Genomic DNA, 141,361 nt, shown 5'->3' on the forward strand with positions numbered 1-141,361 from the left:
TAGCTTGCAATTTCAAAATTGATCTATTTTTAAGGACAAGGTCAATATCAATATTCCCTCTTTTGCTTAATTTATTCTCAAACTTTATATGCTTTATTGTTACTTTGCTTTTCAATTTATTACTAGTTTAATAAATTATTTTAAAAACCAATTTTTAAGATAGCAATTGACGACTATATTTAAATACTTATTTATAGTACTTCCTTAGTTTGTTATTACAAGTTCGATTTACCATTTTAGTCTATTTGCAATTAAAAGTCTCAATTTATTTTTACTATGAAAGGTAGGTATACTACCCTTTCGGTAAACCATTCCTATTATATACGAGTCTCATATTTCACTATATTTTTTCTACACACCTTCGTTTATATTTCTTCAAACTCGGGCCGACTCAAACGAGACTCCTAATTTCAGACGGGGGGAGTATCAGAATAACATGTGTACTTGCATATTACCTTGTTCATTGACTATTAGGAGTCTCATTTCTTTTAGACAAAAGTTTAAAGAAATGTTAATAAAATTAGGTAGAAAAGGTTAGTGGAACAAGGATCTCACTTGTATATATATAAGTTTTAAATGAAATGTGATTAAAATGAATTAGTGTAAGGTCACACCTATTATTAATTATAGTAAAAATGAACCGAAACTCTATTAAGAGATGGACCGAAATGGAAAACAAAACTCCTAGTCACGGACAAATGGAACAGTAGGGTCTAGTGATAACTTAAAGTGAAATTGAGCTTTTCCTTGCATGCATTGACGGAGAAACTATGGCTATATTTTGTGGTATTTGCACTTCTTGTCCTTGATCTCCTTAATTAGTGTAAAAGCCAAAATTGGTCCTGAACATATGGTCATTTTATGTTTTTGGTCCTAAATATTATTTTTTGGATTTTTTGATCCTGAACATATGGAAATTTGATCATTTTGGTCCTCCGTCAACATTTCCGTTAAAAACTAACGGTCAACGGGTTTAATCCCGATTTTGACCAAATTAGACTTTTAGTTCTAATTTTCTCTAATTATTTTAGTAATTATTTATTTAAAATCAGATTTAAATAATATAAAAAATAAAATGAAAAATTGTAATTCCACTAACGGTCAAGAGGAATTACAAGTTTTCATTTTATTTTTCATATTATTTAAATCTGATTTTAAATAAATAATTACTAAAATTAGGGAGTAAAAAGTTAGAATTAAAAGTCTAATTTGGTCAAAATCCTTGACCGTTAGTTTTTAACGGAAATATTGACGGAGGACCAAAATGATCAAATTTTTATATGTTCAGGACCAAAAAATCCAAAAAATAATGTTTAGGACCAAAAACATAAAATGACCATATGTTCAGGACCAAATTTGACCTTTGCTCCCTTAATTATACATTACATTCATGACTTCGGAATCATGTACTCTCTGTCCCCATATCCACAAAATATTACATCAACTGATCAACATATTAGAAGGACCAATAAAATCAGAGTCCTAAATAAAAGAGAGGATTTTTAGATATGTACATCACAAGAATAGAAGTACAAATGAAGTGGTGTGGCATGGCCTACTTAAACTTTCCTTTTCTCTAATTACCTTGGACCAGAAAGTTCAATGCAGTTGGCATCACAATCATCATCTATGCTCTTCTCCATCCCAAACATGCTCAACTCATCACAATCATTCAGCTTGCTCTTTGAAGTGGTGCTGCTGTCAATGTAGCTATGTGATGCCGCCCATTTTTCAGCAAGGCCGTCGCCTTCGAGCATCCTCACAACGTCGGCCATTTTAGGACGGTGCGCGGGCAGGTACTGAGTGCAGAGCAGAGCCACTTGCAGCATCTCCCCCACCTCAATCCTGTCATACTTCATCCCAAGCTCTTTGTCCACCAATAACTCAATTTTCTTCTCTTGCTGGACCTTCTTAACCTAAAATGTCACAAATCTTGTATTAGTTCAAGTCCAATTAGTGATCAAAGAAACACACATTACCCATTCTAGCATGGCTCCTTTCTGGCTCACGGTTTTCCCAAACTCGAGAGCTCGCATTCCTGTAATCAGCTCCAGCAGGAGGATCCCGAATCCAAACACATCAGTCTTGTCTGATGACTGGCCGGTGGAGAGGTACTCTGGCGCGATGTGGCCTACAGTGCCACGGACAGCTGTGGTCACATGAGATTCACCGTGATCGAGCAACTTTGCAAGCCCAAAGTCTCCCACAACCGCCTCACAGTAGTCGTCCAGCAAGATATTGGCAGCCTTGACATCTCGGTGGATTATCTTTGGATCACATTGCTCGTGCAGATACAGTAAACCCCTTGAAGCCCCGATTGCAATTCTCTTCCTCGTGTTCCAGTCAAGCCCCAGTTTCCCTTGTAACAACAAAAAATGGCACACATGTTTTATCACCTAATAATTTAAACAGACTACTAAAACATTATGCATTTGATTCAAGCTGTTTTATTGCAAGTCTTAACCTTTCTGTGATCTCAAATTTCATGATTAGATATGTGCAACTGTTTTTCTTCTATGAAAATGTTTCAAACAAGAATGCTAGAAAATTAGCAGTCTCCAAAAAAGAGGAACTGAAGCTACCTCTAAGCCTTGACGCGACGCTGCCATTAGACATGTAAGGGTACACAAGAAGCCTCTCATTTTGGGTGGCACAGTATCCAAATATACGAAGCAAGTTCCTGTGAACCGCCAGGCTGATCATCTCAAGCTCCGTTCTAAACTGTGATATCCCGGTAGTTCCTGTCAGATCCTTTAGTCGCTTCACTGCAACCAGCGTTCCATCTTCCAATTTCCCGCGGTAAACATTGCCAAATCCCCCAGCACCAAGTATGTTTTTGGAGCTGAAGTTATTCGTGGCACGTCGTATCTCTGAAATGGAGAAGCTCTTGAGGTTCCCTAGTCTTATAAGGTCCTCTTCTTGAACATCTACAATATTAAAACAACAATATACAGTTAGGAAAACTAGAAAACGAGGAACATGTTATTAGCAAAGTTATCGCATACCTGTAATGTTTAGAACAGACCGCTTCCTCTTCACGGTTCGTTTGTGGAGTAGAAAGCCTAATACTAAGACTAAAATGGAGACAAATATAATGCTCACTCCAAGTGCAATTGCTATTTTCTTGGTCTTGGACTTTCCTGATTTATCACCACAAAATGAGCAAATTGATCCGAGTTTAAACGACATCGAACAGAGAACAAGAGAGCATCATCAAGTCTACCGGAAGAGGGGTTGATGGCAAATGAAAGAGGGCTAGCCAGGAGGGATTCAGAGCATTTTTCACTGGAGTGGCTTCCACAAATCAGAGGATTTCCAAGAATACTGCAACAAAACATTTGATGAATTGAGACAAATGAATATAAAAAAAAATAGTAGCAAAACAAAGGAAGCCCACACACAAAACAAGGCACAGAGAGTGGCAGAGTAACATTTGTCTTACACAATTGTAGCATTCAATACAGCTGATATGAATGTCATAATATGTGAATGTGATTAATCAGTAGTGAGAAATCTTACTTAAATGTTTTGGTTGGAAAAGTAGGAATAGGTCCACTGAGATTATTGAAGGACAAATCCCTGAAATATTCAAGAAAAGGACAGAACATCCCATGATTCACATGTGGAAAAACAAATCCCACAGCACTAAGATAAGCATTACAGAACAAAAATGAGGAAAACTCAGAGAATATGGCAAGATTGATACTCACAAGAAAGTAAGACGAGGGAGATTGGCCAAAGGCAGAGGAACAGGCCCACTCAAGCTATTGTTGTTCAACCTTCTATATTCATTACAAGACAAACCACATCAAACAGACAGTAGTACAATGAAAGTCAAACAGAGGGATAGTATTTTGCCAAGAAAAGAAGTAAATTCAAAAAAAAAAAAAACTCACATATACTGTAGGTGGTTCAAGAGGCCTAAAGACTCAGGAATATGGCCATGTAAATTGTTGTTTGAGAGATCCAGTGCCTGAAGATTTGGGAGATAGCCTATTTCCTTTGGAATATGGCCAGAAATATTGTTGTTCTGCAACATTCTGCATTGCAAAATTCAACATGAATGGTCCCTTCAAAATTCAAACTTTAGTTTGTGTGGGTTTGAAATTTGCTTACATTTGCTTGAGGTTTGTAAGGTTGGCAATCATCCAAGACAAAGACCCTGATAAGCCCTGACTTGGAGCTCCACTGCCCAGAACATAAACCACCAAGATTAGCAGTAAAAATGCAATCTTTAACAGCAATAAAAATTCAATCTTTAACAGCAATAAAATACTAAAAATACAATCTTTAATAGCAATAAAACAAAATCAAGGAGAAGGAAGAAGACCAACAAGGCAGTAACAAGATCATTAGAATTGCAAGTAATCATAGACCAGCTGCAAGGGTCCACAGAGTTCTCATCCCAATTGCTGAGAGCTCCATGAGGATCAGAGAGGCCTTCCCTCACAGCAGTCAGAGCTTCAACTACACACCACAAACAAACAACAATACATTATGATTAAGAAGAAATGGAGCTTTTGTAATCTGTTGAGAGTTACCTTCTGGATTGCGGGGCTCAAAAGAGACAGAGAGAGTAAAGAAAAATGGAAGGGAGAAGAGAAGGAGGCAGTGGCTTGGAAGGAGAGACATTGTTATGATCACTGGCAAAACATGGGAACAAGAAACAAAACCACTACTACTACATTTGATTCACAAACATTGTTTTTGAGCACCTTTCTTTTCTCTCTCTCCCGCTTTCTGAAAAGCATTTTTTACAAAGACACCTCTTTTACTATGTACCTCCTCTTTTTAGACCACTTTATCTTTTTATTGCTCCAGTTGCTTGCCTTTTGAATGTGTGCAAAAGGAGATTTACGGTAACAAGGAGATAAAAAAAAGAGTCTGTACAATTGCCTACACCACACCTACTGCAAAAAAAAAAATAGTGCCTGCAGCAGGTTTGCAGTTCTGTTTTACTGACCTTCTTCTTTCTCTCAAATAATCAACTATTTTTTGACATGAAATTTTAGAAAATACAATTAATATTTAATGAAGTACTATAAAATAAAAAAATTATAAGAGAAAATGAGTAAAAATGTTATTTTTTATTAAAAATTGAGCAATGAGTAATTGCTTAATTACCTCTACAAATGTCTACTGGAGTCAATCATGCAGGGACCAAGCAATATTAAAGCGCGGAGCATGTCTATTGTATATTTGAAAAATTTTAGGCATTTGGAAATTTATTTCGAATTATAATGAAAATAAGTAGTAGTACTACCTTTTTTGCAAATGCATAAATTATTCAAATTCTACTCCTATTATTATGGAATTTGGCCTAATCCAACGTAGGCAAACAAATCGGATCTTTGGAGTCTGATATAAAATTCCAAGGTCAAGTTAAAAAAATTTAGATGAATATTGGTTTGATATTTGTTATCTAGAAACTCAATTTTTAACTTTATTGTCGGAATATAAACTTTTACGTACCATATGCTATTTAGAATGGCACGCTGAGAGTTTTTAATACTCCATCTGTCTTACTTTAGAAATCACCGTTTAACATTTTAGTTCGTCCCATATTAAGAGTTTCAGTTAGAAATTCTATAAATTATACTAGTATTATTATTAGCTAGACTCTACGTTTTATTAACCTCTTTCCACTCACATTTATAAACATAGGACGTACATTTTCACCAACTTTTCATTATATTTTTTAAATTCCATGTTGAACTCAAATGAGACTCCTATAAGAGAAAGTCGGAAGAAAAAACTATTAAATGTAGCTTAAATCCGACTGTATGTGTATAACTCCGTCACAGAATCATACAAGTCAACAAGATTTGTTTCAAAAAATAGTAGTAATTTTAGCAATTTATTTTATGCTCCTTGTTATCCCTTTGTGAATCGATATTGGGCATTTGTGCCCCAAGGACATGAACATCGGGAATGCGATGTAGTTATGTATTTCCTTCGTTATATTCAAGATGTTCATCTTTCTTTTTAAGTTTGTTCCATTCAAGATGTCTATTTTCTATATTTAGAAATAAATTCCTCCCTCATCTCTTCTCATTACAATATACAATTACATTTTTATACCTTATTTACTTCATTTAACAACTCCTCTTAAAATTATATGTCACTCAAAAATATTGATAGAATAGGATGGAGGGAGTTGGTAAAGAGAGGGTTGACTGACGTCATGCCCCCATTTATAGGGGGGAGTTTTTAAATTCAACATTAGATTGAAAATCTGAACTAGCACTCACAATTTTGTGTTTTTAACACTTCCTAAAAGGTGAGTACTAATTAATAAAATTTGGATAACACTCTTGTATTTCTTACAATTCTATCTTTGATGTGCAATGATTAGCACACCAACAACTTGAATATATTCGAATACTAGTATTTTAGTTAAAAATGACAAAAACATTACATTCATTCTACTATATTACTGGGTCTCGTAAATTTGTTTATGTATGTGAGAAAGTGTGAAAAATTGAAAATAGATGTACTACGTTGGAGTAGCTATCCATTCTCCAGAGTTGGCCCCCATCACTAATTATGTACATTATGAACAATTATTAGTTAGTAGTTATCATTAATCAACCATTAAGGAAGAACATATAATTAATAATTCATAGGAGCGTACTTAATTATCATCTCCGAATATATCATTAAACTATCTGAATAATAACAATGTCCTCTCTGCAATATCAAGGATGCACATATATACACATAAACTTTTATTTCGTGAACTGAAAGTCTTTTTGCAGATACAATAATACTACTATATAATATTAATATATTAAAAAATGATAATCCTATTATATAATCATATTGAACAAGCTTATGAGAATAAATAAATTAAAGAAATCTTCGTTGGATTGCGTTTGTTCTTCCATGCGCTTCCAATGATACTTCCACAAGGTATGTTTGCTGCTTTTCAGCTGCTAGCCTGCTACACATATAATTATATTATTAATTGAAATTAGCAACCCTTTTAAATCGGTTGAATGTACTACATACCAATGTGAGCTTAGAGCACTCCCAATGGCGACGGCGAAAATCCGGCGATTTTTCGCCGGATATCGCCGACTTATCGCCGGCCATTGGGAGGAGTTCGGCGATTTTTCGGCGAAATTCCTACCGATTTTACGCCAAGCGGCGTTTTAACGCCGGGCTATCGCCGGATCATCGCCGGCCACTGTGGGGAGCTGTTCGGCGATTTTTCGGCGATGATCAATTTTTTTTTTTTTTTTTTTCCTCAACGGTCATATTCTAATTTCCACCCCTATAAATATTTCATCCTCTTCCTCCATTCATCACCCACAAACTTCATTCACACAAATTTTCAATCTTTTTTCTCTCCATCTTTATTAAATGAGTTCTGATTCATCGTCTCGTGCTCAGTCCGACGAGGAAATATCACATTCTTCTTCCGAAGAAGAGGTACCTCCCGCTCCCACCGGATGGGATGTAGCGGGTTTCGCCAACAACCCAATCAACAACTATATCTCCCGCTACATACAAAGCGAGAATATTGCCGATATCATGTATGCGTGCATCATCATGCATAACATGATCATCGATGATGAACACGAAGGCGTCCTCGACGTCACCAACGACCCAAGTGTTGCATCATCGAGTCACGGTGTCTCAACCGAGTCCGCCCGCCAGGGTGTACCGCACAACGAACATGAACGGTTCCAGGCGTTCATGCATACACCAGAAGGAGGCCCATCAAGCACTACAACACGATATCATCGAAGAATTGTGGGCAAATAGAAACCGCGCCCACCGCCCTTGAATTTTTTTTTCTTTGAATTTTTTTTTTGATTTTTTTTTTCCATTCGTGTACTTTTTTTTTTTTCGTTGTAATGTGTACCCGTGTTTAATACAACGAACTTTATTACTATTATTTGTTTTATCTTATAAATTAAATAAGCTAGCTTTATTATATATAAAAATAAAACAATTAAATTAGTGATGATGTAAAAATGAAATGTTGAGTTAGGGAGAAATAAGGGAGAAATCAGAAAGCAGAGGTTGGCTAAAAGTTGGCTAAAAACTGGGGATAAATTTTGATGCTGATATGGCGCTGATGTGGCAGGAGTTAGGGAGAAATAAGGGAGTTTATCCCCAAACCATTGGAAGTGCTCTTATAACATTAGTCAAAAAGTGCTAAAAATATATATGAATAATATACGTGAAGTTTGATAGTTTTGTGCATATAGTACATAATATTTTACTATGAGGAATAAGTTTATTGAAAAGCATAAAATTTTTCCAATAGTCGAATTCACCAACGTTACAAAAACCCAACATTAAACAACTGTAAATGTATCGCAAGTTATTGCAATTATAGCAAGTTGTACAGAGAAACAATACTCCTTCCTTCCCTCGGCAATTTTTCTATTTTTGTTTATCCGCTAGTAAGAGATGGTAAATACAGGCTTTGATTTTATTATTTCATTCCACTCAGTCACTCACATTATTAAAAATTAATATACTACTGTATAAAATATGATCTAGATTCATATTTCAGATTTTTTTTCAATTCACTTTACTTTGTATTTTTGAAAACATTGTCAATATTATCAAAAACTCATAATTTAGAACAGAGTATCAAATATCCAAAAGTTACTGTTGTCATCAATGCCAATAATTTAGTAGTTTGATTTTTCGTGTGATAGTAATAAATTTAATTTGATGATTTGACCATTTTATCATTTAGTTAATTATAAGTTTTATTAATTGGAGTATATACTAGTCAATGTTACTACTCCTATTTAACACAAAATGCAGTTGCATTGGGGGACTCAACAAATATACAGCTAATCCATTTCGAATCACTGTTAGTAAACATAATATAAGGATGGTTAATAATGATTGCTAAATTGGCATATTTCAAAACTTTTAGAGACACAAGTCGTATGGTCGTGGGTGAATAATAGTGATTAATGGATGGTAATTATGTTAGGCATAGTTATATTTATCTATTTGAGTCAAACTTCACTAGATTTATCCCTTCTATATGTAATCATATCTAAAAGTGGTATCAATCTTTAAATGATTCCTTGATTACAACTGAATTAATGATACGATATGGGCATCAATAACTACACGTACAAAATAAACTATTCATAGCCCTCACATTTCCTTTCTATAAATTATAACTACAACTCAAAGCAATCAAAATAAAATTTAAGTACTTCTCATCTCATTTATATATACTGAGCTTGACTTTGATTAGAAAGACCAAAGACTGGGAAGAGAAATGGATTACTGTTCAGTTTTGGAGGAGAAGAAGTTGCGGCTTAGGCCGCGCCTGAGGACGCCTGAGAGTCCCGGGGCCGCCCGGCCTAGGGTTATGGGGTGTTCGGACCGGACCAGAACCCCCTATTCTTTTTCTATTTTTAAATTTTTTTTTGAAATTTTTGTCTATTTATATTCCATTTGTTCAACATTCTTCCACCAATTTCTCACTTTATTACCTCTCTATTTATTTCTATATTTATTCCTCTTTTTTTCTAGATTTGTAATTTTTATTTTCTAGGATTTGTAATTTTTATTTCCTAGGATTGTAATTTTTATTTTCTAGGATTTGGTGTAATTTTTATTAGGATTTGTATTTGAATTTTTTTAATTTTCGACTAAACAATGAATTTTTTGTGCTTTAATTGTTTAACATTTTTTTTTTACAATTAAAATAATTTGTAGTGGTGAATATTGCAATTTAATGATTGGGGTCTGGATGGGCCTGCAAGGTTATGGAAGTTGTGATCTGGCCCTAAAAATTAGGAGAATGATGATGTGGAGGGGACTTGAGGTCTGAATCCGAACCAGAATTAATAATGCTATGAAGGATGAAAGGATATTTTGGTCACAAAATTAAGTCATAAAGTACAAAATCACTCAAATGACACAGTACTACTAATTTACCATCTCATGGTAAAAGGATCGCACATCAGCATAAGCTAGTTTAATAGATTTGAGAATTATGCAAAATTGAAGCCCTAAACACTATTTTAGACTTTTGAGTACAATTGTATACCAATTTCCATTAAATTTATAAGTGAGAAGCTATACTAAACCAAATTGTGAAATGTGCCCATTTTTGTCATTTCGATATGATCATGAATATTGTCCACTTTATTTATTGTTGTTTTTTTTTTTTTTCCTATTTTTAGTGAATGAATCTCCCTTTCAACTAGCTCATTACACTCACATTTTATTATGAATTACTCATAATATATAGATATAGAACCTATATTCTACTAAATTTTCTAAATCACCTTTTTTTCACCTTCCTTAAAACTCATGCCAAGTTAAACGGACCATATTTTGTACTCCCTCCGTCCCAGAGAAGTTAGCACACTTTCCTTTTTAGTTTATCCCACAAAAGATGTCACATTTCCCTTTTTGGAAAAAGTTCTCTCTCACATGAATATAAAAATTATATTTTATCTCTCCATTTAACACACAAAACTCCTAAAATTCCGTGTCATTTTCAAAGTATGCCAACTTCTCTGGGACGGAGGGAGTACTTGTCAATTGCCATTGATATTGTGAAATATAAGTGGCCCAATCATTTATTAATCCCGGCCCAATCACTTGTAAAGCCTGAGGAGCCCATCCTAGGTCAATGTGTAGGTTTCAAGTTAAATTGACCATCCTAGCTACTTGTGGCGTGTTGTTTCGGTGACACGACATGGGTTACCCAAGATGTAATGTCATGCTACAGAATCTGATCTGTCCGTTTCAGCATTGGAGACATAACCAATTAAAAATATAAATTCGATTAAATTTGAATTAATCACACTGGGCAAGTAGTACTATTTTGAAATTAGGTGCTTACTCGGCCGGTTCCGGTTAGAACTGGCCGGTTGACCGATTACAAAATTTTCTAAATTCAAGAACTGGAATCGGAATCGACCGGTTCCGGCTTGGAACTGAAGAACAGGTTTGTTGTCTAATTTTAATTCAAATTTTTACTCAAATAAAAATTTAAATAATTCTATACCCAAAAAAATTAATAATTCAACATCTAAAAATATAAAAATTCATGAACTTAATCTAAAAGTATGAATAAACATAATTCAAATTGTAAAAACTAACAAAGCAACAATATTCATCTTCCAATAACTAAAAAATTAAACAATTAAATACCTAAATAAGTCCAACACTTAAAAATATTCGATAAGTCAATACCTAAATTATAAAATAGGGTTAAGAAACTTGAATAATAATAATGGTAAGTTATATTAATATGAAATTGAAATTAAATTAAAAATTCGATTTCCGGTTAGGAACCTATTGGTATCGGTTAGAACCAGAATCGGTTTTATCAAAAAATTAGGAATCGGTACCGGAACCGGAACGGAATATTCCGGTTCCGGTTCCTCAATTAACCAGTTGGTCCCGTTTAACCGGAGAACTGAGAACCGGTTAAGCACTCCTATTTGAAATGCACGAAAATGGGAATTACTCCCAATTTACTTTATTTGTTTAAAAGAAAATGACAATGAATCTCCAATAATTTCCATGGTCATGGTGCCTCAAATTTTAAATCTATTAATTAAAGAAAAACTAATTAATGTATCAATTAAATTGCATTTTATTCAGTTTTGTGAGTACATAAATAATGCTGGAAAAATTAAACATTCATGAAACAATACCACAAAGCTGAAGAGGTTAGCATGGATATATTATCCAATTAGATAAAACCGAAGAAACCAAAATAAAAATAATAAAAAAAAAGGAAGAGATTGAGCCGTGCCGCCAATATCACGAGGATGAGAAGCTAATGTAGGAGAAGAGAGGCAAGGTAGAAAAAAGGAAAGATTTTGGAAGAAATGCAGTTGAAAACATCAGCCATTTGCTTCACCTGCAGCGGCCGCCATCGTTTCCGGAACATCGGCCGCAACCCTTGTGTCATGTTTTCGTTGAAATATTTAGCGCAGTTGATTCCGAATGGGCAGAGTTGCAAGGATATTTAGCTGCGAGTAGATTTGAATGGTGAGTATTTTGAAAGAAAAGTGAGTAGAGATTTTATTAGTAAAATGATGGACAACACTCTTAATTAATTTAGTGTCTAATCACAGGTGGGTCTGATTGTAAGTCTCAACTTAGCCATTCCAAAATTAGCCCCTATGTTAAGAATTGTCTAATTTGAAGGACAGGCTTGTAGGGCCCGTTTGATTAGTGAAGTTTCATAAATGTGTGGATTGTATTTTGAAATGTAGGGAAGGAAAGGATCATGGACCAGACCAAACAGGACACCGTTGCTTTGGTGTGTGTGAGTGTTTGTTTTCGAGAGTGCCAATCTCTAAACCCAAGACAAATACCTCTTTTACTCATTAATTAATTATACTAGGCTGCAATTTCAAATTTTCATATTTTAGTTTTTCATACTACTACTACAAGTCAATATGAGATACAGAGAGACGATATTAATTACCTGTGAAACAAAGAGTAGCAGATCAGCTAGTCCAAGGCAACACCAGACCCATACAAACCCATATATCTGAATCATCTTTAATAAATTAAAACAAATTAGAACAGATGCTACAAAATGAATCCACAACTCACAAAATTTAAGCACAATGTAATCTTGGCTATAATCATAGTATAAATATTACAAATGCCATAAAATAAATTCAGAAACGGAAAACAGAACAAAATGTGTAGAGAAATCTGAATTTGAAGATTGAACAAAAAAAAAAAGGGTTAGGAGTTAGGACATCAATCGTTTTCAGTAGAGATCTTCAAAAGATGAATTTTTTTGCTTTTTTCAGATTTGCGTCATCATTACAGAAAAATAAAATCCATTTCCGATTTCATTCTTGGATGCAACAATTAAAATTCAACACCAAAACAAAAAGAAAAAGAAAAAAATGTTGCTTAAACTAATTAAACACATGAAAATGTAAAGAGTGGTGGAACCAAAAACACATCAGTGAAAGTGAATGGTGAACTTACATAGCAAGAATTTTGTGCATGAACACTATTGACCTTCATGCATGATCATGATTCATCAATGGAAGTTATGAAGAAACAGTGTGTGTGTGTGTGTGTGTGTGTAAGAGAGAGAGAGGGAAGGGTGGGTGAGTTGGTGAGGTTTGAATATATTTAAGAGGTCTTCTTCTCTCTTCTCCACACACAGATATGTCAGTGGGCAGCTTCTTCGATAGCATAGCTTTTGAAAAAGCTAAAGTGTTGTAAATATCTTTACTCTTTACACTTTTGTGGCACCAGTCACTATTTTCTTTTTCCTTTTTTCTCTAAATTCTTTACTCTAGACTCAAGATATCCTGCAAACTTTTCAATACAAAACCTTGAAACTTTGCCTTATTTCCACATTTAATTCTTTATGTTAATACTGTACGAAATACAACACTCACATACTACTAATGAATCTATACATTTAATTTAATAGCTAGTTTATTTTGTAAAAATCATATGTATTTTATTAATATGGTGCATCTGGCCTTGTTTAAATCAGAGTGAAATATTCGTCCTATTTAATTATTTTAGCACTGATCATAGAAGATAATAACAAATGTGAATGATATGATATGCATCATACTCAAACGATTGAAGAGGAAAGCTAAAGACATGGTTGAAAACGATAGAATGATAGTATGGGATGAAAATAGTTGTTTTTGGACCACCAACCAACCTACATCAAATAGTCAAATTGTGATAAAGCAAGCTCATATCCTCTCTATCTATGGCTATTGGCAGTAAACGAGCCGAGTTGAAGTCTGACCGACTCGTTTAAATATTCAGATGTTCGATATGCAATATAATTACCGGTTCGAACTCGGTCAATAAACTCATATTCGAGCTATAACTCGTTAAAATCTTATGAACTTGTCGTAAAAAGGTTTGAGATCTTGATCAACCTATTTCTCATGCTCAATTTATAAAGGTTCATGAACATGCTTGAGCTCGGCTCGTCTAATGTTGAATCAAGCTCCAAATGCTATTTTTTCGACTCAAGTCTCGGATAGCACTCGTGAGATATTACGTGACTTAGTTTGTTGTATCACAACAAAGACAATTAATTAATGAATAAATAATGTACTATTTTTTATTGTACAAAAATTTCTGTATATTATAGTAGCAAAATTATTATCATAGTGTGAATTTTTAGCAATTTTGAAAGTATATACCGTCGAGTTTTAGTTTGAAAGCATCGACAAGATTGGCGATGGCCCGGATGTCTATGTGATCTCAAGGTCCATCTGGTGGCTCAGAAATAAAGTCATTTACAAAAGGATAGAACCTAGATGGAATGTGGAGAAGGCGCTAATTCTATGGAGATTCATGGACTAAAGGGTGGTGCCCAGAATTTCCTTATTTACCGGGGCAAAAGGGTTAGAATTTGGCTGACGTGAGAAGATGATCGAGAGGGACTCGCAAAACGAAGCATAGAGCTGAAGACCATTGATGAGGTTTTGTTGATCCTGTCTCTTCTTCCTGCTACTTCTTTGGGTTCTTAATTGTCTGCGTTGTTGGAGGTCTGATAGGGTCTTCGATCTAGCAAATCTCGCCAAAGATCATCCTCAATATTCCTTTCTTGATTTTATTTGATTTAGCATATCTCTTCTTTTAGTTAGTTATTTTTAGTTATTTTTCATATCTTTTGTAATTTTAACTTCGACTGAGGGTGCATGTATCACAGTGTTAGCCTTGGGAGGAGATGTTTCCTCCACTGGCTCTTCCTCTTCTTCCACTACATCTTCTACAACTACCTCTTCTTGTGAGATCTTCTCCTTCTCTGCAGGCATGGTTGGACCTTCATAGCTTTTGCCATTCCTCAGATTGATGGCTTTGCAATCCTTGCAGTCCTTGGGATTGACAATGGTATGTGAGGGAAATTTGGCCCGGCTGATGTTGAATACCCATAACCTGTGAAATCTGGCTCATCTGAGTATCAATGCTCTTCATGTGAATGCCCAGGCTCTGCACATCTATCTCTACTTGCTTCAGTTTCTTATCAGAATTGGCCATAATTTCCCCTGTCTGCTTCATAAATGTCATCAAGACATCTCCAAGCTCATTCTTCTTCGGCTCAATGACTTGTCCATTCGACACTTGAAACCCCGGAGATGGCTGCAGGGCATTGTGAGGATTCCCATAAGATAAGTTCGGATGTGCCTTATTCCCAAAGTTGTTGAAGTTACCACCCCCTTAATTGTGGCGGTAGTTGTTGTTGAAATTCCGATTGTTGCCACCTTGGTGCACGTAATTCACCTCTTCACTTTCGAGCCCGGTTGGCTCTGTATTCATACAGCCGAACTTACTAGTCAAGAAATCCAGTTGCTTGGACATCATGTCCATCTTGTCAATATCTGATGCGGACGCCACCCTGTAGGTTTTGCTTCTCTCATTCTTCCACCCATCATCGTTGGAGGCCACCTTCTCAATCACCTCTAATGCATCGTTTTCTCCCAACTTAAGGAGTGACCCCCCTGCGCTCATATTCAACTCGCGTATTGCCTCCGGAGTGGCTCCCCTATGGAAAGTTACGATCTGTTGCCCCGGGCTAAACCCGTGGTTGGGGCATCTCTTCATCAGGTGTTTGAATCTCTTCCATGCCTCGTGAATATTCTCTTGAGGATGCATTGCATAAGAGATGACTTCAGCTTGGCGCTTTAGTGTCTCGCTCGGTGGGTAGTATTTATCCAAGAAGAGCTCAACCATTGCATCCCAAGTCTCGACCGAGTTGGGATCCATGCTATCGTACCAATCCCTAGCATCATCCTTCAAAGAAAAAGGGAACAATCTGAGGCGAATCTGATCATCGGAGACCCCATTAGCCTTCACCGTGTTGCTGATTTGTATGAACTTGGTCAAGTGCTTGTTGGCATCTTCCGAACCTGTTCCACCAAATGCATGTGCTTCTGCCCTGTTTATCAATCCCGGCTTTAACTCAAAGCTGTTGGCCGCAATCCCGGCATTATTGATTGGTGGATTAGCAACTCGTCTATATGCATACAGATTTTGCACGGGCTGAACTGGTGGTCTCGCGTTCTGCTCATCCAACTGCCTCTGCATGTTGGCCATCGGTTCACGAAGTTGACGAATAACGGGATCTTCATTGTTGTTATTCTCCTCGTTGTCTTCAAAATTGTTGTTCTCCTCGTCCACCATTAGGATTGGAGACCGCGGCTCGTACTGTATGGGTGACGGAAGTGGAGATGGACTAGGTACTGGAGTTCTCTGAACTGGGGAGGGTGGACGCCTATGACCCGGTGAAGATACGCGGATCCTCTGGTTCAACCTCCTCTGGGTGTTCCTCCTCCTGTTGGATGCTTCGATCTCGGGATCGATGGGTTCTAAAGGTAGACCTTTAGAACGAGTGCTCATACAACCTGAACAAAGAAACACCAAGATTAGAGAACTCAAAAATAAAAATAAAAATAAAGCAGATAAAATCTAGACTAGTAATCTCAACTATTATCACGATATTAAGCTCTAACGATACAAAATTGTCCCCGGCAACGGCGCCAAAAACTTGACTCGACTTATTTTAACACAAGTAGTACCCGCAAGTGTACGGGGACAATGTAGCAATTAGCAAGCAAGAGTATCGTATCCCACAGAGACATATTTGTATCAACTTAACTACCACGAACAAATGTTGACTACTATCTAGAGAATCAGGAAAAGTTTGGTTTTTTTCTAACTCTAATAAAAGCATATAGTAAGCAAATAAACAAGTAAAAGCAAATAAACACAGAATGAAAAGATAATATGGAGAAAAATGTAGAACTCAAGGATCCGATGCATAATTCCAAGCTCTTATCCAATCAAATTGTCTTACCTTTTGGGGTCTCTAGAATTACTAAGTCGACCAAAAATATAGATTAAACCCTTCCCGAGGTGAGAAACCTGTAGATTAGGTGCTAGGATTGAAGTCCCTTCTAATCCTAAAACCCCTAACTCCCAAAAGATCGATTAGGTCAAAGACCTCACTCAAAACCTCAACTCTCCCTAGTTTTATTGTATTAAGGTGTGAATTATTCTTATTTCCAGATTAATTATTTCATCTCCCGATTAATCTAATTAATCCTACACGATCAAGTGGTGATCAAGCAATTGAAATGAATAAACCCAAGAATAATCAAATAACTACAAGAGCAAGGTAAGAACAAAATTAATTGGATAAAAACTATGGAATCAATGCATCATCACCAAGAATTCTACAAGAAATGTTTAGCAATTCATGTTCTTCACAAAAACCATGTTTAAAACAAAGAATTCAATGAAAGACATAAGAGATGGATACTAAGAACTCTTGTGGAATGAATCTAAGAATGAAGTCTTCAATCTTCCGATCTAGAGTCTTCAATCTTCAATTCTCTCTCTCAAAGTGTTCTTGGGTGTGTGTGTGAGTGATGGAGGCGGTAGGTCTAGAATGAATCTAAGAATGAAGTCTTCAATCTTCCGATCTAGAGTCTTCAATCTTCAATTCTCTCTCTCAAAGTGTTCTTGGGTATGTGTGTGAGTGATGGAGGCGGTAGGTCTAGAATGAATCTCACCGAATGCAACCCTAACCTTTTTCTCCTGATTTTTCCGTCAAAAATCGCGTTTTCAGAAGTCAAACCCGTCAAACGGACATACCCGGCCGGGTAGGATTTTTGTGTTAGAAATTCTACCCGGCCGGGTGTCGTTTTTCGACCCTTTTCTGACCTTCATATGCTGATTCCATCCTACCCGGCCGAGTGGAATTTATCAGTGTGAACTTCACCCGGCCGTGTGAAGCCCTTGAAGGCTCTGCTGCCTCCTTTGCACAATCAGCCAGATTTTTGCCTCTTTTTCATCTATTTATCCTAGAACACTCAACAAACACATGAAACTCCAAAAGATAGGATAATTGGCTGGAAATAGACAATTCAAGCACCAAAACTCAACATTAAGCACCTCAATAGACCAATTAAGCCGACTAAAATATGAGTTTATCAAAAAGGTTGTTTACTATAAATCACACACCAAATAAGACTATTAAAAAGAAACAAAACTCATTTGGTAGCAAAAGGAAATCCTCAAACATATGAAGTCGATTACTCAAATACATTCTCACTAGAAAACGCAAATGAATATTGTTGTCTATTGCAATAAATAAAGAGTGACCCCTTCGTCGGTTTTATTAGACCATTGCATTTTGCATGGCGAATTGAATGAAGAAGTCTACATGGAAATTCATCCCGGTTTTGATGATTTTGAAGATGAAGAAGTTTATCTGCTAAAGAAAACCATTTACAGGCTGAAGCAATTTTTGAGAGCCTAGTTTGGTAGATTCGTCAATGCAATGAAAAAATATGGTTGTCAACAAAGTAATTTGATCACACACTTTTCTTGAAAGAGAAATTGGATAAGATTACTTGCTTGATAATCTATGTTGAGATGAAGGACTTGTGAGCTCTTAAGTATTTTCTTAGTGTTTGTAAGATCAAGAAGAGGATTGCATGAACCAAAAGAAATATACTTTTGATATTTTGGCCTAAATCGAGATGATGGATTGCAAGCCTACATAAAGTTCGACTACCTAAGGATAGTAGATGGATCTCAATTAACGGTTTTGGAGAGATATCAACATTTGGTAGGGAAATTAATATATCTATCCCACACTACAACAAACATGGTGGCAATCGAGGTAGTAAATTAGTTTATGCACTTACCACAAGTTGATCATTTGAAGCAACTTTTAAATTTGTGAGATATTTGTAGAGAATCTTTAATCATGAGATATTGTTCAGGAAACATGACCATTTGAAAATTCATAGGTACATAAATACAGATTGGGATGAAATCCTATAGACATAGAGGTTTACTTCAAGATATTGCACTTTGATGTGAGAAATTTAGTCACCTGGAAAATAAAAAGCTAATGTTAGTGACACTAACCTGCCATTCTTATGTGACGAAAAAGCTGCAATAAGTATATCTGAAAATATGGTTCAACATGAAAGAACCAAACATGTCAAAGTGGAAAGACATTTCATCAAAGATAAAATTGAAGCTGGAATCGTGGATTCTCTTTGTACGTTTTGAATATCAACTTGATGATATTTTAGCCAAACGTGTGGACTCAATAAATTTTACTGAAGTTCTTGATAAGTTAAGTATTTGATAATCATGTTATTTAACTTGAGAGATAGTGTTAGCAATATCAAGCGAATAAATCAAGAGAATTTAAAAGCAATACACAAGGCAACAATTAAAGATCTCTTTCCATGTTCGAGTCAATGTATTTCTATTCTTACCATTTGCATACATAAGTCATTCCATATGAATTGGAATGATTATCAATGTAATAACAAAAAATTGAAAAAATGGAATGACTTCACTACTAAGGAACATATTAAAATAATAAAATGACTCTATTAATATGGAACGTATCTAAAATAATAAAATAACTCTACAACTATGAAATAATGGGAATACTATAGTGGAAAGAATAGAAAATAGAATAATTTTTATGATAGAAAATAAATTTAGTAGTAGTACTTGTAAATTTGGATTTGTTGTGCATCCGAAAATGTTTCCCGCCAAAGAGAAGCATCACCCGCCTTGTCTCTCAAATGAATCTTCATCTTCCCCCAAATTCACAAATACGATTCCTACGCTCTATACTCTCAACAAAAAATGCCATGTCTTAGCAATCTCATCAATTCACCGCCTTCTGCTTTACCAGACCTCAAGCCCGTTCTCTATGACTACCACACCAGCTTCCAAGACCCCCAATCCGACCAGTCCAACGATAAAGGAGAATTGAAACAAGGAGCTATTGCCAAGGGGCTCAATCCCGAATTCCACAATCCTGCTTCCTTTGATGAAGATGGAGGAGGGGACATCCACACCAAAATTCCCAACTTCCAGTGGCTCTTCCTCGTCGGTGCTCCCAAATTGGTAATTATCATTGCTATTGTTTCCTTGTTTATTCAGTCCTGATGGAATCGAATTCTGTGCTCTTTGCAATTCATTTCTTTATTTAAACATCCCGTGTTGTAGTAGTAACATTAGTTATTCAGTGGATTGTTGGTGTAGCATCATTAGTTCTTAGGGTTCTCTTGTTTGATGCTTTCTAAATTACTACTTATACTGCCTCAACTTCTTCCATCCAAGCTGTATTTTGTTAAGTTATATTTTCAAATTAATAGGACTAGTTCCAAGATCTTTTATTGTGTTATGATGGTCACAACAATTATAGTATTTTAATTTTAATTTTTGTTTTCAGCTGTGTTTCTTAATGACTTGTTTTGGTTCCATAGAGCTAATATTGTTAGAAATCTCGATAGCATTAATGATTAGTTCATTACAAGATAACCTTCCAGGTGACTCTTTTGTTATCATATGATAGATAATAAGAAATTCTTCGAATTTCGTAATAACGTACTGTACATCTCTAGTGTTTGTGTGTTCATATCACTGAAGCTGGAAATCCAGTACAACTTCACAATTCTGAATAGGCTAGTACTTAGAAATACTCTCACTAACATATCTAGAAAAAGAAGAAAAAGAAGAAAGCTCTCTGCAATGTAAAATGACTATCATGGTTTCAGATTCAGTGTGGTGTTTGCCGAAGTGGAGTCTACCCTGAGGAGAAGATATTGTGCTCTGTTCGTGGTTGCAAGGGTGTTTTTCACCTAATATGTGCTAAAGAGAGTCTAGGTTTCTCATCCTCAAAGGAAAATCAGTTTAAGTGCCCTCAACATGTAAGTTCTATTTCCATCACTACTTAGTCTTTGTGCTTTCAAAGATTGAAAATCTTCATAATATTTATGTTGGCAACGTTCTCATCATCATTTCACACCATGATTGCGGGTGTCCTAGCATTTTAATCGCTTCAATGACATGAGAAAAGAAATTAACTGTAGGTGTAGAAAATTGATTTTTTGTATGGATTTATTTTGTGCTCATTTTTAGTAACTGGTAAATGGACCTATTGCATATATTCTCATTAAGACAAATTTCTAAATTCTACTAGTTGCTAATTCATTCTTTTGAGTAGTTGTTTGCTGTGCAGTCTGTTAATGAGGACTTACATTGCTTCCATCTCGTATATGATCAGGCTTGTTTTCTTTGTAAGCAAAAAAATCATTTGTTGCGATGCATAAGATGCCCGATAGCATGTCATGATAAATGTGCTGCGTTTCCCGAGCATGTGGTCCGCATTCCTAACCAGCCAGGTGAAGTTATATGTTGGAAGCATCCTACTGATTGGCGTCTAGAGAAGGTCCATCTCTTCCTTTGCTCGCCAACGTTTTCCCTAATTTGTTGTTCTGCATAGGTATAGGATTTTCATTGGTTATACCAACATTTTGAGTAATTCCCATTATTCTCAATATCTAGTATGTACCTTTTTATGTCATACTCATACTTCAGTTGATTGACGTACATCTTTTTTTATATGCAGCACGAGATTCCTGCAAATATCACGAAGGTCAGATTTTTATTATTTATGTATTTTCCTAGTAGATCTACGTAAAAAAAAAGTCTTCGGAGTGACAAGTTTGAAGAAATCTTTGTAATGAATCTACTCAGGATCACATAAGGATTTAGCTTGGAAAAATGAAATGACTTTTAGCCCTCCTTTTTTACACTAGTGCTTATAGTAAGTATTTCTTTTGTAACTTTTCAGGATATATTTTCTCTATTGCCTCTTCCATATACTGAGCAGGAGTTCAAAATTGACATAAATTGGAAAGATCAGGCTGAAACTAAGTTGGAGCCACGTTCATATGTTCATATCAAACGAAGTATCCTTTGCACATAGTGTCTTTTTAAGCATCAAGGGGAATACTTTCAACTTCATTTAATGTGTTGATTTTCGGAATCTTCTGTCTTCAATTATATATTACTACTCCACTTATAACTCTGGATGAAAACTGCCTACTAACAGTTTGGCTGATTTAGTATATAGAAACTTTTCAGTTATGTTTGCAGACAAATTACTTTTGGTGTCTTTAACTATATTTAGATATATACCTTGTAAAGAGAAAACGCAATGGTATTGATACTGATATTGGATGCACAAACTGCAAGCAATGCTCTGATGGTTGTGTATGCAGGTACTAGTTCTCCATTGGAAACAATTTTCCTTACTACACAGCTACTTGTGTTCTGCACTAAGACTATATTGTATTATTCAGCTAAGATTATTTTATAAAAATGGTGGAACAGGGTTCAGTGCATCAGCTGCTCAAAAGCTTGTCGTTGCTCTAGAAACTGTACAAACCGGCCCTTTCAGAAAGGAAAGAAAATCCAGATTGTGAAGGTAAATTTTGGATTTTATTTTGGACTTAGTACTTTATTTATCTCATGGATTATTTATGGTGCCTATCAGACGGAGCTCTGTGGTTGGGGTGTAGTGGCTGCTGAATCAATCAGTAAAGGAGATTTCATAGTAGAATATGTTGGAGAAGGTAAATTCATGGACAATCGAAATATTAACGCTCTAAATGCTCTTTTTCTTGTATAATCATTTTCCTTACATATTGATCTTCGTGCCTATTCCAGCCATCTGCATAAAAGGTTCATACATTTGTGTCAACTGGAGTTCTGCATTCTTGCCTAGTTGCATAAATCTTACTGTAAAAAAAAAAAAATTCTAGACAGCAGCTGGTATATAGAAGCATTTTTCCTGGGAAAGGCAAAATATCTGCTAATAAATAAGTTATTCCTGAGCTTCAGCCTCATAATGCGGTATTACTTCAGTTTTGTTTTCCCTAGTAAATGGAGCAGTCCCATTATGGTAATTGGTGGAGTCTGTTTCATATATACCCTGTGCCCATTGTCATCCAACCTAAATAATAAGATATCCGACAGCTAATCTGCAGAGATGATCCCTATCAAACTCATTACTTTTATCTTCGATGTGTATAAAGGTTTTATTAGTTACTGATATGGGACTTTACTCATGATATGTTTTCATTTGCAGTAATTAATGATGCCTCGTGTGAAAAAAGGCTGTGGGACATGAAAGACCAGGATGCTAAGAACTTCTATATGTGTGAAATCAATAAGGACTTTGTGATTGATGCGACATTCAAGGGAAATGAATCTCGGTTTCTAAATCACAGTTGTGCCCCTAACTGTAAACTGGAGAAATGGTGAGTATATTTTATGATTTCTCATCATAGTTATTCATGCTTTGTCAAATTGTTTTTAGGCAAAGCTAAACGGATTTTCCTAAACAAATAAATTCTGATAGTCTATAGAGATAACCTGAGCCCAATATAAGTCTTTTAGCAATTGGATAGTAGTACTACCTACTTGTAGCAGTCAGGCAGCAGCAATTTTCTTTTCATATATTACAAATTCTTACTCTGGTGACATATTCTGGATATCACATTTCACACTTAGCGAACTTACAGCGATGCTGGACAAGCTCATTTATTTTTTTCCCTAGTGACTGTTTTAGTAATAATGCTCTCTGATTAAATCATTTATAGACTGCTCTGTTTTACCTAATAAATAGGCAGGTTGAAGGGGAGACACGCGTTGGTATTTTTGCTTCCAGATTAATTGAAGTTGGAGAACCACTGACCTACGACTACCGGTATTCAGCATCACCCTTCCCTTTTATCTTCATAATTTAATACATAATGCCGAATTAATGGTGGAGTTTCAGTATTATTGTGAGAAGCTTTCAGAGAGTCATGACTTGTATCTGGACTTCATGTCTCTATTTTCTTCATTTCAAACATAAACAGTAAGAAGCTTTACTTGATCACTCAGTAATGGCAAGGCTGGAGTTTGTCACTCCATGGTCACCACTGGTAACTGTGTAACGGCTACTTACATTAATGGCTATCACACTATCCTGTTTTGACTGCTATCGTCATGTAGTAATACCAAAGCCATCTACTACATGTGTTAGCAGTCAAAACAGGATAGTGTGATAGCCATTAATGTAAGCAGCCGTTACATGGTTAGCAGTGGTGGACATGGAGTGACAAACTCCAGCCTTGCCATTACTGAGCAGAAAGGACCCCAAATGAACTAATGAAGATAATAGGGATAAACATTCAATGTAACTAATTCAGTTTCATAGTCAAGTATTTAAGATTTTGTTAATAGAAGCAATTATATTGAAACACCCTGAAATGGTAGCCGCTTGGTTATAGTGCTTAAGCTGCTTTGTGTTGAGCCTCGTCTAGAAAAATGTGCGATTTTGGTTTATAGTGACTGCTATCAGCGGCTCCACAAGTTCGTCGAGTCTTACAAAAATTTCTTGCCTTGATCAGTATGATTGTCAATTAGATATCACTTTTTCCCACGAACTCGATTTGATTTGGTGTCTTTGCCATCTTTCTCATCTAACAAGTACTACTATTGCTTTCCAAAAAAGATTATGCATTGATAAACAATAGCTAAAGAGGCTAAGAACTATTTCTTCTTCTTGTGCAGATTTGTACAATTTGGGCCTGAGGTTGAGTGTCATTGCGGAGCTCCAAACTGCGGTGGCTACCTCGGAACCAAAAGGAAAATCGTGTTTTCCCAAGCTACAAAAACCAAGCTGGAATTGCATGTATCGTGGGGTCCTAAAAGACAAAGGTCATCTAAGAAGATAGTGGTAGTTACAAATTGAGTTCAAACCAATTTTTGGTGGAGCATGTATGCTATGGTGTGTGTATATTGCTTTGATCGAGCACATCATCTCCATTTTTACCACTAGTTAGATCTTGTCTCTGCAAATTGTTAAGGTATCCTCATTTTTCTCTAGCAACCAAAGAACTGCAAATTCTGTTGTGGTTGACGTTGACAGAATTGTGTTTCTAGATTCATGTGTACATTTTTACCGAACAAAACTAAGGAAATTTAAGATAGCTCAAGATATATAGTATGAAACGAACTGCGTTAGTAATAAATAGTTTAAAATTACAAAAAATTACTTGTCCTTGTCTAGCCAATTTCTCAGATTTATTACAATAGTATGTACAAAAAAATGATGATTCAAAGAATTATATATTAGCTTTGAGCATATCTATTAGAATCTGTCACTCTTGACTCTGAGAAACCTGAGACTATTTGAAATGAAATGAAAAGAATATGAATTTATAACACCAAATCTTCAGCATTAAGCACTGAATCAAACTGCACCATAGGCTGCATGAAGAGCTCCCCAAATATATCATCTCCTTGCCCGTTATAGTCGCTAAATTCGCTCGATTCAAAATACGTTTTTATGTCGTCAGGAATGGTGCATTGTGGTGGATCAGGATCACTGTGTGTAGGAGTGGAAGGGTACTCTGCAGCCAGTGTCATTTCCATCATCTCCTTGAATTTGGAAGATTGAAGCAGGAGACCGAGGGCTGAGGTGGCGGTGGTGGGAGGACGTGGCTGGGATGAGGTGGCGTCTGAGGCCGGTTGGAGGAGGTGAGGGGAGGTTGTAAGGGATCCTCCTGAGTACTCAAGGTTTAAGCTTTGGTCCGAGCTTGTGTCGTTGCTATTGTTGTTAGGTCTTAGCCATTTTATGTAACGGCTAAGATCAAAATTTGTGACAGCGTTGAGGCCGCGGTATTCGATGGCTGCCATGTCGTATGCGATGGCAGCCTCTTCTTGTGTAGCTGCATCATTTGATTTGATTTGATTTGATTTGGTTAGAATGATCAAAGATTGGAAAAAATGGGTGATGCAATTTTTGGTGTGGGAAGGTTTAGGTTGGTGAGCTTCACCAACTAATTTGAGTGTAATGTCAAATAGTGTTTGGGGGTGAGTTTACCAAATGAAGGTTGCGATGTACAATATTGAAATTGGTATATGTGACGTGCATTGTAAACTATATTGAAATTGTCTCACTTAAATTGAAATTATTAGGATTTGAATGTTTACCATATGTTCCAAGATAAAGGTATTTGTTCCCAAAAACCCTCCCAATTCGAGCTTCCCATCTTCCATTGTGATGATGTCTACAACAAATTTGAGATATATAGAATCAAAATCCAAATCCAAATATATATTATGCTTTCCAAGAGGTAAACATATGATAACTAGCTGAATTTGATAACTAATCAACTTGGTATACTAATCCAAGTATATCAACACAATTTCAATTGGCATTATAAATATATACTTATCAGCTTCAAATTTATTTAAAAGTCAATACAAAAACGTATGCCAATCTTATTTGTGTTGACCTACTAATATTATTGTGGTGACATTTTTAATATACCGAGTTGAATAAGTTATCAAAACTATTAATTATATTAGTTTGCATATCAAAACATATCGCTTCTCTTTTAACAACAATTTTATTGTATATTTACACTAACAAAAACCTATAGTTTACAATACAAATTCTAAAAATTTGCATCTCAAAATATGTCAGTTCTCTTTAATATTAATATCAGTTTATATATTTCAAATTATATTTTTGTCACAACTGATATCCATAAATCAACGAACTAATATTGAAGTGAGAACATCCATTTTATGATCTAATGAACCAGAATGGTTATTAATTCTCATATAGATGGTGGTTTAAAAGGATTAGGAACCCTATATATGTATATCATCTATCTAACCTTGCCACGCCTCTATATTTGGATACTCCCCTCGAAAATCCACTGCTTTTTCTGCAACCACCAATAAGAATAGTAGTTTTAAGCATTGAAGAAAACACAGCAATTACTCTAAAACATCACTTAAATTAAAGTTAAACCCCAATTTACTTACCTTCTCAATGATCCAATATATTCTTCTCTAGACTGCCCATCCATGCCCAAAATCTCTTTCTGATAAGTAGACAACTATATATATGTATAGTGAAAGAAAAATCAGCATCTCATTTTAGCAAACCATCCATAAAACTACTTCGTTTTACTTACCGGAAAATTGAGGATAGTGTCTTGACCCCAATACTTGAGAGCAGCCAAGTCATAGGCATGTGCAGCTGCTTCTTCATCATCATAAGCACCTAAACATCACAAAATCTTGATCATGGATTATAAATTCCTAAATAATTTTTTTATTAAAAGAAATATTAGTACGATTATTTACTTACCAAGATACACTGCATTTCCCATCAAGAATCCATCATCCCACCAAGAAAAGTAGAAAATAATTAAAATGACAAGTAAAATAGCAAAAAAAAAAATATATTGATGGATAAAATGGTAGCACTAGCTGGCTAACCTTGTCTGCCTTTCTTGTTCTGTGCCTCATTCCAGCAGTTCTTGTCCCACAAATGTGCTTCGAATCGACCAGTCCATCGGTGCCTAAACCAATCACATAGTAATATACTTGGCCGTTTAGTAGGGAAGACAGATAAGACAAAACATGATTTATAACAACACGCAATTTAGAATATGAACAAACCTTGTAACGCCACGATAAACCGAGCTGCGCTTGGGTGGGGAGTCTCGAGGGATGGTTTTCCTAGTGCGTTTTACCTTAGTCCCGGGATTGTTCACGGGAATTGAGGCGTTACCCGGTTTCTGCTGACCCAACTTCACCATGATATGATATGTACTAGTATTAACCAAGAAATGGCACTACCAAATCTTGGATTTAGACTAATATTGATCTAAGTTTTTTGAGAATAATTAAACATGACTAAGTCTACAAGCAAAGGTGTTTATAAAGGAAATGGTGGGAGGGTTGGCAAATGGCAGCCGGCTGATTGATTTTGGCCGAATTAACCGGCTTTCCACAGTCTCTCTCTTGTCTCATCTTGGTTTTGTGTTATTCATTAACACTTTGTAGGTGAAAAATATTGACATTTTATTATTTTCTTGATTGATTAGTTTATCAACAACCAACCATATCTGCCCCAACTTCCTCAACTAACTTTTGAAATTTATTTCTTTTAATTATAAAACAGTGCAATTCTTTTTTTTACTACATTAACGGTGGCATAGATATATTTCAATGAATTTGGTAATGAGATATTGCAGATAGTTTTTAATTCTTTACGTCATGAACTAGAAGACAAATTACCTGGGGTGATCTAATGTATCCAAATGGTGTTGGGACGATCGACAATCCTACCACTATTAGAAAAAGCCTAAATATTTGTAAATTGAAAATTAGACCAATACAAAATACTACTCCTTCAGTCCCCAAGAATACACACTCTTTCCTTTTTACATAAAAATACGCACTTTCTAATTTTGGTAACTCTTTTCTCACTAATGAGGTGAAACTCATTCTCCACTAACAATACTTTAATTACTATTTCTCTATACCTTTTTTTCTTACTTTACAAATTTTACATTAAAACTCGTGCCGAACCCAAAGTGCATATTCTTTGAGGACAGAGGGAGTACTATATATTGCATACGTCTCATTTTATCATTTTGGTCTATCGACCAAAATTAGTCCATATCTAAGTTTGGATTTTTTTTATCACACGTTACCATACTAATTATGTGAGTCCACAATCAATTAATACTATCTTCAACTAATTTGACATTAAAACTCATGTATATTTCCCAAATATCTTAGGATACCAGTATCTTTTTAAAATAAATTAAATTGATATCGATATAGTTGATGAAAACAGTTTAAAGTTGAGTGTCGTTGATTAGCCTGCAGAAAATAGAGAATATTTTAACATTGGTTTTATTAGCTGCATTTTCATTTATATCTTAATTATTTAGAAAATAATTTGAGACATGATATAGTTCATGGAGGCTTCGTACATGATACTATCATTAATCAAGATTACTTATACTATCTATCGCATTGTTTAGCTTTCTAGAAAAATAAAAATAAAACTATGCATAATCATCAAAATCATGCAGTGATTCTTCTACGTTTCCCAGTTTCAAACCATACAATACTTAAAACATTAGTTAATGCTGAAATTTTCTAACTTATATGTTCTGCACAGCTCCAGAGACAGAGGAGAGACATCATGATTTAAGATTAGAAAGTGTGTTTCACATCTTAGATGAAAGCAGAAAATTATAAAATACTACTACCAATGATGAAATAAAGAAACATATTCTGATATCCACAGAGGGCTGTGATATACACACAGACACAATGGAGATTATTGAAGCATGTAAAGAAATGGTGAGCATCACAGCATTCATATATATGCTGCACTCCCAAAATTTTAGCCTCAAACCGGTAGGTGGATCTGATAATGGATGCAATAAAGCGACGAATATGTAATATTCCGGGCAGTTGGAAAGAGGCAAAGTATTGTTAGATGGTGTAGGTTTGATGATACAAGAAGATAAGAAGGAATCATCAATGTCATGTGAACAAAGACACAGAATAGAACAAACCTATAAATTTACTGTTTGGTAAAGGTAAAATAAGCCAGCAAATCCTATAGGAAATGAAGATAGACACAGATAATAATGAGTTAATAATAATATGTTGTATAGAAACATATGACAAAGCTGGAATTGAAGCTCAACATCAGTGCACAGATGCCAACTAATACTAAGAAACAATGTTGCAACCAATAAGAAAAGACAAACATGAGGTGTCTGTACACTGCCAATTCATAACACAGCCAACACACTCTCCTCACTATAATCACGGCCAACAAACCATCAAACCCGACTGCTTCCACATACCGAAATTAACTGCCTTTTTGCATAATCAACTAACTTCCGTACGTTTCATTCACAAGAATGGTCGTGAAGTACTCGTATCCATCATAGTGTCAATGTTAAATGAAGGATTTTTAAAACTAGCAAATTAAACCATAACTTTTGTACCTTTTGATGATTAAATTTTCGATAAAATTAACTTGAGATTGTTCTACATTATGATGGTCGATTTCCTAGATGATATTATGTAAATGATGAAAATATAATTACAAAGGTACAAAAGTTATTACTCCCTCCGTCCCACAAGAATATGCACTCTTTTCGTTTTAGTCCGTCCTACAAAAATATGCATTTTCTAAATTTGGAAACTCTTTTCTCTCTAATGAGCATTAGATGGGACGCATTCCCCACTAACAATACTTTAATTACTTTTTCTTTCTACTTATCTCTTCCTCTACCAATTGTACATTAAAATCCGTGCCCAACCAAAAGTGCATATTCTTGTGGGACGGAGGGAATATAATTTTATTTGTATGAGAATATATGATTTAAATGAAATTTTTCCTAATTAATCTTGTAACTGTTCCTTCATTTTAAAAAATTAACATTGTTGGCCGAAAACTGTGCATTAGTATTTTTTCGGATGATAAATTAGAGAAAATGTTCCAAGCATTTAGTTAGTTGAATTGTACTTACAATTTTCTGGCGTTTTCCACTGCTTCTGGGCCCTCCCTCATGATAGTTTGCAGACCAACCCTACTGGCGCTGCGCTTCTTCTACCGGCGTTGCTCACTGCACCGCCAGCCTTATTCATGATCATGGACTCCCGCTGCAGCTTGCTGGCCTGAGATTTTGCCCGTAAATTTCTTTAAAACCATGTAGAGAGATTCTAGAGGCTAACTCAAACTCCTGTTGTTTGTTTTCTCTTTTAAGTTTTCCTACTTGTAGGGAAGCTGAAAATGAGCAGTTTCATGCAAAAGCAGCATTGGAATCTATGTCTAGTTATTACAAGAGGAGTTGGTGTCTCTTCAAAACTTTAATATTACAAAACTTGAAGCAAGGCGCGGAAAAGTGTTTGAGCTGTCGGCAGATTGTTGCATCACTTCTTCAAAATCAAAACTCTCTGTTGAATGCCTGACTTGATGATGTTTCAACAAATGAGCTAGAACGATATCAAACTGCATCTCCTGGATTCATACAGAACTTTCACCAAGAGGGAAGAAACGTTCTCTGATTAAGAGGGGACTTGTCTAACTAAATATATACAGCCTTCTAATTTGCTGCCTCAGCAACATCTGCTTCTCCATCACTGTAATCACCCCAACGTTTGATTGTCTTTCCTTCTACAGCCACCGTGTCCGTACTCCTAAAATCTGGAGATTCTGCATCTGCGTTGGTACACTCTCCTGCAGGTTGACAATCATTATTCTCTACTGTCTGTTCAGAATGAGTTTCTTCATTAACATTTTCCTGTACTTTTGTTGTTTCTGAATGGATGGTTGTTGAGTAGATTGATGATTTCTGTCCATTCCCCTCTGACACGGCACAATGGCTGACTTCTTCATCAGCTTCAGTATTCTCTTCTGCAGGAGAATCTGTTGGATCTACTGAAGATACTGGGAGGCCATCTTGAGTTTCGGGTGTACCATTTGGTAACGGTGGGAGGCCATCTTGAGTTTTGGGTGTACCATTTGGTAACAGTGGGAAGCCATCATGTGCTATTGCTACCCCATTTGGTGACAGAGAGGTAAAAGGAACACAGTTTTGTGTAGCAATATAACCATTTGAGGAAACTGAATAGCCATTTGTAACCCATAATTGACCAGGTACAAACTCATTTGCATGTGGGTTCATTATTCTTGGAGGGTTGAAGTGATTTGGGTCCCCATTGTTTTCAGCATTGTAGAAAGCAGGCCTATTCCGTGGGACACGGCTACCAGATCTGTTAAAGCCACCTGATAGGCGAGGACCATATGGAACTCTAGCAGTAGCAGATTGATGTGGTGATCTACGGGCAGGGTTAACTGTAAGCACAGGTGCTATATTTACTGGAGGTGGCAATATTCCACCGTGCTCTGTATATCCAGGTAGGGTTATAGAGCCAAAAACTGGAACTGTTGACGGAGTATATGGAGGAGCTGCAGCAGATAATTTCTTGGATGTTTCCTTATAAATCTCTGTATCAACTTGCTTTTCAGCTTCAGTGGGCGACGGAGCAACACTTCCATTAACTTGGTTCGCTTCCTCATCTGTCAGCAAACCTACACTTTCATTTCCGTTACATGAATCAGCCTTCTTCTCTTCCTCCTCCACCTTTTCTTTCAAACCAGAGGCATTATGAACCTCCAACTGAGTGCCAGTACCCCTAGAGTCTGATGGAGATTCAAGTTCGGTCATCACTTGCGTTTCAGGTCCTGAGCTTGATTCGTGCCCATTGTCAGCTTCCACTGTTTGAACTGACATTTCTAGTTCACTATCAGTTACAGCATCATTGGAATTTTCAAAAGCACCTTTAGTCGCACGTTGATCTTCCTCCTTTCTATTTCTATTCATCTCACTTACCTCAACCACAAGTTTTTGAGTTTGATCTGCCTCCACTTTCTTTGATATTGATACTGTTGGATCGGGCCTACTCGTCTCCTTGATCACCTGCAGATTTTCTTCTGCAGAGCTCTCCCCATAATTTTGCTCCGCAACAGCCTTAACAATGGTACCTGGTGGAGCTAAAGCTACCTCTTTGTATGAGAAAAGCTTTCCAGCAGCATGGACGCTTACTGAACTAGCAATAGAAGCTTTAGCAACTTCACCACAAGCTGGGCTTGGAGTATTAGGAGCCGATTTTGCATTGGCCGATTTTGCTTTGGCACTACTAGCTGGTGTAGAAGGATTGTTCTGCTTCAGCTTTAAGCTAGCACTCTTGACAAACTTTTTAGGACCCTGTGGAGCTGGGCCAGATGAAGCTACATTTTCATTTGGACTTGTTTTAGGAGAGCTGAAACTACTTGGTTTACCTCTGGACTTAGACGGATGAGAAGCAACCAGAGAGTTAGTGTTCAATTTTGCAAGGCTCGGCCTCTTGGAAGCAGAGGGCCTGCGGCCTATAAGAGAGCGCCCCTTAGCCTCTTGCCATCCTTCTTCAGAGATATCCTCCTTCCCAATGCTATCATTTTGGTCCAACAATGTTTTATCTTCTAGAAATGAATCAGTTTTCTTAATCGTGTCCACAAATTGTGCCTCAAATTTGTTTTCCAATCCAGATCTATTTTCTTTATCACTGGAGTTCTCTGCAACAGGTTCACTTTCCAATGTGAGCTCACCATTTTGATATTCATCCACTGTTTCTGAGTTTGGACTAACTTTTCCCTTAAGCTGTACAATAAAGATGATACCTTGGTCACGGAATGCCACAAAAGACAAAAATAACAAAATATATTAGAAACATGATTTTAACCTTGGCACGAGCTTGCTTCTTTTGGGCTTCTCTTGCTTTCATCTCTGCATCAGGGGTTATGTAGTCCAAAAGGTCCGAAACACTAATTTCAGAGAAGAACGACAAAAGTTTTGCAAATCAGCTTTTCGAATCAATGTTGACTACTGAATCCATTAAACAAAATAACAATGTCTTTTCTGCATAATTTTATGACATTTTCATTCATCTGTAGTGAGAGACGGAACAACCATTAACTACTGAACTCATTAAACAAAATAACAATGTCTTTTCTGCATAATTTTAAGACATTTTCATTCATCTGTAGTGTGAGATGGAAAGACCATTAACTATTTCTGTCGTGCAAAGTGACAAAGAAGCATATGTATTTAAATTTAGAAAATAAGTAGAATGGAATTTCAACCTCAAATGGCCTTTGCTAGAAATAGAGGCATCTGGTTTTGGAGTTCCATTGCGTGAAGCTTCTTGCTGCTCCAGCGCCTTGGACTCAAAGTATTCTAGCCATGCAGCTGCATCCTGTAGAGATTTCGGACAAGGTAAAGAAAAGGGTCACCACCAAAAGTCATTCTTTAATGATCAGACATAAGCATTACCTGTGTACGTAGATCTTCTGATCCTAGTTTAGCCTGTAGTATCTGAAGTGTGGTCTGTTCGTGTTGAACACTTAGGGAATATGCTTCCATCAACGAGAGAGCGATTGCAATAGCATGATAGCTAGCCGCTGTCTGGAAAAAAAAGTAATGAAAGGGCAGAGATTCAGTATATAAAAAAACTTATGCCTTCTAGGCGTCGCCATTAGGCAATAGTTTCCCTCATCCTCCTATTGGAAGGCCTCTATTACGAAGGTTTATCATTTTACAATGCAAAAGGTCCATGTAAGTAGTAAATCGGACCTATGAAACAACACATGAATACATAACCACCATTCACACACAAAAACACTAAAAAAAGATTACTTGTATATGATCAGCTCCCAGAAGTCTTTGGTTACACTTGAGAGCCTCATGGAGATATCTAAGAGCAACATGGACATTCCCCAGACCTTCTTCCATCATAGCTACGTTGATATAGGTGGCAGCAGTATTTGGGTGAGAAGGGCCGCAAGTTAGATGCAGTAGATACAATGCACGGTTGACATATCTGAAAAAAAATTAGTTCTCCAGTTAAAATATAATTAAGGATATCCAGAAACTCTATGTTTTAGCCATCTGATACTTTCATGTTCCCTTGTTTCCATATATGGTGATATTATATGCGTACATGTAGAAGGGCCATAATGCAAAGATACAGAGAATATCTTTACTTACTTCAGTGCCAGCTCAGTGTGTTGGAGTCTATAGTAGAAGACAGCTAAATCTCCATAGCTTTTCATTGTGTCTGGATGATCCAGACCAAGCTCTCTCTCATTGATATCTAAAGCTTTTTGCTGGTAAATGGTGGCCTGTTCATACGATAAAACAATTAGATCAGAAGTTTATTAACAAAACTAGTTTAAAGTTAAAAGACTTTTGGCATGCTCAGCGCTGTCCAAATTAAAGTGCACGAACCATAGTTCAGCAAAAGAATGGGTGTTTCTTTGAGCTACAGATGTAACAGAGAAGAGTGTGAAGCTTGCCCTTTTCTGTGACATTACATGCTTGGCTAAACATTTTGCATATACTGTCACTAGGGGGTGTGATCAATAGCTAATTTTCTTAAGTTGCTAACTTGCTAACTCATCAACACAGTGTATTAAAAATGTCAACATGATGACATTAAAATGTCAACACATAATTTTGTTGAACTTCAATATAATGGGTTGATATTATGTGTTGACATTTTAATATCACTGTGTTGACATATTTAATACACTACATCGATGAGTTAGCAAGTTAGCAACTTAAATAGTTAGCAATATAACGCACCCCCTGTTACTAGAGTATTAATATTATTATGTTATCAGCTAATCAGGGACTCTTCATTGTTATGGATTGAATCCTCATACCTGATTAAAATCCCCTGTGTGGTAGAGCACCACAGCCAACAGACTATATGCCCCTGCTGTCATTCGATGATAAGGGCCACAGACAGAAGCCAGTTTCGAGAGTGCCTACAAAAGAGAAAATAATTAATTATTATAGTCGTTATCTCACTCCTGAGCATAATTTGATCATTATCTAAAGCCTCTCAAGGACAGGGGTATGAACTTACCTTTGTTCCATAATTAACCGCATCCTCCAGTTTTCCCTTGTCCAAGGAAGTCTTCGATGATTCCAGAAGTGTGCGTCCGTCAGCAGATGAGCAAGCGACGTGCTGTTGGAAAACAAGTTCTATGAGAACTACTTGAAACATCCTCTGAAGAAATATTTTGAATTTTTTCAAATGAATACTAACAGCTTACTTTATAAACAGGCACCATGCTGATTATATCTGATTTTTTGAATGGGAAGGGAGAGTCCATATCATAGTCTCTTGGAACAAGTTCAAGCCCAGTCTGAAAATAAATAAATTAGTAGCTACCTTCTTAGCTAAGCAATCTAAATTAGCTTACCTTGTGGCAGAGTCCTCGAAGAATAGCAAACTTTCTTAAATCACTGCGTGCCTCATCCTTCCATTGCCAGCCAAACCTCTTGAAAAGGAATGTCTCGACCCACTTCCACTTCAATTCATCATCATTATTTACATCTGCATCGCCGCTTTTTGCAGCAGGTGTCCCCAGCAACAAATTCAAACAAGAAGCAATAGCTGAAGCCATATTAGCAATATCATCAACTGCAGCTAAAACAGCCTGAAGGATATGCTTATATGCTCGAACAACCATCTCGTGAACACAAAGGGACTGAACATGAGGGAGCTTGTCTGCTAGTTCAACCTGATAAGGATGATTCAAAAGGAAATAGGTTGGGAAAAAACTACGAGAGTTAACAACAGCACATAATGTCAGACTGGCAAAAGGCAAACAGTGGAGGAAAAAGTCATTATAGGCCTAAACATAACATTTGAGAAGTTTAGAGGAACAATATTAGCAATTCATGACATACATCAAAAATTGAAGCACAAAACTCCTGAGCCTGGCAAATCTTGCTTTTTCCCCAAAACTTATGGTATGCTTCTATAAGTGGCAAATATCCAGGTTATAGATGCATGTGACATTTAAACCAACTAATATGTACAGTGGGTCGACATTTTAGATGGATAAGGAGTATGCAGTGGAAAGCAATCAGGACATCAACTATAGATAAACAACAAAACCAAATGAAATTACCACACGGCCCAAGGAGCACATCTGCAAACCCCTGGTATGCATGAAATCTGTCAGCGTCCGACCATCAACCGGTGAAAGTTCGAGTGACCCGAAATCAGCAACCTGTCAGAAGAAAATAATAAATATCAGTTCCGAGATTCAACTTCAGGTTAAAGATATGTTCTGAATAAAAGATACCAATTTTGGAAGGGCCGTTTCAGCATAATATTTGTGTGCCATTTCAATCAACTCTTCAGGTGACTGCAACCACCAATTTCCGGATAGATTAGGTGTTAAATTTGCCACTATTTATAAATCAAAAGGTTTTATTTCAACTTGTTACAATTCCAAAAGAACCTATCTAGATTATGAACTTCCCAAATGACCTCTTGAGAGATGTAAACCTGATTAAGAATAACTAAACAGAAAATATACGTTATGACAAAGCAGAAAGGCGACCTTAAGGTGAAGACCAGTTTCTGATTCTTTAAGGCGCAAATATGATGATTCGGGAAGCAAATTTCTCCATATAATCTCCTTGTCATCCTTTTCAATGTCCTTGTTTGAATCAGAATTGCAATTAGCAGAAATTTCCTTGTTGGGGTCAGATATATTTATTTGATCGCCTGACTTCTTTTTTATATCCTTCAGCAGTCCACCGTTCTTTCCAAGACCCTTGACAGCTGGCTCAACTTTGACGTCTTCATTCTTTTTAGCCTCATCTTTACCCGAAGCCTGATTTTGCAAGTGTTGCACCCAACATGCGCCAAGCTCCCATCTAATGGATTTTTTAAGTGTCGAATCATCACCCTGAAGTGTCTTTAGACTCTCGGTTAGCACCTGCCTTACCAAAGGCCAACTGGAGCGTAATTCTTTCAGATCAGCATTCGGAACTCTTTGAACTGTGTTGGGTGATTGGGGTGTGGCTTTGTGCAACTGCATTCTCAAGCTGGAAACATAAGTAAAAAACAGAGTGATTCATTAGTCCAGGATCACATAACTCTGTCACAGTATGTTTGTAGTTAAAGTAACTCAGTTTTTATGAATGTGGAATTTGAACAGCATGAATGGTCTTTCCAAAGTAAGAAGAATCTGAAAAATATACAAATATCAAGTAGAGCTATCTCTACTAACCTATTGATATTTAAAGCATTGGCTCCTCCTTCAGGATGGTCTTCAATGTCAATATCCTGAGGAATGGCTTCGCCATTCCAATTTACCACAGCTGCAACTTTAACAATGGCTGTGTGTCCACAATGTCTAACAATGACAACACCTAAAGTAGAAGTATCCTGTATGGACCAATGATCTCACAGTAAGAATTATAACTTCACACATTGCAGGGAAATAGAAGAGAAAAATTAATAGTTACTGAGACGAACATGTACGGTTGCATTTTCATCAGCAGTTATGCCTTTTAGCAAGTTTCTTTGAGTTACTTCTTCATGTGTAATTCCAAGAACCTTGCTCCCATCATTTTTGCTATCCAACTTGGTGCTTCCATCTGGGGGATCTTTTGCTACGCTAATGAGTAGATCTCCAATTCTTTCCTCATGTAATATTGATGAACCAGGATAACTCGCAGACTGCTGATTGTTTTCTATTAGATGGTTTATTGCAGCAACAGCTTTGAAAACCGAAACATCAACAAGTAAACTGTGAAGGAGAAAGGCTTTCCTATCTCTTAGCTGACGCTCCTCAGATGTTTTACATGGCATTGCTGCCAAGATAGCGAGCTCCTTTGCCCATGGCCTGTAGTCGTGCTTCCCGTCTCTTCCTTGTCCGCCTCCACTTCCTCCCCAACTCTCATCTTCAATAGGAAGGGGAGGGAATATAGAGGGATTCTCAGAAACAACAGAGGGTACTAACCAAGTGTTTGCTCGAAAACCATACGGAAGATTACCGAACTGAGAGATCACAGGTAGTGTTATTCATGTGTCCAAAAAATCATTTTCAGGTTTTTAAGTTGTAAATCACTCACTTTGTTGTGCTCGGTGAAAGCTTTCATCAGAGCCTTAAATGCCTGAGCCAAATAGATATAAACAGAAGTAGATGAACTTCAGAGAATAGGCATATGCAAACAGAATGGAATTGCAGAATTTCGAGAATAGGAGAAGCTTAACAGGATCAAGTATTGTCTTCACTTACAGAATAAAAAGTTCTGCTTATCTGCTTCAAAAGACCAGCTAATGAGTGGCTTACAAGATTACGCTTTCCGGCTGGATAAAAACCTTTTCGAGAGGCAACTATTGTTGTTGGCTTCCCGGTGCAAATACGCACCTGCATTCCAAAATTGATGCCAAAAAACACCCCATCTCAGACAATCTGCCCCGTGCAGCAAGAGAAAAATAGCAGAAATTCATATGAAAAACATATTGTGAGCAAGTAGTTCCAGATGCTAACGTCAATTTGAAACAGATCCTCATCTGTTTTCTCCTCAAGGAACGGTCGACTTGATCTCCTAATATCTGCAACATTGAGGATTAATTGGTTAGCAAATGGATGCTATACAAATAGAAGTAGAACATATACACAATATACGCATGCAAATGCAATAGCTTGTTCGTTAATCCAGAATTACAAATTTTAAAAAATAGTACATCAAACTCGAGCCACCAAATCATAGCAGAGTTCAAAATACAAGGCGCTGATGAAATCAGATGCATAATGAAATAGAAAGCAAAATGTGGAACACAAAGAGCTCACATTGAATAGGTGGGGTGAGGTGAGAGAACGAGAAGAAGTCGTAGAACTTCCGTAGCCTTGGCGGAGGGTACAACACCGACGCCGCATCTGGTCCGGTTGCGACGGCCGAAACCTCCGGCTTCCCGGGCGAAACGGTGAATTTGGGATTCGGAGAGAAATCATGTGAACCGGAATTCGATTCAGGTGAACCGGATTCTTTAGTACCGGTTTTTGATCCGGTTCGGAGTGAATCCCCAAAGTAGGTAGTGCAGGCGACAATATCCAAAAGCCGTCTAATATGATCCACAGCTTGCCGTTCCGTGTACGCCTCTGCATGGAATCATACACTTAATTTTTTCAAATTCAACCCCTTTTTATTTGACAAATAGTACTACTAGCAAATAGAATTACTACTCCCTCTGGGACACTTTGATCCGGCACGAATTTTAAGAAATCTAATGGAAAGTGAGTTGAAAAAGTTGGTGGGATGTGGGTCATATTTTTAAAGTATTAGTTTTATAATAGAGTAAGGGCCAAAATTGGTCATGTACATATGGTCATTTTATGTTTTTGGTCATAAACATTATCTTTTGGATTTTTTGGTCCCGCACATATGGAAATTTGATCATTTTTATCCTCCGCCAACATTTCCGCTAGAAACTAACGGTCAACGAGTTTAATCCCGATTTTGACCAAAATTAACATTTTAATTCTAATTTTTTACTCCTTAATTAATTCACTAACTATTATTATAAATATTCTTTTAAAATTAGAAAATTAGAATTTAAAATATTTTTTACTCCGCCACCGCGAAGATATGTTCCGCCGCCGCCGCCGGCTGCTGATCGAGGCTAGGGTTTGTGATTGGATTCACGTTGGAGAAGCTCACGTCGGCGAAATTGTAAATCACGGCGGAATCCGGCGTGGTGTGGATCGGTTCCGCGGCGGAGGATGTAGGAGGAGCGGTTGCGGTTGCGACTGCGGCGGCGGAGGTGGTGAGGCTGGAGCTCTGCGCGGTGGATTTTTCCTCTGCGTCTTCGTCGGCGGCGGCATTGGTTTTAGGCTTGGAGCGCTTGGTTTTGTGGGAGCCGCCGCCGACGGGGACATTGCGGAGGACGCCGCCTTTGGTCCAGTAGCGGCGGCAGCTCTTGCAGAAGTGGCGCGGCTGCGAGAAGTTGTAGTTGTTGTAGTAGCAGAATTTGGTGTTGAGCGAGTCGCAGCGAGGGCACTTGACGACCTGGTGATTGTGCGGCCGCATCCGCCTATCTCCGACGCCGATAAACCTCCCTCCGCCGCCGATTTCTTCTCCGATGCGAGCTTCTCCAACGTGAATCCAATAATAGGATTTTCCATTCCCAGATTTTCTTTTTTACTTTTCGAATACCCACTTAAAAATCCTATCTTTAGTTTTTTTTTACAATTCTTGATACTATCGAGATTCTCTGCTCACAATTTAACAGTGCTTGCGAGTAAATAATCTCAAGAATAATTATTTGTTTATTGGGTTTGGATGTGCCATTACAGTTCCCAGGCTTGAATTTGATTTCTTTCTTTCTCGATCTTTCCCTAGCATGCACGAATTTTGGATTTTGTTTCTTGAAGCTTGATGATGAAGATATTTCATAATTTATATATCTATTTCACTGCCGAGTTGGTTGATCAGCAGCCGCCGCCACCAACGGCGGCGGAACAGATTTGCGCGGCGGAGTAAAAAATACTATTTTAAATTCTAATTTTCTAATTTTAAAATATTTATAATAATAGTTAGCGAATTAATTAAGGAGTAAAAAATCAGAATTAAAATGTTAATTTTGGTCAAAATCAGGATTAAACCCGTTGACCGTTAGTTTCTTACGGAAATATTGACGGAGGACCAAAATGATCAAATTTCTATATGTGCAGGACCAAAAAATCCAAAAGATAATGTTTAGGACCAAAAACGTAAAATGACCATATGTTCAGGACCAATTTTGGCCTTTACTCTTTATAATAAAATGTGAGTATGAATGAGTTAGTGTGGAATATGAGGCCCACTACCAAAAATGGTAAAAGTGAAGTGGGACAAATTATGTGGGACGGTCCGAAATGGAATACTGGGACGAATTCTCTGGGACGGAGGGAGTACTTACTCCCTCCTTCCCACTTTAGGTGTCCCGGTTGAGTTTGACACGGATTTTAAGAAATATAAAGGAAAGTTGGTGAAAAAAGATAATGGAATGTGGGTCCTACTTTTATATATTAGTTTTATAATAAAATGTGAGTGGAAAAAGGTGAGTGGAATGTGGGGCTTATTACCAATTATGGAATATTTCAACCGAGACTCTTAAAGTGAGACACCCAAAAGTAGTAAACTGTGACTCCTAAAGTGGGACGGATGGAGTATATAATTACCATTAATTGATAGAAACAATATTACTACGAAATATCCATGAAACACTTAGGCCATGTTTGGTTGTTAGGATTCTGTCTGGGAAAGTAATCTGATTCCTTAAATTTTAAATTTCTGTGTTTGTTTCGGTTTTTTAATCAAAATGGATAAGTAATCAGAATCCGAGAACAAGGAAAGTTAGTACAACTTTCCAGGATTCTGAATCCTAACTTTTATTTGGTATTCTTTTTCCCAGTTCTAGGATTCTTACATATTTAAGCAATATAATATAGTTTTTATTATTATTATTATTATTATTATTAATTACAATATTTTTAAAATAATTTAAAATTATAAATCATACTTAATTTCACTATAATAAATAACTATAATTAAAATTATCATAATTATAACTATATTTTATAATAATTCATAATAGTAATTAATAATTTATTAAATAATTAAAATATAATGATATAATATAAATTTTATAATAAATACTACTAATTATTATATTTATAAATTAATAATTAATCAATAAATTCATAGTGCAATTTTAATTTATAAAATTTATTCAATTATAACTATAATATAATAATTATTATATTTATCATTATAATAAATGAGTATAATACTTCATGTAACTATAATTATAATTATATTATTATATATTAAGACAGATGATCCATGTTTAAACTATTCATAGTAATAATAAATACTATAATAATATAATTATTATTATTTATAATTAATAGTTTATTAAAAATTTATAATATTATTTTTTTAAATAAAAATAATAATAAGTATATTTTTAGTTTGGTGTTTAAATTAAATATAAATTTAAAATCTTGATATTTTTCAAACACAGAAAAGTAAAGTTACTAGGAATCATATTCCCGGGATTCATTTTCCTAGGAATCATTTTTCTTGCCAACTTACTTTCCCGCAAACCAAACATGGCCTTATAGTTAAATAAATTGGAATTTAAAGATTGTGTAACAATGGACTCAAACGCAAACTGCATTTTATGCGTTTATAACATACCTTCAACAATGGTAAGCTGAGTTGGTTTGAGAGTCGCAACCTCCACTGAATCATTTAAGCTTGCACCGCGGACCTGGCTCCAACAATTAATCGAAACTTAGTTATAGGTAGATAAGAACTATCAGCATTTTGTTAATATTTTGTTAATTATGTAGTGTATATCCTATTCCTTGGAAACGTACAAATTTATTGTCTGTGGTGTATTTTTCTAATTTTAATTATGATATTTTGATGAAACTATTTTCCTAACATTTGATATGATCACGAGGATTTTGTATAGTCACATGTTGATCATCTGATAGTCCATCCTTTAAAAATAGAAAAATTAGGAATAACATAGAATTAATGCAAAATTGAAGAATATAAGAGATATAGAAATAAAAAATAATTGGAATTTGTTAGTCAAAAATGTATCTAAATCTCAATAAAATTACAAACTTCTTAAAAATAAAAGTAGACTAATTTTGATGGGTGAGCCAAAATTACAAAAGTATATTATATTTGGGTGGTAGGAGTATATATGTTTGCTTGTTGGAGGCTTGCATCATAAACCAAAACTAACACGATATCTTATTCTTATAGGAGTTTTAAAGTAGAGTATTTGATTTCAATAGATTTATTTATTCGTTGCGGGAATACGTAATACTAAAAATAGTAGGGTAAATAGTAAAAAAACATTCTACCAATTTTTAGTTTTTATCACGAACTTTAAATGTGGTGAAAAAATATGCTCCTAACTTTTGACTAATTCATGTTTTTAGCATGATTAAATTTTCTGATGAAATTGATTCTATGTGGTGACCGGGATGTCTACCTCATCTTACCGTCGGTTCCACATAGTTTATAGAAGAACTTTAATGTTGTAAAAATACACAAACTTTGAATGTGGTAAAAAAAAATTACATTAATTTTTTATAATTTTATTTATAGCACATTAATAATGTACTTTTACTTTTGATTGTCAAATTTTAAGTTTTTTCATGGGATGTAATATACAAAAACTGATTGATTGTAATTGTCATAATGACTCAATTTTATTAGACGTTGCTTTGAATTTGTATCTTATTTCCCATTTTTCCAATTTATAATCTAAACATCAGTAACTATGAATATGAAATTATATCAAACTTTAGCAATGAATTTTAGTATTATTAATTTGCCGTGAAAATGTGAGAATGGTAGAGACTGTAGATATAAAAAAAAGGAATTTTTGAATCATTAGTATTTTTAAGATGCTATCATCTAAAACTTAGTGTATTTTATTAACACTTTTCTTGTTCGTGTAATTATTTTTACCACGTTCAAACATTGTGTAGTTTTAAAGGTGCTACAAACAAAATGATCTAAAAATTAGTGTAGTTTTTTACTACATTCAAAGTTCGTTTATTTCTTTATAACATAATAATTTTGCCGAAAATTTTAATCATACTAAAAATCTGAATTGAGCAAAAATAGATAATCCCTTTGTCTCATCACAAGTGATTAACTTTCCATTTTTGTTATACCACTATAAGTGTTTAATTTCCTTTTTTAGATAAAAACAACATATTTATCTCTCTTATTTTATTTTTTATATTAATTTATCATTTTTTTCTTATTTTATTATCTTTTTTATCTTTTCCACTTTTTCCTCTTTTATATTTTATTCACTCCACTTAATTCAATAAATATTATTTTCTTAAATTTTCACTTATCGCGGAACCAAGAGCGTAATACTAATTTTTGGCTATTTACGCACAGCAATAATATATGTGTAGTACGAATTCCCAATATAATTTGGCCTGAGTAATAAAACCACAAATATACCTCGTGGGTCAGAGAATAATTGGTCAAGTAACACGTGTCAACATTGACAGCCAATAGCTTTCTGACATCTAGGATTTTATCTGTTGATATTCCCTGCAATTCAATGAATGAATTTGCTGTTAAAATAATGCATTATTTGTCCTCTAAATAATCTTAAAAACAAATTTTAATAATAAATTTGTTAGAATTAAAAAAAATGATTAAAATATTTTAGTAGAAAATAGGCTCAACTTATAAAAGAAAAAATTGCCTAATCTTATTAGATAAATATAAATAGAAAAGCAATATTATTTATAAATTTAAGTCAACATGCCTAATAAACCCATTCCATTTAGATATCAAATTCATATAAACTGAGACGAAATTTAAAGTTGTTTTTTAGACTTACACGTAGTAAGATTAAGTACTCCCTCCGTCCTCTACTAGGAGTCACACTTTGATCGGACACGAGTTTTAAGAAATGTAAAGAAAAGATGGTTGAAAAAGTTAGTGAAATGTGAGACCTATTTTTTTATATTGGTTTTGTAATAAAATGTGAGTGAATTGAGTTAGTGGAATGTGGGACCTACTTACTATTTATGGTAAAAAATGAAGTATGACTCTTAATTGTGGACATACTGAAATGAAAAAGTGTGACTCTTAATCGGGGACGGAAGAGTATTAAATAAGGTATGGAATTACCAATTATGTACACTATGTTACTGCATCTACATGACTCATGAGGAGCAACTTAAATACTTAAGTTATTCTTAATTTATGAAATAGATGCACACAGTACATACATGCAGAGAGAAATACATCATCAATTAGCATTGAAACGGTGGCGTTTGATGCACATTACCATACACATTTGAGTTAAACACACACACAATAAAAGGATCACTGGACGTTTACGCTTATACAGTAATTTACTAGTAAGTCTTCTTCTCGTGAAAACATATTTGCTTTTGAAAAAATAATGAAAACATGTGATGTTATGCGTAGATAATTTTTTCTTCAAAATACTAACATAAATACTCTCTCCGTCCACGAGAAATAGGACACATTGTGAATGACACGAGTTTTAATATAGAATTGGTAAAGTAAGAGAGAAGGAAAAAAAAGTACTAAGAGAAAAGTAGTGTTAGTAGAATGTGGGGTTCATATTATTAGTAAGAGAGAAGAGAAAAAAATAAAGAAGTGAAAAAAGTAAGAGAGAAGTAATGTTAGTTGAATGTAAGGTCCATATTATTAGTAATGGAAAACAATAAGAGTGAAGTTGTTGAAAACATTCCTTGTTTAAATGCGCTCTATTTTTCGTGGACAAAAAAATGACAAATGTGCTCTATTTTTCGTAGACGGGGGAGTAATAAATTGCTACACAGCAGATAATTCATTGTATTTTACATTGGTATTTTCAAAGAAAGTATAAGCCTATTAATCGAGGAAACAAAATCACAAAGAGCTAAACTGGAGTACATAAATATTTGATCTTCTATAAAAAAGAAAAAGAAAAAAAAAAAAGGAAAGCTTCACTGGAGTATAAAATATTGTACGAGGGGTTAAATAACACAATTGTTAAGCGTAGGATTATCGACAAAAAAAATCGATGACTTCATTTCCTAAAAGTGAGAATTATTCAATTTACGAGAGGTAGAAACGTGAATACTCAATACTTATTTGCGCATTTTTATATTATCCACAACTCTTAAACACTATGAATCAGTTCGTTTACACTTACAAATATCAGTGCTATATCACCATGAATTCGGTGATATAACTCGTCCAACTACATATCGAGCCACTGAATCTTAAATATGACAACGATTGTGTATTGGTTCCAGTAATTTTGTCCTAAGTTAGGTCAAGAAATTTCACATGACACAAATCGAATAATTAAAATAAGAAATAAAATGAAAGTATATTAGACGAAAGACTCTCTTGTACGTGGCCTGTGGGTGACAATTACCTACTGATGATAATTAAATTATAGTTAATGTTCAATTACATTCATTAACGTAATGAATATCACATCTACATATTTGAGCACTAAAAAACAATTATCTTATTCTTAATATAAATAATATCACCTAACACAATTGTAGATTGGTCAATAGTAAATTAATGAATAATGTGAAAACATATAGTAGCATGGTGAAATGCATTAATATCTTAAAAAGAAATTGCGGTGGCCGTAATTAAATTAATGAACACGTCATGTCACACCAACGTAGGCGTTGGACTGTATTAATACACTGAAAAAAAAAGAGTGTGCAGCAATTTAGAGATTCAAATACTATAAAAATATAATCAATTTAATTAGTAAAGTCTAATAAGCAGAATAATGAGAATTTTCTAAACCAGTGAGTGATGTACTTATTTCTTTACTTGGCACGTTCATGCATTTGGACGACTAGTTGGAGATGAATTAAATATTTCCGAGAAATTTAGTATTTCAAAATCCAAGTATAACATCATAAATTCATATAAAACACATTGTAGTGGGGAATTGAATGAAACATAGTAATACATACCTTTAATGTCACCTGTGAATCCTCAAGTGTCTCTACACTTATTTCTATCACAGTTGGTAAAACTGCAAAAACAAAATTTAAGAATAATTTGAGTGAATGATTATTTTATGATTTTGCCACCTTATTGATTATAAAATTTCAAGAAAATGTATTAAAAAAAAAAGAAGATATGAAACCAACCTTTCTCTTCTTTCTTCTTCTTGTCTCCTTTGGCTTTGTGAGGTTTAGTCTTTCCCGCTTTAGGAGCCATTAATCGTATGCTTGCTTATGTATACGTGTATATGTATATATATAATGTGAATCTCAAAAACAAATTTGTAAGAAACACTGAGCAAGAAGTAGCCGTTAAACTCGATGAAAAAATGAATGAAGGGAAGATGAAATTAAGAGATGAAATAATTACATCGTTGAGGAGTAGAGAGATATTGGAAAAGATAGGAGGATAAGGTAACATGTTACCCCCAATCCTATTTTTCTTATATACATAACCCAATAAGAATGAAAGGCTGCAATTTCAGCGCACCAGAGATGGTGCGGGCCCCACCTTTTAAAATAAATTTGATTTCTTAAAAATTCATCTAGTAAATCTAAATCATGAATTTTAATTGAAACTACAAATTTATTATAACATATTATCAAAATATAACTAAAATAAATTCATACTAATTAAAAGCTACTCCTATTAAACTAATTATTTCTGTTGAATTTTGCAAGGAAAATTATGTTTAAAATAAGTTTTGAGCTTATGCCGAAATATTTTGTTTTGTTACATAGATACACAGAATTTTGTCTCATGCACATTACTTCATATGCGCAATTGGAAATCTAACGAGTGGATCAAATCAAAATAAGTGGACTCCATTCTTCTTATCATACCATTGGAAGGATATAAAATCAGATCAAATACTGGTGATGTCTTCCCAATCTAGTGATGTCTTTCCAGTCCAAGTTCATTACACAAATGCATGCCTAGTTAATATGCAGGGGGGGTACTAGGTCAAGTTAATGTACACCACTACAAAAAATTTTGGGTATTTGGTCAATTCCAAGCACCTTTTCAAAAACTTTTCGAGCACAGGTCAGAATGTTTGAAAAATGTTAAATTTAGCGAGTACTTTCCGAGCATAAGCAACATGCTCGGAAAGACTTTTGGCGGTAAAAGTTCCCACATATAGTTGTGAGTCATTTCCAAGCAAATACGTGCTCACTAAAAATGTGTCATATGGTTGAATTCAATATTGAACAAAGATTTCGCATTACTAAGACATACTTAGATAATCTGCATCAGTTACGAAAATGGATGATAGACTAGTTTTCGTCACTTGAATTTGAATTAGTTTAATATTTGTATGAGAAGATGCTATTTTGGCAGGGAATTGAGCTTATGGTTCCGAGGCATTGCAGAAAGGCATGAAGAATGAAGATCCGTAGCGAGATCAAATACAACTTTTGGAATGATCCATACCTTTGGCGAGTGAGAGTCGATTAAGTAATTCGATGGTGTATTCTCGAGCCCAATCAAGAAGACATCCTAATGTATTGTCATTCATTAGCATGCGGGGGACACTTTGGACCAAAGAGAATAGCAAGGAAGGAGTTGGATAGTGGATTCTTTAGCCGTTATGGGGCACTAAAGGCCATCATAAGTATCAAGGTACAAATTTTTGCAATCGCACAATTAATGCTTTGATGAAGAAATATGGTGTGCATCACCGTTTATCCACCCCGTATCATCCACAATCCAACGGCCAAGTCGACATCTCTGATCGGGAGATCAAGCATGTGTTAGAGAGGACGGTGAATCCGTCAAGGAAGGATTGAGTGCGAGACTGAGTGATGCACTGTGGGTTTACCACACGGCATACAAGATGCCAATTGGGATGTCGCCGTATTGCCTCATTTTTGGCAAAATGTGCCACCTTCCCGTTGAGATTGAGCATCGCGCTTATTGGGACATTCAAAAGATGAGTATGGAACCGAGCAAGTGTGATGAGGAGAGAGAGCTCCAACTCCAAGAGCTTGATGAATTTCGCCTAGACGCATATGTTGCCACGATGAGGTACAAAGAAAAGACCAAGTTATGGCCAGACAAAAATTTGAGGAGGAAGTCGTTTGAAGTCCAAGTGGACTGGTCCTTGCATCTTTCGAGCAATCAACCTAATGGAACCATCGAAATTCAGGGAGTTGATTCTTCTTGTTCTCTACCCTTTGTTGTGAATGGTCATAAGTTGAAAATCTATTTGGAACCTTTTGGAAGCATATACCGTGAAAGAAATTTCGTTGTACATGCCTCGGGATTTCGAATTAGGGTGATAAAATCTTTTCATGTAAATATTTGTTTTTGTTTTTGTTATTTTTTTGATATTCCAAAAAAAATTAAATATGAAAAAAAAAGAGAAAATTATCATATGTGTTGACATAGATTCATTGGGGAGTCTAAGTTCTGTTTGGGTATCGTTTTTTTACAAAGTGAGTTTTTTTGTATTCAATTTTAATGAAGGGATGTGCTCTAGCTTAAAATTGGAAGGAATGGGCTAATCTTATTTAAATGGGCATGGGATGGGCCCATTTTGAATCAAAGAGGAAGAGAATGATTGGCCCATTTCCTACACTTGAGCAAAATTTGGAATGAGACTGAGAAATCAACGTGTACTTCACTAGAGAAATTATGGGAATATATATTTAATAGTTGTATTTGACTTATCTTTTCACTTTCATAAAAATTTCTCTAAGCCCTAATTTCACTTTGACTTTTCACTGCACATTGCATCCTCTTTTCTCATCGGTAATTTCTCCTCATTTTCAAAAATTACAGGGTGACTCCTCAAATTCCCGCCAACAAATCCGGTAGTATGGTACATTTCGACACCCATGATGAATTATAAGCGCATGATGAATTTCTTGGATATATGGAAATGAGAGGAATTACTTGGTTACTGTTTTTAGAGTCACATGATCTCCCATAGGCATTGGTCCATGAATTCTACATCACATTTTGTTTTGAGACAACCACTGATTTATATATACCCAACGTGTATTTAGGCTCTATACTATAAGCGACGAACATTTACGGTTTCTATATTTGTAAAATATCATTTGCGGTCCCCATACTATACCAATTGCTCGTTTCATTTGATTTTTCACTTTTTGACCAAATTTTTGGACAAAAACACCCCCAAAAGTCTAAATGGCATTTGTGTACACTCACTCTCCAAAAGTAGGTACTTATTTGATATTTACATTCATTTTAGTACTTTAACTGTGATTTATATTTTATTCGAATAAATTTTGTTTGGATTGGTTATAGTATAAAAAATTTGCATAGTTTTAATTTTGGATTTTAACTTAATAAAAATCGATTTACTATAAAACACATATTTTATTTCCTCAAATTGAGATGAATCAATTAAAATGATGATTTATAAAAAAAAGGGGTTCACATCTAAATGTCCTTAGAAATATTTTAAATATCGTGGCTTTTAAGCACAAATAATTTAATATTTTAGTATGTCAAAAGTATAAAGTGATAGCAATTAACTATTATTTCACTTTTATTGCCTACTAGGCTCCTTCTTCCTGAAGTTGTCGAAAATCATTTTTAATCTTTGTAAGTTTATATTCTCACCGATTCAAGCCTTCTTATGCATTCAACAATGACCATTTATTCTTCTACAGCAAAATTTCTATAAGGGCTAAACATAATTTGTAAAAATTTAGAAAATTTTTGAAGAAGAAAAACTGGAAAAAAAAATTTGGGATGGGCGATGAGGCTTAAGCCACACCCTTCTTTTTACTAGTTCTGCCCCTGTGCACACACTATAACCAATCCAAACAAAAATTATTCGAATAAAACACAAATCATAGTTAAAGTACCTAAATTAATATAAATATCAAAATAATTACCTACTTTTGGAGAGAGAGTGTACAAAAATGCCCTTTAGACCTTTGGAGGCGTTTTTGTCCGAGAATGTGGTCAAAAAGTGAAAAAGCACCTGAAACGAGCAAGTGGTATAGCGTAGGGACCACAAATGATATTTTGCAAGTATAGAGACCACAAATGTTCGTCTCAGAAAGCATAGAGCCTAAAAATATAATTCACTCAAATAATTGATTATTACTTTATCGGGTTCCTTAATGGGTTAACCCGATAAAAATACGAGCCTAATAAAACTTTACTAAAAAGAATTAATTTCATTTATATTCATGTATTTCGTATGATATAAAAAGTTGCTAGCCCTAATAAATTTCACTGGAAAGTTTTGGGACAAAAATGTCGACAGCCCTTTTTGTAGAAGGCCCAATTGGTCAGTTAACGGCCGAATTGAATCCATAGAAAAGTAGAGTACTACTGTATTAATATAAATAATAAATATTGGAGTGACTATTTTCCAACTTTCATGTTGAATAATCCACTCTTCAATGTAATTCTCTCAAAATTCATCTATTTTGGATTGTTTTCACGGCCGACGTGACGAATCTATAAAAAAATACTGTATCCGTCTCAAAGATTATTTTCCTATTTGAATATCCTATTTAAAGTAATTAATATTTTCTCTTTTAGATGTTTCTTAAAATAAAAATAACACTATCTTACTTTATAAAAGGAAATAATCCGTATCTACTTTATGTAAATTTTTATCCTCTCAAAATTCATCTTTCCGGCTTGTTTATATAAATAAATCCTGGAGTGAATTCAATTTGCCAACTTTCTGAGTTGAATCATTCCGCCTTCTCTCTTCACATTAACCAAAGTCAATTTTTGATTCCTCTCAAAATCCATCTATTTGGCTCGTTTGCAATTGCAAGGGAGAATCCATCCAGATTTCAATTGAGACTTGGGGTTTCAGGAAGGGTTTTTGATGGTTCAGCTGATGGGATCGCTGCATTCAGAGAATTTCCAAGATTCCGCCGAAGAAGAGTATGGCTCTCTCCCAAAGCGCGCTCGTCTGGCCTCCGCCACTCCTTCTAATCAGGTCTTCATTTACAAGATTCGACCTTTTTTGATGGGTGTATATTGTTTCTTTATGTCGTGAAGCTGGACTTTTTAGTTGATTAGAGCTGTCGTTGTTATTCCCTTTTATGGGCTGATAGAAGAGATCATTGCTTCCATTTAGAAATTGATGATTTTGGGGGAAAAAGTCGACTTAACCACTTTTAATTCTCATAAACAGAATCATGATTCCACATGCATTTGTAAACAATTTGCGATTTCTCCTCAACTTTTCCTTATATATTGGAATCGTTTCCTTAAAAATCGTTTCTTGAATTCTCTTTCAGCAGTTGAGCGCTGTGTCGAATGTGCCTCCTTCACAGTACAATCCACTTGATGAGCCGAGTCCTTTGGGTTTGCGCCTAAGAAAAAGTCCGTCATTGCTGGATTTAATCCAGATGACGCTCTCCAAAAGAAGCAGCAGCTCTATCTTGGAGAATACTACTGAGATGACTGACCATGGAAGCAAGAAAGATACGAAGGCGAGTGCTGCACCAAATGCTAGTGACAAGATGAAGGCTTCCAATTTTCCAGCCATGTTATTGAGAATTGGCAGCTGGGAGGTAGAGCTTCTGAATTTCTGCCTCACTGTTCTGGTCAAGTCAGCCTGCATTTTTAAGATGCAGGCATTTAACTAAAGGTTTATGGAGTTGAGTAACGAAGTGTGTAAGTTATTATGAAATAAAGATGTAAATAAATTATTATTAACTTGAAGTGAACTGATCTTCGAAAGAATGCTACTTAATGAAGTGTTTGGATAGAAATGGGGAAACTTTGTCCTACTTTGAGATATTACATATACGTCTTAATGTGTTAATATTCATGCCAATTGCTTATGTTGGATTTTTTGGCAGTATGTTTCAAAATATGAAGGAGATCTGGTGGCAAAGTGTTATTTTGCAAAGCATAAGCTTGTGTGGGAAGTTCTTGATGGAGGTCTCAAGAGTAAAATTGAGATTCAGTGGTCTGAAATAACTGCTCTGAAGGCTGAATTTCCTGATGATGGTCCTGGAACTTTAACCATTGTGGTAATGATTTTTCTTTATATGTGTGATAATAATCTTCACCTGTAAAGTAGGTGATTCAATAATCTGCCGTCCTTATTATCTTTTTTTAGCAGCTAGCTCGGCCACCTGCTTTTTTTCGTGAAACCAATCCACAACCCAGAAAACATACTCTATGGCAGGCAACCACTGACTTCACTGACGGGCAGGCTAGCAAAAACAAGTAAGTCCCTGTAGATTTCATGTTTTACCTCTCGTTTACACTATCATAGTCAAGCTTGTGCATGAAATTCACTCCTTTCTTCACATTTAAGGAGCTTTACTTCTCTTAGGTATAAACTAGTGAGACACGATTCAACATCTTTAACATTTCATGTGACTGAATTGTATCTCTATGAGCAAATGAATCGCGTCTTCCTTGTCATGCATGCTTGATTATCCCTTTTCTCCTGTACTTTTGACTGGTGAACAAACACTTATTCTCCGTCTATTAACTTTCGCAAATCTAAGACTTGCACTCTTTCTCTGCATAAGAAAAGATACTCTAAAACTTACTGAGCGTTGTGCTTGCTCGGGAGCTTAAGATGACTGTTTAATTTTATCTCAAAGTTCTTGTGTTGCACATAGATTCTTCAGGTAAATGCAAATTTAATAATTCTACTGCTGTTCTATTAAATTTCACAATCTTGCTGGATGTAGCCTCATGGATGAGTAATTGCTGCTCTTTTGTAGGAAGCATTTTTTACAATGTCCTCCTGGCATGTTAGATAAGCACTATGAAAAGCTCATTCAGTGTGACACACGTCTTGGTGTCTTGAGCCAACAACCTGAAATAATTCTGGACGACCCTTACTTTAAGTCACAAGCTTCTGTACATGAAAATTCAGAAGAATCTTTGGGGGATGGGGGAAGTCAGCAGCAGCCACATGCTGCCAAGGGATCACCCATCTCTACTTTCCAGGAAGTGGCTTCCTCGGCTGGTCCACAGTTACGGGCTCCCGAATTCGGAAAGAATCCCCTGACAGTGCAACATGTGGCTAAAGAAGCAGCATCACCAAGCTCAGGTATAGAAAAGTTTTTACCCTGTTTGATATTTGCTCTTATGGATCTGTAACTTGGTTCCTATCATAAAAAATCTTGTCATTGAGGTGTCAATTAGATAACCATGTCGAGCATCAACTGCTTAAGTCAATTATTAACTCTTGAAAGCTAAATCTTGCTAGCAAGCTCAATAAATTTTCAGGTTCTGCTAAATGTTCATACTCACATAATTTTCCCCTTTTGATTTTACTAGTGATTAATACACAAGCAATTGAAGGGAGTGGGAAGAGTATTGAGCATGATTCTGGAGGATCAAAAAGCTGGGAATCGTTGAAGGTAGCAGGGCTGCGCCCCTCCATGTCAGTGACCGATCTTGTGAACCACATTGGAAACTGTATTTCGGAGCAAGTGACTTCTGGAAGCTTACCCTCAGCCAAGGCATCTGAATGCCATGAAATGCTCGAGAACATCTCCCAACTTTTGCTCAGTGATAGTAATCACTGTCTGGCGGGGTTGGACGAGAGATCTCTAATGAAGAAGGTAGATTCTCTGTGCAGCCTGCTGCAGGAACCTGCCATAACTTCCAGTGCTCTTGTTGATGGCGAAAACCGTAACCAAGTTGCTGATCCTGCAAAAAATGTCTACTTCGACCTCACAAATGATGCTGTTCATTCTACACATGAGAAGACCGAGCAAGCCATGGAAGTAGATTCTGCAGACAGACCTTGGCCTGGGCCTGGTCTACCTAGAAAAGACTCGCTTAGCGACTTGCTTCTTCAGCTTCCGCGTATTGCTTCTCTTCCAAGGTTCTCTAACTTGTTATATGGAATTGAAGAAGGTGAAGAATATCAATCTCCGTGATGATTCTTCACTTATTTTGTTTTCGTAATGGGAAATCTTGGTTAAGGTTTATTGCAAGGATTCTGAAATCAAGGTTCGTGAAGAATCCCCTACATATTAGCTCAAGAATAGGTCCTTTTTTCTATTATTTTGATTACGCACTTTCTTAGTTATGTAAATGGATGATAATTGACACAATTTATCGCTTCTTGCTCAAATCTTCACTATGTTGAGAAAAATTTATTAAAGAAGTGTGATGATTTACTATATTTATTAATTCAGTTGCATATCTACTCAGAAATCATTTGGTAAATGAAAATTTTATTGATATTGCTTGTTATCAATTTATAAATTTACCATTTTCTCAATGATTCTTTAATCGATATTGCAAATAAATAAAAGAAAAAAATAAAATTAATAAATTTAATCAACATAAAAAAAATAATTAAATTGTGCAGTCCTTCAAATAAATATTTAACCAAAAAAACCTCGTAAATAAAAATACAATAGTTTATGAATCTAATGAACAAAAATTATAAAACAACCCAATGAAACAAAATATATTAATAAAAGGATTGAATGAAATAAAAAAATTATAAAAAAAAAAAAAATTGTATTAGTATAAAATCTTAGATGTGTTTTGCTATTAAATATGTTTATGATCTGGCAACTGAGATAAAATTATTGTTGATAAATGATACTCTCCTCGTATCCTAAAAGTTGAAAATTTTCCTTTTTGTCCGTTTTCAAAAAATAAAAACCTCCGCTTCAAGAAATAGACCATACAATTAACACTAATTTCACTATTTTAAACTACTTTTCTCTCTCTCACTTTACTAATTTTGCATTAAAATTTGTGTCGTAATAAAATTCCTATTTTTAGAAAATGGAGGGAATATGAACGCCTAAGAATCCAAAGTCGCCATAATTGCCATTATATTAATTGGAAGGTAAAAGATGTTATTCCCTCCATCCCCCATTAATTGTTCACTTTGGTACCGGTACACATTTTAAGAAATGTAATGGAAAGTAGGTTAGAAAAAATTATTGGAATATAAATCCCATGTGAGTGGAATGAGTATGAGACCTACTTATCATTTATGTTAAAAAGTGAAAACGGATAATTAATATGGGGATGAACAAAAATGACAAAAGTGAACAATTAATGAAGGACGGAAAGAGTAAAATAAACAGAGTTGAAAAGAGATGCCACGAAACCATTATGTACAAAGAGATGGATTGAATCAAATTGTAACTATACAAGAGAAGATGAAAGTAAAATGAAACAGAGTTCATCTTCGGCAGCAAATCATAAAATATATTTACACTTGGTATCTTCCTTCCATCATGTCCATCTGCCAATTTGCAACAAGATCAGGAAGTAGGTGAATGAATTGTGGTATCAGGTAACATGGCTATGGTCACTATGAAGTATTCACACCCAACAGGGAGACCATAAGGGTTTGATGCAGATGCTGAACTCAACCCCAACCGCCGGCTGCCAATCTCCGGCATCAGCACATCCACCCGGTCTCTACCATGCTCGCTTTGTTGTGATGCCGGGGCTGGTGACTTTGCTATTCTTCTTTCAATGTGCACGACCTGCCCTACAATATAGCTTGGACGGCTCGGGAGGTGATCAGTGAACAAGGCTACCGACTCAGAAGATAGATAGTAGTAAGGGCAGTTGCGGTTGATGGCCTCGTAGTAACCAGAAGATTTTAGGACGAATGCAGCTATCTCGTGCACTTCTAACCGCCCGAAGGATATCTTCTCTTTGTTCGCCTGCAATTAAATCGTTTTCCATCATATGTCCTATTTCTGGATGTATATTTTGTTGACATATATAGATATGAGACCGAGACACCAAAGAAAGCATATGTTACCTGCTTTTCGAGTTGATGCTTCATGTAAAGAGTATTCACCAACTCTTTCTTCTCTTCTAGTTCCTTAGTAAGTTTCTCACTTACAGCTTCAATTTTGGAGTGTCTGTCGAGCAATTCAGCACGTTGTCTCGACAAAGCACTGACTTTATCTGCTAGCACCCTTATGCAGTCACGGAACTCAACAGTACCGTCATCATCAGTTTCACTGGCAACACTGTAAATTTAAAGCCATTTGAGCACACATAATCATACCAATGTTAGGAGTGAGCAGAAGTGCTTACCTGTTTAAAGACTGAGCTAAACTACGCAAAGCATCAGCGAAAGTTGCCACCCCAGATGTCAAAACACAGTTTTTCATTCTTTCAAAAAGACCGCGTGTTTTGATGGCAGAGATACGTAATGCACTATACTCTGAAGCCCTACGATCAGCAGCACAAAGATGGGTTTGAGCCTCCTCTCTCGCCTCATGCAGACAGTTCTCTAAATGAGCACAATTCATCTGCAACACAATAGGATAGAGAGTGGTCCTAAGATATGTAGAACTTTAATAACAGAGACATATACTGAGATCAATAGAGAAATACTAGTCACAATCAGACAACACCCTCATATCTTCAATAAAAGAGTAAATGGAACACCGGCACCCTTCCCCAATGGAATTGAAATATTAAATATTTTAATATTTTAAGTTCTCACACTGTTTCTCCTATTCAAAAGATGGATGTATTGCAAAACAACATTTTTACTTGAGAAAGAACTCATGCTGGCCACAAACTAAAATCTTCGTCTCCGTCTTCAATCAGCAAAATCAAGAGAAAATTAAAAATCAAGAAAGGCAGTGGTTTCTGGATGGACTTAGAAACTGTAATCTGATCATATTTTCAATGTTGATGGAAAATGCCTGTGTAGGCAAATAGATGCCATGTCTATTGCTCATTGAGCATAGTTTAACTAGAATTATTAGAAAAGATAAGTTCTCAAACCAAACTACTGTACAAAATATGAACAGATCACTTGCGGCCCCAAGCCCTTGCCGCTTCCACCTGGTGCCAATATAGTAAACAACACATCAAAATTCAAATTTTCAGTAAGTAATACCTGAGATTCATCGAGCAGCTTTCGACCGATCTCTAACTCCCTCCCAAGCTTGGAAACATCATCCATTAATTCTTGGATCTTAGTTTCTGCATTCTCTAATTGACTTGATTTCTCTGCTAGGGCGTTTTGCAATTCTACCACAAGGCTATCACATTCTTTAGCACCTAAATCTGGCTGAACAGCTGTTTCATAAGACAATAAGTCTGTTGGTCGAGACATGCTGACCGCCATGTTACTAGCAGTAAGTGCCATGCCTACATCAGACAACGGTACATCTTTCTTTTCCCTGTCATGGAGATGTCCTTTCTCACGGTGCAGATCTAGCATTGATGAATCCAACTGTGGATTTAACATGATAGAGGAGTCTGTCATATTATCCCCTAGTCCTTCTTGTGCCTTACTATGATCAGGGACAACCCCCGATTTCAATGAGCTCGATGCGCAAGAGACTTCTTCCATTGCATGGGGCACTTCTTCAAGTCCTGATACATCCGACTTGTTATCATTTATCTTTGCAGTTGAAACTGCAGATTCGTCCCCATCTGCCGAAATCTTACCCCTCAGATACTGATCAGACAACCTTTGTTCTAATTCCTTAATCCGTTTTTCATAAGACTCACACTGCATTTGCTTCATCTTTAGCATTGATTGGAGGTGTTTTCCATACTCATCTTTCAGATGCAAAGCTTCAGATGTCTTCTCCGCAGCATTTCTCAACATGTTCTCTATTTTTTCATCATCAAAAGATCCATAGTCAAGCTCGGTGCTCATTGAACATAATAGGGCAATTTTGGAAGCAAGTTCAGCTTTCAGTTTCGCATTCTCAACTTCCATCTTGCTAGTCCCCGCAATCTCCATCAATTCTGACCCCTCAATAAATTCCTGAAAATCATACTTCTCTGGGAGGTCTACGCCACATCCTTCAACTTCAGATGAGAGAGAACCCTCATTCGACATTGACAGGGATGTCCTCGGAGACCCATGTTTCTCACTCCTAGTAGAGGGTCCTACCAGTGATTCAGGAGCATAACGGTCTACATCTGAATAATCTAGAGCAAGCAAATTAGTGTCGAAGGGGGAAACATTGACATCACACGGGTTAGGGGTGTCATACAACCCCATGGATGCTAAAATGTCGCGAGGAATAAAAGTATTATGGACTTTCAGAAACTCCTCACGTCTCCTAACTTCATCATCCCTATCTGCAGCAAGTTTTTCAGCCAACTGCCCAGCCTTGCCCATATAGATCTTCATTGAAGCTTTTCTTCTCACCACTTCAGCAAGGCATGCCCTATAAGCAGGACCTATCCCACGCACAACTTTTAGGTGCTCAAATTGATCACTCTGACGCTTCAACGCCTCCTGGAACACAGAGAACTTGTAGCGCACATCTTTGATGCTGAACTGTATATATGCAATCTTTTGCATGTAATTGTGAACAAAATTATTCATCTCATTCTTTTTATCTCTACAGAAGTTGAGCAAATTAGAAATCGCACGATCACATTCTTGCATCCTTGGAAGGTAGTTTTTCTCGTGGCTATCATACATAGGTCCCAATGCAGAAACAGCATCATGAGGGCGTAATGAAGACGACAACTTGCTGGAAATACAGTCATCCACAAGCTTCTTTACGGTATTTACATCCTTACTGCACCAAAAATAGAATATTTTTAGTCGTAATATCTTTTGAAGCAAATTCTTACTTTACAGCACACAACATAATGAAAAAATTGGATAAACAATAAAATCGATTAACCAATAAATTAATAACACTCATGACAGAGGAAATCTAAGGGTGAGATTAGATTAGACTGCAAACGCTAGTTACTCTTTCTTTCCTTCTTAGTGCAGGACAGTTCAACATCTTGTACATCATAAGTTCATCTTCAAGACCAAAAACCATAAATTCTAGCATCAGAACAACTCAAGCAATCTATCATCTAAAGTTACTAAAAAAACATAAGTAGATTGACCAACAATATACATATTTTGTATAGTTCTGCTATATGCAAACACACCATACCAACCAAATAGGTAGAAGAGTTGGGACATAGAATGCGTTGTGTGTGTGTGTGTGTGTTCTCATATAAGAGAGATAGAGAGAGGACCTGAGAGCTTGCACAATGCTCTTTTGCTCATTAATAAACTGCTGGTGCTCTTTTATTGTCAATTCCAAATCCTTGACAAGAAATGAAGCCTTTCCAGAGAATAAATTTTCTGTATTGTGCTTTAGATCTCCAAACTCCTGTTTAAATTCTGAAACTTTGTTCTCAAACTGCCTGTGGGAACTACTGCAATCTTCGACTGTCTTCCGCAGATTCTCTTCTTTCACAAAATCTAACAGGCACTTCCGGCTAGAAGTTTGCAATGATGGATGAAGTCTGATAGCTCTCAATTTTTCCACATCCCTCCCAAAGTTCACCAAAAGGCTATTATGTTGGCGGTGCTGCTGTGAGTAACATTTCATAAAATCGCTGTAGTTTTGAAGCACAATTCTGTAGAAATAATCCAAATTACCCCTTGCAATCTCCAACGCCCTCTCTTGCACCTTCTGCTCTTGCAAAAGCCTCTCACACATTTCAATTTTAGCTGATGTACGGCTGTAAATAGCATCTCCCCACTGAAAATGATATCTAAATTGCCTCTCGTATGAAGGCAAGGCCTTTAGTGCAGGATCTGAAGCATCATCCAGAGGATGAGGGTTATGAGATGAGGACGGTGCTGGGGGATCTGGGATATCAATAATGTCACATTGCTCCAGCTGGGGGGAAGGCGAATTGCTCCGCATCCTTGCTTTATTGAACAAAAACACTTCTCGTTCGCTAGATGGGAGTTTATAAGTCGATAGTGGGCGTTGAGAGTCCAATTTCATGTCCAAGCACAACAGAAGCTGATCATTGAACGGTATCCCACAAACCGACTCCAGGAACTTCTGCACAGCCTCAACAAGCGTATATTCCTCACAGTCAAGCTCATACGAGTGCCCATTCTCAGCAATATGAATCACAAGTTTCCCCAATTGAACAACACCTTCCAATGCATTAGAACTCATCGTCCCGCCCCCACCAGGATCCGACAAATATAATCTAAGAATCAACTGCCTACAGCTTCGGCAGAAGGCAAACCCAATCCCCCTTCTCCCGGCACGCTTGGATACAACGAACTAATCAGAGCAGAAGAACTAAACAAGATCCTATCACCAATATCCCAAATACACACACAAAATCTCCAGGATAACCCTAATCAATCCCAAACCACTATCTATCGAACCAAATAAACTTCAATTCCACACCTATTTCCTTTGCCAGAAATCCAAAAAGCCTCCTCGGAGATCTGCGCACATAAAATATTCCAGAATATCGAAAACTCAATTGAAACCGACTAACCCAAAATCGCAATTCTCAACAGACCGACCGCATACGATTAACAAATCCCCAACTTCAATCACAATTGGCGAGCACACCTGCAATCAAGCAACCGAAAAGTCGAAAACACACCACAACAAAAACAAAAAAAATAACAAAAGTGGGTAAAAAAAACCCACTTAACGACCTCAACAAAAGAAGACTTTTTTAAAACAAAATGCCCAAAAACACAGGAGATGGAGACGTAATCAGCTCTAATCCACAACTAGAAGAAAAACAAATTGAACACGAAAACCCATGTAATCCAATATGCCGTGTTGTGTGTGCGAAAATCTTAAATCTTTGTGAATATACCTTGGTGTATGAATAGATAGGCTTGGTTGTGGCAATGGCGTGGAGTTTTCCTCCGAAGACGAATGATTGATTAAACTAATGGTTAAAGAAGTAATCTTTGTTTGTTTTCTTCGAGTATTAAATAAACAATAGCGTGAAATAAAAGGCAGAGCCTTGTGAGTTGTGACCTACGCAGGCAGCAACAATAGCAGCAGCAGCCTATGTTGTGTTGCTGTGGATTGCGAAGAACAATTCCGAATAGGGATTGGATTCATCATTAACCATTTTTATTCAAGTACTCTACTTATGATTTTTTATGGAAATTACGTCTATCAATAATTGTAGATGTATTTATATTCGCTCCGTTTCTTTATTAATCAAACATTTGCTTTTCGAAATTTTATTATAATTTTATCTTGAGTTAATGAGAGTAGAATAAAGTAAAAATATATATAAAAAAAAATAATATTATTATTTTTATTTTAAAAAACATTTTATTTTTAATGAGATCATCTAACATGCACAACATTGTCATTTTTTAACAAGATAGATGGAACTTACTACAATAATACGTGTAAATACAAAAATCTTTTGATGTATGCACCTGGACATGTTTGTAGTGTACATAGACTATATTATTGCTTTGATATTATGAATTTTCTAGGGTGCAGCAATCTTGGAGAGCTCGATCTCCTGAAAACTAATTTATTTTAGTTTATTTTTCTGAAAATGAGATTATAAGAATGACATGTGTTTTAATAGTGAAAATAGATGAGAGAAATAAAAAGCACTAATTCGAGTAGTATTAATAGTTAGAGACTTGTAATAATAGTGTAACGTGTGTTTGAAATTTTTTGAAAATTGAAATGAATTGATTTTAGTGTGTCGACTGAAATGACAAAATAGAATTATTTTTTGGAATGAATAGAATATAATTTGATATGTGAAAGTGTATAACATTAGGTATTCTTGTGAGAAAAATACATGTAGACATCTTTAATATTCTGATGAATTTTTTTTTAATTAAAAAATGTCTAAATTATCGTTTAGGTTCTCCTATTCTTATCCTTTTTTATTTATTTTTCTTATTTCATTTCAGATTTTTTTTTCATTCATAATTTCGTGGTCTTTATACATTATTTAAAAGAGGTAACTTCATAAGTTATGTATTAGATGTCACTATAATATTTAAATATTATGGTTATGCAAATTATTAATTTCATTTTAGGATGTCAATTGGGTTAACTCATTCAGATTCAGGCCAATCTATTAGGATTGTCGGGCAATTTGAATGTGTGTAGAGTTGTCAAGTGGGTTGGACCAGCCCAGGCCTAATGAGACCCACCTATATCGAGGCTCAGGCCCATATCTGAGCTAGGCTTAGCTAGGCCGGGCTTTTGTTAATTTTGCTGCCCAGCCCAAGTGGGTCTGGGTCGGACCAGGCTGGGCTTTGTTTTTTTTTATTTATGTATTTTAAGAGATGCTAAAAATATTACTCCTTCCGTCTCACTTTAGGAGTCCCGAATTACCATTTTTGGTATCCACTTTAGGAGTCCCGGTTAGACTATCCAATAAATAGTTATAGGCCTCACATTCCACTAACCTTTTTCCACTCACATTTTATTATAGAGGGAACATCTTTTATGGTCTATGAACTTTGTCAAACTATCATTTTAGATCCGTAAACTTTGAAAATATCATTTCAGGTCCGTCAACTAAGAGTTAATATCAATCGAAGTACTTTCTTACTATTTCCAAGTTTTTTTTAAGGAAAATAACCTCAATACCTTCAAGGGTATATACTTTTAATAAACTTATATCACACACTCATATTTTTTATAAATATCTTTACTATATATTTTTGACGAATTTTTTAAATATGATTTGACCTTCAATATTATTACTTAATTTTGTGACATGCAAGAAAAGTTCCTTCTTTTACTTTTATAATTAAAGAATTTTAACAATATATAAATTCAAGTATCGTCTATTGATTGTGACATTAATTTTTACGAGTATCCATACCTCAAAAATATATTAAAATGCTTTAATTATAAAAAATTGAAGAAGAAACTTTTTTTGCATGCCACAAAATTAAGTAATAATATTGAAGGTCAGAAAATTCGTCAAAAATATATAGTAAAAATATTTATAAAAAATATGAGGATGTGATAAGTTTATTAAAAATATATATTCTTCAAGGTATTGATGGTATTTTCATCCAGAAAATTTTGGAAATAGTAAAAAAGTACTTTGATTGATATTAACTCATAGTTAACGAACCTCAAATGATATTTTCAAATTTCACGGACCTAAAATGATAGATTGACAAAGTTCGTGGAAAAAAAAAGATGTTCCCTATTTATTACTCCATCCGTTTCTTCATAGTTGAGTCATTTTTGCATTTTGGGAAGTTTCTTAATAGTTGAGTCATTTCTATATATGGTAACATTTTTCTCTTTCTGACTTTATTCTCTCTACTTTATTCACTTTATACTTTATTCTCTCTACATTTTCCTCTCTCTTACTTTTTTATCTATTTATTTAACACACTCAATATTCCTTTCTAAAACTCTGCGCCGAAAAGTTTCGCCTCAACTATGACGAAATAGAGGGAGTATAAAACTAATACTCCTTCCGCCCCAAGATAAGTGATGTGCTTCATTTTTGCCCTCGTTTTAGAAAAATGACATAAAATAGTTAGGACACCCATTCACCTTGGCAGAAATGACCAGAAATGGGCTTAAATCTGGGCTAAGTTATTGGTTTCATTACTCACGAGCCCGCTAACTAAGGCAAAGCTCGCATTGTTCCTTTCATATAACGCCATAAATAAAACTGTCGAATGAGGTGATATTCAATTCTCGATTCAATTATTACATCAAGAAATGGGTGCACATTTACAATTATACCCCTTATCTTCCCTCTCAAACGCATTATCTCACCCTTTACCCATATTCACAATTGGTGAACTCTAGGCAGCTGTCGTCTCTTTCTCGTCCGCCATACGACCGGTGTGTGCGTTGTGATTCAGGCAAAGCACTCTGGTTTCATCACCCATCAACGATGACCATCATCTCATAGAAGTTAACGGCCACATGGACGGTGGTAGCAAAGGAGCGCAGCAGCTAAGCTTCTACTCTCACTTGTCGATTTGACTGGCGAATAATGGCCTACTTCAAGAAATTATTGTGCAATCGCCAACGGTATAATTAGGTAATTAATGGTTAATTACCTAATTATATTAAAAACACTAATTATATAAGGTTGGCCTCTGATGGGCCTGGGCCAAACCTGGGCTGGGCTTTAGATAGTCATGGGTCTGTGTTTACAAAATGGCCCAATTGGAACCCATTTCAACCAATGAGTGATATGCTCGGATTTTGCACTATTTTAAGGCCTTTATTTGATCCGTTTTTAATTACAAAATTACAATTCGTGTCCATATTTTGTACTCCCTCCGTCCCGGAATATTAGACTCACTTCTTTTGGGCACATGATTTAAGGAATTGATATTTAAATAGTTAAAGTGGAGAGAGTAAAGTATGAGAGAGTGAAAAAGTAGGGGAGAGAAGAGAGAAAAAAGTAGGTGGAGAATAAAATAAGATAGATGCTTTTTGCTAAAAAAGGAAATGAGTCTAATATGTTGGGACATCCCAAAAGGGAAAGTTGGTCTAATACCTTGGGACGGAGGGAGTATGTTTTATCCATTTTGGTATTTTTACGTGTTTTGTGAGAAATGTGCATATTCGAATCTAAAAAGATAGCTACAAGTCGAAGTTGGAAATCTGGAGCATTCGAGACGCCCAGCTGTCCACTGCAACACATACAGCGGCCGCTGGGGCCCAACGACCGCTGAACCAGTAGCGGTCCGCTCCGGAGAAAGTTGTGCTGAAATGAAGAACACGCCCAGCGACCGTTGGGGTGTGCGCAGCAACCGTTCCAAGAGATCTAGAAGCTACGAGGTTATTTACACTGCAACATAGTGTAGTGACCGCTATCCAAGAGACAGAGGCTACGGATCAACTCGCAGCGGCCGCTGGCTAAGGGTCAGTGGCCCGCTGGGAAAACGCGGCACACAGAATTGACCTACTTTCTTCCCAAGATTTACCAAACTTAGCCACTTTTTTCCTTATTTACTAGGGGACGATTTTAGCACTATATATGCCCCCTCAAACCTTTTCATTAAGGATCTTCTTTTTGCCAATTAATTCAAAAACATAAATTTGAGAGTTCTTCATAGTGCAAGGAGTTGAAGAAGGAATAAAAAGAAGATCATAGCTACAAGATTCAACCTTTGGATTTTATTACTTTAGTTCTTATGTTCACTTTGTTTTCCCTAGAATCTATGTTTTTAGATTATTCTATCATGTGTAACTAAACTCATAGGATTTTAAAGATGTGTTAGTAACTACTTTGGTTATACAATTTCGTTTTGCTATTTAATATCCGTTTTGTTTTTACTTTGTTTCTTCCCTAAGTTGTTGGATAATGCTTCACGTTTGAGTGACACATTCTGTGATAATTTAATATAACTTGCTACATAATCGTGAGAGGAGGTTGGCGAGTTAGGTCCACTTAGTAGACACTACAATTAGCTTCCTTTAAAATGACACTGTTAATTGAGAGTGGAGACTACTTTTCAAGGGTCTTAGCCTCTTAGGAGCTTTTAGGAGTTACGGAACTAGGATTCACAATTCTAGTGTTAGTAATCTACGCTTGTGCCACATGGGCAAAAATTAGGTGACTCGTCCTACTGAAGTAAGGACTGTGCTAGGATATTGTAGTAGGAATTTGTATAACTATAACTGTGAACGCACATCCCTATAATTCCCTTATCTCTCATATTTTATCTCTGTGATTTACTTGCAATTAGTTGTTTACTTTCTTTTAATTGTTTTTATTTTCAAAAATTCCGAATTTCTCTCGGTTTTTCAAATAGTGAAAGACGCTTAGTAGAAGGTAGCCAATCTGTGATTGTTTTTCCCGTGTTCGATATCCCGGTACTAACCTGTAACTATACTATATATACTCTGTATACTTGCAGGTTTATTTAGTGCTAATAAAAAGTGCATAAATGAACCAAGCCCAAGCCCACTTGCTTCACTAGTGGGCTGGGCCTGGGCCAAGCTAGGCTGGGCTAGCCTGACCCAGTTAACAACTCTAGGTGCGGGCTATTCGAGTTGTAGATTTTCAAACTTAACTCTAATCCACCGAGTTTGGGGCTAACCTATCGGGATATGCGGGCCACAAGGCTTTCAAAAATAAACTCTCATAATTAAATTTTTTCTATATAAAAATGATTCTAAATTTTGGATTTTTTTTTTTTCATAGTTTTAGAGATAACGTCTTCAAATTTTCATGTCTTTTCTCAATAATATTTGGGGAGGAGTCTTTCATCTTGATACTACAACATAAACAAAACTTGTGTTGTCATTATTTTGAAATTATTCATAAGAAATTGTTTATGAAAATTATAAATTTTATCTTACATGAATCAATGTTAAAACGATGAATATATTAAAATTTTGATAGACTAATTCTTTTAACAAATATTGAACATAATAAATTAGAGTTGTGATCAATGTCGAACCCTTCTTAAAGACCGAACTAGAGACTAAATTTGGGTCACTCATTTTTCTTAATCTTATGGTTCTGATTAATTTACAATTAATTTAATATTTTATTAAATAAAAAGGTTATTTATTTTTTTTTAAAAAAAAATTATAATTTTTTTATTTTTTTTTAATTTTTTTTATTCGATAAAAACTTGCTGGAGTAAATAATGAACTAAATGAATGTATGTTATGAAATAATTTTTCGCATTTAGTATATATTGAATTTACTTCAACTGAAAGATAATTATGTCATAACACATTATGAAATACTAATAAACTAATGAAATGAAGTAATAACATAATTGAATGAAGTAATAAACTAACGGAATGAAGTAATAGCATGACTGAATGAATTAATAAACTAACGGAATGAAGTACTAAACTAATAGAATGAAGTAATAACATGATTGAATGAAGTAAATAAACTAACGGAATGAAGTAATAACATGACTGAATGAAGTAAAAAACTAACGGAATGAAGTGATAAACTAATAAAATGAAGTAATAGCATGGATAAATGAAGTAATAAACTAACGGAATGAAGTAATCGCACGACTGAATGAAGTAATAAGTTCATAACATATTTCATTTAGTTCATTATTTAGTTCATTATGTAGTGAATATAGTTCATTATTTACCCCAACAAGTTTTTATCAAATAAAAAAAAATAAAAAAATAATTTTTTTTTTAAAAATAATTTTTTTTAAATTAAAATAAATTAAATAAAAATTAAAATAAATTAAAATTAAAATATTTTTTTATTAAATAAAATATTAAATTAATTGTATATTAATCATAACCACAAGATTAAGAAAATGGATGACCCTAATTTGGTCTCTAGTTCAATTTTTAAGAGTGGATTTGTGGTTAATAGGACTCTAACAAATTATTTATAAGAATGATAATATAATACAATTCTTTGCTGCACGTTAAATCACGAATGATAATATAGTACAATTCTTATTTTTTTTATATAGCCCATTAACTTAATAATTATTGTATTATATGTTAAAATATAAAGATAGGAGTACTTAATAATAATAACATGATCCAAAAAATAATTTTATTATATTAAAAGTTTGCTAATATACCATAAAAAACTCTAGAAATAAAATAGAATAAATGATCGTCGCAATAAATAGCAATTAAAATAAAATAAAAATAAATAAAACTACTATACTATCACCAACAAAAAAGTTTAATCATATCAAAAGTACTCAATAGTTAATACATTAAATATTTTCACAAATAAAAGATACACATAATAGTTCTAAGCTTAAAATCATCATAAACTCTTTTTCAAAATGCTTCTTTGTAATCCAACAATGGGAGCGAAATCAAATTTTCCTAATTCAAATTATCTTTCTCAACTTGAGATAAATTAAAGGGGGACAATCACCGGGGAACATAATTTGAGGTACACTTGCCACATTTTGATAGTCTGGCAAAGCCAAAAAAAATAAGAGTACGTAAAGAGATATACTAAAGCATATTATAAACCTAGGATAATATATTTTACGTATAAAAAGTATACTTGAGTCAATAATAAAGTAAATGAGAATGATTGGGCATAACCAGATTAAACAAGCGTCATATATGATGATGTATTATAAAATTATATACCATCAAAGAAATCAAATATACATACACATACCATATTTTGGTGTCCTGGATTCATTTGAAAATTCGTACTCCACATTGTTGTTTGGTTCACGGATTTATGTCATGAAATTGTTGCAAGGGTTTTTTCCCTTTCAAAGATTTGCCCTTCTTTCACTTCTCTATGACACTCTTCATTCGATAATTTGTCGCTCCCTTTGACACTCTCTTAAGAGGATTAAGAATTCGAGTCGAACCGTGTTGAGGGATATCATTATCCTCAATTCTCAAGGTGTGGCTATCGTTCTTACAAGGGGGATGCATAATTTCTAATCTCAACATCAGGCTCCTGGAGTCTCTTTTTTGCTATTTTGACGGTTTCAACGTCATGGACACTTAAGCTCATGACGTCACAAAATTGGCGCATCAACTCCTTCAAATGATAACTTCTTGTTCTTGACATTGTAAAAATCTAAGGAGCATAAACCACAATCATTATTATAAACTTCTTGTCTTGCCCTTTTCATCCACCTCTTCAATATGTATTGCACGAGGACCGTAACCGCGAAACACCCTCATGGTTCGGTTGCTGTTTGGTAATTTCCAAAACTGGATCGGCAGTTTCGAACCGCACCGGTTCTGGAACCGTGGGCATCTCTAGTTGAATCTACATATTGTGCATATGCCCACTCTTCAACACATCTAAGTCCTATCCTTTTCTTTAGTTCTTATTAATGGCGTCATGGTCGCCGCCTCACAAATATATAATATAGTAAAAAAAAACACTTCAAAATATTTTTTACATCTGGAATTAGGAGTTTTTTGTAATTTATTTTAAGAAATATAAGTTGGAAAGGATAGTCTAATAATGCATATCAGATTTTTATACTCCTATCGCTACACTAAATGTCAAGCATTTGATACAAGATTTTATGTAAGTTTGTTTTATGAATTAAGTGAAAGAGAACAAAATAAAAATAGTATTGTTTCAATTTTAAAAAGTATATTGGACAATTCAAGAGAAAAAAAGTTTTATATTTAATAAAATAAATGAAGTATAATACTTATATAATGACGTGTTAGAGGAATAAGTTAACATAATATGGACCTATTTATTTTGAGACCGATAGTATCTTCCAATGCATAGAGAATATATTTTCATAACAGAGCTTCTCCTCCTCCACTTCTTTCAGCTTCCATTATCCTCTCTATAGTCTACTCTTTTTGCTACAAAGGTACGATTTTTCCAGCTGAAATCCACTTCTTCGAAGCTCAATTAATTTCATAATCAGGTTCTGCTTTCAAATTGAAGCCGAAGGCTTCTTCTTAATGTTAGTTTCTCAGTAAATGCAAAGAATTAATCAGGGGCTATTGTAGTCCATGGCCTCCCTCAAGCCCCTAATTTCTCCTGATAACACCTCGTATGAGATCAGGAAGCTAAGTTCTCCTTTTAATTCTTTCAGTTTTGCTTCATATACTGTGTATTCGGGCTTTTTGATTACAAATGGGGGAGCACTTTTTTTAAAGCCATTTTGTAAACTGAAACACATTAGGGTTTCTAGGTTGGAAAATGAGTTTTTGGATAAATCTGAATCCAATTTGGACGATGATTGGACGGATAATGTGAAGAAGTATGTGGCCGGTGATGATAATCTGGTTTTAGAAGGCCAAAATTTTCATGGGAATTCTGATAGAGTGAGGGTGAATGTGTGGAAGAAGTTCAGGGGTGGAAAGACATTTAGGAATAAGAGCAAAAATAGTTTGCGTGATCAAAGGAATGCTAAAAAGCATAAGTGTGAAGAAAATTTCGGAAATACATTCGATTCTAAAACTGTGTTTGAGTTAGATTTCAATGCTCTTGATGCTGACTTGAGCCTAGACTGTTGCAATCAGATCTTAGAGCAGCTTGAGGGAAGCAATGATAGTAAAGCTTTGAGGTTTTTTGAGTGGATGAAAGTTAATAGGAAGTTGAAGAAGAATTTGACTGCTTATAATTTGGTATTGAGGGTTTTGGGTAGAAAAGGGGATTGGGATGGTGCAGAGGTCATGATTAAGGAGATGGTTTCCGAGTCGGGCTGCAAGCTTACTTATCAGATATTTAATACCCTTATATATGCTTGTTATAAGAATGGGCTAGTGGAATTCGGTTCTAGGTGGTTCAGGATGATGCTCAACTGCGGGGTTCAGCCGAATGCTGCTACGTTCGGGATGCTGATGGCTCTCTACCGGAAAGGTTGGGTTGTTGAGGAGGCAGAGTGTACGTTTTCACAGATGAGGAAGATGAAGATAGTGTGTCATTCTGCATATTCAGCTATGATTACAATTTATACACGCATGGGATTGTATGGAAAAGCTGAAGCGGTTATTGGTTTCCTAAAAGAAGATGAAGTTGTTTTAAATCATGATAATTGGTTAGTTCTGCTCAATGCTTACTGCCAGCAGGGAAAGTTGAGCATGGCTAAGCAAGTGTTTTATGCAATGAGAGAATCTGGTTTTTCTCCTAACGTAATTGCATATAACACGATGATCACTGGGCATGGCAAAGTTTCGAAAATGGATGGGGCAGAGCAATTGTTCTGTGATCTAAAAGATGCTGGTGTTATGCCTGATGAGACAACATATAGGCTGATGATTGAAGGTTGGGGTCGAGCAGGTGACTATAAGCAGGTGAAGCTTTACTATATCGAGCTCAAGAGGTTAGGTTTTAAGCCTAGCACTTCAAACTTGTATACATTGATAAGATTGCAAGCTGAACATGAAGATGAGGAGGGTGCTATTGCAACTGTTGATGACATGATCAATATTGGTTGTTCAAAGTCCTCCATTCTCGGGATTGTTCTACAGACATATGAGAAGGCTAATAGAGTGGAAATGATGTCTTCGATTTTGCTCGGACCCATGTATGATCACGTTCTTAAAAACCAGACATCTTGTGCAATTCTTGTAACGGCTTATGTAAAAAGTAGCTTGGTTGATGATGCTCTAAAAGTTCTAAGAGAGAAGCAGTGGGACGATCCCATATTTGAGGACAGTTTATACCATCTCTTAATATGTTCATGCAAAGATTTGGGATGCCTGGAGAGCGCCATCAAGATATTTATCCACATGCCAAAATCTGCCAAGCCAAACTTGAATATCTCCTGCACAATGATAGACATTTACAGCAAAATGAGCATGTTTTCAGAAGCTGAAGGACTTTATATTGAGTTGAAAAGTTCAGATGTCAAACTGGACATGGTAGCCTTCAGCATTGTTATAAGAATGTATGTCAAATCGGGGAATCTGGAAGAGGCCTGTGTGGTTGTTGACTTGATGGCTGAAGAGGAGAATATTGTGCCTGATGTTTATCTTCTTCGTGACATACTTCGCCTTTATCAGCGTTGTGGCAAGGCTGGAAAATTGGCAGATCTGTACTATAAAGTGCTGAAAAACGACGAAAGTTGGGACGAGGAAATGTACAACTGTGTGATAAACTGCTGTGCACGGGCATTACCGGTTGACGAACTTTCAAGGCTATTCGATGAAATGCTACAGAAAGGATTTTCACCAAACACTGTTACCTTCAATGTAATGTTGAATGCTTATGGGAAATCCAAGCTGTTTGAGAAGGCAAGAAAGGTATTTTGGATAGCCAAGAGGCGAGGCTTGGTTGATGTTATATCTTACAACACGATCATAGCTGCTTATGGGAAAAACAAATACTTAAGCAATATGTCAGCTGCTGTGAAGAGAATGCACTTTGATGGCTTTTCAGTTTCTCTTGAAGCCTACAACTGCATGTTGGACGTCTACGGGAAAGAAGGGGAAATGGATAAGTTTAGAGATGTTTTGCAGAGGATGAAGGCGTCTATAGGTTGTGCTGACCTCTACACATACAACATCTTGATCAACATATATGGAGAGCGAGGATGGATTGATGAGGTTGCAGCTGTGTTAATGGAACTCAAAGAGCGTGGAATCGGCCCTGATTTGTGCAGCTATAACACATTAATAAAAGCATATGGCGTTGCTGGGATGGTTGAAGAGGCCGTTGGTTTGGTTAAGGAGATGAGAGGAAACGGAATTGAACCTGACAGGATAACATATACAAACCTAATAACCGCACTGAAAAAGAACGATATGTTTCTGGAGGCTGTGAAGTGGTCATTGTGGATGAAGCAGATGGGACTGTGATTCTTGCAGTAGTAAGTTTCCTGCATGAGTTCGTTTTCCAACTCTTGATTGGCTCAGCTTAGAATGCGTTTCTGTTTTTCAGGTGTCGAATTTGTTTACTGTTGGCTTGGCATATCGAGCATTCAGCATGTATGGAGCGGTGAGACAGATATGCAGATCTGTGGTGCACGAAAAACGGGTAATGTTTAAGAGCATTCTGATGATTGTTTTCACTGTATTTTGTGATTAGAGCTCCTTGTAGTTGAAGTAGGAAGAGATCCACAATTTGGCTGTTACATATATATATATATATAGTTTCATTGTAACATGTTTATAATTGTATCATTGTATAGATAGATAGCTAAGTCGCAGGATTTGAAAAGAACATTTTATTACTACCACTGGTACAACATTACATCAGAAATAGAACTGAAATTTTGTTCCAAATCGAGGTTGCAAGTAAATGCATTTATCTCAACAAAAAAAAAAGTTATAAAATGACTACTTAGGGAAATACATAACTAAAGGGAAAGATATGTGAAACTATTTAGAGCGGTGGTTTGTTCAGTTGAATCAACCAGCACGGCCCTGAGTTCCTGCACCCGCACCCGCACCAGCACCACCAGCACCACCAGCACCAGCACCAGCGCCAGCACCTCCACTTACACCACCACTGATTCCACCCCCAATACCACCAGTCCAGCCGGCTCCAGCTCCAGCCCCAGCCCCACCTCCAGCTCCTGCTCCACCACCAGCCCCAGCTCCACCGTTACCCCCAGCTCCACCATTAGCCCCAGCTCCACCATTACCGCCAGCTCCAGCTCCACCACCAGCCCCAGCACCAGCTCCACCACCTACATTTCCACCTCCACCAAATCCACCCTTAATACCACCACTTATTCCTCCCCCAATTCCACCAATAGCCCCAGCTCCAGCTCCAGCTCCACCACCAGCTCCAGCTCCAGCTCCACCACCAGCTCCGGCTCCACCATTACCTCCAGCTCCACCACCTGCTCCAGCTCCACCACCAGCCCCAGCCCCAGCTAAACCACCAGCCCCAGCTCCACCACTAATACCACCACTAATACCACCACCTATGCCGCCCCCAAATCCACCGCCAGCCCCAGCTCCTCCACCAGCCCCAGCTCCGCCACCTGCCCCAGCTCCACCACCAGACCCAATGTCACTGATTTTGCTGTCTAATAATGTACCATCACGCTTACCTTTTCCCCTACCGGAAACCACACCAATATCATTAACTCCGACAGTCCTAGTGCCACCTCGTTTTTCCCCACTTCCACGATTCCTGTTGCCTCCACTACCCATGCCAGCTCCCTCTCCAACTCCGGCTCCGGCTCCGGTTCCAGCTCTGGCTCCGGCTCCGGCTCCGGCTCCAGCACCAATTCCAGCCCCAATGCCACCACCCACTCCAGCTCCAGCTCCGGCTCTGCCTCTAGCTCCGGCTCCAGCTCCAGCTGCACCACCAGCGTCGCCTCCCTTTTTCCCGCCTGCATTTTTATCTTCTTTGATGTCGTCGCCTAATCCTACACCGGAACCAATGCCAGCTCCTACACCACCATCAACTCCTCCCTTTTCTCCAACGCCACCACCAATTTCATCGTTGGCAGCTTCTTTTTTAGAAAGATCAGGCTGGACTCCAGCAAGCTTCCTAGCCTGCACACCTCCCACCACCAAAATCAGAAACACAACCACAAGAGATCCTTTTCCGGCCATTTTGATTAACATTCAATGAAAAATGTCTAAAACTACGACACTATTTATAGCCAACTTCACCCCACATTATAACCATAGATATTGTAGCCAACCATTTTCTCCCCTTTTTAAGACAACTTTCCGATTTTCAAGCTTCAATACTTGCATATACGTGATAATTCCATGCATGCCACACATACGTTGGTGGTTGGAAAAAATTAAAATTATTTTTAATCCTATATTAAGGCTTTTAAACATTTTTATATCATTTAAAATAATCTATTGTTAATTTTTGTGATATTGTATATTGCATTTATAAATAAATGAAGTAGGATCTTACTGAATGTGTAATATTTGTTTGCCGCTCGAAATTTGGTTGAAAATTTGTTTATTTTTTATGAATCACGGTAATTATACTAATACAGTCAAAGATAATATGGTCTAGCCCTCTACTCAATAAGTAACAACCAAATATTAATAAAATTAATTCGATTATTACTGTATTTCTTATTTTCTTCTTCTTTCCATCGCCTCTGCTGTTCTCTTCTGTAAGTTTTTTTCATGCTTTTTTTTCTTGAATTTCTATGTCTCTTCCTTCCCTTTTCCTATTTTAGTAAATAGAGAATGATTTTGAATTTGAATGCAATAAGTAATAATCAGAAAAGTGTTTTGGTAGTATAGTTTTAGCGTAAATCTAAAGATATGTATATTTTACTTAAAAATCTATAATATAGGATGATTTTGCAGTACCATTAGATGCATTTTCGTATAACATGGAGATGGTCTTAAGGTTCTTGCTTCATTATAATTTTTGATTGGGTGGGTAACACTATCGTGCTTCTTTCTTCTTTGGATTTAGATTTATGACCATGTAGATACAAAGTAAGTAATCAAACTCTATCAACGGCGGTCCACTTCCTTCTTGATTTTTTTCTGTCTGGCTTCACTTTTTTTTTGGGTGTCTTCTCTTTTAGGTGTTGTGCTGTGTCGTGTCTATGTATGCCTTGGTTTCCCTCGAGCCGTCTTGTCTTTGTGTTTTTTTGTTTTTGTTTCATTTCATTTGAGTGAGCTATGTTGTTTGAAGTAGCTCAGTTAAGGCAGGTTTCTCTATGAGCTTTTCGTGGTTCGTTATTGTTGTTCAGCTATCCATTCTTCAATAGTTTGAACAGTTTTGTTTCATAAAAAATTTTTGTGGAAATTAACCCGAAAGGTGCCGACATAATCCGGTGTATCATGTGTTTTTAGTTAACTTCAGACCAAGAATTTCCGCTGACTTTCTCAAAAGAAAATCGTTTAGATTTAGTGGCCAATCAAGTATGTTTTCTCACTGCACTGCCCAAATACCAAATAATTAATCATGCCGTTATTATATCACATGAAACGACTTCAATGGATTATGTCAAAAACTCATTTCAAGAAAATACTTTTTCAATCTGTACATTTTCCTTAGTCCGAAATGATTTTTTCTTTCTTTTTCACGACAGCCCTAGTCTCATACGCAGAAAATTGTTATAATAGGAGCTATATATTCTAGTAATTTGTACGTATAAGATGATAATTTTTCTATTTTTTGTTTTAACAGGGGCTTTTGCAATTTTACACAAAATATCAACAAAATTATAATATTATATAATTAAAATAATAAAAATAATTAGTTGGGGAAGGGCTTAAACCCCTCTTTAGTTACATGTGCGTCCGCCTATGCTATACGATATGATTGAAAATGTCTGTCTAACGCAACTGTCAATTATTCATTCCAAACAGAAGAATAATATGCTCACAAATATGAAGGGTTTAGAGGTTAGACATGAATGTCACATTTGAATTTTAAATTTTATTTTTGGCAAAACACACCTAGAGGTCTTTGTACTAATAAATTTTAATATTCTATACTTTTTGTTTTATTCGGTTCTTATACTAATGAATGTTTGATTAAAGAAGTTTTTATACTTTTATTTAATTTGGTCGGATAACTATTTAATGGAGTTGAGAATTTAATTAACTCTTCTTGTGTTAGTTAAACTGATCTTTTCTTCTATTCACTTTGAAATTAATTCAATTGCAATATGATCGAAGAATTATTGGAAAATTGATATTGTCCGTTATCAACTTATATATTTTCATTTTTTCAATGATTCTTGAGTCAATGTTGCAACTAAATTAATTTCAAAATATATTAGAAAAAAAATTAATCGACATAAGCAAAGTTAATTAAATTCTGAAGTCTATTAAATAAAGATCCAATTAAAGAATATCTTAAATAAAAAAAAATGCAATGACCTAATGAAATAAAAAACCATAAAAGAATCTAGTGAAACAAAATGCATAACTATAAATACTAATCAAACAAAAACTAATAAAAAGATTTAATAAAATAAAATGTTCTAGTTATATTTTTCCATTATTTTTTTTATGTGGGTATATATTGCACGAAAGAGGAGATTTATTCAAAAGGACCGGCTACATTAAAAAAAGTTTAACATTTAATTTGATTAAATTCAATTATTTTGATATTCAGCTTCACAGAAGTTTCTCTATTTTAGTAGATTGTGAGGTTTTAGGCTTGACTCCACACCCATCACATTCACATGCATTTTACTGCAAAGTGCAAAATCATAAACTTTTTCAGATTAATTAAAAAGTGCACCAATGTACATGGTCCTATTTCCATTTCTTAATGATTCGAACATTTGTTTAATATTGATTTAGTAAATTTAATGCCCTTTACTTTAGTTCCACATCGTTTAATTAATTAATCGACAATATTATATGGATATTACGATTAATTTATTCTGTTAATGCTTAATTAGTCCTCTAGCACTATTTGATCGATCGTGATAAGTAGGCACATTTTCCTTGTCTTTAACTATTGTTTTCAATTTTTTTTGCTTCAAAGTTGTCACACATGAAACATAATTATGATAAATATATAGATCAGCTTGAGATCTAAATTTCTGTTTAGATATAAAAAGTTTCACTTTACTTAAAAAGTTGGTCAATTTGTGTATTAATAATTGCAAATTGAGCTTCTTTTCCAAATTCTAATTACCACTCCAATATTTTGTCCCAAGGCTTTCGATTAGTTTTGTGTCGTTTGAAAAAATTGGATAAGTTTGAACTTTGAATTCGGACATATTTCTTATAAAACTTAATTAAAGCCGATTAATTCTTGATATCTCTATAGTCGTATTAGGGTGATAAGTATTACTAACTACAACTAATTGCAGTCCGTCGGATCTCAAATTGGGCGGCTAAGATTAAATCTTACGCAATATCAACTTGGTTTGTAAACAATGTCAATGGAAATATTATTGAATATAATGGAAAGTGGTTGAAAAATGTTAGTAGAATGTGAATTCTACTTTTAAATATTAATTTTATAATAAAATATGAGTTTGATAACGTTAGTGGAATGTGAGGTCCAATACTGAAAGTAGTAAAAAACAAATGGGATAGTCATTGCCGAATGGACAGAAGAAAATGACAATTTGGAGGGAGCATTAGTTATAACTAACCAGTATCTTACTTTAAAAAATATCTCAAAACTTTGATTCATGTATTTATCTCGACTTAAATAATTTTTGTACAAAACATATATCAAATTAAAAGTAATTTTACAAGATTTCTAACAATATAAATTTGATAATATTATTTACTCATATATTTTTTGATAATCAATTAAAAGTCAGTATATATCATAATATGTCAATAAAATTCATAATACAATTTTAATACTTATCATTGTGTTGACATGCTCATTGTTTATTATTTTGTGTGTGTGTGAGTAGTCCAAGTGGTAGATTGATTAATAGCTGAAGCTAAATGGTCCTCCAAAACAACTTTTAAATTTAAATTAATTTATTTATAAAAGAAATAGGATTGACATACTCATGTCATTAGATTGATATGTTGAATATATTATGTTCACATTGCTAAAATAAGAATGACATTGTATCAAATTAACTTATGACTTTATTTTCATATTATTATAACTTTAAATCGCATAAAGTTATCATTTGATTTGTGTATGCATATTTGATTTCTACATGGTCAAGCAAACTCAAACCTATGAAAAATGTGATGAAAACGCAGCGGAGGTTAGCCGCGACTCCCTATATATTATTATCAAAACTATATAAACTTAATCAATTAGTTAAGCACGGGAAGAGTTAATTGACTTGACACACAAATATAGTAGAATATAAATATATGCATGTTGAGGTCAAATTCTACTGCGCATAGTCTATAACTTGGTCGAAACCCACAAGAATAAACCTAGGCTAGCTAGTGCGCACACGCTGCATAATTTTGTTTTTTGGTGACGAACAGCTTACTATTCTTTGCAATCATCAAGTAGTCATTTTGAATAGTATTAATGTGTCAACTTGCCTTTCTATATTGTTACTCAATTTCAATTTTCAAGTCCACTACAACATTCCAACACATGCCTCAAAACATTGTTCATACACTCAATCTCAATGCTTCAGCCCATTTGTTCTTGTAAACAATTTTAAAATTGAGTTTACTTCTGTCGGCGTTGATAAATACGGAATAGTATTATATTTCGAATAAACCAAACATGTATAGTTTGCACTTTGCATCCATACTAGCTACTAGTTTACTTATTTTAAATTTAATTCATTAACATTTGCTGGTAATTGGAAAATTTTACCTAGCATGTGCTCGGTAATTAATACTATATTACATACTATACATATCGAGTAGTCTTTCTATATGCTCGATACATTTATCAAGCAATTTTTTTTTGTTGCGAACATTTAAGTGGTCGCTAAGTTCTGTATGTTTTAAAAGTGATCAATGTTTTGGGGTAAAAGAGACGTAATAAATTATGTTTGCATTTCTTCCTACAATAAATATCCAAAGACTTACCCGGGCTAATTGGTCTACCTAAAGTGATAAGTAAAATCCAGGCATATAGCAAAAAAACTTAGAGTGAACTATAAAATTAGTCCCTGGACTATGCGTTTATCTCGCCAATGAATCATGAACTTTAAAAATATCTCCACACAACCTTGGACTAAGCCTTTATCTCGAAAATGGTCATTTTTCACTGTTTCATAACGAAAATACCCTTTTAGGGGGTTTTGGAGGGTTTGGACAATTTGCTCTTTTTACATTTTCAATCTGATATTATTTCAGTTATGTATAAATCTGATATTATTTTAAAATTATCATTCTTCTTCCTTTTTGTCATCCTTCACTTTGTTTATTTATTTCAATATTAGATTTAATTTTATAAAATTAAATTTTAAATTTCAATTTTTAAATATCAATAATTTTTTTAATTATTAAAATTACTATCAAATAACAAACTAATAGTTTTAATCAATATTTGACAGTGTCTAATATTTAATCAATAAGGTACAACGACACCTTAGATTTAATCAATATTTAATAGTTTTAATCATAAATAGATCATATAACACGATTTATTCCGAAATAAATATGCATCTAATGTATAGGAGAATTTGACTAAAAATATTATGAAGTTGACTAAATCGTGTTATATGATCTATTTATGATTAAAACTATTAAATATTGATTAAAACTAAGGCGTCGTCGTACCTTATTGATTAAATATTAGACACTATCAAATACTCCCCCCGTCTAAGAATAGGAGTCCCATTTCCATCCGGCACGAGTTTTAATAAATGTTAAGAAAAGTGGGTGAAAGAAAGTTAGTGGAATAGAAACCCCACTTGTATATATTAGTTTTAAACGATATGTGAGTGGAATGAGTTAGTGTAATGAGTAGGGGTGGGTCGATACGATATATCGTATCGAAAACGTTGTATCGTGTATCGTATCGAAAAAATCGATATGAAAGAATTTCATATCGTTATCGTATCGAAAGTTTCGATATAAAAAAATTTCATATCGTTATCGTACCGATATTTCGATATATCGTACCGAAATTCGATATATCGTTAAATATCGATATATATCAAAATTTATCGAAAATAAAATATCGAAAATATCGATATATCGAAAATTTTCGATAATTTTCGATATATATCGTATTTTTGATATAAAACGATATATCGCGATATAAGGAAATTCATATCGTTATCGTATCGAAAACTTACGATACGGTATCGTATCGTATCGAAAATTACGATATATCGAAATTTCGATAATTTTTCGATATTTTTCAATACGATACGAGTGATATATCATTTTTTGGTATTTTTCCCCAGCCCTAGTAATGAGTTAGTGGAATGTGGGGGTCTCTTTACCATTTATGGTAATTATGAACCGGGACTCCTATTCGTGGACGAACCAAAATGGAAAAACGGGACTCTTATTCGTGGACGGAGGGAGTATTATACTCCCTCCGTCCACCATTAGGAGTCTCATTTCTTAATGGCACGAGTTTTAAGAAATGTTACGAAAAGTTGATGGAAAATAGTTAGTGGAATAGGGGCCCCACTTGTATATATTAGTTTAAATGAAATGTGAGTGAAATGATTTAGTGGAAGGTGGGACCCTATTACCATTTATGGTAAAAGTGAACCGAGACTCCTATTCGCGGACGGACTAAAATAGAAAAACGTGACTCCTATTCGCGGACGGAGGGAGTATTGATTAAAGCTATTAATTTGTTATTTAATAGTAATTTTAATAATTAAAAAAATTTATTGATATTTAAAAATAGAATTTTAAAATTTAATTTTATAAAATTAAACCTAATATTGAAATAAAGAAACAAAGTGAAGGATGCCAAAAGGGAAGAAGAATGATAATTTTGAAATAATATCAGATTTAGTACATAACTAAAATAATATCAGATTTAAAATATAAAAAGACCAAATTGCCCAAACCTCCCAAAATCCCCCAAAAGGGTATTTTCGTCACGAAACAGTGAAAAAAGACCATTTTTGAGATAAACGCTTAGTTCAGGGTTGTCTGGGGATATTTTTAAAGTGCAGGATTCATTGACGCGATAAACGCATAGTCCAAAGACTATTTTTGTAGTTCACTCGAAAAATTATAATTAGAAGACAATATTGTATTTTCATTTTATTTGGATATTACTGTAGTGCAGTATGTAGTTTCGTTTAGTGTGATTAATATGCTATTCCCTCCGTCTTCCACAAAGATTGTCTCACTTTGACCGAACACAGTTTTAAGAAATGTAATGAAAAGTGAGTTGAAAAAGTTAGTGTAATGTGGTTACTACTTTTATATATTAATTTTATAAAAAAATGTGAGTAGGAATGAGTTAGTGGAATATGAGGCCCACTACCAAAAATCATAAAAAATTAAATGAGACAAATTTTGTGGGACGAACCGAAATGAAAAATGAGACAATTTTTGTGGGATGGAGGGAGTAATTAATTGTATTCATATCGAATTGAAACGATTATAAAAGGCACAAATAAACTTGGCGAATCTCATATATAGGGCCACCATGGGATTGTCTTCCTATGACTAGACCACTCATTCGAAAATATTCATCCCACGTTTTAATGAAAATTCTTTAACAGCTATTTTTATTTTTATTCGTCGTTTAAAATTAGAAATATTTTATTTTAAAAAAAATTTGTATCTAATGAAATGAAATTTATTCTTCATGAATAATATTCAATCATTTTTTTATCTATACTTTTACCTATTTTGTACTCCCTCCGTGCCACGTAATTTTACCCCGTATTCCATTTTGGGCCGCCCCACATAATTTTACCTATTTCACTTTTACCATTTTTGGTAGTGAGCCTATTCCACTAACTCATTCATACTCATATTTTATTATAAAACTAATACTTTAAAAATAGGACCCGCATCCCACCAACTTTTTCAACTCACTTTCTATTACATTTCTTAAAACTCGTGGCAAGTCAAACTGTGTAAAATTACGTGGGACGGAGGGAGCATTAAACTCCGCCACTTCAAACATTTTTATTTATAAAGTAGTGATAGTATATGAAAGAGATATCAGGAAGCATGAAAACTAAGAATTTGCTAATAAAATTCTAGGACCACAGGACCTCTTCCCACTTCTTTCCCATATATTGCCAAAAGGAAATGGTTATCGAACAGCTAGCAAAACAGTTCAATTTCATTTAATTACCAAATCACATCTACATGAAAAAATCAATAAATAGAAAAACATAAATATAGATACCAAGAAGTGAAAGTTTTCCCACATCATCCTATCCTAAAACCGGACTAAGCGTGATTATAACCTAGTTTATCTCCAAATCTAACAACTCATTTTCCACTAATCACACCTACATTAGGCCTAATGACATGTAAACCACCCAAACTCTTTTAACGCTTCACACACGTCGTCAGCCTCCAGTTCCCACGTGTTCAATTCTCAATTGTCAACCAAAACATACTCATCTCATTCACCCTTCAACGGCAGTTAGGCATCAATCTAAATTTAAATAATAAATTAATAAAATATTACAGAGGCCTTTGCTTCTTTGCATTGGACATTTCAAACATTTGTCACACCACCTTATAACACTGTGAGATGCATGTTTTCTTGCCACATTCTCTCACCATTCCCTCCATATCCAAACCTATCATGGATTTCTCTAAAGTGTCTATTCTCTTCTCAACCATAGTCTTGTACATGCTACACTCGGCGAACGATGCTCGAGTATTAGACGAGCGCGTCCCGCTACTCTCCTTCATGTCCGGGATCACCAGCGACCCCGGACATGCCCTAGCAAATTGGAACGCCTCCGGCCTACCCCTCTGCGAATGGTCGGGGGTCGGGTGCGACATGACCAAAAACAGAGTTGTGGAGCTCAACCTAAGCCACAAGTCTCTTCGGGGCACCATCTCCCCGGCCCTCTTCGCCCTCTCCCAGCTTGAGATCCTAGACCTCTCCGGCAACTTCCTCCACGGGCAGATCCCGCCTGAAATAGGCTCCCTCGACCGCCTCAAAGAGCTCAGCCTCTCATCCAATTCCCTCCGAGGAAACATCCCTTTCCAAGTGGGATCATTAAACCAACTAGTTTACCTCAATCTCGGCAGCAACAAACTAGATGGTGAAATCCCTGCATCACTCTTCTGCAACGCCTCGTCTTCGCTACAATACCTCGACCTCTCCAACAACTCCCTCAATGGCGAACTCCCTAAATGCGCGCTCTCTGAACTCAAGTATCTTCTACTTTGGTCGAATGGCCTAGTCGGAGAAATCCCCCCATCGCTATCAAACTCAACGAAACTCGAGTGGCTCGACTTGGAGTCGAACCACTTTGAGGGCGAGCTTCCAACCACAATCTTAAGCAGAATGCCACATTTGAAATACCTCTACTTATCATACAACCATTTCTCCAGCCACGACAGAAACACCAACCTCGCGCCCTTTTTCACGTCTCTCAACAACTCCTCCCCCAACTTGCAAGAGCTCGACCTGGCCGGGAACCACCTCGGAGGCGCTCTGCCTCCTATCATCGGCAACCTCTCTGCTCTTGTCCAGATCAACCTCGATACGAACTTCATCCACGGTGAAATCCCCCCTCAGATATCCAACCTCGTCAACCTTACCCTGCTCAACCTCTCGAGCAACCTCATGAACGGGACCATCCCATCCGAGCTAAGCCAGATGGCGAAGCTAGAGCGCCTCTACTTGTCGAACAACTCCCTCTCCGGCCACATCCCGGCCTCCCTAGGCAACATGCCGCATTTGGGACTGCTTGACCTCTCCAAAAACAAGCTGCAAGGCTCAATCCCGGGGAGCTTTGCCAATCTGATACAGCTCAGAAGGCTTCTCCTCTACGAAAACGAGCTGACCGGCTACATTCCATCCAGCCTCGGAAAATGTATCAACTTGGAGATTCTCGATCTCTCCCGCAACAGAATATCCGGGACGATCCCAGCTGAGGTTGCCGGTTTAAGCAGTTTGAAGCTGTATTTGAACCTCTCTAGCAACATGCTAACCGGCCACATCCCTTTGGAGCTGAGCAAAATGGACATGGTGCTCGCCATTGATGTGTCAAACAATAACTTGTCGGGCGCTCTGCCTTCGCAGTTGGGGAGCTGCATCGCTCTGGAGACCCTCAACGTGTCTCACAACGCGCTGGAGGGGCAGTTTCCCGGGGCTATAGGCAGCCTGCCTTATCTCCGGGAAATCGACGTGTCCTTCAATCGCCTGAACGGGGAGATACCGGAGTCCCTGCAGGCCTCTGCTTCACTGAAGCTGCTCAACTTCTCCTACAACAGCTTCCGTGGGAATGTGACGAGTAAGGGCTCGTTCGCGTCGCTCACGGTTGAATCCTTCCTTGGCAATGAAAAGCTCTGCGGCTCGATCGAGGGGATGAGAAGCTGCCGCCGGAAACGAGCTCGCCATTTCTTGATGGCGATTTTACTCTCCCTGTTAATCACTCCCATTTTCTGCGTCGTCGGATTTCCGCTACTAATGAGAAGGAAACTGCAACTGCCGGTGATCAGTGCCAAGGCGGCGGCGGTCATGGATGAGGAGGAAGCTAGAGAAGAGATCAAGTATCCGAGAATTTCTCGCCGGAAACTGGGTGAAGCAACGGGCGGATTCAGCAGCTCCAGCCTCATCGGGTCGGGCAGGTTCGGGCAGGTATACAAAGGCATTCTTGAAGACAACACGAGGATCGCGGTCAAGGTTCTGAACCCGAAAACGGCGGGGGAGATGAGGGGCAGCTTCAAGAGGGAGTGCCAGGTTCTGAAAAGAACCAGGCACAGGAACTTGATCAGGATCATCACGGCATGCAGCCGCCCCGACTTCAAGGCCCTCGTGCTCCCGTTGATGCCCAACGGGAGCCTGGAGGACCATCTGTATCCTGCAGATGGAATGAAGAAGGGAATGGAATTGGATCTGCCACTTCTGGTTGGCATATGCTGCGACGTGGCGCAGGGTATGGCCTACCTGCACCACTACGCCCCGGTGAAGGTCGTCCACTGCGACCTCAAACCGAGCAACATACTCCTCGATCACGACATGACCGCTCTAGTAGCGGATTTCGGCATAGCCAGACTGGTCAAAGGCGTTGACGAGAATGCAGCCAACTGCGTCGATGAGTCAGCGTCCTACGACTCCACTCATGGCCTGCTATGTGGATCTGTTGGCTACATTGCTCCTGGTTAGTTAGTTAGTTAGTTAGTTTGTTATATTCGTTAAATTTTTATAACTTTTTCTAATTATAATTGTATTGTCCAATAGAGTATGGGATGGGAAGGCATGCTTCGCCGCAGGGGGATGTGTACAGTTACGGAGTTCTGGTGCTGGAGATAGCGATGGGGAAGAGGCCGACCGACGTTCTGTTCCAGGAGGGGTCGAGCATGCACGAATGGGTGAAGAGCCATTACCCTAACAAGCTCGGTCCGATGGTGGATGAGGCCGTTGCAAGGATGGCGCGACGCGCCCTCACCTCCCACGAGAGGAAGGTGTGGAGTGACGTCGTTTTGGAGCTCGTAGAGTTAGGCCTAATCTGCACCCAGTATAGTCCTTCTGCAAGGCCTAGTATGCTGGATGTGGCGCATGAGATCACTCTTCTCAAGCACTATGTTACTTCTTCTCCTTCGACCTTACTTATTGAACACACTGATTGATTCTTTTCCTTTTTTTTTTAATTTTTAATTACAACACCAATTTTGATACATTACACATGATGATGATCGAGACTTTTTTTTTTCTTGATTATTATTGTTATTCTCATTTATAAACATTTTAGTTGGAATCCCGAGAAGGTATATTTTGTTGTTCATATATATGCGTTACTATCAGCAAATGAGAAGCTTAATCTTTGTTTAATCAATGATAAGTTTTTTATAACGAGCTTAATTATGAGTGGAATTGCACTTTGTCTATTAATTGGCTGTTTGAGCCTACCATTAAGAGCAATAATTAATTATTAAATCTAATTTGATTTGGGTGGTGGAAGATTGGAACTACCCAACTCACTTGTTCTTAAAACGACAGATTGCACAAGGCAATCTTTCATGATTAATTAAGTAAGCAAGATATAACGCAATACTCCTATTTACTACTGCATGTATATTTACCATAAGAATATTGAAGCGCACAATCTAATTAAGTATAGTGCTAGCTGTTATTTAGTTTAGGGTTTGGAAAACCCTAGTTATTCGAATTTATAAAAATAGCTTCTTTATCCAAATGCTACCCTCTATTAGGTGCCAAATCATATTGGTTGGGTTATTATCGGTGTCAACTTGTGACCCAACCTAATTAGGTTTCTCCCGAACTCGACCTATTTAGGAACTCTCAACACGACCTGCTACTTTCAAAATCGAACCCGATATGTACATGACACGAACTCGTTAACGATACGATGTAATATGGGTTGACACGACACAATAATAAGCTAATAACAGCCCAAACTACATTTGCATTATTAAAACCTTACGTTACACGAATCTGATTTACACAATTAATACTTGATATTAAGCTAGCAAATATTTATAAACCTGATTTACACAAACATAAAAGTTAAAAATAGAAAAGATATACTCCCTCTTTTTTCTTAAAATAGAAACTTTTTCCTTCTTGTTTTGTTTCCTGAAAATAGAAACTTTTCACTTTAGGAAATAGACCCCAATCCACTAACACTTACTCCACTATTTTTTCTCTTCATCTTTCTTACTTTACCGATTTTGCATTAAAACTCGTACCGCTTTCAAAATTACTATTATTAAGAAATTGATGGAGTAGTATATTTGTAAAAAGAATAAAATAAAATGATAATATTAAGTTTTAATGAATGGCCCGAACCCAACCCAACCCGACTCAATCCAAATTGTCGGGTTCCTAATGGAATATGAATAAGAACCTAATAAGGTTTACCCAAATCTATTAATTATGTACGTATTCGTATCGGATTTTTATACCGTATCGCGTCAAAAATTATTAGACCTAGTATCAATCCATGTGAATAGTTGAAGATTTTATGTAGGTTATGGTAGAATTATATTTAAAGAAAATTAAACTCCCATAGAAATATTTTTTTAAGAATAAAAATATCACACGCACTTGTTATAATACCCGTACGTGACACGCACACAAATGAATGGATAAAACTTTTTGCCTGCTCAATCCACTTGTGTTTGAATTTCATCAAGTTGTTAATCTAATCATCATTGCATTTGTTGATTAATGATAGTAAATTGCTAAAATCAAGCAGTCCAGCCCTTTTCTCCCTCGATTGCCTAACTTCTCATCCTGTTCAAATTCAGCCCCCCTTACAACATCCTCCCTCACCCGTTTCCAAAAATAAGTTCAGTTAACATAAATACTACTCCCTCAAGTCCATCGTTTAAAGAGTTTTTTTGTTTGGTACATGTTCTAAAAAATTATTTGATTTGTGAAAAATGTAAAAGGAGAAAGCGAATTAATTGTGGGACCATTTAAAGTATTAGTGGTTGGAGAGTGATAGATGTACATAAGGATTGTGTGTAAAAAATTGATGGAATGTGGTCCGCATATTAAAATGAATTAAATAAATGTTCTATAAATTGTGGACAATACAGAATGATAAAATGTTTCTTTAAATGGTGGATAGAGAGAGTATTTTATACTCCTTTCATTGCCTAAAAATAAAAACTTCAAAAATGGTAAGAGTTTTAAATTAAAAAGGATGAAGAGAAAATAGGTAGAGTAAAAGAGAGGAAGATAAAATGTACTCCCTCCGTCCCGCTTTAGCAGTCCCATTAACTTTTCTGTCATCTTTTTGTAAAAATGATAAAAAATAGTTAAAGTGGAGAAATGATAAAGTAAAAGAGACAATAATGTAGATAAGACTCTTCTCTATATTATTCTCTCTCTTAATTTATCATTTCTCTTTTTAAACTATTTTTTATCATTTTTACAAAAAGAGGGCAGAAAAGTCAATGAGACTGCTAAAGCGAGACGGAGTATTAAAATTAGTATTAGTGGATTATGAGGTCCATTACTGACATACTTGGATTTTACATGGTTTTAGAGGGTGGTTTTGTATGAATTTGAGCATATTTCGTCATTATTAGGCGTGTTTATATCTACTTCTCTATTATATTGGTATGTTGACCATTTTGTTAAGAATGTGTAGAACAAGGTACAAAATATGTGGATGTGCAGCAGTCTTGGTTTGAGACAATATTTACTAGATATTTTGAAGTCCAATCAGCCCCTAATGCATATCAATCTCTTCGTCTTCGAAAGATCTTCGCGTGGGTATCTCGCACGCCTCAATCGGAGTTCGGTAGAAGAAGTTATGGACCGTTATACGAACACTGTGCTGTCCAGAAAATCTCACCCGGCCGTGTGAATTATTACCCTATAATTCCACCCGGCCGGGTGGCGTTTTTTAGAGCTGAAACGCAAATTTTTGAAGAGGAAATAAGAAGGAAGAATTAGGTCAATTCTAGGCATTCTCCACAAGCGGCAAAACACATCTCTCTCTTTGTGAAAGACTCTTGGAAGAAGATTGAAGATTCAAGCTTCAATTCTTCCGCCAATTGCAATTCGGATCATGATTTCCACTGTTTTTCCTTGTTTCTATTTGTTTTCTACCATGAACATGAGTAGCTAAACATCTTTTATGTAGAATTCTTGGTGAAGATGCATTGATTCATAGTTTTAATCCAATTGACTTCGTTTTTATCTAGCTCTTGTAATTGTTTGGTTTATTCCTGGGCTTTTTTTCTGTCAATTGCTTGATCACCAATTGGAAGTGTAGGGTTTCTTAGAATCATCGGGAGATGAAATATTTAACCTTAAAAGAAGAATAATTCACACCTTAATTCAATAAAACTCAGGAGAGTTGAGGTTTTGAGTGAGATCTTTAATCTAATCGAACTATTAGGAGTTAGGTCTAAGAATTAGAAGGGGACTTCAATTATTACATATAATCTACGGATTTCTCATCTTGGGAGGGGGTTTAATCTATATTTGTGATTGATTCAACAATTCTGGAGACTTTAAATGGTAAATCGGTTTCAATTGGGTTAGGCTATGAGTTGTGCATCGGATCCTTGAATTCTGCATATTTCTCTATCATTTTCTACAACTTGCTTAATTGTTTTTTTGTTTAAGTGCTTATTTTAATCTCTGATTTTATATGCTTTTAGTAGTTGTTAGTTTAAAACCAAAATTTTCGATCGTCTGGATAGTAGTTGAAATTTATTCGTGGTACTTAGGTTTACACTAAATTGTCTCTGTGGGATACGATATACTCTTGCTTGCTGTTAGCTACAATAACCCTGTACACTTGCAGGTATTATTTAGGTAAAATAAAGTTGAGTCAATTACCTAAAATGCACCGTTTCTATTTTTAGAAAATAGATAAAAAAGAAAAAAAAAATTATATTTTAGGAAACAGAAGAAGTATTCGATTGAAAGTTTTGTTTTGTTATTTTAGTATCCCATATTCTTTCCATTTTTATTGTATTTCCCCGTCTCGTCTACGCATAGGAGGCACATTCGAATTTAGTGCGACTCTTAAAAAAATTAAAGAAAAATGAGTAGAAAGAAATATTTGAATATTATAAGTCTCACTTTTTAATATAAGTTTTATAATATAAGTAGAAAAGATTAGTGAAATGGGGAACCATTTATCTATTTATTGTAAAAGTGAATTAAATTTTTATTGGCGAATATATCAAAATTAAAACGGATTCCTAATCATGGACAGATGAAATATATAATTCTTACACTCCACTAAATTATTACACTAATATTTTATTATAAAAATAATACAACTATATAAAAGCAAAACTCACGTTCCTATGAGATTTCCACCCGGAGCCTTTCTTAAAATTTGAGTCATAAAAAATGAGGCGTGAAATAATGAACGGAGAAAGTGTATGACTATTACAAGAACGCATATAGTATTTACAAATTTTTACGTACGTATAATATGTTCATTTATAATTAGTTTTTTAAAACATTGTGGAGTAATGTAACGCATTTCTAAATATACAATGATGCGTGTCTGTGTTATCAGCATTACAAAGTGCATCATTTGTTTTATTTTATTTTATAGTATATTTAATACTCTTGAAAATTGGTATTTACATTAGAAATATTTTTTTCGTTTTACATAAAAAATCAATTCAAGCTTTATATTTTAAATAATTTTTGTTGGGTATCGGTGGTGCACACCCGAACTCTACATTAGTATGATATTGTCCGCTTTGGGCAAAGCCCTCACAAGAACCACCGATGGTGCACAACCGAACTCTACATTAGTATGATATTTGTCCGCTTTGGGCAAAGCCCTTACGAGAACCAGAACTCTACATTAGTATGATATTGTCTGCTTTGGGCAAAGCCCTTACGAAAACCACCGGTGGTGCACACCCGAACTCTACATTAGTATGATATTGTCCGCTTTGGGCAAAGCCCTTACGAGCACCCAAACTCTACATTAGTATGATATTGTCTGCTTTGGACAAAGCCCTCACGAGAACCACCGGTGGTGCACACCCGAACTCTACATTAGTATGATATTGTCCGCTTTAGGCAAAGTCCTTACGAGCACCCGAACTCTACATTAGTATGAAATTGTCTGCTTTGGGCAAAGCCCTCACGAGAACCACCACAGGCCCAGTCCATGAACCAGGGCTCTATGCCAGAGTACCACAGGCCCAACCCATGAACCAGGACTATGATATCAGAGTTGGGTATCGGTGGTGCACACTCGAATTCTATATTGGTATGATATTGTTTCCTTTGGGCAAAGCCTTCACAGTTTTGCTTTTGGAGTACACACCAAAAGGCCTCATATTAATATAGTTGGGGTAGCCAATATATATGCTTGCAACTTTTGTTCATTTTCTAATGTAGGATATGATTGGTTCCCTTTTAATTTTATTATTTATGAACCCGAATATGTATATTATTTCAAACTATTTTTCTCTTAGTATCCTCAAACAACCTATTTAAATGTGACGAAGGAAGTAGTAAAACATCAAATCACTAATTAAGAATGAAGGTAGTGACAATAAAGGTAGGGCGTAGTGCTTGAGCTGATGCTAATAAAAGACATATACACTATAATTGGACGATCCCTTTTAATGATTACTTAGTGTTACTAATTAACCTTTCTAAGAGCATCGCTATTGGCCGAGGAAGAGGTTATAAAATCATGAATCATGATGGGTTACCTAATTAATTGTAGCCTGCACGTATTCACTGTGTGATTGGGCAACCGAATGGTGAGGGTTTGTTAAGATAGATATCACAAAACATAATTTATATTAATATTATTGATATGGTATAACATTAAAACATTATTAGAATTGAAACTTATTTTTACACTCCTATATTCTTTGTCTCAAGTTATTTGAATTATATTATTTTAGCTTGTTTTAATTTATTTAAGTTTCTTTTATGACTAAAAATAATTAATTTTACTTACTTTATTATCTCTCTTACTTTATTTTTTTTCTCACTATCCTACTTTATTCCTTCATCTATTTTATTTTATAGTATTTATTAAATTTACTAAACACAACTCGTAAAAATCTCAAGCTAGAAAGATATGTCTCGAATAACATGGGACGAAGAGAAGAGAGTGCTTAGTTTTATACTCCCTTGTTCACCATTATTTATCACAAGTTTTCTTTTCGGTCTGTCTGCTAGTACTTGTTACATTAACTTTTTATTATTTTTGTTAATGGACCACACATTCCACTAACTCATTCCTCTAACATTTCATTATAAAATTAATACTTCTTCCGTCCTTTAAAACTCTATATGAACATTTTGTTTGACACGAGTTTTAATGTACAATTGGTAAAGTAAGAGGAAAAGAGATAAAATGTAGTGTAAGTAGTGTTAGTGGAGAGAACTCCACATTATTAATAGCGTATGACATTTTTGTTCATGGATTTCCATCCCTAGATGAGTTATCACTCCTACCAAACATGTTATAATGGTATAAGTTATAAATATAATAATGTATTGAGATAATGTGAGATAATGTGCTCATTAATTATAATTATAAATTTCTATCACCTTAATTATTATGATTACATCATTATATATTTATTTAAATATAAATTTTGTACTAAGCATTATCTGTTTGGCACCCTATGACACGAATTTGAGGTTTAATAAGCTAAGAATAATTACATTATACATATAAAATAATTATCTCGCTAAGCTATGGTACAAACTATTTAAGCTTTCATTTCGGGTGTGTCATCTTTATAGTGTTTGTGGAGGATTTTGACGAGTCTTTCCAACCGAAAAATATACAAGAGCATCCACAATAGAGTGGATATTCCCGCGGACTAGCATTAGAACTAGCCAAAAATATCTCCTGCCACGTTACTAGGACTAGTCACTGCATTGCCACATCACTAGAACATCCCACTGTACAATAGTGGACTAGCACTAGGACATCCCAACAAACAAAATCACAAAATCACAAATTCACACAAATACAGAATTAAAATTTCAACACGAATACAGGGACAATGCAACCATTTTATTTAAATGAAAAGAAACATACATAATCAAAAATTAAAAAAATTATATAAGTACAATTCAATAAAAAAACGATTTCCATAAATTACATTATAAATATCAACGTGCACTCCTCTGCGCCCTCAACTCTTCAATTAAATTCTGCTGGAGTTGAATATAGGCTTCTTGCTGGCGCATAGCGACAAATGCACGGACCCGATCGGCGTCCTCGTGCAGTATCCCTATTCGTACATTGGCGGAGGCCACGCTGTGGCTTGGACCGACACCATCAACATCTTCATTGGTCCAACCAGTCAGTTCTGCACCTTCTTGTTCGACGATCATGTTGTGCATGATAGTACACGCGTACATGACATCAGCAATGCAGTCGTCATACCATAACCGTGTTGAACCCTTCACCGCCGTCCATCGAGCCTAGAGCACACCAAATGCCCGCTCCACATCCTTGCGCGCTGACTCTTGTCGTTGCGCAAAGTAGATCTTCCTTTGTTCTGTTGGGCATCTGTTCGTCTTCACAAAGACGGACCACTAATAGGTATATCACATCCGCCAAATAGTAGCCCATATCGTGCTGGTTGTCGTTGGCGACGAAACTGATGCCAGACCAACGCCCATACACTACTCGTTGAAAAGGGGTGACGACTGGAGGACGTTGACGTCGTTGTTCGACCTGGCTACCCCAAAATATGCATGTCATATCTGACGGACGAAGTTTTTTAAAGGCGACGACTCTGTGTGTGCGTGTCAACTGGCCAGGAGGGTGCCTAGACCTAGCTGTGTCGTTGGGTTTGTGCCTAAAACCTCTTGTCAACAAAAATACCTCAACCCACTTCTACTGGTTAGTATAGTGGAGTAAGGGTTGATCCCATAGAGATGGATGTAGGCGAAGTGCAATTGCAAAGACATTTTGGAAGGGTTGGTTAGCTACCACGCTTTTGGGGTTGAGTTCTACCTAGGCGTAAAATTAAAATGAGACTCTACCTATACTGACCAGTAGGTAACTAAATGCTTAATGCTACTGGATGTGTACGTGAATGTGAAAGTTGGACACCTAGTTATGCATATGAGAAGCTACTCGACGAAACTTACTAAAAATGGCTAGACAAAAGGTAAGGGAATCAAATGACATGCTGGCAGAGTAGCTGCTGGGCTTGCAGAAAAGTTGAAAAAAGTGCAAGTACAAAAGCAAAAAGTAACAAAAGCAACATATCTTTGATTGTGACATTTTCTTCTTCACCAAGCTGAACTAACCAGATCTAACAAACTCCATTTATGAATGCTCAAGTTCAAAAATTCGTAAATGCAATATTTAACTTAAAATTGAGAACGAAAGTAAGAAAAACTGAAATTTACGCATACTGGTGAGCAGGACTAGAGTAGACGTGCAGGTTTGTACTGGGATATGTGTCACTCGATCTAACAGGTCCAGAGGATTCGACTAGACTTCAGAGGCTAGAAGATCATGAAACTTATCAGAAAGGGGTCGTTGGGTGCACTCTGTCCTTTCAAAAACCTCAACCCACTATACTATAACTTAGCACAGGGAAGTAAAGGATCGATCCCACGAGGAAGTAGGTGTTACGAAACCGCATTTGAGGATGTTTTGGAAAAGAAAGGGGTTGGCTGCTGCCACGCAATTTTTGTGGGTCGAGAACTTAAAACTACTGGGTCTGAGAGATAAGCGAAACTTTAATCTACCTATTGGGTCTAATAGATCAGGAGAACTTTACTCTACCCACTTGGTCTAAAGGATCAGAAGAACTTTACTCTACCTATTGGGCCTAAGAAACGAAAGCGTACGGAACATACATGACTCAGAGAAAATGAGATATTTTTAAGTTCTAAGACAGCTGGGGTAAACTTAACTAGACAGACTTTCCTAATTTGGGCAAACAAGCATAAAGGTAAAAGCAAGACAAGTTTCCTCAAACTACCATGGTCTGGAAAAGCATGCAGAAAGGTAAAAGCGACAAAGTAGATTGTACTGACAGGTCTAGCAGATATGCAGAAAAAGTAAAGTACATGCAGAAAAGTACTGACATAAAGCAGATCTGGTTCTAACTACCGACAACTTCATCTTCTTCAGGAATCAAACGAGAATAGCAGAGAAAACAGAGTATTAAACACCATGAAAACAAAGCAAACTCTAGATCTAGACTTAAAATGAGAAATTAAAGCCTAAACTAACAGATCTACGCTACTGGACCTAAAGGATGCAAAGAACAGAAAGTAAATAGCCATACTCATGCATAACGTAAACATCAAGCACCAAATGTGCGAAACTTCAACTCCAAAACACACCGATTCAACAAATCCAAACATCTCCATATGCAAATCCCCAACCTCTAACAACAAAACAATAGATCTCAACTCCAGACATCCAACAACAAACTAAGAGCGAAGGCTAAAAACAAGAGATTAACATAAACTCAGAGATATCCAACCAAAAACAGACATAAACTTCCATAATAACTGTAAATAAGTCTGAATCCAGCAGATCAAAGCAAGAAACTAAAGTTGCGAAACTTAAAAACCAACAAGGTACTAAACGAAAGCAAATAAAATTGTTTCTTCGCCTCCACAAGGCGGTGTTACACAGCAAAATGACAATGACGACGATAAGAACCACGGTGGCCAGAATCCTCCATGTCCAAGTGCGCAGCAGTCGAAGATAAAAATTTGAAGTAGAGAACTAGAAATAGAGCTAGGAGAGCGTAGAAGTGGCTGTTCACGGATTTCTTGTTCTTCAAGGTCGAGCTCTTTATATATGTGAGGCTCTGATCCCTAGGGTATCCCTCTGGTGATTTTACGCCCTTGCCCTTTAGTAAGACCCTTTTAAAATAATCTGCTCTCGCTCCATTCTGCTCCTGTCGCCAACTTTTGATTCTCCCAGGTCCGAACGACGACTTCTGATTTTGCTTCAATTTCATCTCTTTTGCATCTGCCAGGTCCGGTAACAACAACTCCTGGGTCCGGCAGATTTACTTCGCACCTGAACTCAATAACACACATTAGCGCCCCAAATGCACAGAATTTTAACCCTAAACCGATGCATGAAACGAGCCTTATCAACTGGTCAACAAGACAGGTGACAGAAACGAATTCCATGAATTTTTGAGAGATTTAAACCGATTAAAACATGTAAACATTTAGGGAAAAACTAGATCTAACAAAGTTAGGCAGATTCAAGCACTCAAACAACAAAAATCAACATGAAACTATCAGATCTAGCTAAATAGAGAGATTTAAAGCAATAGCAAAGTTAAAACTCAAATAAAACCATAAAAACTTAACTTCATTCAAACATTCAAACCAAAAGATGCTTCAAACAGATTTAACTACTGAAATCCGAGACAAATGCAAGTAAAACAAGTTCTTAAACTAAGAAAGCATTAAAAGAAAGCATGTAAATGACTGATGGCCTCTTCTGAAACTGGAACTGGACTACGGCGGCTGGAATGAATCAGACATGATGCTCCTCGCCAGCAGGTGGCCGGAATCTTCAAGGCAGGCTACTGGATTTAGAGTGTGGAACTTAGAGCTAATGGAGCTATTTTCCCCAAAAAAATGAGTTGTAAGTGATAAGTCCCCTTATGTTCAGCTCCTATTTATAGGGTGGCTTGCCCTAATTTCTAGGGCTGCCTCTTCATGCGAAATGACAATTTTTCCCCTCTTTAGTAGTTGATTGTTCCAAGCAAGTCCTTCCTTCTCGTGTCCAGTTCCATAGCATCCATCCTAGCTAGTTTGCACCTATTCTGCTCATATTAACCAGTTTGCACACCTTTTGCTGCTTTTTCACTCGAATTTCTTCCGATCCTTTCCTCCTGATTTAGTACCTCAACCTGCACACTTTAGTAGCTATTTTGCAGATATTGACCAGTAACCAAGGCCTAGAACGAGACTCATCAATATCCACAGCCAGTAGTCAGCTACGGCTTCGAGGATTATCGTGGGATTCTTGCCTTTGAAATCGGTCGTGTACATCCCTTTCCAGGCGATGGGGCAGTTCTTCCACTCCCAATGCATACAATCTATGTTGCCCAACATCTCCGAAAACCCGTGCACATTCCCGTGCATCTGCATCAGAGCCTGACAGTCTTCGGGGGTAGGCTTCGGAAGATACCTATCCCTGAATATCTCAATGACTCCTTGACAAAAATGCTTGAGACAATCGCGGGCAGTCGTCTCGCCGATGTGGAGGTACTCGTCGAACATGTCGGTCGCTCCTCCGTAGGCCAACTGCCTGATTGCAGCAGTGCACTTCTGTATAGGCGAGATACCTGGTCTGCCATTCGCATCCAACCTGAACCGGAAATACTTGTACCGATGCTCTAAAGCGTTCACGATACGCATAAATAGATCACTGTGCATCCTAAAACGCCGCCTGAAAAAGTTGTCCCCAAACCGCGGCTGCTCAGCGAAATAGTCGTCATACAACCGTTGGTGTGCAGCGATGTGGTCCCGGGGAACTATAGCTCGATGACGGATGGGGCGAGGTACCGCCGGCTGCTGCTGCTGCAAGGCCGCTTGTATCAGCTGATTTATCTCCCCGGACGTATAGGCCCGCATCTCTTCGTTAATCCGCCGGCGTACGTCATCAACATCCCCACCACTACCACCAGCATCAGCCATTTCGGGATGTAGAGAAAAATGTAGAATGAAAGAAAAGAAATTCGTTAATACAAGTGCTGCAAATGAAAATGAACTGCAACGAGCCGTATATAAAGAGTTTTGAAAAACAAATTAAAAAAAAATCGCTAGTCCGTGCACTAGTTCGCGCTCGTCCGTCAACCGCTAGCCGATCGCAATAGTAGACTAGTCCGCGCGCTAATCCACTATTGTGGATGCTCTAAGCCTAACAAAATTTTCATAAAATGGTTGTTAGTGAGAACTTGTCCCCCTTCCCATAGTCAGATTTTTATTAGTATAAGAGGTTCAAATCTAACCGCTAATTCACGCGCTAGTCCACTATTGTGAGTGCTCTAAGCATATTAATAATAAAACTTTTTCACTTTCTCAATTTTATTAAAATATTTATAATGATATTTTTCACTCCCTCCTCCACAGTAATAGAGACATTTCATTTTGCGCACTCATTTTTAAAAAATAATTATAAATAGTTAAAGTAGAGAAAAAGTAAAGTAAGAGAGAGAATATTGTAGATAAGACTCTTCTCTACATTATTCTTTCTCTTACTTTTACACTCTCTCGACTTTAACTATTTAATATCATTTTTTCAAAACGAGTGTAGAAAATGAATTGCCTCTATTATTGCTGTGGAACGGAGGAAGATTTGAAGTACACTCTCAAATCGATAAAAAAGTAAATAAAAGTTTATAGACGTTTTGAAAAAAATAAAATAAAATATAGTACTAGTATTTTATAAACAGAGGGAATAGAAATTAAATTTAGATCGATATTAGAATTTTTTTTAATATTCACCAGTATAGGCTTGTATCTCGATAGCTAGGAGAAGTAATGGGTGCTATGCTAACCTTTTTGTCTGGTAAGATCCCAAATGAAGCCAAATACTACTATATTATTTTCCTGCCACTTGCATGACTTTTGTTGAAACAACATTATATAGATAGCAATAGTGGAAAATAGAGTTCATCTGATTTAGCCCCCAGTTTGAGATAGTCAAGAGAAACTTAATATATCTGCCCAATGGCCCAAAATTGGAAGCCCCTCTTTAAGAAACCATAATAATCAATTTAACTTAATTCATCATTAGTTGATTGATTAATGATTTACATTTTTACCTTTTCATTAAATAATTAATCCTCATTTTAGCTTCTTATTAGTTATCAATATTAATATGAGAAACTTATTCATAATTTTTATAAAAGCAAAAATATAATTTTATATCATATTTTTAAATGGATTAATCCTCGCCTAAGAATGTGTGTGGCAAAATACAGATATTGAACGATCTGGCCCGCAGGGGCAGCTCAGTTAGTTCCGGAGGGGCAGAATTACAAGAACAGATATTGAACTATCACACTAAAACAGTTCTGGAGTAAGTCTATACTTTGTAGTCTCTCTTTAAAGTTGGCTTTTTGGGGTGCTTTTGGCAAAATATTCAACCAGACATGAACTAGATTTTCAAACAGAAATATCAATCTTTTAAGCCTGACATGACCAACAGAAAAACCAAAAACAAAGCAGCAAGAATGGTGAATAACCAATTCAGAAACTGGAAAACTATTATCAGTAGTACTATAAAACAAGCATCTTGTGTAACGCAACGGGTGTTACACAATTACATCGTATGACAGCTACCCAAATATTGTGGCTGAAAACAACGAAAACGCTTTCCAGATACAGGTGTATACATCAGAAAGTGTGAAAAAATAGAAATAAACTCTCTTCTGTAAGTAGAAAAAAAAAATAAGAAGGGTGGATACTACTGAATCTGTACAAAGTGAGCATCTTGCAGCTGGCAATACGCTTCATCAGCTGGGCAGATCGTATCAACCCCGCCTTGGACTACAATACTGTAAGTGAAGATTCTTTTACAAACAAATCAGATGTTGGTGAGGTAGAATAGAGAAAGATATGACATTCTAACATAGAGATGTCTGAATGTGAATGTCAGATTTCTGTAATTCACTGCTTCATCAAAGCCAAAAGGAGACCATCATCTGCATTATCAGTGGACCAGAAAGCAAGGTAAAATTTTTATTCAGAAACGGGAATGTCCAGTGAAGATATGATAGAAATGAGTACCTCAGCTAGAGGTTGCAAGGATGGCTCGTTGGCTGGGAAAGATTTCTTCACTTTCACTTTCTGAATGGCAATCTGATCCTGTAACAAACTTAGTTTCTTCCAGATCTCTTTCAACAGTATCAGCTCTTCCTCTCTCTCTGAAGCTTGTGCCGTCATCTCTGGATTCCTCTCAAGTTGATCAAAATTGGATTCAGATACATTAGTACGCGTTCTTGGTTTGACAAAAGCAACGTCACCACTTGCTGTAGGTTGGACAATCCCGCGATCAATAGCAGCAATATCACTTGGTTTACATAGATTTTTGTCGTGGTCAGTCGAGTCCAGTAGCTTCTTCAGCCAGTCAGGTTCATTTTTGGCAATCTTTTTCACAGATTCGGGATCTTGGCTAGCTTGACAAACTTTGCTTGATGGTTGAGCTTCGTCTCGGATCTCAAGGATCTCACTGGCTTTGCCAGCTTCATAAGATATGGGTAACTGGTCAACCTGCGGAACCTCAAAGACATCATGTACCATTGGAGGACGAGGGGAATGAACAGCTTTAGTGTCTTGTGATGAATCTCCTGAATATGAAGATAGATTTGCTAGACTTGGCTTTTTAGAAATGGCTGGAATCAGGGCTTCACTAACAGAGCCTGTTACGTTAGCTCCTGTCATATCTTTTACCAAAACCTCTAACTCCTTTATCTGCTCGGCATAAGAAAACATGCCTTCATGAGTTGAACCATCAACCTTCCTCTCTGAACCTGAGACAAACGAGGAACACTCGTTTGTTTCCTGGCCCGACTGTTCCTCCTCTACAGGCTTAGAAAATACATCTACATCTACATTAGTGGAACCTTCTAAGTCGAGCAAAGCCTTCTTGCATTTCAAGTGAAGGCATGTTTCTCCGGATACACATTCGTGTCTGTGCAATAGGTTTTCAGGAATGTTCATATCATCACCAGAAGGAACATCGAAACCCATGCTCATCAGCTGATACCTATAGGTTTGGACTTGATAATCTAACTCGGCCACCTCCATTTCTTTCTCGGTGATCATATCTTCAATTAATGCGAAAGATTCCTCAGCATGACACATCCTTTCCTCCGCCAATCTCTTATACTGCTCCGCCTCCATTTTGACCGCAGCCTTCTCTCCTTGTAGACGCAATATCACAGATAAAGCTTCACTGGCTGCAGTGGCAGAAGCTTCTCTTTCTGCATCCAACTCAACGTAAAGCTTCTGCAGAAGCTTCTGCTGAGCACAAAGTGCGTCCTTAAGTGAAGTAATCTCTGATTCGGACATCACTGTGCAGATGTTAGCCATCTCCAGGTGTATAAACAACTAGCCTTGTATCTGGAGATACAAGGTGAAATCCACATTAGTACTAGTTACGTATTCAATTTAACTTAATAATGATGATACTCATGTTTGTTCAAATCCCTTCTCCTTCCTAATGCCCCTATGTTAACGATTCAAATGCATGCACATGTGCAGACATATGCATGTACGTATACTTATATAGGAAAATGTTCAAATGAGAATCTTATATATACATATTTGTAATGTTATTCATAGGATTAACATACAACGATGAAGAAATTATTCTCACCTATTTCTCTGGGATAAAGATCAGAATCATTCAAAAATGGTGTAGCCCTCGAAGCACAAAGTTTAGATGTTTTTATATAAAGAAAAGAAGATCGCATGGAAGAAGAATCAAAGCAATCAAAAGGATCTTGGTTCAAGAGCAAATATTTTCTTGAACCATATAACAAAAGCTAAAAGACAAACTCTAGGATTCCAAGAATGAGAAAAAAGTCCCAAACAATAAGAAAAGAAACCCAGTCAACAAGAGGAATGCATGAAGATGGAAACGGCTACAAGATTTACAAGTATGTAAGGTGAAAATCTTGAAGAAAGGCTTAGAACGAAATTTCTGAAACTGAAATTGAATTGCAAATTGAAACAAAAAGATCAAGTGGTTGATGAGCACTCTTTTGTAACGAGATTCTTGTATTTCCTTTTACAAAAAAAAAACTGGCTTAGATTTCATCAGATCTTAACCAAAACCAACCACCCAAACATGCCTTTTTCTTTGTTATAAAGAGAAGTTATATTTTTTAGCTCAAATGTCTAAGGCATGCGGCAGATTTTGGCAGGGGAATTTAAGCTCTTGAAAATTGGAAGTGACATAAAAAATATATTTCATAAGCTTAACTCCATTCTGCCAAAATCAGCATGGACGTATTCTAAACCAGACTCGTTTTCCTTCACTAGTTTTTAACAGCACTTTTCCTCCCTTTGAGAAGAGATTTGTTGATATTACATGGTGATTACCACCACTAATTTCCTTTTGAGGTGATAACTCTAAATAAATATGTGATGGTTGAGACCATTGCGGAAAATCAAATAACAGAATGGATATGAAATTTTTTTGCAAAGACAGCTATGTAATTACTAGCATAGTTTTTCCTATTGATTTATATGATGTTGATCTATATTGCTGTAAAATGTAAATCAAACATATAAATTAAACAAATATAAGATGAAATGTAAATATGTAATATAGTATCCAGATTGTGTCTATCCAATCAATTGCAAAACCCATCACAAACTATAAGGCCTCATTCTAATACTTCTGAATTCAAATATGCTACATGTTCAGTTTGAAAGATCATATCTCCATGATTAAATTTTTATTATGTTTGGTTCATGATATTGAATCTCACAACTTAGTCCTAGATGGATAATCATATGATAATAAGTCATTCTCACATCTCTCCAACTAAAATAATCCCACAACTTAATCCCAACCGAACGACACTTAAGCGTCCTATGTAGTATAAATAAATATAGTTACGTAAACACCATTTACCGTTACGGATTATCATACAAACATAAGAACAAGAAATCATATTGTATATTAAGCTACTTTGTAGTAGTATGATTTATGTAATTTATAAAAAGTATTTTTAGTAAACTACATGTACAATATTATTTGAAACAAAATACATTAAAACATAATTTATAATTAAATACTGCATCTTTTTAATAAAAAAAAAAGTTAAAACACTTGTCTTCTTGCAAGTCATAACAATCAGACACAAGCTAAGCTACCACATATAAAGAAAGAAAAATCTCAAGACAACTCTTCCACACAAGAATACCCCATTCAGCATAAGTTCTTCCACACAAGAATTAGGAAAAGGAAGAGCAACACAAGGTGCTGAAATCCAAGAAAATTATGAATTACAACAAGTTAAGAATTGATCTACCTCGCACTGATGGCCAGGTATATATCATACCAGCATGCCAAGTCCTGCAGTGTGTCCTGCATTTCATTGATAATAACGTCCGGACAATCGTCGAAGTCATAAACAATAAGGCCAACTGCATAAAGGAAATTCCATACATGATCCACTGATGAGGGAAATTGGCACAGAAAACATGTAGTACTATTTCATAACCTTTACATCCACATTTAAACTCAAGCTTGCACAAAAACTGAAAATTATCCTTGGAAATCTAGTCCATCGGTATAATCGGTAAAATTGCACAACCAGCATAGGTAGCAGAACACATTGGCTTTAGCCATACAAGCAGGGGATCAGTCAATAACAAGTAAAGAAGGTTTTTGTTTGCATAGTGTGGAGAGAAGATATGTTTGGTAGAGCCAGAAGGAATGCAAGCAATATACTTATGATGAATACTGATTATCAAAATGTAAACATAGGGTTTTTTCAAAATGAAACGAAATTGCAGCCATTATGATCCAATTGACGAAATTTCAGGTATGACTGAAAAGGTTCCTGTTACCGGGTTACAATTTTATCCCACAATCAACAAGGAAGAAGACCATCAGACAATCAAAAGCAGAGAAAAACACACTGATGCAGTTAAGAAGTAGAAATATGAAGGCTGCGTACATTTGCACTTCTCTTGGGAGTAGACATGAATGAGTTGCTGCGCCGTTGCTTTTCCATCTTATTTCTTCTTATTTCTGTTTAAACAGTTGAGGAATATGTGGAGCAGTAGAGGTGTAGAGACTTCAAATTTTTGCCTTTAGTTATTACATCTAATCAGGAAATCTTATGTTCAACTGGAAATAGATTATGATTAGCATATAATTATCAATTTAATGGAGTATTAAAATATTTATGAGATACTCCGTACTTTTATACTACTCCCTTCGTCCCATAAAATTAAAGACATTTGGGACTACATGAGTTTTAATGCAAGAGAAAAATAGTAAGAAAAAATAATTTGAGTATTGTTAGTGGATTATATTGGATAGAGAGGGAATATTTTTTAGGATTTTTAATTTTTAACAATTTTCAAGGTTTTTAGCTTTAAATATTTTATGTATATTTGAAGTAATTTTGCTATATAAGTACGTATTTTCAATTTATAATAATTTATAATTATCGCTAAATATTGGGAGTGAGGAAAATTTTTGGGATGTATCTGAGGCTTCGCTTAAAGAGATCGCTAAAATTCTTGAATATCCAGATATTGAAATTAGCAGTACAAGTTTTGTGTCTTGATTTTGGTGATTTTTAGTTGATGAAGGAGCTAGGCATTTCTCTTTGATGATCATATTGTGCACTATTTAATAAAAATCATGCTAAAGTTTTGTCTCTTGATTACTTTGATCATTGAAGTAGTATCAATTCGAATGAAAATAGTTTCTTAAATTGGATATTTTTCTGTTTGCTTTTGTTTGGATTTCTTACAACTACCTATGAAATTATTTATGCAAGAGGTTATTTCTTACAAAAGAGGTTCTTAAATTGGAAAGTGTGTATGACTCCAATTTGAATAAAATTCTAAAACAAAGCCATGTTTATAAGACTATATGAAAAACTCCAATTTGAATAAAATTCTAAAAGATAGTACTCTACTAGACTCGGAAGGACTTAAACCAAATCAAACTCTAAGATATAAATTTATCTCTAACAAATTAATTGCAACTATATAAATGGAGTAATAAACTAATAAATCTCTAAGATAAAAACCTTTTGTGGTTACTAGTTCTACTATGCATTCAAGATGAAAATGTGTATTACTTATATATTCCCAAGTATGCAGAAGTTGAGAACTGGAGACTTTATTCATGGAAAAACATCTGATAGAATTGATGGAAAACTGGAAATAACAGCATAAAATAGAAGCAACATGATTAAAGCTTTAATGTTAAATCAAGGCCATCTTCTGGATGCTGAATGTGCCCATGACGGCCTGCTTCGTCATTGTTTCCAACGGCCGCTGTGGATCTCTCTTTAGGCGTACTTGCACCTCGTCCCATAAAGGGATGCGGTGCACCAGGCATTATTCGGAACATGGATCCAGGACCAGGGGCATGCATTTGGGGTATAAAGGGCTGTTTTGGAATAGTGCAAAAGCCACCAAATCTTACTGCCTGAGATTGATGCTCCATATATGGAATGTAGTGTGCCCTCTTATGGTGGAAGGAATTTGGACTAATGGCGTTACCGGGGCATCCTTGTTGTTGTTGGCGGGGTCTCTTTTGCCCGACCTTGTCAAGTTTGTGGGCGTTTTGATGCCCGCCCAGCGCTTGCTTGTTAGAGAACTTCTTCGGGCAGAAGTTGCAGCCGTATTCGGGCTCCTCCTCTGTTGCCTTTGGATGCATAACTGTTTCTTCTGAGGATTGGTTCAAATCTAGCAATGGACAGCCTTTCATCACTGATTTCTTTTTCATATCTTCATTAGTAGTAGTACTAATTTTTTGTGACAACATGTTTGAACTAGGAAAAGGAGATGTGAAATTTTGGGTAGGCTAATTTGACCTTTTGTAGAGATGAATTTGTAGAGGAGTGGATTAGATGGATGATAAAGATGGTAAAATAGCATAAAGATTTTCCTTAAACATTGCTTTACAGGTTTATGCCATTCTGTAATATTTTCAAGTAGTTTCCTAATAAAGCAGGGTGATGAATTTTGGTTGGATTTTCAGTTACCAAATATTGAGGAGAATTTGAATACAGTCTTGTGTCTATCTACACATGCCATTGGTGTTTTGCTTTATCTCTTAAGTACTACTACTATCTTTAACTACCTACCTTCACCATTAGTTGGCAAATTCAAAACTAAAGCATAATTGTAATTAGAAATAACTATTTTTGAATAGGATTATGCTGATAATTAGTCATTTCAATTAAACCATTAATGATTACCTATAACCAGAAACAATGGATCCTTGATTGTTTAATTATAAGTACTACATGTCCTTTAAAGTAAAAAAAATGTTCGTTTGATTGTTTTGTTGTTTTAAGATTAATATGTACTTACAATTAAAGTAAAAATGTTAGTGTCAGCTGGATTTCTGTCATACTTAGTTCATATCTCTGACCCATCTCCCAAACCATTGGATTTATTTGTTAATAAACATAATTTACAAATAAATTAATGTAATGCTAATGTTTCCAAGTATGGGCTTATCAAGACTAGGACCGTTCATGAACTGAATTGAATCCCCAATGAATACCATATTATTTTATTTGTGTTCAGCAATATTCTCATTATTTTATTGGTAATTGAATTCAAAGGATGGATGATTCGTATATGGTTATTATAGTAATATTTGAATCTATTAATATATTCCTATAAGAAATTCTTACCTATTCTTGTAACCTTGTTTGGTTCTTTAGTCTTTTCTAGGGGTGGCAAAATGGGTAGCGGATAATGGGTAATTCCCATCTCGACCTGCTACCCGTCGGGTATTGGGTACCCGCTACCCGACGATAACGGGAAACGGGGCGGGATCGGGTAGTGTGTTTTAGAGTTTTGCGGGTAGCGGGTATGCCCACTACCCGCGCGGTATACCCGTTAGTCCCGATAATACCCGTTATTATTAGTATTAGTCATATTCTATCTTTTAATACTCCATCCGTTCCATATTAATAAAGGTGTTTAAATAGTCAAAGTGGAGAAAAAAAGTAAATAGTGAAATAATACTCCTACTTACTTAATAGCCATATACGCACTCATTTTGAAAAATAAAAACTAAATAGTTAGAACGGAAAAAAAATAAAGTTAGAGAGATAATAATGTAGAGAAGAGTATTTCTATTATTATATTTCCAAAATGAGTGAAGAAATTGAAATACCTCTATTTAGGGAAAATAATGGAAGTACTTTATATAATCTAAGAGTCCTTTTAAAACATTTTTATATTCCAACGAACATACAATTAAAAACTCACCGGAATTAGCTATAAAGTGTCCCCTCACTTTCATTCTCATCTATTCAACATCACCATCGATATTAATAAAGTAAATTAGGGAACGTTGACGGTTATTATGGTTTTCAAATTTTTTATTAGGATTTTGGGTCGGGTACGGGTACCCGCAATGTCGGGTACGGGATACCCGACACGGGTATCGGGTAATCCCGGTATGCCGCGGGGCGGGTGTTGGGACAACAAATTTGGGTAAAATGGGTACGGGTACCCGACTTGTCGGGTGCGGATACCCGCGGGTAACCCGTTTCGCCACCCCTAGTCTTTTCCATAAAATCAGCTTTAATATTGCGGCATTAAATAAATCTAAATAATAACTATTTAAGTCATTTTTCAAAAAAAAAAAACGATAAACTTAACCTCTCTTCCTTTTTTCTCACTAGATTTTATTTTTTTTCTCACTCGATTAATATAATATTCTCTCCGTCCCATAATAGATAGCACACTAAAAAATGACACGAAATTTTAGGAGATGTTATTTTGTGTGTTAAGTAGAGAGAGAAAATATTATATTTATATTAATGCGAGGGGAAGCTTTTTCTAAAAAAAGAAATGCAATATCTTTTATGGGACAAACTAAAAAGAAAAGTATAATATCTATTATGCGCCAGAGAGAGTACAACTTTTAAAAATCTTTTACTACTCAGAATTCAGAAGAAACATTTTAAGTGAAGCGGGATAAAAAAAATAATAAAATGCACTTATCAAAATACACACAAAACATAAATTCTTTTCCCATAAAAGGATGTCCTTGCACCATCAACCACAAAACAATTAACCAAAAAAGGAAAAGAAAAAGTAAACAATTAACAATCACATCGACCAAAAAAGGAAAAGGAAAAGAAAAAGTTTATGGCTAGGGCAGAGAATTTGGTCGGTTCGGTTAGAGACCGAACCGACCGATCAGTTAACCGAGTCCTTAATTGACCGAAAATGAAGAATCGGAACCGAAATGGTTTCGGTTTGGTTCGGTTCCTAACCGAATTCGGGTAGGTTCGGTTTCGGTTAACCGATGTAACCGAATAAAAGAGTATAAAACATTGCTGCTGGGATTCGATCCCTTGCCAATGGGTAAGAAAAACAGCCAGCCAACCACTTGTGCCAATTGCTCTTAACGTTTCATATATTTGTAAAAACATATTTATGTTTAAAATGGTGGTGAACTGGTGATTATATTGAAAATGCCAAAATCCAGAGTGAAGAGAAGACGGAGGCGCGGGTCCGTGGCGGAGCGTCGCAGTAACGGCCGGTGGGAAGGGAAGCAGCGCCGGAAATTATGGTTGCCGACTGCGTGGTGTGGAGGAGGTTGTGCTGCTCCGTGAGAGTAGAATAGGGAAGGAAAAGAAGGGCTGCATGATTAGTTTTGGGAGGCTCTAATCGGTTCTAACCGATCGGTTCTCAGTTAACTGAGAACCGATCCAATCGCCTAGCATTTGGAATCGAAACCGAACCGATAGCTGACATTCTCGGAATGTTGGTTATCAGTTAACCGAGAATCGTTGTGATTCGGTTCGGTCATCGGTTAACCGACTAACCGATGACCGAATTCCCAGCCCTATTTACAGCCCAATTCATTAACAAAATTAACGGCCCAATTCAAGAAGCCCGAAGGTGGGTTTATCGCTATCCAGTAACATCATGATTGTTACCCTATCAAGAATATGCATAGATATAAAAGGGGGAGTGATCAATTTTTAACTCAACCTTTAATTGTTAACTACAATTAATTTAAAATTATTAGATTTTAAGATATCTAATGGTCTATAAATTGTCATGTGTAATTTTATTTTATTATTATTTAAATTTAAAAGGATAAGAAAACTACCAAAATTAGGGTTTTTGAATAAAAATAACAATATATCATATTAAATATAAGGATATTGTCATCTAATATCATGAAACTTTTAAAAAGTTAGATTTTTCCCACGAACTTTAAAATTGACAAATAATATCACGAACTTTACCCCCGGTTTGTTTTTTCCCACGAATGAAAAAATTCATGTTATTTTAATAGATTGAGGAACAATTTTGGAGGGTGTGCTTCAAGAAAAACTATCCTTCAAAGATTGAAAAACTTGAAGCTCTCAAAATTGTTGTCGAGAAATTTCGAAAACAAATTCGTATCATAATATTATTTGTGGAAATTTTTTCATTCATGGGAAAACACAACCGGGGGTAAAGTTCTTGATATTATTTGTCAATTTTAAAGTTCGTGGGAAAAATTCAACTTTTTGAAAGTCTCATGATATTAGATGCCAATATTCTTTAAATATATCAATAAGATTCATTGAATATGTCAACACAATTTGGCATTGACATATTATGATAGCTACATTGACATTAAGCTGCTTCTTGAAAAATACGAAAATTCTAGAATTTTTTCAAATTTTGACATCGAAACATATGCAAGTGAGATCCCGTTAGAATCCTTATAAAATTATCTTTAATTTGATATAAAAAAATAATTTAAATTGAGATAGTTATAATCATTTAAAATTTTCAGATACTTTTAAAAGTTAGTTATAGCTAACTTTTGATCAATTGACATTAATACCCTAATTGACATTTTTTTTGTGTGTTGTATTGATACTCCTAGATGAATAATCTTGTGCATTGATTTCATGATCCAATGTCTATCATTTAACTGTAGTTAGCAATTTAACAATATAACACACCCCTACACAAATGTATTATCAAAAAATTTGATAATTGGTGATAGGGAATCCACAACACACTCATCCCCAACGACATTAACCATCCAGGCCAACCAAGGTCACGAACCCCCGGTCAGCAACTGCAACACGAGCATAGCTGCATAGCAACCCGAGCCCACGCTCGACAAAGGCCCGAAACAGCTGATCAAACCTTATCATACTTGAAGCATGCTTGTTGTCCCTAAGCATGTGAAGAAAAAATTAATCAAGGCAATGAGTTTATGTAGACTGAGAATATAAATTACTAATTTATTTTACAATATACTAATGGAAGGATCTGCTATAATCATAAGTCTATCAATCAGTCCATAACATAAAGAATGAGTATTTGTTCCATTATATTAGTATTTTCTATTAATTAATAAAAAAAAATAATATCCAAAATTCGAAACTTAATGTTTAGTATGGATACACGCATCAGATATTGGGATAGATGCCTGGATGTAAAATGGGATAAAGATCGGTTTAGCTACATTAACATTTTCGGGTAGAGGCGGACGCAGAAAAATATCCTAGTAGGAGCTGACTATATATGTCTCGTAACTACTATGGAGTATATAATTTCTTTCATTCCATAAAAACATACATTATTTTCATTTTTATTCGTTCCAGAAAAGTAATTATCTTTTTTATTTTAATTCGTCCTTCACTAATAATATTTTAAAAAATTTCTTTTGTTCTCTCTTTTACTTTACAAATTGCGCTTAAAACTCATATCGTTTCAAAATTATAGGGTCCTATTCTAATGCTTTTAGCACCCTAATCCAAAATCAAGACTAAATCTCCACACTTGGATTTTAAAATGAGTGGATGAGATTAAAGCTCACAAAATCTCAATAAATAGTAGACAAAATATCAACAAAAGGGTAATATCGTCATTATGTTATCATATGATAATTTTCGTGAGTGTTTTTTTATATCAACATTGTGTATTACAAATATCAACAATATGACATTGGAATATCAACACATTTTTATTGAGATTGGACATGCATAATATTGAGATTTTGCCTACAATATATTGAGATTTTTCATTGCGATTTGTTGAAAAAATACCGCTTATCAACACGTATCTTAAAATTGAAATATAATTTATCAAATTTCATCACCCGAACATCGTCGGAACATATGCAATTGAGATCTCCTTGGAATCCTTATTAAATTATCTTTAATTTGATATATTTTTTGCGAAAAAATAATTTAAATTGAGAGAGTTACGTAAATTTAAAGATTTGAGATGATTTTGAGGAGAGAGAAAGTAGTTAGTTATAATTACTACATATAGGATTTGACATTAATATCCTTTTAATTTAATTAATAATTATTTAAATTTAAAATATATTACACTTGACATCATATTAACCACAAGATCTTCTAATCTAATGGTTGAAAATTGGTCTCAATTTAAAATTGATAATTAGTTAGCAATTAATTATATCCCCAAAATTATATACTTTTATAGAACGAAAAGAGTACATACATTTTTAAAAATCACAAACACAGCAACTATAAAAATGCACTAAACCCACAACATTAAATCTGTTGATAGATTTATAATTTGTTAATATAGTAACAATTTATTTAAAGTAGGTTATGAATTGGGAAGGAAAATCAATATGCAATTTAATACCGTCATGTATATCATCTGTTATATCATCGGCAAAATGAAAGAATATAAACAATAAATGAACAAACACATTTTTTAAGATAACTTTTTCAACTTATATTTTAAATCAATAAATAAATTGACAAAATAAATTGACATAGTTTTTAGACATCTTTTTATACCTCCTCCGTCCACAATAAATAGAGCAATTTGTGTATGACATTAGAATTGATAAAGTAAGAGAGAAGGGAAAAAAAGTAAGAGAGAAGAGAAAAAATAAGTGAGAAGTATTGTTAATGAAATGATGTGTATGATTATTATTGGTTGAAAACTTTCCATAAATGAATGTGCTCTATTTTTTGTGGACGTCAAAAATGATAATCGTACTCTATTTTTTGTGGACAGAGGGAGTATTTCTTCTTCGCAATAACCGGCGGCCATTGTTTTCTATTTCTTTCTGCAATTTTTCTTTTCAGATTTCGTTCAGCCCTTTTATCATATAATTTTTGATGATTTAGACTTCAAAGACATTAATTTAGTAAGGGCTATAGATGGTTTTTTCAAATTTTGGACAAGGGCTTAAGCCCCATCCTTCTCCCAAGTGTGTCCGCTCCTGTTTTCGGGTGCAACTACTCGAAATTTTTGGTTTAGGTATCCATAGATACTCGATTAACCAACTCTACTCGTAGTCGACACGTAAGTTATAAGCAATAAAACATAGTCACTATAATAACATTATAGTACATCTTAATTTTATCATAAGAGACTAGTACAGTATATTTTTTATATTTAGTGCAACTCAATGAAAATTTTCAATATAATAATTTCTTATCTTCTCAATTTGAAAACTATTAATTTTTTTTAATTAATGTTGTCTCCTTATCCTGAATACCTTTTCTTTCTATTCTGACAATGGAAGCTGAAATAAAAAATAATTAGCATTATTAGTAAAAAGGAACAATGGAGTTTGCTTAAATCATAAATTTAGCAGGTATTGACTATGATATCACCTTGTCGAACTTATGATTGAATGACTCTTTTTATAAAGATGAGAGAAATGAAGTAAATTTAGGTGCAAATGAGAGTAAATTAAGTGCACAAATAAAAGCAATTTATGTTGGGTGTCAGGGTGTGTACTTACTTTTTCATTTATTATTGAACTTTACCGTAACTTTGCATTCGATGTTTCTAAACCAGTGAAACAAAATTCGTTTTTTAAGGGATCCAATTCACAGAAAATTTAAGTGTTTCGAGAGTTTTAACCACTTTGTTGTTTAAGTTGCCCCAGTTAAAAATTATTCCATATTAAATTGGACAACGTTTAAAATTAGTGAGATTCATCTATCATAAAATCTATAAAGTACTTTTCCCTCCGTCCTGTTCGAGCATCTCTAATAGCGGCTAGTCGATTCACGGCGCTAGCCGGTCGGCTAGCCGAACTACTGAGACTTACTAGCGCCGAATCGGCTAGCCATTAGGCGAGCGCACGCCGATTTGAAAGCGCTGGCCGCCATTGCAGGCTGGCGATCGGCGAACGATCGGCCAACGCAATTTTTTTTTATTATTTTTTTTAATTTTTGAAACACTATATATTCGCGATTTTCACGTCATTTTCATTTGTACCACTTGTTTTAACAAGTTTTCTCTCTATCTAAATTTCTGTACAAGAACAACATCGAGAGATGAACAACAACAACCGGTCTACTCCGGCAACGAGCGACGTCTCAGACTCCCACGGTTAGGCCTGGGGAAACAGTTCTCGGTTCTCAGTTAACCGAGAACCGAACCATTTTTTTTACCGAGAACCGAAAAAATAAGGTTAAGGTTCGATTCCGGTTATTAAGTTTAGGATTTTCGCGGTTCTCGGTTCTAACCGAGAACCGAGAGGTTAGAACCGAATAACCGTTATTTTCTAATATTTAATTTTTATATATTTATTTTAGTTTTAAAAAAGTAAAAATTAGAATTGTAAAAAGGTTAAAAACCTAATTACCGCTCACAATATTCACACCACGCCACGAAGAGGTTTCTTCACTCGATGCTCGAGAGCATGCAGGTCGATTTGGATGCCGCGAGAGCACAGTTGGGGGCTCAGACGCGGGCTCAGATGTGGAGGTCCCGGGTGGCGGCGGCGATGGTGACGGCGACGAGAGAGGCGGGGCTCGTGTGTGGAAGCCCGATTTTTTTGATTATGTGTTTTTTTTTATTTAATGTAATTTTTTTAATCAATGTACCTTTTTGTTATTTAAATGAAATTAATGAATTTTTCCGTATATGTCTCGTAAATTTAATTCCGTAATTTGTCATAAATTTAATTCCGTAAATTGAATTATTTTTATTGCGGCTAGCCTGTGGCTAGCCTATTTGCTTAAAATGATGATGTGGCAAGTGGAATTTTAGTGCTGATGACGTGGCAGAGAGAGAGAGTGGCTAGCCTGTGGCTGGCCTAAAGCCATTGGAGATTAAGATATAAAATCTACAAAGTACTATTCCATCCGTCCTGCTAAGATAATACTCACTCCGCTCAATAGTAATAGATTTATTTTGCCATTTTGATACGTTCCATAGTAATAGAGTCATTTCCCTTTTTAGTAAAAGTCAACACATTTTTCCACACCTACTTTACTCTCTCTTACTTTTTTCTCTCTTCATCTCTCTACCTTTTTCATTTTCCACTTTATTCTCTCTTTACTTAACTCACCTAACACAATTTTTTCTTAATCTTTGTTCCGAAAAAAAACGCCTCTATTACTATAGAACGGCGGGAATATATTTCTTAGCTAACGCAAGATTTTTGAAGTTATTGATTAATGTACTTATTTTATTAGAGAGCGAAAATATAGATATAAATATAGAGGGAAAGAGAAATAAATACTTTAATTGGAGATTAGAAAAAATGGTAGAGTATATTAATTGAAGAGAGAAAATTTCCAAAAACGAATATGTGTCATATTATTTGGACAAACTATAAAGGAAAACATATAATTTTAATTGGGACGGAGGGAGTAATATTATGCAATAATAGTTTAAATGCCGGCTGAAGGTAAATAGTACTCTCTCTCTATCTTATAACAACAATACATCTTGAAACGACGTGAATTTTAATACATAATCGATAAAATAAGAGAAAGATCGAAAGAGAAAATAATTGGAGTATAGCTAATGAGAAAGAAATTTAGTGTCTATTTTCACCACCCATCACACTAGAGCATATCCAATAATTTACACTAAACTCAAATTCAAAAGAATATCATCTATCTACTACTTCCTTCGTCCCACTCAAGATATCCACATTCTTGAGTAACACGATATTTTAGGAGCAATTGTTAGATGAAGTAAGTAGAAAAAAAAATAGATATATATTTTAATGAGGAGAGAGAAGAGAAATAGAGAGATTTATTTCTAAATATAAAAAAGGTAAACATCTTGAGATAAACTAAAAAGAAAAGATGAACATCTTAGCTAAACAGAGAGTACCTCTTTTACTTATAAAATTTATAAAAGTGATTTGGATTTATTTTAGTGTAAATCTAAAAATAAATATATTTCACGAATAAAAAATGAGATTGACATTGGAGTACTATCAGAGCTGATTGTCTATCTCATTTTGAGTTTTAAAGTATTATTAAAGATGGTTTAATAAGATGGGACTCTAAGTGTGTGTGATAATGACCAAGATTAAAAGTATTAGGTTCGAATGCACTATACTATGATATTTAAACTAAAATTAATTACCCGTAAAAAATAAAAAAATAAAAATAAAATGAGTTATTATCTAGTCATACTAATTAAATTGCTTTTAGGAATATTTTTTTTTCATACTTAAATTCCTATATCTAGAAAATGTAGGGGCTATTTCTCAAATATCTCCGACAATAAAATTTATTTATTTTTCTCTCAAAACTTAATTTCCAAATGTTCCAAAACATGCATTAGTATATACAACTACTTTACCGAAAACTACTTGTGCTACTAAATAAAAATAAACAGTCCTCGCCCACTTTTACCCTTTTTGCCAACCTACTCCCAAGTCCCAGCCAGAGAAGTGGGCGCCACCTCAAGCAATTCCTAAGGGCAAAAGCGTCAACACGTTGCGTAAGGAAAATGAAAATGGAAAAGTATGTCAATCACATTAATAAATTTTAATTAGCTCTATTAAATAAATAATTGGGTGGCGCGAAAATAACCGGCGCCGGCGCCATTCCTCTCTTCCTCCTCCCTCCGCTAACTGAATCTCCCCCCACGTTTGTTCATTTTATTTAAATTATCATTCCCAACTCACTGTATTTATCCAAAATCTGTATTGAATCAGTTATTTAATACTACTTCATTTATACTTTAATTTATCTCTTCATCACTGTTATCTAAGTAACGATCTAGATATCATCTTAATCTCTCAGATTTTTCATAGAATCCAAAAGCCCCTTTTATTTCCAGGCAAAATATACAGGTATTTAATATTTTGCTGTTACTTTTTTTTTTTCTTTTTGCGATGAAAGCTGTGTTTATCAGTTTTTATTTTTTGGTAGTTTGAATCTTCAATCAATTCGCTGAATTATACTCCAGAGGGGTTTTAAGGTATAATTTAGAAGGCTTAAACAACTTTGATCAGTATTCTGAAGCAGAATTTTTTACTGATTCAAGTGATTTTTTTTTTCTATCCCCCTTTTCAATAGCCTTGTTTTAACGGAGATGAAATGCAATCTATTGTGTTGGTAAATTTAGGAACAAAATCTGACAAAGCGCAGAATTTTTTATTTGTTCAACATAGATATTCATGTAAAATTAGGGATGCATACTAAACGTTAAAACTAGAATTATTTCTTTAGTCATTTATGAGCATAGCGATGTTTTTTTAAAGGTGGAATTAACTGTTTGGTTTTTGTTGATTTGTGTATTGCTTGTCGTCTTGAGTTCATGGGGTAGGACAATGATCTCTACCTGCACATGGTGTCCCATTGCTGTTACCATCACCCTACAATTTCTTTGTTTTTAGTTTTCTAATTTTTCATCTTTTTTATAGTGATGTTTTTTGTCATTACCTGATCTAGTTTACTTCGAGAAACCTTGTTTGTTCCAAGAAAAAGTTGAGAGTTTTCCATTTGATCCGAAAATGAGACTGTAATTTCTGTTTATTTACTTATTTTTTTCCTTCTATTAAGTTCTTGGGTGACAGCGATTGCGTGTGGGAGCATTCAATTACAATTAATCACTCTGTGGATGTGTTTCTGTGGGAGGGCTGGTGAACATATAATTTTCATTGAATTCCCTTTCATGAAAGGGAGTTGGTGGGGGGAAGAAGGGGCAGGACAGAATGGCTAATGTGAGTGTACCTTAATGTGTGTGTGAATTGCATATGCAGCTCCAACACTGACATTCTCGTGAGAGCGACAATGGCTGGGGGACCGGGACTGAGATCAAGATAGTGAGATAAAATATCCATGAGATGCCATTCTTGGCCTAGACAGCTTTACCAGTGGTTGTTCTACTTCCCTTTTCCACCATTTCCAATTTCCGTGGATCCAAACTAAACCCACTAGCTTTTGTCTCTTAGTTGTAATAGTGACTATAACTTGTATTTACTCTTTTGCAATTGTCTTTCTCATTATAAGCCTAGTTGCTATGTGATCTGGGCTGGGGCAGATGGTTAGAGTAAATCCCATTTGTATTTCTTTGCTGGATTTTGTGGAATTGAATGCTTTGAGATCTGATTGCCTGTAAAGATGTATTCTTTTGAGAATCTTTTCCTTTTTCTTCATGCCTATTATTCTTTTCTTGCTTTATCATGTATTGTATCTTACTTTTGCCTTCATATTTATCTGGCAGATTTTCAGAGTGGAAAGGATCTCCTTTAAGAAGCATTTGTTGAATTGTCAATAAATTAATTGGGTTCGGTGATAGCGTGTCTCCTAGTGTGGTCATGCTTGCAATGAGATGATCACAGACATTAATGAGGTTTAGTTTGCTCTATTTGGATGGATGTATGTGAGTCAGAGAAAGCAGTGTGGAAGCAATCTACAACAGTGACTTTGAGGCCACCACTTGTTTCAGCTGACAACAAAAATGGAGCCGCCACTCGTAGGTCCCGAACCAGAGAGGTTAGCTCAAGGTATATGTCGCCAACGCGATCTGTCGCGGCTGCTCCAAAACGCTGCCCCTCACCAAATGCTGGGAGGGCATCCACTGCCTCAACCATGCCCTTGCCAAAGAGAGCTGTATCAGCTGACAGAAGACGCCCGACTATACCAACATCACCACGTAGTCCTTCTCCATCGACACCGGTGCAGGATACAGCTGCCGAAAAGCTCGTGACACCAAGAAAGACATCGGTTAATAAATCATCGCCAGAGTCTTTATGGCCATCTACAATGAGAAGTCTCCAGGTTTCTTTGCAATTCGATGGTAAGAAAGAAAGCACGATTTCTCGTATGCCTTCAGATCGAACTCTGAAGCCACCGTCAAATGTAGCTCGCAAGGGAGAAACACCATCTGCAAGGAAGCCCACACCAGAGAAGAAGAGAAGCCCTCTCAAAGGAAAGAACTCTACTGATCTGTTGGAGAATTCTAAACCTCTTGATGGTTTACCATCTTCTCTACTAGATCAACATCGATGGCCGAGCAGAACGAGCGGGAGAGCATCCTCTATCGCTAGCAGAAGTGGTGCTACTGAAAAGGTAAACCAAACTTCTTTATCTCAATCTAGGATGGCTACTACACCTTCCTTCAGGAGATTATCTCTGGATGGGACAAGCAGACCTGTAAGGAAAAGTGCGAGCGATCTTATTATGCCTACGTCACATGTTGAGATCGAAAAGCTGATGTTTTGTGGAAGTGCATTTTATGATGATTCGCAAAAGGTGCAGAGGCCTTCCTCATCGAGTTCATCAGAAAGATCATCATCGATGAGTGCAGTGGCTAGGACTCAGTCATTGCCAATCCCCAGATCACGCCCCTCTTCACCCTCGGTGTCCAGAGTGGTCAGTCCATCACGAGTCACGATTGTTCACCCGTCTTCTAGAGGTTCTAGTCCTGCTAGGATGAGGCCATCGAGCCCATCCAGACAACCTCAGGATACTTCTGTACTTAGTTTTATCGCAGATATTAAGAAAGGCAAGAAAGCTGCTATTGACATTCAAGACGTCCATCAGCTAAGGCTGTTGTATAATAGACATTTGCAATGGCGATATACAAATGCTCGAGTTGATGCTGCAATGCATTCTCATAAAGCAAAAGCAGAGGTTCGTGTCAATATATTTGGAATTTAAGCTGTTATATGTTCCTTTAACACACCAACACGCTACCTTTTTCCTTGATTGTTTTATTAAGGTTCAGAATTAGCTAGTTTTTAAATTCAACTCATGGAGAAATTTCAACCGGGGTATACTAACTATGAAGAAGGAACTACATTTATTTTAACTAGCTTGTCTCTTTTCTTGCTTTTTAGCAAGTTATGTTTCTGATCATCGAACATTATTGATTGTGTAGAAAATATTATACAACACGTGGATGACAATCTTAGATCTGTTGGATTCAGTCAGAAAAAAAAGATCTAATCTCCAGCAGCTGAAGCTTAAGTTGAAGCTTTATTCAGTTTGGGTCAATCAAGTAAGACTTATAAGTTATAACTATAGTGACACTTGTATGTGAATTCTTCATGTGTTTAATACATGCTTTCCGTGGTTTCCATGGTTTGTTTGGATATGTGGAAGTTCAGTGCAAAAAGAGCTGCAAACTGCACATCTGTTGATTTGGGGTTTAGCTCAATCTCTCTCTGATGAAGTAAATTTTTCACTAATCAGCACAAATATTCTAGCACTGAACAAATATACAAAGTGAAATCTTTATCATGCTATGCAACATATAGAATTCACTATTCAACAGAAGCAATACGGAAAATTAAAACTGTTCAATCCTTGAGTAGGAAAAGAACTTGCTAATCCTGATGGGTTGAAAAGATCATGTCAGTCAATGTCTTGCAACTATTGATACTATTGGAAGGCTTATCTTCAAAGTAACTCATCTTCACAAAGAAGGCCATTATCCTAGCTATTTGTTAAAGAAAACGTAAAAATGTTCCACGGTTTTGTTAGGAAGGGGTCTGAATGTGGTATGTTTATGCCATCAGATTGGTTTAGCTTTTCAAGTGTTTCTGAATAAATTTCTATTGTATATTTTATTTTCTTTATAAGCTCGATTGATCTAAACTTCTATAATGCACATTTCCTGTAGCATACTTCAAAACCATCATTGTTTCTGTTTGTATTCTTGTCTGTTTTCCTTGAAATGGTATCATCATGTCTTACTGGCCACATATTCAACATTTGCATCACTTCTATATTTACTGTCTTTACCATATGGCAGTGTTTGGTTGAGAGACTCCTTGCATAATTTCTAATTGGGATTCGACTTTATCAGGCGAGTTGTCTTGTTGAGTGGGCTTCAATTGAGAGGGACCATACTAACTTAATGACCTGGGCCATCCACGATTTGCAGGCTAGTACTCTCCGGATTCCAGTTGCTGAAGGAACAAGGGTATGCTAGTTGACTAAATTTTTGTTAAAATAGTACTATTTCATTTGACCATTCTTTGTTTTTTCAGGTAGATATTAGATCTGTAAAAGGAGCTGTATGCTCTGCTGATAATGTGATGAAGGCTATGACATCCTCTTTACGCCCCATTCTCCATCAGGTGAGATCTTTCATATTATACAATCTTGTCTCCTGTATATGCTGCACTAGTTTATTCAAGTCAAAAAGTCAAGATACATAACTTTACCCTCTGCCATTCTCCTTGTGTATGACGTTGCTTAAAGATTGACCGTATAAACTTCTTGTACAGGTAGAGAGTATGAACTCCTTGGTAGCGGAACTTGCTGATGTTGCAGCACGTGAAAGAGCCGTGCTTAATGAGTGTGAATCACTTTTTTGTTCCATAGCTGCTTTGCAGGTAAGGGTTCCTTTCATGATTACTGGATGTAGTTTGAATAGATTTCCCATTGGGTTAGTGTCATCCTATTCTTCTTCGTCTTGTTCAGTGGTGGCTTGAATACATTCATATTCACATTGTAGAAAGCATCATACTACCTCCGTTTCACAATAGCGATCACATTTGGTGTGGACATGCGTTTTAAGAGATGTAAAGAATATGGGTTGGAAAAGTTAGTGTAATATGAGACCTACTTTTTTATATTGGGCTTATAATAAAATGTGAGTGAAGTGAGTTACTGGAATGTAGGACCTATTTACCATTTATGGTAGAAGTGAAATATGACTCATATTATGAGACGGACCGAAATGACAAAATGTGACTTTTATTGTGGGACGAATGTAGTATCATACTCCCTCCATCCCACTTAAAATGACACTTTTCCTTTTTAGTTATTCCCAATTAAAATGACACATTTCCTTCTTTGGAAAGTTTATCTTTCCAATTAATACATCCAACCACTTTTTCTCACTTATATTTAGATATTCATCTTTCTTTATCTCTCTATTTTAATATCTACACTCACTTTTTTTTTAATTAAACATATTAACCAATAACTTCTAAAATCTCGTGTCGGCCAAAAAATATGTCATCTTAGTCGGGACGAAGGGAGTACTATATAGTGACTAGTGACCAGAAAATTGAGATTTTGATAAAGATAGAAATGAAATGACAATTTCATACTATTCCCTCTTTCATTCCATCTTATGAAGAAGGGCCTAGTGATCGGACATGGTTTGTTTGTGCAGGTTGAAGAAGGCAGCCTGAGAAGTCATCTTTTGCAAATGAAGCAATCTTGGAGAGGTGACCAACTTTCCCTATTTTGGTACTAAGATGATTTCAAGTACGATGATGCATGCTAACACACCTCGATTTCGATTTTTGTATATGAAATACTGTACAACATCATCTCTATCCTCCTTAGTGAATGTATATCAATGTTTCTACTTAATAATATTTCTTTTATTTTTTTTAGTTTAGTCTACTTTTCTAATTTTATTAATTTGAATAGGTGGAGTATTTTGTAAAAAGGAGAATGTGAAAGACATTGAAATATAACCAAAAATTATTCCGCGCTATATATCGTGGGCATCACTTGATGGTTCTAACTAACTTACTATATTTCATTATTGTATCATTTTATATGTATCGCAAATCGCAATGGCATCCAGGAATGAATTAAACACTCTTTGTTATTTCCGCAACATTTCGCAACAACTAATTTTCATTTATTTTTGGAGACTCTACACTACATTATTTCAATTTTTTGATGCAGTTTTAATGTAAGCTTTCTCCTCCTGTCCATTTGTAGTAAATCAAATAAATTAATAAATTCTAACATTTATAGTACATTTTACAGAGTAACCTCAGTACTAGTAAAGCAGCATCATAGTTAATAGTTTAGCATGAAATGATGAAAATGATGAGGTATAAAGTTGGAATCCTAGCTATTAATATGGTGATTACCTAGCTAAATAAAATTAAAAGTTTAGTAAATCATTGTAAGTAATGATCAATAGAAAAGCAGTCAAACTAAGATACATAAAATTGAAGAATTAATGTAAAAGTATAGATGAAGATAGAGTTTGGTATGTTTTGGTGTGTAAACTGTATAGGAGTATAAATTTGGTACTCAGTGTTGGGACGTGGGAATCACAAACCAGGGCAACAAAGTTCGAATGCACCGTGGTCCGTGGGTGGAAAGATTTCGCCGCCCGTGCAAACTTGCTTCAGTTTGGGACAAAGTGCACCTTCATATTGGTAGATCCGATGGAAGTGCATTTTCTTGTTGTATTCGAGGATTGAGTCTTTTGGGGAAGCATTTTTTAGGGCATATAAGTATGAACAATGCGCATGAGGTCACTATTATATATGTGTGTGTACTCGTTTTGTAATGTATGTATGTTTTTCAATTATGGATGTAATGAAAGTTATTCTTGTGTTGCTTGTACTATGTCAGTTTCTTTAGTACCTAGTTTTAAAGAATTGTCTATGCAATTAAAAATTATACAGATACCATGATGTGAGCAAAAAATTGGTCTCCACCAATAAAAACTCAAAATAACTTGGTTGAAATGAACATAAATAACATCGTACCACAATTGAGTTCGAAATAAGTAGATTATCTGACTACTGCATATAACAAAACTATAGAATAGCCGATTACAATCCCATACAAAAACTACCAAATAGTAAGACATAGAAGTTGCTAAAGTAGGCGACCAATTACAATTCCAAATACAAATATTACATCAGCCATAAACGTGAAGACGACTTGGATATGGAGTAGGCAATCAACATGTACTTCCCGAGCCCGCGATGTAACCCTCTCGGTAGCAGCAGATCTCCATGAACAACCATCGTTTACGGGTTCTGGTGTAACCAGCAGATCTCCATGAAGTTGCAAGATTGAACTCAAAATTGAGTGAATGAAGTGTGATACCGTTTGCAATGAGTGACGGAAATTGAAGCCCGCATGCTATTTTTATTGTGATGCGCCAAAACGCAAAGGAACATTGCAACCTGCTCTTCGACGGTAACGAATCTTCCATCAATCAGGTCAGTCCGCTCGCGCAGTAGAATGCATAATCGACCAAATGTATTGCGATCCATTCTAAGATTGTTTATGCAATCAACGAAAGTAAGGCCTACCAGACGCGTTGGGTGGGCGACTTGTGCCGAAACACGCTCTAATATTCGGTAAGGCTGCACATTTAATCTTCGTTGTTGAAAATGACCGGTTGTTGTGCATACATTCCAGAATAGCTGTAAACAACAACCTCTTCACACGATTGACTTCCTGATACTCCTCCACAACTAGCGACACAACATCACGTTCGTGACTACTAGACCTCACAGACAAAATCTCCTAATATTGGGAAATATGAGGGTTTTGGAGACAAAATCTCCTAATATTGGGAAATATTGGCCAATTCATTGCGGCTTACGAGGCGTATAATTTATCCGCAACAAAATGAGAAGTTAATAATCAACGTGAAACAGTCGTTTTTGGATGGAACGGAGCTCTATCTGGGTCCGTTATGGGTTTCCCAATTTGATACCAAACAAAGAGGATAACATAGATAAAATGGCTTAACCATGCTCCTGGCTACTACCAAACACAGCCTTTCACTGAAATCATAGTAGATGTCGCCCAAAAAATATAATAAAGTTTTATAGGATATTATTTTTCATGTACTTCCAAATCCATCATCCAGATGGTTAAAATGATTCTACAAATTCAATGAGCCTAGTGTCCCTTTCAATTCACCCCAATTCAAAAATATTTTCAGCATTCAATTTTCAACGTCGAAGCGTTTATTCGTAGTCCATATATTAAAACTCCAGCCCGATCTTCCAATTACTTAAATCAACAGCCCAAGTTAAATTTTCAGCCTAAATAGCTGTGCTATTTGATTCGATACGAATTTTAAAAAATATAATAGAAAGTGAGTTAAAAAAAATTAGTAGCATGTGTATGTTTTACTTTTATATATTAATTTTATAAAAATGTAAGTGAGAATGAATTAGTGGAATATGAAATCTACAATTAAAAATGAAAAAAAGTGAAAATGATAAATTTTTAAGGATGAGATAAAAATGGAAATAAGTGACAAATTTTTAGTAATCGAGAATATTATAATTTTTTCAGTTTTCTCGTAAAAAAACTACATTGGGATTATAAATATTTTGTGCATTTATTATTTCTTCTTATCCACTGGGTTATTTTGAAAATTCTGATTTTTATGAGTTTCTTTCTATTTTCGTATTGTGACATATCGTATTTTATGCATGACTTAAATTGTTATTTACTTTTCATTTTTAATCTACTTCTTTGATTGTATATTCCTTTAGGGCGTTTTATTCTCCTCGTACATATGTATTGTTGTTCTTTGATTGTTTTATTCGTATTTTTATTCTTTGATTATAATCTACGTAAAACCATTGCTAGAAATATATATATAATGAAACCAAACACATCAATTTTTATGGGTACCTAATTGGACCTTCTCGTGTTTTTTATTATTTGATTGTTTTATTCTGATAATATCATTCTTACGCCATGGTATTAACTTGAAATTTTAAAATCATGATATATGTTTGAGGTCGTATGCAGCATAGCGACTTTGCTCCTTCATAATAATTTATAAAGAATATTTATATTCTTAATAATAGAATGAAACATATTTTAATTTCCTCTACCAATGGAAGGGCCCACTAAAAGGATTTGAATTCCGATAATTTTAATTACACTTATGATTATAATAATACTAATAAAACAGCATCATACTTAATATTTCAGAATGAAAAAGGTGAGGCATAAAGTTGGAAATGAATCCTAGCTAAATACGGTGATTCCCTACAAAATAAAATTAAAAGTTAATCATTGTAACTAATAGGGATGTCAATTGGGCTAACCCGCTTGGGTTCGGGCCAACTCATTCGGGTTGTCGAGCTATATGGGTGCGGGTTATTCAGGCCGTAGATTTTTCGGGTTATAGATTTTTGGCCCTAACCCTAACTCTTCGGGTTTCGAGCTAACCCACGGGCTATTCGGGTCAGAAGTGATCTTATTGGTTTCTTTCTATCCAATTCAATATTCTAACTTATAAAAAAAACAGATTGTCGTAAATTGAAATATTATCAAAGTGATCAAGAGAAGGAAAATAATAGCAATTCAAAATTGAAACAAAACACATAAACATATTGCTCAATTAGTAGCACGTGTGAATCTGAATACAATTAAATGGAAATCATGCATTTCAAAAGGAGTTAAATAACGTTCTTAATTGTATACCCAAAAAATTAAATTCTAAGAAGAAAAGATAGTACATATAATTGTATGCCAAAAAATAAATTGTATGGAGTTTAATGTGATTATATAAGTACATATTATGATATTAGTATACTCTATATTTCATATAACCCTAAATTTTAATTTGAGAAGGAAGACATAATTACCATATATAGTTCATATGTCATATATATTTCATATATATAAGAATATAAACCCTAAATTTGATAATATTTTTTTTAAATGCTCAACCCATGGGCTAACCCGCAACCCACCCGGGCCAGCCCGCATAATCCGCAGACCCAAACGGGTCAGCCCGTGTAGCCCGGTTATGTATTTGGGTTACAATTTTCCAGCTCTAGCCCTATGATTTTACCAGATTATTTGGGTCGACCCGCAGGTTTCGGGCTAGATTGACATCCCTAGTAACTGATGATCAATAGAAAAGAAGTCAAAGTGATATACTGATACTAGTACATACTAAAATTGAAGAATTAATGGAGGAAATATATAAGTCTGAAGATAGAGTATGGTCTGTTTTGGTGTGTAAATTGTATAGGAGTATAAGTTTGGTGGAAGATGAAAGAGAAAGGTGGTTGAAACAGAAGAAGCTTAACTTGGAGGCAATGGAGACTCTGCACCCAACAGCTAGCAACACATGACCACGCACATTAGGTAGCAAATAGCAATACACACACACATACACTTTCCTAGCTTTGTAAACTTAAATATATTCGATTCGAATTTCGAAACACTCCATTACTCGACATCTATCTTCTACACACAATTAATTACAGTAGAATGGAAGCCAGCGCAGGGCTGGTGGCCGGTTCCCACAACCGGAACGAGCTCGTGGTGATCCACGGCCATGAAGAGGTGAACAAACACTTACTATACTCCTAGTATTTAATTTTGCATTAGAATTAATTTTGATTTGTTTTTGGACTTTGGATTGCAGCCTAAGGCTTTGAAGAACTTGAGTGGGCAAGTATGCGAGATATGCGGAGACGAGATGGGGGTGACGGTGGAGGGAGAGCTGTTTGTGGCGTGCAACGAATGCGGCTTCCCAGTGTGCCGGCCTTGCTACGAGTACGAGAGGAGAGAGGGCAGCCAGCTATGCCCACAGTGCAAAACCAGATACAAGCGCCTCAAAGGCAAGTGCTAAAAGTAATTAATGAATTAATTAATAGGAGTAATGTAGAACTAATTGTGCTAGTATCAATTTAGGGAGCCCTCGGGTTGAGGGAGACGACGACGAGGAGGACACTGACGACATCGAGCACGAATTCAACATTGATGAGCAGCAGAAAAAGAACACTGATATAGCTGAAGCAATGCTTCATGGTAAGATGAGCTACGGGAGAGGGCCGGAAGATCACGAGGATATAAACGCCCAATACCCACCGGTTATCTCAGGCGGTCGCTCCCGCCCGGTCAGCGGAGAGTTCCCCATTTCAAGCTATGGAGATCAAATGGGGCCCACTTTGCATAAGCGGGTGCATCCCGTCACTGATGATCATGGTACATACCCATATATATGTAGTATTGATTAATATGTTTGTTACTAAGCTAAGTACATCATAAATAAATATATACTCCTATATGAATTTTGCAGCAAGTGGAAGATGGGATGATAGGAAAGATTTGGGATGGAAGGAGAGAATGGATGAGTGGAAAGTGCAGCAAGGAGGAAATCATGATCAATATGATGAATTAGCCGATCCTGACATGGGCATGTGAGTTGAGTACAAAAATAATTACACAATTTATTTACTCCATATTAGTAGTAATTAATTTGTAAGTATATATTTACAGTATAGACGAGGCGCGACAGCCACTCTCACGCAAAGTGCCAATAGCTTCGAGCAAGATCAACCCTTACCGCATGGTAATCGTTACCCGCCTTGTGGTGCTGGCCTTGTTCCTCCGCTATCGGATCTTGAACCCGGTCCATGACGCCATCGGCCTCTGGCTCACCTCCATCGTCTGCGAGATCTGGTTCGCCCTCTCCTGGATCCTCGACCAGTTCCCCAAATGGTTCCCCATCGATCGCGAGACCTACCTCGACCGCCTCTCCCTCAGGTATGAGAGAGAAGGTGAGCCTAACATGCTAGCCCCAGTCGACATATTCGTCAGTACGGTGGACCCCTTGAAGGAGCCTCCTCTCGTTACCGCAAACACCGTGCTTTCCATACTGGCTGTGGATTATCCTGTTGACAAGATATCTTGCTACATCTCTGATGATGGTGCTTCCATGTGCACCTTCGAGGCCCTCTCTGAGACCGCCGAGTTCGCCAGGAAATGGGTCCCCTTTTGCAAGAAATTCGCCATCGAGCCACGAGCGCCCGAATGGTACTTTGCTGAGAAGGTGGACTATCTCAAGGACAAAGTGCAGCCAACTTTTGTCAAGGAGAGAAGGGCTATGAAGGTAAAGAAAGCATTACTATCACTATTATTTAACAAGTGTGTTAATTTAATTTGTTGTCGTCTTACTCACACAGAGAGAATACGAAGAGTTCAAGGTGAGGATAAACGCAATGGTGGCTAAGGCGACCAAGGTGCCCCCGGGAGGATGGATCATGCAGGATGGGACGCCCTGGCCAGGGAACAACACCAAAGATCATCCTGGTATGATTCAAGTGTTTCTAGGCCAGAATGGGGGGCTTGATGTCGAAGGTCACGAGCTTCCTCGCCTCGTCTATGTCTCCCGTGAGAAGAGGCCAGGCTTCCAGCATCACAAGAAAGCTGGCGCCATGAATTCTCTGGTAAAGATATTCTATTCACTTTGTGATGTGGAATAGTATATGTTTTAATTATTATTGTGTTTTGCAGATTCGTGTTGCCGGTGTTCTCACCAATGCGCCCTTCATGCTCAACTTGGATTGTGATCACTACATTAACAACAGCAAGGCTGTGAGAGAAGCCATGTGCTTCTTGATGGATCCACAGGTTGGGAAGAAGGTCTGTTATGTGCAATTCCCTCAGAGATTTGATGGCATTGACAGACACGACCGATATGCCAATAGAAACACCGTCTTTTTCGACGTACGTACGGAGTAACATGATTTTTCCCACAACATACATACATAGTACTCCTTTGTAAATTCATTTTTGTTTTGCTTTGTTTTTACAGATCAACATGAAAGGTCTTGATGGGATTCAAGGCCCAGTGTATGTGGGAACAGGATGCGTTTTTAGGAGACAAGCATTGTATGGGTATGATCCTCCAAAGGGGCGTAAGCGCCCGAAGATGGTGAGCTGCGATTGCTGCTTCCGACGTCGCAACAAGAAGATCCCACATGGAGATGCAGATGTTCAAGGTATGTTTGTTTCTCTATTGAACAGTCAAGTCCTTCATATGTGTTATTTCTCTAACGGAAACAAGTGCAGGATTTGAAGACGACAAGGAGATCCTCAAGTCACAGATGAACTTTGAGAAGAAATTCGGACAGTCACCCATATTTGTGACCTCAACTCTGATGGTGGAAGGCGGCGTCCCACCTTCTTCCAGCCCCGCAGCTCTGCTCAAGGAAGCCATCCATGTGATAAGCTGTGGATATGAAGACAAAACAGAATGGGGCTTAGAGGTAATACACAATAAAGTAGAGCTACTACTGCAAATCACAAATCATTCAAGAAACTAACTTGGACTTATTTGTGTTGATTGATGATGAGTTTAGTTAGGGTGGATCTACGGGTCAATCACAGAGGATATCCTGACAGGATTCAAGATGCACTGTCGCGGGTGGAGGTCAATCTACTGTATGCCTAAGAGGCCTGCATTCAAAGGATCAGCTCCCATCAATCTGTCGGACCGTCTGAACCAGGTGCTGCGGTGGGCTCTTGGATCAGTGGAGATCTTCTTCAGTCACCACAGCCCCCTCTTGTACGGTCACAAGGAGGGCAAGCTCAAGTGGCTGGAGCGGTTTGCCTACGTCAACACCACCGTCTATCCCTTCACGGCTCTGCCCCTTCTGGCCTACTGCACACTCCCAGCCATCTGCTTACTCACCGGAAAATTTATAATGCCAGAGGTATAATTATATATAACAATAAATTATGAATGTGAAGATGGAGGTCCAACTCCAACTAACGCTGGGGAAATTTGTGATCCAGATAAGCACTTTCGCGAGTCTCTTCTTCATCGCTCTGTTCCTGTCCATCTTCATCACAGGGATCCTAGAGCTGAGGTGGAGCGGGGTGAGCATCGAGGAGTGGTGGAGGAACGAGCAGTTCTGGGTGATTGGAGGCATATCAGCGCATCTATTTGCGGTGATCCAGGGGCTGTTGAAGGTGCTGGCGGGGATAGACACCAACTTCACAGTCACATCTAAGGCATCAGACGATGAGGACTTCAGCGAGCTGTATGCCTTCAAGTGGACCACGTTGCTCATCCCTCCAACCACCATCCTCATCATAAACTTGGTGGGGGTGGTGGCTGGGATATCTGATGCCATCAACAACGGCTACCAATCGTGGGGCCCTCTCTTCGGAAAGCTCTTCTTCGCCTTCTGGGTCATCGTGCATCTTTATCCCTTCCTCAAGGGTTTGATGGGCAAGCAGAACAGGACTCCCACCATTGTTGTCATATGGTCTATCCTTCTTGCCTCCATTTTCTCCTTGCTTTGGGTCAGGATTGATCCATTCATACTTAGGACTAAGGGCCCTGATACCAACAAATGTGGGATCAATTGCTGATTCATTTCCCCACACTAATGAATTTTGTACTATTTTTTTTGCAAATTGGAACACCGATTTCTCAGCTTCTCTTTAGTGCTTCTCTTCTCTATGTATACCATAATTCGTAGATCATAAATATTTGTGCATATTAGAAAATCCATGAGTTTATTCTGTGTAGAGTTTCATCGAACAAAAGACAAAACAAAAAAAATAAAAATAAAAATGAAATAAATGTATTATAGAGCATCCAAAAAGTTTTTTCGAAGTTGACGAATGTTCTTCTTCAACTAGGTGAAGATTAATTAACCCAAATCATAATTTTTGTTAATTTAAAATCACAACGTGTGGAAATTTTTATGACTTTATTTTGTGTGATTACCCCGAATATAGCGCCCCGAATTTTTATGACTTTAATTTCTCAACTATGTGGAAATTATTTATTTATTTTGTGTGATTATCCATTTGTGAATGTTTGAATATTAATTTAATTTAATTTAATTTATGTCGTGCTTGTGCGCGATTTAATTTTCGAACGTGTGGGTTTAATTAAATGGGTTGCATAATTTTTCCAGCCTATAACTCCCTATTACTGTCGACCCCCTCATCTTTTGGAAGAATTATAGTTTTCTTGGATTCAAAAAATTGGCTTGGGATATTTGTTCAAATTAAATCCAAACCAAAGCTTTCCTACTTTGTGCTACCCAATTTTCGACCCCCTCCGTATTCTTCCTTGTGAATTTCAAAAACCCATCTATATTTAACTGAAGAAGATATTATTTTTATGGATTTAATCAATGTGCATATTCTTTCATAGTTAAATCCAGAATCAAATCTTACCATAACTAATTCCTTTCTTATCATATTCAAGGTATAGCATGAGATATTGATTGATTTTATTTCCTATTTTATGGATTTCTTTTTGCCCTTACATAGTGGGACGAAGGGAATATATCATGTCTTTACAATTTTTGCGAGATGCCAAAAAATAACTAATTTTGATGCATCTCCATGTCTTAAAATAACTAAGTGAGACTCATATTGCACTAACTTATTCAACCTACTTTTCTTTACATCTCTTAAAACTTGTGCCATAACTAAATAGGACTCCTATTACGGGACAAAGGGAGTACTTTATAAGTCTTCTCCACGTTTCACGTTGAATGAGTCAAAACAAAAAATCTTATTGAGAAAAATAGACTTCATAGTTGAAAGTCTCGTTGTTGTTTCTCGTGTAAGTGTTCCAAATTGCAGGTGAAATTAACGCAGACTGATCAATAGAGAATTGACAGACTGACCCAGAAGACACGCCTTGACTTAACCTGCAATTTCTCACAGATGGATCAAGCGGTACAAATTAACTGATCAAGTTTGATTCCCAAGATCCATCCACATGCTTTCGGGTGTGCAATCGAGAACTGAGAGCTGCTTTCAAAGCCTTAACCCACAATGCTATTAGCTTGTAAAGAGAAGTAAGGGTCGAATCCCACAGAGATGAAGTGTTTTCACATTTGTTGTTGACATTTGGGAGATGGCTGCTGCCACGCTTGAAAAGTGGATTAAGTTTTTATCCTACTTGACTAACAACGAACTAAACGAACTGATCAACTTCACTCGACTATACTAGGAACAGAACTATCTATGCTAACTCCTAACTAATCAACCTAGAGATCAACTGGATTAAACTGAGAGATTCAAACTAAAACTTTCCCGAAATAGCCAAACAAAAGGTAAAAATAAAGTGGGACCAAACCCCGCAACTGACAGACTCAAAAAAGCTGCTAAAAAGTAAAGTTGGTGTAAAGCTGCAAATCTAGATCTGAACAACTAACTGCCTCATATTCTTCATCGGATCTGCCAACGACAAAGCAAAGTCGAACATCTTGAAAAGAGAACAAACTGAAGATTGGATGTAAAAAGTAAACACAACCCATAGCTATCAAACCTAACCGTCTTTATCAAGCGAAAAATGAATTGAACAACAATTTACCATAATCATGCAAACTTAAAACATAGGACCTTAGATCTACTTAATCTAACATGGATCCATCAAAATCGAACACAATCAAATGCAGATCTATGAGATGGAACGCAAAGCATCCATATATACTTCAACAAAACTCTTCGGAAACAAAATCCAACAAACACAGCGAAAATCACAACTAAGTAAGTAGAGACATCCTCCATCGTTCTCGCTTCACTCAGATTAACTAGGCTTATTACAGGAAAAAGCTTCTAAGTTGAAATGCCTCCTATTTTCAATTACTTTCACTAAGAGGATCATGTCGTATTATATTCACTGGCTCATGCGACAAAACTTAGACCTACAGACTCTTAACATGCAGACAAAATAATGCATTGACTCCTCTCCCCCTCCCACTTCACTCAAGCTTGTCCCCAAGCCATCGTCGTGAAGGGGGGAAACAGAGAGATCAATGCAAAACAACAAAACAGGTTATAAAAATATAAACTTCTCACACTTAGACCAAGCATTGGGCTAAGTGGGAGAAAAGCACAATAAAACAGAAAATACAAACTTCTCACACTTAGACCACGCATTGGGCTAAGTGGGAAAAAAGCACAATAAAACAGAAAATACAAACTTCTCACACTTAGACCACGCAGTGGGCTAAGTGGGAGAAGACACAGACAATTATAAAACACACATAGGTAACAGAAATAATAAAAAAAACTAAAAGCATGAAAATTAAAAGTTACTTGGTCATGGGGTGGTGATTCACTTCTGGGGCTGGCTCCCTCGAGAGCCAGACTGGGGTGGGATTCCGGGTCGGATCATCCGTACTTTCTTCTTTGCTGGCTGCTCCAGCTCTTCCTCCTCATGTGCTGATTGTTCGGGTACTGGCTTCCTCACTATAGACTTTGATTTAGATGGGCTTGGAACTTGTTTGGGAACGGGCGGGGAGATCAACTGCTTGAGCGATTGCTGCGGTTGCCGACGGAGGGACTGCTCTGAATGGGCTGCTTGACTTCACTGCTGGACCCAGGAGTTACCTTCGACTGGGTCAAGGGGAGCGTCTGCTGCATCCACTTCAACATTTTCATTGAAAGCTCCACCGCTTCCGTCATTCGCTCATTTTGTTTGGCGCACTTCACCGCCAAATCTGCAATGTTGCCCCTCAGGGTCTTCACTTCCTCCCGATTCCCGTTCAATTCCTTTCTGATCCCACCAAGTTCCTTTATCATTTCCCTCCTCATTAACTGCATCTCCTTCTTCACATCCTGGACTTCCTTACGTAGCTCTTCAACCTCTTCACTTGGCATGGCTTCCTCAGGCTCTGCTTTCACCTTATCTCCCAACGAGTAGAAGAGAGTCTTGGTGCCATGAGTCTGCAACAACCCCTTGTTGAAAAAATAATCAACACTGAACACTTCCGGGGGTTCGCACATGACTACCAACGGAGCGGTCTTGACAATCTTCATTTCTATGTTTCGTTGGAGGTAGGCGCCGAGGAGGTGGCAGGTATACATATGACGCGCAGGGTTGCTCGTCATTTGGTGGCATGCCTGAGCCAGCCAATATCCTAAATGCACCTTAACACCTTTCGCCATGCACCATGTGAAGTAAAGGTCGGTGGTTGTAAGAGCTGAATTAGCGGTTCCCATCAAGTTGTAACTGACAAACGTCTGAGCAAAGCGGAGAATTCGGTCTTCAATGTGAGAGGCTTTGGAGTAGCTGGACTTAAACGTTCCCGCCTTGGGGTGCGTGATCAGTTCCCATGCCGTTTGCACCTTGAAACCGGGCGTGTTCTTCGGCACTCCAATCATCCTTTCATTCCATGCCCCCTCTTCATCCTCGGCTTGGGTAAACAACCCCATCCGCAGAGACCATTCCCGAATGCTCATCTCATACTCTTCATTAAAAAGCCTGAACGTTATTGAATCCGCGTCGAGATCAGTGGTGTTTTTAAACGAAAGGTGGAGAAAAACTCCCTTGCTAGATCCACGGGCACCCTCTCCTGGCTGTGCTGTAATAACCACTCAAATCTTATCGAATAGATACAAGCGCGGAATTCCTTGTCACATGCAATCATTTTAAGCTCCCTTGAGCTGTACTGCTTCCCAGATTTGGTCATCTTCCCAGCGCTACATCTTTCCTTGTACACTGCGGTCCTCTTCTGATCGTCGAACTGCCTCATCTCCTCTACCAACTCTTTAGTCAGCCAGACTTCCGGACATCCTGGAATAGGCTCTTCTTCAGCTTCTTCAGATTCATAATCGGGCTCAGGAATGGGATCGTCTTGCTCCTCGACAGAGGGATCCTCGGTTATAGGGGAAAGGGTATCCTCGACCTCCTTAACGGAGGGAGCCTTCCTTGACCGGGTAGATGAGGTCGCCGCCGCCTTTCCTTTCCTCGCCCTTTCCTTGGCCAAGCGGTGTTCCTCTGCCTCTGCAGCATCAGGAACTAAGTCATCGACTTCATCGAGGAGACTCCTCCTGGTGCGCCTCCTTTCTGCCCTCTCATCTATCTTAGGTTCATCTTCATCCTGGTCACCCACCAGGTCCACAATCAATTTCAGCCCTCCCTCGGGCTCCGGTACTCCAGTCGCAAGTAGATCTGCTTCTTCCAACAGCTTTTCCGGGGTTTCCCCTTCACGTTCCACTATCGGGGTTGCCCCCTCAATATAAATGGGGTTCTCCCCCCAGACACCACTTGGGGTCGCCCCCTCTTCCACGAACTCAGGGGTCGCACCCCTGAAATCAATTGGGGTCTCATCCCCAGTTTCCAAAGGGGTTTCCCCCTCAGCAACATCCTTCACAATAGGGGTTTCCCCCTCAATCATACTGTCCACAATAGGGGTTGCCCCCTCCACAATTTCATCTAAAACAGGGGTTTCCCCCTCACCATCTTCTTTTCTCTCAAAAATAGGGTTCTCATCACCGTGCTTCTCTGTCTCATCATCTGTTCCGCCGTTTGTCGGTCTATCCTCCTCCGACCGTTCGCGTACTGCCTTCTCTTTCTCCGCCTCCTGTGAAGCGGTTTCTACGCGTTGAGATGTAGGTTCTTGCGGTCTTTCTTCACGAAGATTCGCCGGTTGTGCAGTCGAGTTTGCCGGAGTCGTCAGTGGTGGTACGACCGGCGCGGACGTCATCAGGCTAGCGGCGAACAAGGCATACACTTCTTTTGCTTTCTCGACGCTCCCCAATTTCTGCGTCAATTCCGCCAACAGGGCTGGGTCATACACCGTGTTTTGTGAACTTCCGGTGACTTGGGTAAATCCATCACTGCAGATCTGAAATTGAAAGAAAATCTGGTCGAATTTAGGTTAGGGTTTATTTTCTAGAGAGAGAGAACAAAAGTAGAGAGAAAGGAGAGTAAATTCAGATTTTCGTCGATTTGGGATTATTGGAGAGAGAGAGAGACGACGGTTGCTTTTCTGATGAAAGGATGGTGCAGTTGCAGGCATGATGTAAGCAACCGTACAACTTCCATAATTATCGGCAGATTTGAAATTCAAATTTTCTCCGTCCCTCCTTGACCTCTTCCTCCAAGCTTCCCTTGACTTCTCCCTTCAGGTTCTCCTCCAGACGACTCCCTAGACCATGATCCTACACAATTAAAAAAATTGAAGGTTCCAGACTCCCAGATCAAGGTTAGAGTATAAAGTATCGGTTTCCTTCGGAGTCTGGTGCTTCGAAAATATTTTTGGATTTTCTAAGTTTGAAAAGCAATTAAACTATTTACACACTTCTTTAGAGTATTCCCAAGATACCCTGGTTCAGTTTGTGTGTTTTTTTTTTTCAAAATTGTTAACCTACTACTTGACCCAGGAATTCATCGAGAATATCCCCTCGTCCGTCTAGGCGATAGTAGGGAGTGCATGTAGTGGAACTTCGTCCACTACACACAACTCGGAATTATCCCTATAGACTTTCACTCTATGACCATTGACAAGGAAAGGAACAGAGTTAGGAGCACTTCCCTGGATCTCCACTGCTCCGTTTGCGCGGATGCCGACGATGGTATATGGGCCGATCCATTTAGACTTCAATTTTCCTGGCATTAGCTTGAGCCGGGACTGGAAAAGGAGCACCTTCTGTCCCACATGAAGTTCCTTGACCCGGAGATTCTTATCATGACATAACTTCGTCCTTTCTTTGTACCACATGGCAGACTCAAATGACTCCAGCCGAAGTTCCTCCAATTCTTGCAATTGTAATTTCCTCTCTTCTTCGCAAGCTATCGGCTTCATGTTCAATTCTTTCACTGCCTAGTACGCTTTGTGCACAATACCAACAGGTAAGTGACACATCTTGCCAAACACAAGCCTGTAAGGCGACATTCCAATAGGTGTTTTAAAAGCAGTTCTGTAAGCCCACAATGCGTCTCCGAGCCTCTTGCTCCAGTCCTTCCTTAACGGATTAACTGTTTTCTCCAATATCGCCTTGATCTCGCGATTAGAAATCTCTGCCTGGCCATTAGACTGGGGATGGTACGGAGTCGACACTCTATGGTGAACACCATATTTCTTCATCAAAGCCTCGATGGTGCGATTACAGAAATGAGTTCCTTGATCCGAGACGATGGCCCGAGGAACTCCATATCTGTTGAAAATATTGGCCTTCAAAAATTTTGCCACCTCCTTCGATTCGCATGTTGTGGTGGCCTTAGCTTCTATCCACTTAGACACATAGTCCACTGCAACCAATATATATGTGTTCCCACAAGATGATGGGAACGGTCCCATAAAGTCCATTCCCCACACATCAAAAATTTCGCACACGATCACCGGGACCTGAGGCATCTCGTCCCTTCTTGAAATTCCCCCCGTCTGCTGGCACCTCTCGCAACATTGGCAGAACTCAAAGGCATCCCTATTTAGCGTCGGCCAATAAAAACCGATGTCCAAGACTTTCCTCGCTGTCTTCCTCGGTCCAAAGTGACCTCCACATGCTAAGGTGTGGCAATGAATTAACACATCTCTTTGTTCCCATTCGGGAATGCAGCGTCTAATCACTTGATCTGAGCACATTTTCCACAGGTAAGGGTCGTCCCAAAAGTAATATTTAGCTTCACTTCTAATCTTCATCCTCTGGGCCCGGGAAACTTCGTCTGAACTTGGCATCTCTCCCGTGACCAAGTAGTTGGCTAAATCAGCAAACCACGGTTCTGCGTTCAGTGTGCGCTTCCCCTTATCCGATTCCCCTAGACCGGTCAGAGCCAAAACTGCTTCCCAGTTAAGTGGTCTAGGAAATTTCTCCAAAAGGTACAAATGCTCCTCGGGGAAGGCATCGGGTATGGCCTCTTCTGTTTCCCCCTGATGTATTCTGCTCAAGTGATCGGCTACTCTATTCTCCGTCCCTCTTTTGTCTCTTACTTCCCAATCAAACTCCTGCAAGAGTAACACCCAACGGATTAATCTCGGCTTAGACTCTTTCTTAGCCAGCAAGTACTTAATCGCCGCGTGATCCGTGAAGACTATAACCCTCGACCCAAGGAGGTAGGGTCGGAATTTTTCAAACGAGTATACGACAGCCAACATTTCCTTCTCCGTGGTGTCATAATTTTTCTGAGCCTGATTCAGCGTCTTGGAAGCATAGAAGATCACATAGCTTTTTCCATCAATTTTCTGTCCTAGGACAGCTCCCACAGCAAAATCACTCGCATCACACATTATCTCGAAAGGATGGTTCCAGTCTGGTGCCCTGATAATTGGTGTTGATACTAACCTGTCCTTAAGCAACTGGAACGCCCTTTCGCATCCTTCGTCAAAGACGAATTCCACATCATTATGTAACAACCGAGTGAGTGGTTGCGCGATTTTTGCGAAATCCTTGATAAACCTCCTATAGAACCCTGCATGACCTAGGAAGCCTCTCACCTCTTTTTGGTTCGTAGGGTATGGTAATTTTGATATCACATCCACCTTTGCTTTGTCTACTTGAATACCTCTCTCAGAAACCACGTGACCCAGGACAATGCCTTCAGTCACCATGAAATGGCATTTCTCGAAATTCAACACTAAATGCTTCTCTTGGCATCTCTGTAACACTAGATCAAGGCTGGCTAAACAAGTATCAAATGAGTTCCCATATACGGTGAAATCGTCCATGAATATCTCAATGCATACTTCCAACAGATCCGAGAAAATGCTCATCATACACCGTTGGAAAGTTCCCGGTGCATTACACAATCCAAACGGCATTCTTCGGTATGCATAGGTACCAAAGGGGCACGTGAATGTGGTTTTCCCTTGGTCCTCTAGATTAACGTAGATTTGGAAATAACCGTTGTATCCGTCGAGGAAACAAAAGTACTGTTTGCCAGCCAGTCTTTCCAGCATCTGATCAATAAAAGGTAGGGGAAAATGATCCTTCTTTGTGGCTTCGTTCAACTTCCTGTAGTCGATGCACATCCTCCATCCTGTCACTAGTCTGGTGGGTACCAGCTCATTTTTTTCATTCTTAACAACCTGTATTCCAGATTTTTTTGGTACCATATGGACAGGACTGACCCACTCGCTATCCGGAATGGAGTAGATGATCCCTAGGGCAAGCAATTTTAACACCTCCTTTAGGACCTCCTCTCGCATGTTCGGATTCAGTTTCCGTTGTGCATCTCGATGAGCCTCCGCACCTTCTTCTAAACGAATGTGGTGCATACAAAGATCCGGACTTATTCCTACCAAATCTGAGAGAGTCCATCCTATTGCTTTCTTGTTTCTTTTGATGACTTCCAATAACTCCTTCTCTTGCTCCTTGGTCAGGTTGTTGTTGACTATTACCGGAAATGTCTCATCCTCCTCCAAGTAAGCGTACTTGAGGCCAAATCTCCATGAGATCCTCCGTATCATCCTTTTTCTTCTTCGCTTCCTCGCGGTATGGAAATGGCTTTGGTCGCTTTACTGCATTGGTGGAAGTCCCCAACTTTGGGTTCCATCAACTCCACTCATTTCCTTCGCTGCGGCACTTCTTCGGGTTCGGGGTCTAGGAAGAACGGGTCCCACTGGTCGAGGTAGGGATCCCCCTAAATCTCCCTTCCGGAGGTCTTCCTGAATAAGGATTTCCCTGGGTCTAGCACTTTCCTCTTGATGCAACTGACTCTGTTTTCCTTCACTAGCCTGCATGGGCACTTCCTCATCAATTTCCAACGTCGGCCACTTCATAACCCCGCCCAGATCTCAAGGTGATTTGACTAATGTTTGCTCGGTCTGGCGGTTTGACGGTGGCAGGAAGTTTCCCTTCATTTCCTCGCATCTCATTCAAAGAGACCGCAATCTGGGACAGTTGTCTTGCCATCATATCCATGTGCGGCTTGTAACTTGTGCATCACGTCATTGTTGGAGTGTAGGTAGGCATGAACTGCTGTGAATTCACTAGATCATGGACCATGTCATCCAAACTCCTCTGTGGTGCTGGAGTTGAATTGACCAGAATTCGGTCCTTGACCTTGATTCCGACGATAGTTACCTTGATGATTGTTATATTGGTTATTAGACCCTTGATTTCCCTGATGGTTGTTGTACTGGCTACCAGACCCTTGATTCCCTTGATGATTTGGTTGGGAATTCTGGTAGTTCCCTTGGTTATTTCTCGATGAGGTGGCACATAGGAGCTCCCTGGATTGTTCTGATTCCTATTTCCCCAATTAGTATGATCCCGATTCCTGTACCCCAGCTGCAATTGCCCCTCTTGACCTTTTTTTGACCTGTTGGACTGCCTCTCCGGAGGATGTGCATAATTCGTGAGTTGAAGTGGGGTTGATTGGCCTTGCTCATGGTCAGTCCACCTGAAGTTTGGGTGAGTCCTCCATGGAGCGTCCCTCTGTCTTCCTTGGTTCCAACTTCCGTCGGGATTCCAACTTCCCATCGAATTTGCCTGAGCTTGGCACTCCCCTTCGCAGGGCTGACTGTAGTACGGTTGAAGTTGCCTTTCCTCTTGACCAGGGGGTTTCTCAATTTCCACTGGAGCATGCGGATTGTATTTCTCAATTGCATTTAGCAAGGCTTTTTCCAGTTTATCGATCCTATCTTCCACCTTCTTGTCTTCTTGTTCCATTACTGCATTGGCTGATCCTCTCCTCAATATGCTTCGCGGGTTATCATAGGCCTTCTTCGCCTCGATCAGCCTTCCCAAAGTTTCCCGAGCTTCACTTGCTTTATTCTTGGTAAAATTTCCCCCGCTCGAGGAGTTCATCAAGTCCTTTGATTCAGGGTTTGCACCTTCGTAGAACAGATAATAAGTCTCCGCTTCTATCATCCTGTGGTTCGGACAAGCATCCAGCAGCCCCTTGAAACGGGACCAATAAGAACTCAGAGACTCATCGTATTCCTGCTTGCACTCCTGAATCTCCTTCTTCAAGGCATTCGTCTTGTTGGACGGAAAAAAGTAATCCAAAAACTCTAGTTTAAAGTCCTTCCACGTGTTGATCGAGTCCGGTGAGAGCCTTAGCAGCCAAGTGTTCGCCTCCCCTTTGAGAGCAAACGGGATTGCTCGAAGACGGTAGTCCTCCTCTGTTGCCTCGTTGGGTCGCTTTTGAATGCTGCATAGTTTACTGAACTCGTTCAAAAATTCATAGGGGCATTCGTTCCTCCGTCCAGAGAAAGTGGGTAAAACTCCGAGTACATTCGTCTTGATATCGATCGCCCTCCGTCGTGGGTTCGAGACTATAGCATGAGCGGGTTCACCGTCGAGATGTGCGGTGAGCGACCCTATTTCCGGATCGGGATCTACTAGATGAGCCATATTCGGGTCTTCCTCCTCCTCGGTCTCGGAATGCTCTGGTTCCGTTGACGACTCCGGGTTCTCCTCTGTCGACGAATTCCACTCTTTTTCACTCTCTGACTCGAACGGGAATGGATCCTCCGTCCTCAATCCTGATCTGGTGGTGATGGTAGATGTAGATTCCTTGACTCGCCACTTGTATTGGCCACTCCACTGACCCAGATGAGCTCGCCCAACTTCCAGAAAGGAAACCTGCGTTCATAAACTGTCAAGGAGAAAGAAAATAACAGATATTAAAATATTTACACCAAATCCTTAAACGCAAATACAATAAACGCCATCCTTCCCCGGCAACGGCACCATTTGAAAGTCGGATTTGTTTCTCGGTCCGCACAGAAGGAAATAAACAGGTTCCCTTGGTCCAGCAAATCCACTAGATCACACGGTCTAGGAACTCGTTGGTCGTGGGAAATCCTGGTCGTCGGACACACAGAGCACTCTTTCAAAAACCCTCAACCACTTTACTAAACCTAGTATAGGGAAGTAGGGATCGATCCCACAGAGATGGATGCGTAATAATCGTGTTCAAGGATTTGGACTTGTTTTTGGGGTTGGCTGTTGCCACGCATTTTTCTTGGGTTGAGGAAAAAATAAACTTGACTTGGGAATTTTTTTTTAAAAAAGAACTACTACGCTAACAGCTAGACCTAGGCGAAACAACAAAGCATGCACGAAAACTACCCGATCTATCACTAGATCTAAGAAACTACTCTAATTACCTAGACCTAGGAAACAAACTGACCGTGGGGACCATGACTGAAAAAGCAGAGTACGGGCGAAAAGCTGGCAGAATAACTAACTCTGGTACTAACTAACAGTGACATCATCTTCTTCAACCAAATTGCGTAAAAACTCATAAGAAAAACAACATGAACGAAATCAGAGCAGAGCAAACTAAATCTAAACCAATTTGATGCATAACAACAAGAACTAAACAGATCCAGAGATGCTAGACGAAGTGAAACAAGAAACAAGCGGAAAACTCAAATCCATCCAACAACTCCCCTTTATCACTTTGGATCCAACCTCAGACGCTAAATCCACTCCGGATCCAAGCGTCCGACACAAACTCCAACCAACAGAAACATTTCATAACTTCAGATTTTAACGACAACCTCCAATAAATCAACAAACCACAGATCTATCACCAAATTCCCAGATCGAGTACCACAACATCAAAATAAAAACAGAGAT

The 141,361-nt window shown here is 36.7% G+C and overlaps 14 protein-coding genes and 1 long non-coding RNA gene across 30 annotated transcripts; 6 read left to right on the plus strand and 9 right to left on the minus strand.

The window, feature by feature from the left end:
- Positions 1-1,341: 1,341 nt before the first annotated feature.
- On the minus strand, positions 1,342-4,751 carry LOC125196622 (probable LRR receptor-like serine/threonine-protein kinase At4g30520). Of its 2 annotated transcripts, none has more exons than XM_048095215.1 (11): positions 4,542-4,751; positions 4,335-4,467; positions 4,117-4,188; positions 3,897-4,040; positions 3,711-3,779; positions 3,520-3,579; positions 3,224-3,324; positions 3,006-3,140; positions 2,583-2,927; positions 1,980-2,359; positions 1,342-1,916 (listed from the first exon to the last, which is right to left on the minus strand). In XM_048095215.1, exons 1-11 carry the CDS (start codon positions 4,630-4,632, stop codon positions 1,581-1,583), a joined length of 1,866 nt encoding a protein of 621 aa, XP_047951172.1. In that variant the 5' UTR covers positions 4,633-4,751; the 3' UTR covers positions 1,342-1,580. The 2 variants fall into 2 exon arrangements, with proteins under 2 accessions (XP_047951172.1, XP_047951171.1); XM_048095214.1 differs by having other exon boundaries at positions 3,711-3,782; positions 4,542-4,750.
- A 6,876-nt stretch (positions 4,752-11,627) lies between these two features.
- Positions 11,628-13,124, minus strand: LOC125197372. The gene is made up of 3 exons (XR_007172052.1): positions 12,967-13,124; positions 12,446-12,520; positions 11,628-11,984 (listed from the first exon to the last, which is right to left on the minus strand). It is a non-coding gene; the product is annotated as an uncharacterized LOC125197372 (long non-coding RNA).
- A 6,463-nt stretch (positions 13,125-19,587) lies between these two features.
- On the plus strand, positions 19,588-24,852 carry LOC125191693 (histone-lysine N-methyltransferase ASHR3). 2 transcript variants are annotated; one of them, XM_048089099.1, is made up of 11 exons: positions 19,588-19,908; positions 20,562-20,714; positions 21,071-21,235; positions 21,416-21,442; positions 21,641-21,758; positions 21,980-22,070; positions 22,183-22,276; positions 22,346-22,424; positions 22,940-23,111; positions 23,480-23,560; positions 24,412-24,852. In XM_048089099.1, the coding sequence occupies exons 1-11, from the start codon at positions 19,645-19,647 to the stop codon at positions 24,590-24,592; spliced, it is 1,425 nt and encodes a 474-aa protein (XP_047945056.1). In that variant the 5' UTR covers positions 19,588-19,644; the 3' UTR covers positions 24,593-24,852. The 2 variants fall into 2 exon arrangements, with proteins under 2 accessions (XP_047945056.1, XP_047945057.1); XM_048089100.1 differs by having other exon boundaries at positions 20,568-20,714.
- On the minus strand, positions 24,847-27,663 carry LOC125191694 (AP2-like ethylene-responsive transcription factor At1g16060). Its single transcript, XM_048089101.1, has 8 exons — positions 27,322-27,663; positions 27,139-27,221; positions 27,008-27,016; positions 26,832-26,920; positions 26,680-26,753; positions 26,529-26,579; positions 25,837-25,913; positions 24,847-25,571 (listed from the first exon to the last, which is right to left on the minus strand). The coding sequence occupies exons 1-8, from the start codon at positions 27,459-27,461 to the stop codon at positions 25,060-25,062; spliced, it is 1,035 nt and encodes a 344-aa protein (XP_047945058.1). The 5' UTR covers positions 27,462-27,663; the 3' UTR covers positions 24,847-25,059.
- Positions 27,664-29,388: 1,725 nt separating this feature from the next.
- LOC125191692 (protein REDUCED CHLOROPLAST COVERAGE 2-like) lies at positions 29,389-47,021 on the minus strand. Its single transcript, XM_048089098.1, has 23 exons — positions 46,781-47,021; positions 46,601-46,662; positions 44,088-44,180; positions 42,282-42,354; positions 38,891-39,199; positions 38,588-38,652; positions 38,333-38,464; positions 38,166-38,207; positions 37,567-38,091; positions 37,319-37,476; positions 36,644-37,133; positions 36,383-36,445; positions 36,206-36,307; positions 35,492-35,812; positions 35,342-35,434; positions 35,152-35,253; positions 34,946-35,050; positions 34,269-34,402; positions 33,918-34,101; positions 33,555-33,686; positions 33,365-33,477; positions 32,965-33,046; positions 29,389-32,882 (listed from the first exon to the last, which is right to left on the minus strand). Exons 1-23 carry the CDS (start codon positions 46,848-46,850, stop codon positions 30,786-30,788), a joined length of 5,547 nt encoding a protein of 1,848 aa, XP_047945055.1. The 5' UTR covers positions 46,851-47,021; the 3' UTR covers positions 29,389-30,785.
- Positions 47,022-51,269: 4,248 nt separating this feature from the next.
- On the plus strand, positions 51,270-54,744 carry LOC125191955. 3 transcript variants are annotated; one of them, XM_048089397.1, is made up of 6 exons: positions 51,270-51,573; positions 51,881-52,153; positions 52,445-52,618; positions 52,708-52,817; positions 53,327-53,658; positions 53,889-54,744. In XM_048089397.1, exons 1-6 carry the CDS (start codon positions 51,460-51,462, stop codon positions 54,494-54,496), a joined length of 1,611 nt encoding a protein of 536 aa, XP_047945354.1. In that variant the 5' UTR covers positions 51,270-51,459; the 3' UTR covers positions 54,497-54,744. The 3 variants fall into 3 exon arrangements, with proteins under 3 accessions (XP_047945354.1, XP_047945352.1, XP_047945353.1); XM_048089395.1 differs by having other exon boundaries at positions 51,271-51,573; positions 51,878-52,153; XM_048089396.1 differs by having other exon boundaries at positions 51,272-51,573; positions 51,878-52,153; positions 52,711-52,817.
- Positions 54,745-55,657: 913 nt separating this feature from the next.
- On the minus strand, positions 55,658-61,345 carry LOC125194098 (autophagy-related protein 11-like). Of its 3 annotated transcripts, none has more exons than XM_048092133.1 (6): positions 61,182-61,345; positions 59,571-60,925; positions 57,460-59,110; positions 56,643-56,860; positions 56,362-56,566; positions 55,658-56,260 (listed from the first exon to the last, which is right to left on the minus strand). In XM_048092133.1, the coding sequence occupies exons 2-6, from the start codon at positions 60,512-60,514 to the stop codon at positions 55,850-55,852; spliced, it is 3,429 nt and encodes a 1,142-aa protein (XP_047948090.1). In that variant the 5' UTR covers positions 60,515-60,925; positions 61,182-61,345; the 3' UTR covers positions 55,658-55,849. The 3 variants fall into 3 exon arrangements, with proteins under 3 accessions (XP_047948090.1, XP_047948088.1, XP_047948089.1); XM_048092131.1 differs by having other exon boundaries at positions 56,362-56,575; positions 61,182-61,338; XM_048092132.1 differs by lacking the exon at positions 61,182-61,345 and adding an exon at positions 61,015-61,155 and having other exon boundaries at positions 56,362-56,575.
- Positions 61,346-69,535: 8,190 nt separating this feature from the next.
- LOC125195976 (pentatricopeptide repeat-containing protein At4g30825, chloroplastic) lies at positions 69,536-72,927 on the plus strand. The gene is made up of 2 exons (XM_048094290.1): positions 69,536-72,561; positions 72,633-72,927. The coding sequence occupies exon 1, from the start codon at positions 69,758-69,760 to the stop codon at positions 72,548-72,550; it is 2,793 nt and encodes a 930-aa protein (XP_047950247.1). The 5' UTR covers positions 69,536-69,757; the 3' UTR covers positions 72,551-72,561; positions 72,633-72,927.
- Positions 72,928-73,102: 175 nt separating this feature from the next.
- On the minus strand, positions 73,103-74,263 carry LOC125194671 (glycine-rich cell wall structural protein-like). The gene has a single exon (XM_048092916.1). It carries the CDS (start codon positions 74,261-74,263, stop codon positions 73,103-73,105), a length of 1,161 nt encoding a protein of 386 aa, XP_047948873.1.
- Positions 74,264-82,735: 8,472 nt separating this feature from the next.
- On the plus strand, positions 82,736-86,003 carry LOC125192810 (putative leucine-rich repeat receptor-like serine/threonine-protein kinase At2g24130). The gene is made up of 2 exons (XM_048090470.1): positions 82,736-85,332; positions 85,413-86,003. The coding sequence occupies exons 1-2, from the start codon at positions 82,743-82,745 to the stop codon at positions 85,799-85,801; spliced, it is 2,979 nt and encodes a 992-aa protein (XP_047946427.1). The 5' UTR covers positions 82,736-82,742; the 3' UTR covers positions 85,802-86,003.
- Positions 86,004-96,536: 10,533 nt separating this feature from the next.
- LOC125194672 lies at positions 96,537-97,310 on the minus strand. The gene is made up of 2 exons (XM_048092917.1): positions 96,922-97,310; positions 96,537-96,807 (listed from the first exon to the last, which is right to left on the minus strand). Exons 1-2 carry the CDS (start codon positions 97,308-97,310, stop codon positions 96,537-96,539), a joined length of 660 nt encoding a protein of 219 aa, XP_047948874.1.
- Positions 97,311-98,904: 1,594 nt separating this feature from the next.
- On the minus strand, positions 98,905-103,371 carry LOC125197456. Of its 3 annotated transcripts, none has more exons than XM_048096194.1 (4): positions 103,316-103,371; positions 102,665-102,779; positions 99,408-100,678; positions 98,905-99,322 (listed from the first exon to the last, which is right to left on the minus strand). In XM_048096194.1, the coding sequence occupies exons 1-4, from the start codon at positions 103,340-103,342 to the stop codon at positions 99,299-99,301; spliced, it is 1,437 nt and encodes a 478-aa protein (XP_047952151.1). In that variant the 5' UTR covers positions 103,343-103,371; the 3' UTR covers positions 98,905-99,298. The 3 variants fall into 3 exon arrangements, with proteins under 3 accessions (XP_047952151.1, XP_047952152.1, XP_047952153.1); XM_048096195.1 differs by having other exon boundaries at positions 99,408-100,742; positions 103,316-103,335; XM_048096196.1 differs by lacking the exons at positions 102,665-102,779; positions 103,316-103,371 and adding an exon at positions 100,999-101,436 and having other exon boundaries at positions 99,408-100,742.
- Positions 103,372-104,568: 1,197 nt separating this feature from the next.
- LOC125194673 (zinc finger protein KNUCKLES-like) lies at positions 104,569-105,108 on the minus strand. The gene has a single exon (XM_048092918.1). The coding sequence runs from the start codon at positions 105,106-105,108 to the stop codon at positions 104,569-104,571; it is 540 nt and encodes a 179-aa protein (XP_047948875.1).
- Positions 105,109-115,138: 10,030 nt separating this feature from the next.
- LOC125196337 (AUGMIN subunit 8-like) lies at positions 115,139-120,927 on the plus strand. Of its 8 annotated transcripts, XM_048094823.1 has the most exons (8): positions 116,564-116,691; positions 116,793-117,368; positions 117,435-118,204; positions 118,452-118,571; positions 119,382-119,498; positions 119,566-119,655; positions 119,806-119,913; positions 120,702-120,927. In XM_048094823.1, the coding sequence occupies exons 2-8, from the start codon at positions 116,942-116,944 to the stop codon at positions 120,783-120,785; spliced, it is 1,716 nt and encodes a 571-aa protein (XP_047950780.1). In that variant the 5' UTR covers positions 116,564-116,691; positions 116,793-116,941; the 3' UTR covers positions 120,786-120,927. The 8 variants fall into 8 exon arrangements, with proteins under 8 accessions (XP_047950775.1, XP_047950777.1, XP_047950779.1 ...); XM_048094818.1 differs by lacking the exon at positions 116,564-116,691 and adding an exon at positions 115,139-115,416 and having other exon boundaries at positions 116,793-118,204; XM_048094820.1 differs by lacking the exon at positions 116,564-116,691 and adding an exon at positions 116,326-116,445 and having other exon boundaries at positions 116,793-118,204.
- A 4,538-nt stretch (positions 120,928-125,465) lies between these two features.
- LOC125194396 (cellulose synthase A catalytic subunit 7 [UDP-forming]-like) lies at positions 125,466-129,520 on the plus strand. Its single transcript, XM_048092584.1, has 11 exons — positions 125,466-125,623; positions 125,706-125,901; positions 125,975-126,268; positions 126,363-126,483; positions 126,563-127,175; positions 127,249-127,512; positions 127,580-127,792; positions 127,881-128,067; positions 128,138-128,334; positions 128,428-128,781; positions 128,864-129,520. The coding sequence occupies exons 1-11, from the start codon at positions 125,549-125,551 to the stop codon at positions 129,443-129,445; spliced, it is 3,096 nt and encodes a 1,031-aa protein (XP_047948541.1). The 5' UTR covers positions 125,466-125,548; the 3' UTR covers positions 129,446-129,520.
- Positions 129,521-141,361: the final 11,841 nt, after the last annotated feature.

The sequence above is a fragment of the Salvia hispanica genome, chromosome 6, assembly GCF_023119035.1.
Source record: "Salvia hispanica cultivar TCC Black 2014 chromosome 6, UniMelb_Shisp_WGS_1.0, whole genome shotgun sequence".
NCBI lineage: Eukaryota > Viridiplantae > Streptophyta > Magnoliopsida > Lamiales > Lamiaceae > Salvia > Salvia hispanica.

What these genes read in the sequence shown, in the direction of transcription:
- LOC125191955 (XM_048089395.1), top strand. Translation starts at nt 51,460, where the DNA reads ATGGTTCAGCTGATGGGATCGCTGCATTCAGAGAATTTCCAAGATTCC. An exon ending in CCGCCACTCCTTCTAATCAG is followed by an intron (nt 51,574 to 51,877) that starts GTCTTCATTTAC and finishes ATTCTCTTTCAG; the next exon opens with CAGTTGAGCGCTGTGTCGAA. An exon ending in TGAGAATTGGCAGCTGGGAG is followed by an intron (nt 52,154 to 52,444) that starts GTAGAGCTTCTG and finishes ATTTTTTGGCAG; the next exon opens with TATGTTTCAAAATATGAAGG.
- LOC125196622 (XM_048095214.1), bottom strand. Translation starts at nt 4,632, where the DNA reads ATGTCTCTCCTTCCAAGCCACTGCCTCCTTCTCTTCTCCCTTCCATTT. An exon ending in CTCCCTCGTCTTACTTTCTT is followed by an intron (nt 3,580 to 3,710) that starts GTGAGTATCAAT and finishes TGAATATTTCAG; the next exon opens with GGATTTGTCCTTCAATAATC. An exon ending in GTCTGTTCTAAACATTACAG is followed by an intron (nt 2,928 to 3,005) that starts GTATGCGATAAC and finishes TTAATATTGTAG; the next exon opens with ATGTTCAAGAAGAGGACCTT.
- LOC125191694 (XM_048089101.1), bottom strand. Translation starts at nt 27,461, where the DNA reads ATGGTGAAGTTGGGTCAGCAGAAACCGGGTAACGCCTCAATTCCCGTG. An exon ending in GTTTATCGTGGCGTTACAAG is followed by an intron (nt 27,222 to 27,321) that starts GTTTGTTCATAT and finishes TGATTGGTTTAG; the next exon opens with GCACCGATGGACTGGTCGAT. An exon ending in CCTTTATCTTGGAACATATG is followed by an intron (nt 25,572 to 25,836) that starts GTAAACATTCAA and finishes CAAATGATGCAG; the next exon opens with CTACACAAGAAGAGGCTGCC.
- LOC125194672 (XM_048092917.1), bottom strand. Translation starts at nt 97,310, where the DNA reads ATGGCTGATGCTGGTGGTAGTGGTGGGGATGTTGATGACGTACGCCGG. An exon ending in AAGTGCACTGCTGCAATCAG is followed by an intron (nt 96,808 to 96,921) that starts GCAGTTGGCCTA and finishes TGAGATATTCAG; the next exon opens with GGATAGGTATCTTCCGAAGC.
- LOC125194098 (XM_048092131.1), bottom strand. Translation starts at nt 60,514, where the DNA reads ATGAGTTCTAATGCATTGGAAGGTGTTGTTCAATTGGGGAAACTTGTG. An exon ending in AGCTGCTCGATGAATCTCAG is followed by an intron (nt 56,861 to 57,459) that starts GTATTACTTACT and finishes ATTGTGTTGCAG; the next exon opens with ATGAATTGTGCTCATTTAGA. An exon ending in AGCATCAACTCGAAAAGCAG is followed by an intron (nt 56,261 to 56,361) that starts GTAACATATGCT and finishes ATTTAATTGCAG; the next exon opens with GCGAACAAAGAGAAGATATC.
- LOC125191692 (XM_048089098.1), bottom strand. Translation starts at nt 46,850, where the DNA reads ATGGCTCCTAAAGCGGGAAAGACTAAACCTCACAAAGCCAAAGGAGAC. An exon ending in GAAGAAGAAAGAAGAGAAAG is followed by an intron (nt 46,663 to 46,780) that starts GTTGGTTTCATA and finishes TTGTTTTTGCAG; the next exon opens with TTTTACCAACTGTGATAGAA. An exon ending in AAACTGGTCTTCACCTTAAG is followed by an intron (nt 36,446 to 36,643) that starts GTCGCCTTTCTG and finishes TGGTGGTTGCAG; the next exon opens with TCACCTGAAGAGTTGATTGA.
- LOC125195976 (XM_048094290.1), top strand. Translation starts at nt 69,758, where the DNA reads ATGGCCTCCCTCAAGCCCCTAATTTCTCCTGATAACACCTCGTATGAG.
- LOC125191693 (XM_048089099.1), top strand. Translation starts at nt 19,645, where the DNA reads ATGCCATGTCTTAGCAATCTCATCAATTCACCGCCTTCTGCTTTACCA. An exon ending in CTGATTGGCGTCTAGAGAAG is followed by an intron (nt 21,236 to 21,415) that starts GTCCATCTCTTC and finishes TTTTATATGCAG; the next exon opens with CACGAGATTCCTGCAAATAT. An exon ending in ATATGTTCATATCAAACGAA is followed by an intron (nt 21,759 to 21,979) that starts GTATCCTTTGCA and finishes AACTATATTTAG; the next exon opens with ATATATACCTTGTAAAGAGA.
- LOC125194671 (XM_048092916.1), bottom strand. Translation starts at nt 74,263, where the DNA reads ATGGCCGGAAAAGGATCTCTTGTGGTTGTGTTTCTGATTTTGGTGGTG.
- LOC125194673 (XM_048092918.1), bottom strand. Translation starts at nt 105,108, where the DNA reads ATGAAAAAGAAATCAGTGATGAAAGGCTGTCCATTGCTAGATTTGAAC.
- LOC125196337 (XM_048094818.1), top strand. Translation starts at nt 116,942, where the DNA reads ATGGATGTATGTGAGTCAGAGAAAGCAGTGTGGAAGCAATCTACAACA. An exon ending in ATTCAGTTTGGGTCAATCAA is followed by an intron (nt 118,572 to 119,381) that starts GTAAGACTTATA and finishes CGACTTTATCAG; the next exon opens with GCGAGTTGTCTTGTTGAGTG. An exon ending in TACGCCCCATTCTCCATCAG is followed by an intron (nt 119,656 to 119,805) that starts GTGAGATCTTTC and finishes CTTCTTGTACAG; the next exon opens with GTAGAGAGTATGAACTCCTT.
- LOC125197456 (XM_048096194.1), bottom strand. Translation starts at nt 103,342, where the DNA reads ATGTCTACTCCCAAGAGAAGTGCAAAT. An exon ending in CTCCCAAGAGAAGTGCAAAT is followed by an intron (nt 102,780 to 103,315) that starts GTACGCAGCCTT and finishes TCCTTTATGCAG; the next exon opens with TTGGCCTTATTGTTTATGAC. An exon ending in TACCTGGCCATCAGTGCGAG is followed by an intron (nt 100,679 to 102,664) that starts GTAGATCAATTC and finishes TGTCCGAATCAG; the next exon opens with AGATTACTTCACTTAAGGAC.
- LOC125192810 (XM_048090470.1), top strand. Translation starts at nt 82,743, where the DNA reads ATGCATGTTTTCTTGCCACATTCTCTCACCATTCCCTCCATATCCAAA. An exon ending in TGTTGGCTACATTGCTCCTG is followed by an intron (nt 85,333 to 85,412) that starts GTTAGTTAGTTA and finishes ATTGTCCAATAG; the next exon opens with AGTATGGGATGGGAAGGCAT.
- LOC125194396 (XM_048092584.1), top strand. Translation starts at nt 125,549, where the DNA reads ATGGAAGCCAGCGCAGGGCTGGTGGCCGGTTCCCACAACCGGAACGAG. An exon ending in GCCGATCCTGACATGGGCAT is followed by an intron (nt 126,484 to 126,562) that starts GTGAGTTGAGTA and finishes ATATATTTACAG; the next exon opens with TATAGACGAGGCGCGACAGC. An exon ending in CTGGCGCCATGAATTCTCTG is followed by an intron (nt 127,513 to 127,579) that starts GTAAAGATATTC and finishes TGTGTTTTGCAG; the next exon opens with ATTCGTGTTGCCGGTGTTCT.